This window comes from Daucus carota, chromosome 4 (genome assembly GCF_001625215.2).
Source record: "Daucus carota subsp. sativus chromosome 4, DH1 v3.0, whole genome shotgun sequence".
NCBI classification, from domain to species: Eukaryota; Viridiplantae; Streptophyta; class Magnoliopsida; order Apiales; family Apiaceae; genus Daucus; species Daucus carota.
Window position 1 is genome coordinate 12455497 of NC_030384.2, and position 115100 is coordinate 12570596.

The following is a 115100-nucleotide window of genomic DNA, read 5'->3' on the forward strand; positions in this document are numbered from 1 at the left end:
GATAACAATGTCGACACACAAGTTAGGAATCAAAGTACCTCCATTTGACAAGGATGACTACAACAACTGGAAGATGAAGATGTTGTTGTACATCAGAGTTGCCAATCCCATGTACATTGGGATTTTGGAAAATGGACCGTTTTTGCCTATGAAGATTATTCCTGAATCTGTTGAGAATGGTGTTCGTATTCCACAGAAGTCTGTTCCCAAAGAGAAAAGCGAATACACTGAGACAGATAAGGAGTATATTGCACATGACCATAATCTGCAACTCATAATTGTTGAATCAATGACCAAGACTATGACACATCTGATACTAAGTCTGAAAACTTCAAAGCAGATGTGGGACACTATAGAGGCATTGATGGAGGGATCTGAAGAAGTCAGGGAAAACAGATACGATATGTTAATTGCCAGATATGAAGCATTTCAGGCAATACCTGGAGAGAACATTTCTCAAATCTATGAGAGGTTCATGTTATTGTTGAATGAACTCACCCTGCATGGAAAGACTTATCCACAGAAAGAGATTAACAGAAAGTTCTCATTTGCGATGCCACCCCATCTTGTTGTAAAGACAGAGACCATCCAGGAAAGAAGCGACTTCAGAACTATGACTTTGGAAAAGCTGTTTGGAAAACTGAAGACGTTTGAGATGGAACTTGAACAGAGAAAGATCATATATGGTGGTGGATCAACTGAATCCAAGAGTATGGCCTTACAGAAGACCACTGCACTTATTGCTGATCAACCATACTTTGGTTATCAACAATTAGTTGAATATGGTATCAATGATCACACTGTTGCTCAGAGTGATTGTTCATCCATCAAAGCTGACTATCCTTCTACCATTACTGAGATTGTAGAAGCTGAAGTTGATGAAGCTTCTGATGAACCAGAGGATGAGTTCTACACTCAAGAAGAGCTGGAGCAGCTGGAAGATAAGTCAATGGCTTATATGGCTGCAAGGTTCAAGCATATCAAGTTCAGAAAGAACCCCCGGTACAAGAAAGCTTCAGGGAACAAGTTTCAGGGTAAAGGAGGATACTCAGGGTCAGGGTCAAAGAGTACTGGCAGTTTCAAACCAAACATGTATGACAAGAGCAAGGTCAGATGCTACAACTGCAATGACTTAGGGCACTTTGCAACAGAGTGCAGGAAACCCAAAGCGGCTCCTGTCAGAGAAAGAAGCAACTCATATGATAAGAAGAATTCTTATGAGGATCTGAAGAAAGAGAATGAGAAGCTAAAAGCTAAGTTGGAAGCAATGGTGGCCAAGCACAAAGGAAGGGCTTACATTGCTGAGGGAAAAAGCTGGGATGACACAGATTCTGATGATGAACCTGTCCAGAGCAATTATGCATTTGCATTAATGGCTGACACTGTCGAGGAATCTCCATCTCAGGTATCTCCTGAAATTTCTGTTGATGACATGACTACTGCTGATTATAAAAAGACTATAAATGAACTAGGTCAAGAGATGTATAACTTGCACACTAGTTTATTAGCTTCAAAATCAGATAACTGTAGTCTCTCTCTAAAGATAGCTAAACTTGAAGAAAGAGTAGATGAATTAGCTTTAGAGAAACTCATGAACACTAACCTTAAAGATAGAATTGAATATCTAGAGAATAAGGAGAAGTGTAGTGCAGAAATTGAGGAGTCCCTTAGGTCTCAGATTGCTGACCTAGAAACTAAGCTTAGGGCCTATCAGAATTCTGCTTTTCTACAGAAAGAGATCTTGGATAGTCAAAGGGTTGATAAGAAGGTTGCTATTGGCCTTGACTATAGTTCTTTGGAAAGTGCTAAAAGAAAGAAGAGAAAAGAGAATGAAGGCATATTTGTTTCAGCAGGAACTGAGAATGCTCCTGAAGGAACAAATATACCTAAAATTCTAAAGAACACCAAGACCCCTATCTTTAGAAAGGCACAAACAGAACCTCTGATAGAAGAAGACCTTGTCATCAAGGAAGAGTTGAAAAATGAGGAAGTTGTTAAGCCTCAAGTAAAACAGGAATCACAAGATGTACCTTCTAATTCCCAAGTCAAAGATGACTCAGATAAAACTGGATTAGGAAGTACTAGTTCCAACAAAAAGAAGAACAACATGAATGGCAAGTTAGATCCTAAGAACACCAATTCTAGGAATTCTAATGCTAGAAAGGTTTGTAATAATTGCAATTCTACTAATCATCTTACTCATGCATGTAAAGTGATTAAAGTAGATAATTCTGTGTCTAGCATGCCTAATACTGTTAACATGAATGCTGTTCATTTGCCATGTGGTAGAGTAGGTTGCATGCTATGTGCTATGAATATGATGTCTGCATGCTTTACCATGTTGAATGCATCTTTTTCTGCACCATCTGCAATGAATATGAATATGCCTGCACCTTCGGTTGCCCCTGAGGCAAAGACTGCTAGTCCTTCTAAGAAGAAGGAAACTCCCAACTCCAAGTCTAAAAGCACTTCTGCTAAGACTAAAAAGGAGAAGAGTCCAGTCACCCCTGAACAAGCACATGTTAAACCAGTTTCTGTTGATAATCCTGTTTCTACTAAACCACCTGGACCCAAGAACGTCTGGGTACCAAAGAAAGTTTAATCCATTTGTGAATGCAGGGCACAGGAAGGAAAAGAAAAGTTGTGTGGGTTCTTGATAGTGGTTGTTCAAGACACATGACTGGAGAAAAGTCCCTGCTCACAGATGTGGTGATGAGAACCGGCCCAATTGTAATCTTTGGAGATGACAGCAAAGGATTTACAACGGGATATGGTAAGCTGAAAGTTGGAAATGTCATCATTGAAGATATCTCTTTGGTGGAAGGACTTAAGCACAACTAACTGAGTATCAGTCAGTTCTGTGACAAAGGATATGATGTAATCTTTCAGAAGGAAGTTTGCTTAATCCAGAACCGGAAGAACAAGGATCTTACACTTCGTGGTGTAAGAAAATCAAGTTTGTTTATAGCCGACATAGACTCAGCAAGTAAGGGGGAGGTCAAGTGTTTCTACACCAAGGCCTCTGCTGATGATAGTTGGTTATGGCATCGGAAGCTCTCACACTTGAACTTTAAGACTATGAACTCTTTAGTCAAAAGGGAACTTGTGAGAGGATTGCCACAGAAAGAATTCTGTCAAGAAGGACTCTGTGATGCATGTGAAAAAGGGAAGTCAAAGAAAGCATCACACAGGAGCAAAGGCATGACTGATATTGGTTCACCCCTTCAACTGATTCATATGGATCTGTTTGGACCAGTCAACATTCCTTCTATATCAAGGAAAAGATATGCTCTTGTGATCGTCGATGACTACTCAAAATACACATGGGTATTATTCTTACATTCAAAGGATGAAGCAGCACTCGTCATCATTGATCATATCAAGAAGATTGAAAAGGAAGCAAATCTGCCAGTAAGGGCAATCAGATCAGATAATGGAACAGAATTTCGTAATGCTGTTCTTAATGACTTCTGTACTGATAAGGGCATCTCTCGTCAGTATTCAGCTCCAAGGACTCCACAACAAAATGGTGTCGTAGAAAGGAAGAACAGAACCTTGATTGAAGCAGCAAGGACTATGATTAGTCAATCAAGACTTCCAATCTATTTCTGGGCTGAAGCTGTAAGCACTGCTTGCTACACTCAAAATCGTACCCTGATTAACAAAGATTTGGATAAGACTCCTTATGAAGTAATGGCCAACAGAAGACCATCACTGAGTTACTTTCATGTGTTTGGTGCAAAATGCTTTGTGTTAAAAGAAGAGCATTTGGGAAAGTTTGATGCCAAAGCTGAAGAAGGCATATTTCTGGGTTATTCTTTGGAGTCTAAGGCCTACAGGGTTTATCTGATCAATGACGACAAGCTGATTGAAAGCATCAATGTAAGATTTGATGATACCAAACTTCCAAGTCTCCAAAAGGAAAATGAATCTGATTCTCTGGAATTTGAGAATTTAGAAGACATCTATTTAGGAGAAGATCAACCTGAAGCTGATATAAGGGAACCTAATACAAATGAAGGAAATGCTGATCCTGAACCATCTGGAGGAAGTATTGGTAACAATACAAATGATCATCATGGTCACAGTGGTCAAAGTGGAGGATCATCAAATAGAATCTACATCAGCTCAGGGGGAGTAAGTCAAAGTGGATCTACTAGTCATCACACTCAACACAACTATGATTTTGGTGAATCATCAAGATTGAATCTGCCAAGACAAAGGGTATGGAGTAGAGACCATCCTGTTGAACAAATCATTGGTGATCCAGACACAGGAGTGCAGACTAGAAGAGCAACTCAGAATGAATGCAACTTTGCTGGATTCTTGTCTCAGACAGAACCAAAGAAAGTTGAAGAGGCTCTAAGTGATCCAGATTGGGTATCTGCAATGCAGGAAGAACTCAATCAATTCGAAAGGCAGAAAGTTTGGAAGCTAGTGCCAAGACCTAAAGGAAAATCTATAGTTGGCACTAGATGGGTTTTTAGAAACAAACTGGATGAAGATGGTATTGTTACGAGGAATAAGGCAAGACTGGTTGCAAAGGGTTATTCACAAGAAGAAGGAATTGATTATGATGAAACCTATGCTCCAGTTGCTACGCTTGAAGCAATCAGGATGTTCTTAGCATTTGCTGCACACTCCAACTTCAAAGTATATCAGATGGATGTGAAAAGTGCTTTCCTGAATGGTGATCTAGAAGAGGAAGTCTATGTTGAACAACCCCCTGGGTTTGAAGACAAAGAATTTGAAGACTTCGTATACTTTCTCTTCAAAGCACTCTATGGCCTGAAGCAAGCCCCTCGAACCTGGTATGACACTCTTTCCAAGTTCTTACTTGAAAATGGTTTCACCAGAGGTATCATCGATAAAACTCTTTTCCATAAAAAGCATAAGGATGATATAATTCTTGTACAAGTATATGTCGATGACATTATATTTGGTTCTACTAATGATCTTTTGTGCGAAAGATTTGCTAAGTTAATGCAGAGCAAGTATGAGATGAGCATGATGGGAGAATTGTCCTTCTTCCTAGGACTTCAAGTCATTCAGAAGCCTGACGGTATTTTTATCTGCCAATCTAAATACATCAAGGATCTTCTGAAGAAATATGGAATGGAAGAAGCATCTCCTGCCAAAACTCCTATGCCAACTGCTGTCAAACTTGATCAGGACAAATCTGGTAAGTCAGTTGACATCACGAAGTATCGAGGTATGATTGGCTCTCTCTTATACTTAACTGCTAGTAGACCAGATATCATATTCGCAACTTGTTTATGTGCTAGATTCCAGGCTGATCCTAAAGAGTCACATCTTATAGCTGTTAAGCGTATTTTTAGGTATCTTAAGGGAACCCCCAATCTAGGGATTTGGTACCCTAAAGATACAGGTTTTAATCTGATTGGCTATACAGATTCTGACTTTGCAGGATGTAAGATTGATAGGAAAAGTACTTCAGGAAGCTGTCAGTTTCTTGGACGAAGGTTGGTGTCATGGTATAGCAAGAAGCAACACTCCGTGTCTACGTCTACAGCGGAAGCTGAATACATAGCTGCTGGAAGTTGCTGTGCTCAAATCTTGTGGATGAGGAATCAACTACAAGATTATGGACTCATGTTGGATAAAATTCCGATTCTGTGTGATAACACGAGTGCCATTGCCATTGCCAACAATCCTGTTCAACACTCCAGGACAAAGCATATTGATATCAGGTATCATTTCCTTCGCGAGCATGTCATGAATGGAACAGTAGAGTTACACTTCGTACCTACTGATCAACAAATTGCAGACATCTTCACTAAACCACTAGACGAATCCACTTTCTCTAGACTGGTTGGTGAACTTGGGATGTTAAATATGTCTAATTAATTAGGCAAGAAATAACTGCAATTTGTTCGTAAGTTCACAAGTTTTAAAATGAACATATTTTCAGGACTTGTAAATTTACAAAGAGCATCCAGCATTTTACATAATCTTCTGATAATTAGTGTTAACTATTTGCCATGATTTATATGACTTATATGATTTGCATGATTATGTGATTATTTGCTAAATGGTAGATATTTAGACTAAATTTTCTTGAATTATTTAAGTGCTCATATTCAATTAATGGATATTAGTATTTATTTAATTCATATTTTAATTATATTTGATTAATGGATTTGAAGCAATTCAAATTATTTTAAGTTGTCCATTAATTAAATTTTAATTAAAATACTTGCAGCATAATTAATTAGATATTGTTGACTAAAATTAATTTAGTTAAACTTTATTTGATTTAATTGTGATTTTCTACTTATCAAATTATTAGATAATTTTGTCTTAATCAAAATTTATTTAATAAAATGATAGGTGGGGGCGCTTGCTTTTGAGTTTCTTTGTTAAAATTCTCCAAGGCAACACAGCGCAACATTTGACCAAGTCAAACGTTGCGCCCCTCCTCTTAACACTACACTGTACTCTATGCACTTGGTTTTCTAAGTCACAGTTAGGCTACAATGTATGTTGGAGCGCAAACTTTGACCAAAAGTCAAAGTTTGCGCCTCGGGCGTATATGGGTGCATGAATAATCGACTTAGATTTTCTCTAAGTCTCCCAAAGTTGTGCCTCCACAGTGTACACTATGGAGGGCAACATCGTCATTTCATATGTCGCGCCACCCTCTGTTCTCTGTGTAATGTATAAGGGGCAACTTGGTAATTAACCAAGTTACGCCCTTCTCACAGTCTTGTATATGTACATGACTTAGCATTTTCTCTTCATTTATCTTCACCAGTCGATATACACATATACATACACGCAAAAACCACTCTCTTCTTTTTCAAAATTCACCGGACACGCCCTTCTTTGATCGAACACAACTCTCACAAATCTCGTCCATTTTTCGATTTGGAACCAGTATCGTGATCCCCTCATTACAAGCTTTCTATACATACCAGCCTTTTCTCGATCCATTACAGTTTTTCGAAAGGGTTTTTCGAAGCTTTTCAACTTCTAGGACAGATTTTTACGTAAGTTTTGCATCGAAAATTTGCGAAGCCGATCCCATAATTCTTAGAATTTCGAGTAGAACAACATACTTGAATTTCATCGGATTCTAAAATTCTTGGAATTAGGGTTTTACGGAGCGTTATTAATTAATTATTTTCGTGACATAAGTTGAAATTTGTTCGTTATTTTTCGTGAAACGAAATTTATAATCATTTTTAATTTTAATTAAAAATGGCTGCAAATTTTGAGATTCCGAAAACAAATTTCACAATTGTTGAGAATAATAATTTAATTACGCAAGCGAATTATCGACGCTGGGTTCTGTGACAGCCCGAGAATCCGGGGGTCTGGATTCTGACGTCACCACACAAAACCATTTTAAAACACTTTTGAAAACCTGTATTTTTAAAAAGGTAATAAAATCAAAAGGTTTAAAACCTGAAAACTTTAGTAAAAGATTTTAGAGAACACACTTTAACCCCCTAAAAACAGGATCGCATCCAGGTTACAGTATTGAAATTAGAATCAACCACTATAAATAAACAATGTCTTACAACCTCAGATCATCTTCGATGAGAAGAATCACTGCCAATCTATTTAAATTATGATTACAACTGAATCTCAACAATTCTATCTAGAACCAACCTTGACAATCTCCCTGAACATTACCACTTGTCCTCTGTATACTCTATACTCTGATTCCTCGCCTAGCCTTAGCCATACTCGCAATCTCAATCAATCAATTCATCTCTAAGCTTTTCTGAAATGGTTAAAAAGGAATAGCAAGGGTGAGCAACAATGCTCAGCAAGTGTATATAAGCAACAATAGTCCTGAAATATCTTATCAGGGTTCACAAGTTTAGGATATGTAATTGAAAACTTCACAATTCTTATCAGCAATTGAAATCAGAATTCAAACTTACAGAAGAATTGTCGAATTGGATTCATCACATTTTTACTTAAAAATCAAAGGTTAGGATGCTGATCAGTCACGCACTAACCCCGAACATGGCACACAGCCCTGCTCTCTATACTGGATCCAAGGCACACATTGGCCTATAATTGACCACGAATCTGGTCTGACCACGAATCTGGTCCACATATTTTATAAAATCTAATCCAATTCTAACAATTTAAATCAATAGACAATTTAATTAACAGAAGAGAATCATAATCATTATCAACAACAGAGATATTCCAAATCAACTTTTGAGGATCAACATTTCATAAACCACAGTCTGTCTTTTGATAAATCATAGTTCAGGAAATTCCTAACTATTCAGTATCCTCCATTATCGGCTAAGCAACTGAATTTAGCCTGCTAAACCAGCATGACAATGGCGGGTTGAATAATCAAGAAGATCCCAACTCATTCTAGGTTCTAACTATCACTGAGCAACCCACGCTTCAATGACGGTCTGAACTTCGAATTAATTTGTAAAGCTAATATTTTTAAAATCTTGAGGATTGGAAAGAATGGATCAGAATACTTGTAATAGAAATTGAGAGTATTTGGGTGTTTGGCTTTTCAAAGACTTGAAGGTAGAAAACAATCATGGGTTTCATTCTCAGAAATAAGAGTTTATTTGAGAAGGGTTTCAGCATAAGCAATACCATAATCTGGACAGAATAATCAGAACATGCAATATATATATGAGGAAGGATTTAGGAAAACTTGCCTTAAATCCGCTTCCACACACAGCTTAATCTCATCTTTCCAACTCACAACCTATGCATATCATAGTCTCTAGATCATCTCTGGCTATACGTTACTCGCCACATTGCTTCACTTACTCGATTCATTCCTCATTCGCTTTGGAACACCGTTTGACTTTCTGAACGTCTTCGGTCATACACGTCTCGTTCAAATCCTTAACGAGGATAAGATAATACTATAATCACTAACCAATCTATTGCATATACGTATCACGTATATCGATACCCACTTATATATCCCTTTTAAACTTATCAGATATCACCTAACACATAATCATGCTTTGACTCTATCATATAGTCACATCATACTCCATGTAGCATACTACAACTCAATAACCATATAAATCCTATTGAAAATCTGACAGCGTCTTGTCTATTTATAGGACTATCCATCTGTTAACCTATTTCAACCAATCAATCAACTCAAATTCCTGTAATCTACATATTCTTATTCAACATTAATCAAGACAAGATGCTATGTCTCCCAAATCATTTATCAATTCAAATGGACACGTATTTCATATCATCATCACTATATAGCAAATAGATCACGTATAGTCACATTATGCATTTTCAACAATCTTTATACACATTGGAAACTCAATCATATTGTTACATTATATTAAACTAGAGTTTCTAAGCTTTAACCTCTTTTTCGTTTCACTCGATTTTGAATTACGGATCAAAAGTTATTAACAAAACAGTTTTCTAACTCCCTATCGACATATAACATATCACACAGACAGCAGACAACACATTGCACATAAGGTTTCCCATCCCAATCGATATCCAATCAAGTCTCAGGTTAAAAATGATTTTTCGAGAATTTTCTGGAATTTTCTAAACATTTTTCGGAATTAAAACGGGTAAAAGAATCCATTTTTGAATACATAATCAAATCCGATTGCTCAAGATCGGATCCGAAATCATTTGAAATCAATTAACGAGCCTCAAACATATTTTAGAAAAATAATCCAAAGCTCGAAACTATTTTTCGGAATTTTCAAATCAAAAGGAATAATTAAATCTAATTAATTAACCAATTAAAATCAATTAATAATTAATTAAAATAATTAATCAATTAATATTAAAATTAATTGACCAATTAAAATAATTAATTACTAATTAAATTTAATTAATAAACTAATTTCAGATTTATTTTTGAATAAAGAAGTAATTAAAAACTATTTTTGAAATTTAAAATAATCAAATAAAACAATTTTTGAAAATTAAATCAAAAGGTTTATTTTGTAAACTTTTGAAAGTTTTCGGCCAGGGTATAAAGTGTAACTTTCAAAAGTTACAGGGGTTGGTTTGTAAGATTCAAAACTTCGATACCACAACTTCACCATCTTCATAAGTCTGGGGACTAAACGGCAATTTGCTGCCGTCGTCCCCCAGACTCGCCGGAACTAGTGTTCCCGGCCACCCCACGTCCCCAACAACTCCAGATCAGTAGTTTAAGCCACCACAAACTCATTTCATCCATCAATTCCATCAGCCGTTGCCTGAATCGGCCGGAAAAATAAACCAAAGCTTCGCCGCCGGCGAAGCTTTACAAATCCGGCGGGGTCAGTCTAGGACCCTAACACAGAAAATAATCATATACACATATTCTACTCATCACCAGGAACGTTTTAATAGCTTTAACTTCTACCCAGAATCAACAGAGCTAAACCTCCGGCCAAATTCAAAGTTTCCGGCGAAAAATTCAAGAATACCAAGAACACTCAACTCAAGAATCAAACTGACTTTTCTACATGATTCCGAACTCGAAATTCAACATATAATATATGAAAACGAATGGCAGGAGACGCTCTACAACATGGAATCATCAAAACAATCAAACAAGCACGTTTGCGAAAATTCACTATTTAAATCATAATAATTTGAATTTTGTAAAATTAATATAAAATCACCTGACAAATCTGCACATAAACGGATGATTGTACTAGGTTCTACGCGTCGAGAGCTTCGTTTTGACTATTTATACGCCTCCATCGGATTCCAATAACGCCTTCAAATCCTCGTTTGATTATGAAGAACACGAAGAACACCCGTTCGTTTTCTCTCGGTATTCGTGCAGAGAAACTGGCGAAATGATTGTACGCGCAAAATAAACTGGTAAGGGATATTTATAGAGGAAGATAAGAGAATATTCCTTGAATATGCTTTGGAATATTCCTTGAATAGAGATAACTAGTAAAAAAAAAAGAATATTCCTTGAATATGCTTCACGCATTACGAGACAACCAGATAATTATTAACTTTAAAAATATTAATAAAACCGTACCGGATCATTTACGGGATAAACCGTACTCCGGATCGAAAAAGTTAAAACACGAGAAATGCTCAGAATGTCCCAAACAGCCTAATGGCGAAATTTTCCCGAACGCCCACGGGGTTTAAAATGTTAAATAACTATTTAAATATAATTAATAATCAAACGAGATTAAATCCGTAAATCGATTATAAAATCACATAGCAATCCAATAATCGATATGAACATATCCAATTAAACTATATTTTATCCTGATCATATAGAAATTGAAATATCTCAAATCCGAACACATATGAACAGTCAATTCAATAAACCAGATAACGCAAGTCTCACAATTATTCATATAAATATCACATATTATTCATAAATTATCTAGAAAATACCCAAATGTTCCATATTTTATTCTGAGAATATGAAAATTGAAAACTCGTGATTGCAACATATATAAGCAATCAAAATAGAAAACTAGTTATCAAATAATTTACCAAATATTCAATTAATATTCGTAAATAACCATAACTGGTTACACGACCATTACACACGTAACACTTAATCATGTAATACATATATTCACATATCAACCATCTAACTTTTGCATAACCCATCTCTGTATTTTCAGAAATAATATTTGAAATAATTTTTTTGAAAGGACATTCAGATATAAATCATTTGAAAATATAAATAACACATGACTCATTCTGATAATATCAATAATTAAACCCACAGTTCTGGCACGTATAAATACCAATTACAGAAAATCAATTTACACCAAAATTCATACAATATTCACATTTAATTATCATAACTAATTAACTCACAATTTCACATGCAACACTTAGCCATGTAACAATAGCAATCTTTTAAAATCTTTAAAATCAATTATATAAAATATAATTTTGAAAAGACAACCCTGTATTGATAAAACAATAACCCGGAATTTAAATATACAATTTTGAAAACACCTTAAACTGGAATAAAATATTAAACTTTATTCCTTTCTTTCTAAGAAAATAACTTTCATAACGATAAACAATTTTTGAAAAAAAATCCGGGTCGTCAAGATATACGAAATCACAGAAGAAGGAGGATGCATAATCTGTTTAAACCTCATAATTCCTCATCACAATTATACTTATACTACACAGACCATTCATCTTATCAGATAAAAGTCAATTAAAGCCAATAGTAATATTCAAAAATTTATTTCTATATTAATAAACTAATTCTGAAAATCTGGGATGTTACATTCTACCCCCCTTATAAGGATTCTGTCCTCAGAATCCACGAAGAGAACTACAATGTACATGCTCGTAATATCATCCCCCACCTTCGATCGACCTTGGCATACCTTCGACTTTGAAATAAGAGTATCAAAACTTTCACAATTTTAGAGTTCAGTTCTTAGGATCAATCTTTAAGGATTTAGAATGGAACAAAATGTTTTCACAATAGGTCATGTTCGAATAAGAGAGTGACTGAGAGATCACTATGATCAAACGAACTTAGTGTTGCGTGCTCATATTAGACACTACTAAAGGTCGTTAACCTTCTTGTAATCACAACACACACAAGTGATGGCGTCCCATCCAACTCCTATCACACAGACAGGTATACCTTGTGTCCCCTATAAATAGGGTTGTTCATCCCAATCAGATGGAAGTAATACCAAGGAATACCAAAGAATATCAAGAGATATCAAGATATATGTCAAAGAATCTCAAGGAATGTCAAGGAAATTCAGAAATATCATTGTCTTTTCACAACAACCTTTATCACATACCAAGAATCAATACCACTCATATCAATAATCAATACCAATGTTCTCTCGTCATTCGAGAAATAGAAAATCTCATTTATCAAAACTTTTGTAGAAAAGGTATCCTAATAAAGACTTAATGATGATGAGAAGAATTAAAATAAGCTTTTGTTGAGGAAAGATATTGCCACGGTCTTCTCAAATTCCTGCTCTGCTCCCATAAGCCGTTGTTCAAGGTATGTCCTCTTCTCGACGTTCTCGCTCGTGATAGCTTCGTAAGATCCCTTGTAGACATTATCGTTCGCAATGAAGTTGGCTCATCTTGATATCAGAAGAAATCCCGGTTAGCTTGAAGCGTCGTCGTTAAGACTAACGTTCTATCTCACTCACAATATTACTTCTGATAACTAGACTTAATTCCACATACTCTCTATCATTCACATCTCATCTATCTACAAAACTCTCTTTCTAATCCAATATATCCCATATTCACACCCATTCTTTCACATCTCAGTCAAATGATAAACCACTTTTAAATATGTAACATGGTCAAAGTACTCCAAACCATGCACCTTTATCATTCTTAAGTTAATCACTCCCTATTAATACTCTTTTGGCTAGGTCTAACTCTGACCCTTATCATAAGTCACTATCTCAATCAGTCCCCATACTAGAAACCAAGTGTCTAGACTTAGGAACCATAATCTGTCTAAACATCTACCCTCAACTTAATAAACTATCTCGATTCTATTCCGATTACCTCTCTAGACTATCCCCAAACAGTCTCACAATACCTCTATATGAGGTCACTGAACACTTCTTCTCTATAAAACTTAAAACCACAATCTATATTCTAATTTCAATAACTTATAACCTGTTGCTCTGATACCAACTGTGACAGCCCGAGAATCCGGGGGTCTGGATTCTGACGTCACCACACAAAACCATTTTAAAACACTTTTGAAAACCTGTATTTTTAAAAAGGTAATAAAATCAAAAGGTTTAAAACCTGAAAACTTTAGTAAAAGATTTTAGAGAACACACTTTAACCCCCTAAAAACAGGATCGCATCCAGGTTACAGTATTGAAATTAGAATCAACCACTATAAATAAACAATGTCTTACAACCTCAGATCATCTTCGATGAGAAGAATCACTGCCAATCTATTTAAATTATGATTACAACTGAATCTCAACAATTCTATCTAGAACCAACCTTGACAATCTCCCTGAACATTACCACTTGTCCTCTGTATACTCTATACTCTGATTCCTCGCCTAGCCTTAGCCATACTCGCAATCTCAATCAAGCAATTCATCTCTAAGCTTTTCTGAAATGGTTAAAAAGGAATAGCAAGGGTGAGCAACAATGCTCAGCAAGTGTATATAAGCAACAATAGTCCTGAAATATCTTATCAGGGTTCACAAGTTTAGCATATGTAATTGAAAACTTCACAATTCTTATCAGCAATTGAAATCAGAATTCAAACTTACAGAAGAATTGTCGAATTGGATTCATCACATTTTTACTTAAAAATCAAAGGTTAGGCTGCTGATCAGTCACGCACTAACCCCGAACATGGCACACAGCCCTGCTCTCTATACTGGATCCAAGGCACACATTGGCCTATAATTGACCACGAATCTGGTCCACATATTTTATAAAAACTAATCCAATTCTAACAATTTAAATCAATAGACAATTTAATTAACAGAACAGAATCATAATCATTATCAACAACAGAGATATTCCAAATCAACTTTTGAGGATCAACATTTCATAAACCACAGTCTGTCTTTTGATAAATCATAGTTCAGGAAATTCCTAACTATTCAGTATCCTCCATTATCGGCTAAGCAACTGAATTTAGCCTGCTAAACCAGCATGACAATGGCGGGTTGAATAATCAAGAAGATCCCAACTCATTCTAGGTTCTAACTATCACTGAGCAACCCACGCTTCAATGACGGTCTGAACTTCGAATTAATTTGTAAAGCTGATATTTTTAAAATCTTGAGGATTGGAAAGAATGGATCAGAATACTTGTAATAGAAATTGAGAGTATTTGGGTGTTTGGCTTTTCAAAGACTTGAAGGTAGAAAACAATCATGGGTTTCATTCTCAGAAATAAGAGTTTATTTGAGAAGGGTTTCAGTATAAGCAATACCATAATCTGGACAGAATAATCAGAACATGCAATATATATATGAGGAAGGATTTAGGAAAACTTGCCTTAAATCCGCTTCCACACACAGCTTAATCTCATCTTTCCAACTCACAACCTATGCATATCATAGTCTCTAGATCATCTCTGGCTATACGTTACTCGCCACATTGCTTCACTTACTCGATTCATTCCTCATTCGCTTTGGAACACCGTTTGACTTTCTGAACGTCTTCGGTCATACACGTCTCGTTCAAATCCTTAACGAGGATAAGATAATACTATAATCACTAACCAATCTATTGCATATACGTATCACGTATATCGATACCCACTTATATATCCCTTTTAAACTTATCAGATATCACCTAACACATAATCATGCTTTGACTCTATCATATAGTCACATCATACTCCATGTAGCATACTACAACTCAATAACCATATAAATCCTATTGAAAATCTGACAGCGTCTTGTCTATTTATAGGACTATCCATCTGTTAACCTATTTCAACCAATCAATCAACTCAAATTCCTGTAATCTACATATTCTTATTCAACATTAATCAAGACAAGATGCTATGTCTCCCAAATCATTTATCAATTCAAATGGACACGTATTTCATATCATCATCACTATATAGCAAATAGATCACGTATAGTCACATTATGCATTTTCAACAATCTTTATACACATTGGAAACTCAATCATATTGTTACATTATATTAAACTAGAGTTTCTAAGCTTTAACCTCTTTTTCGTTTCACTCGATTTTGAATTACGGATCAAAAGTTATTAACAAAACAGTTTTCTAACTCCCTATCGACATATAACATATCACACAGACAGCAGACAACACATTGCACATAAGGTTTCCCATCCCAATCGATATCCAATCAAGTCTCAGGTTAAAAATGATTTTTCGAGAATTTTCTGGAATTTTCTAAACATTTTTCGGAATTAAAACGGGTAAAAGAATCCATTTTTGAATACATAATCAAATCCGATTGCTCAAGATCGGATCCGAAATCATTTGAAATCAATTAACGAGCCTCAAACATATTTTATAAAAATAATCCAAAGCTCGAAACTATTTTTCGGAATTTTCAAATCAAAAGGAATAATTAAATCTAATTAATTAACCAATTAAAATCAATTAATAATTAATTAAAATAATTAATCAATTAATATTAAAATTAATTGACCAATTAAAATAAGTAATTACTAATTAAATTTAATTAATTAACTAATTTCATATTTATTTTTGAATAAAGAAATAATTAAAAACTATTTTTGAAATTTAAAATAATCAAATAAAACAATTTTTGAAAATTAAATCAAAAGGTTTATTTTGTAAACTTTTGAAAGTTTTCGGCCAGGGTATAAAGTGTAACTTTCAAAAGTTACAGGGGTTGGTTTGTAAGATTCAAAACTTCGATACCACAACTTCACCATCTTCATAAGTCTGGGGACTAAACGGCAATTTGCTGCCGTCGTCCCCCAGACTCGCCGGAACTAGTGTTCCCGGCCACCCCACGTCCCCAACAACTCCAGATCAGTAGTTTAAGCCACCACAAACTCATTTCATCCATCAATTCCATCAGCCGTTGCCTGAATCGGCCGAAAAAATAAACCAAAGCTTCGCCGCCGGCGAAGCTTTACAAATCCGGCGGGGTCAGTCTAGGACCCTAACACTGAAAATAATCATATACACATATTCTACTCATCACCAGGAACGTTTTAATAGCTTTAACTTCTACCCAGAATCAACAGAGCTAAACCTCCGGCCAAATTCAAAGTTTCCGGCGAAAAATTCAAGAATACCAAGAACACTCAACTCAAGAATCAAACTGACTTTTCTACATGATTCCGAACTCGAAATTCAACATATAATATATGAAAACGAATGGCAGGAGACGCTCTACAACATGGAATCATCAAAACAATCAAACAAGCACGTTTGCGAAAATTCACTATTTAAATCATAATAATTCGAATTTTGTAAAATTAATATAAAATCACCTGACAAATCTGCACATAAACGGATGATTGTACTAGGTTCTACGCGTCGAGAGCTTCGTTTTGACTATTTATACGCCTCCATCGGATTCCAATAACGCCTTCAAATCCTCGTTTGATTATGAAGAACACGAAGAACACCCGTTCGTTTTCTCTCGGTATTCGTGCAGAGAAACTGGCGAAATGATTGTACGCGCAAAATAAACTGGTAAGGGATATTTATAGAGGAAGATAAGAGAATATTCCTTGAATATGCTTTGGAATATTCCTTGAATATGCTTCACGCATTACGAGACAACCAGATAATTATTAACTTTAAAAATATTAATAAAACCGTACCGGATCATTTACGGGACAAACCGTACTCCGGATCGAAAAAGTTAAAACACGAGAAATGCTCAGAATGTCCCAAACAGCCTAATGGCGAAATTTTCCCGGACGCCCACGGGGTTTAAAATGTTAAATAACTATTTAAATATAATTAATAATCAAACGAGATTAAATCCGTAAATCGATTATAAAATCACATAGCAATCCAATAATCGATATGAACATATCCAATTAAACTATATTTTATCCTGATCATATAGAAATTGAAATATCTCAAATCCGAACACATATGAACAGTCAATTCAATAAACCAGATAACGCAAGTCTCACAATTATTCATATAAATATCACATATTATTCATAAATTATCTAGAAAATACCCAAATGTTCCATATTTTATTCTGAGAATATGAAAATTGAAAACTCGTGATTGCAACATATATAAGCAATCAAAATAGAAAACTAGTTATCAAATAATTTACCAAATATTCAATTAATATTCGTAAATAACCATAACTGGTTACACGACCATTACACACGTAACACTTAATCATGTAATACATATATTCACATATCAACCATCTAACTTTTGCATAACCCATCTCTGTATTTTCAGAAATAATATTTGAAATAATTTTTTTGAAAGGACATTCAGATATAAATCATTTGAAAATATCTAAATAACACATGACTCATTCTGATAATATCAATAATTAAACCCACAGTTCTGGCACGTATAAATACCAATTACAGAAAATCAATTTACACCAAAATTCATACAATATTCACATTTAATTATCATAACTAATTAACTCACAATTACACATGCAACACTTAGCCATGTAACAATAGCAATCTTTTAAAATCTTTAAAATCAATTATATAAAATATAATTTTGAAAAGACAACCCTGTATTGATAAAACAATAACCCGGAATTTAAATATACAATTTTGAAAACACCTTAAACTGGAATAAAATATTAAACTTTATTCCTTTCTTTCTAAGAAAGTAACTTTCATAACGATAAACAATTTTTGAAAAAAAATCCGGGTCGTCAAGATATACGAAATCACAGAAGAAGGAGGATGCATAATCTGTTTAAACCTCATAATTCCACATCACAATTATACTTATACTACACAGACCATTCATCTTATCAGATAAAAGTCAATTAAAGCCAATAGTAATATTCAAAAATTTATTTCTATATTAATAAACTAATTCTGAAAATCTGGGATGTTACAGGTTCGATATATGTCTGAATATTCATTTGCTAGATTTGCTATGACAGAGTCAGTTTATCTTAACAAATCTCTACTTCGAGATTTCTGTCTTCTGTTTCTGTTGTGAATGAAGGACAGGTATTTGGACTCAAGTGTGTTATTCAGGGACGAACACTGATGATAACTGAACACACCCTGAACAATGCACTCCATCTGCCTACTGAAGATTTTGAAGCTGTTCCAGATAGGGCTGAAAGAATCAACTTTTTCTTTGCTATTCACTGCCAAAGGGAGCCAAATGGTGATCTTCCGGGAAAAATGTATGTCAAGCACTTACCTCGAGAATGGAATTTCTTCTTCAACTCCATCTCTCATGTATTTGCACCAAAGACCGGGGGATTCCATGGACTTACTACCTTCAACCAGGAAATTGGGATTGCAATAGCACAGAATACAAGGATTAACCTGGGGTATCTGATCATGGGAGCTTTTCAGGACTCTCTAAGGAAGAACAAAAATGTACTCCTCTATCCTCGATTCTTCCAGATAGTGCTGAATCAGATGCTGACCCCTGCTGAGAAAGCTGTCTATCCAAATATAGACAATGTTATATGCTCTTTCATGACTACTAGGGTCATTTCTATGCTGGAAAACCATCAGAACTACACCAACAATGAGGATGTGGTTCTTCCGGAGGCAATGCAAGAATTCTTAAACAACCAGAACTTGCCTCCACTACACATTCAAAATGTTGCTGATCCAATGGTTCAGGAAGAGGAGGCCCCTGAAACACAAGCTGAAGAAGTCACTGAGTCATCTCATCAAGTTAATATCCCTGAGACTCAAACTTCCCAAATGGAAGAAGAAGTGATAGTGGAAGATGCACAGACATCCTCAGATGACAATGCTCGATCTGAAGGAGAGGATTCATTACAGGATAATTCTACTGATTCTGAGGATGAAGTGAATACTCCTGTTCAAACCACTGCAGCTGCACCTTCTACTGATGTGATGGTGGATATTGATGAACTCTTCACCAACACTTACAATCCACTGCTGCAGTCAGGTATCCCTTCTGACTCTGACAACTTGTCCTTCAGTGCACCTGATTGGGTTCAGAATCTTTTGGATTCCAATCAGCTTTCACCACCTATCACAAGTGCCAATGAATTTGAAATCCCCCAAGTTCATAACCAAGGCACCATTTCACAAACACCTGAAACAGAAACTACTCTACCCCTCAGCCAACCACTTATTATTTCTGAGAGAGAGGGAGAAAGTGCCTTAAGTGCACCACAAAAGGAGGTTGTTTCCGAAACTGCAGCTCTGTCTCCTAGTCAGGAAAGGAGAATAGAACCTGAGACAACTGCAGATATGTCTATTTCTTCACCACCTCAGCCACATGATATTACAATGCACAGTGAGGTTGCACACACAGTTGAAGAATTGACGGTTGCTAACACTTTGTCGTCCATGTCAGGGATAGACACTGTTGTTTCTGATTCTTTTCAGGGTCAAATGCCTTCACAGGCTTCTGGGGGAAACTTGGATGAATTGCCACATTCTGCATCCTTGTCTACCCCCCTGGGAGGAACATTCCCAGATCCCTTAAGGGACTCTTCACCTCTCAAAGGTGAACGGCAATCTGTTTCTGAGCCCTTCATTTCAGGAAGTGTGCCAGTTATAGAGGACTTGTCACAAAGTCATTCGCCATCAAAGGCAGTTGTGGGTGTAACGACCCCAAACTCACCCTTTCGTGAATTTAGGACGTTACGGTACCAAGCTTCGCAACCTGCAAACATACGTTAATATAATATAGAGCCATAATATAAGTTCAGTGGGTACCAATCCACAAGTCCTTGGATCATCTCCACAACGTACATATCCCAAAAGTCTAGTCACGCAGGACTTCATAGTACTTAAAAGTTATACAGTATTTATTTAAATATAATAGCTAGCTACGAGGTTCAGGTGCATCCTTGGAAATTGCTCCCGCCATGTGCAGGCTCCTTTCCTTTTCTCTGCCTCGATTGTAGGCTCGGGTCATCATCCTCATTCTTAACTGTTGAGTAAAAATATACAATGGCAAGAAGTGAGCTCTTAATGGCTCAGCAAGTAAAATCTGTCACAGGATTTTCACAAGACATGGTACAGACAATATATTCAATATATCCGAATTAATTTAAACAATGAAACACACATTCAGAAAGATCTCAATAAATCCACATATCTCGATATGAAAATCCAAAAAGAACTTTAATTACTGAGAACTGGTCAAATCCGCCCCGATACAGCAGCGATGCGATCAACTACCGCCGAGTACCGTTCTCCTGCGCAACTTATCCTCACCCGATCACGGCTCGAGATAAGCACGCCCTATCCTCTTTAGCTAGCATAACGAATATCTCTGAGGCCATCGTCGAACTCTTCCGACGTTCCCCGTATTCGTAAAAGTCCTCACTTGGGACCAAAATCTCGTTCATAAATAAACACCGTGGATCACAAGCCACGTTGACCAGTGAGAATAACATCCTCCGGATTTAAGATTTTCGAATAAAATTAAATGATGAAAGTGATCACAAAATCCTAGATTCGAACAAGGAATCTAGCGGGTCTCGTTCAATAGGGGCGAAGGTAGTCGATATGAACAATATATCGACCATTGAATTAATTAAAGTGATTATTTCCGAAGAAGGGAAAATAATCCTAATTTATATAATAAATAAATGGTTGCTCCCGAACAAAGAGAAACAACCTTATTTACGCAAAATTCTGATTTCTGATTCTAGTTGCTCATAAGGAATAATGAATAAAATATAAGCTAAGTCGGGCAGAAATCATGAATAATAAAATTATAAATGTACAAAAATAATTCAACAAAAATAATAAAGAGAATATAGGGTAAGAAGTACTTGCCTCGATACCGCTTAAATAGTTTACAATTTTCTGGCCCACCTTTGCCAAAAGAAATTTATGCAGGAATAGTCCTTTCTAAAATATTCACGCAAATAAAATAATAATATTTAGTCCAATATTCACACAATTCAACTTTAATTATCGTATTATTCAAATATTAGCATGGCGACCAAATATTTGATTTTGATTCATATAATAAGGCTCCCAAAATAAATTTATAAAAATTAAATCTCCTTATAAAATATTCCTTGTCTATTTAAAATATTCTCGACGGCTCTTGTCATCATTCAAATTATAAATAATTCATATCATCAAAATTAATCATACTAGTAAATCTTCACATTAAGTAACCATTATTTATATTCTTCTTAGAATATTCATGTTGACTCTAAATCATTCCATATTTATTCCAGTTACTAGAATGATTTAATCTCATTAATTTTTTTTTATCCTTAAATATAAGATTTGTCACTTGGGTCATATAATTGTGTTTAATATTAAAATCTACCATATCTCTTTTTAATCAAAAACCAATCTAATTTCATTCTTAATTTATTCGTCCAACCAACTATTAATTTTATTCTCACTAATAAATCTATTACACTTATATTCCTACAATTTATTTATTATTTGATTCTTTATTTTAAGTATTGTCCCTTAAATCACTCCTCCCCTCTTTACACTAACTTTAATTCTTTTATTTCCTAACTCCCTCACCAATCAGATTTTTCTTTTAATTGTTATAATATTTTAATATTTTATAATCCCTCTTTTATTATCTCTTATTAATTAAATCTGATTAGATTATTTACTGGATTGCCCTCATCTCCTCCCCAAGCTCCATCTTCTTCACCAAGCCTCCATCCATGGCTGCCGCCGGCAGCCACCGTCCGGCAACTTTCCGGCGACCTGCAAATCGCGCGCAACCACCATGAATCAACTCCCCGAATCCCGATCTATACATCCCTCCATTTATTTTTGAGAAACTCAGCCTCCTTTCCATTTTCCGGCCAAACCCCGAAACTCTACTCTCCTCTCTCTCTCTTCTCTTTCCCTCTCTTATCTCTCTCGCCTCGCTGCTCCTCTCCGAGCGTTGTTCCGCGCCTTCCCGTCGCCACCAGCGGGGGTGGCGACTCTTCGCCTTCTCCGGCGACCTCGACACACACACGCTCAGACACACGCACACATACAAGCCAACAAAATAAACCAGCCTCCTCCTTCAATTCCCTTTCCTCCCACGCAATCTGCCACCGTAATGGCTTCAAAACCACCGCCCGGAGCCGTCGCCGGCGACGCTCGTGGCGCGCTCCGGCCGCGTCTCCCCCACTTCCGATCCACTCTCCTTCTAAGCTCCTTATTCTCCCAATCAACAAGCAACCAACAGATTCAGTTTGCTAAGCCCCCAAATCAAGTATAAACCCTAGTTTGGTTTTAGTCGTATACATAAACATACACATGATATTTCACAGCAACTAAACAAAATAACAAATATATAATCTGCTAATATGTTCACAGATCTTGTTATAGTTGATTAACATGTTTTGACCCTACAAATATTACTCCTAAAATTTACAGTGGCTATACACATATGAATATGGTAATAATTTAAAATAAACAACAACAGTACAAGAATATTCAAACCCCACCTACTTTCTTGGGTGTATTTAAAGCAACCTCTAACACATACGTATCTACTACCAGATCACTTCTTATTTATATCCAAATATACAAATGAACTTAAATGCTCAAGAATCTTACCTTTTTGTAGCTTGGTCTTGCTTTAAAAATCAAATCTTTATTCTTAATAACTCCAAGCCTTTGAATCCTTGCACAAATCTTCTCCCCTTCTCACTCTAAATCTCTTTCTTTTTTTTTTTCTCTTTTGCCTCTTTCTCTCTCTAATACACACCAAATGCAAGCTTCCCTTCTTTTATTTACTCTTAACACTTCCAACAATTTTATTTTAATTTATTAATTCTCTAGAGGCTTCCACTAGAAGATCTTATAATTTTATAATATTTTCTCACCAAAATATCTCCATCTCTAGTAGATCTTTTCACTTACAAATATCTTTTATTTTCATTTTATTTAATTAGTTAAATCTTGAGGCTTCCACCAAAAGATTACAAATTTAATACTATTTCTCCTCAAAATATCTTCTCTACTCAAAATATCTACTATCCTCCAAAATATCTTTTACTATTTTATTAATTAAATCATTTTCTCCTTATTTCAATTTAATTAACATTTTGAGCCTACTACTTAAATATTTTAAATTCTATTTTATATTCTCACACAAAATACTTCACCTTCCAAAACATCTACTTTTTATATTTATTTTACACACTGGCGCCCTATTAATAAATAATCTGGTAAGCTCATAAATTGTTGGGCCCTTAATTAAATTAATACTCATATATATAATTGTATATGAATATATTTTATAACTCACAAAATATTCTCATACCACGATATATATCTATACATTTATTTAAAATAGCGGAATTTGTATTTGTATAGAATATCCGCTCCCAATTATTTATTATTCATTTGGCACTCGTTACTATCATAAAATTTACTTAAATAATTCGTGGCCATCTAAAATTCTATTTATGTAGCTTTTCTAGAGCGGTGCAAATTTACCGGCCACTATCGATTATTTATATAACTATAAATCAAATTCTCAGATACTTAAATCACAAAATCAATATATTTTAGAAGATAAAACTTTTAACATACCCAAAATTTTGACGGGTGTTACATTCTTCCCCCCTTAAAGGATTCCGTCCCCGGAATCGACGCTTTCAGGGAAGAGAGATGGATAATTCTTTCGCATTTCAAATTCTGGCTCCCAAGTGGCCTCTTCGATCAAATGGTTCTTCCACACCACCTTCACCATCTTTACACTTTTATTCCTCAATTCCTTAATCTTGTGGTCTATGATCTTTATTGGCTGCTCCTCGTAGGTCAAATCCGGTTCAACATTAATGGGTTCATAAGCTAACACATGTCGGTTGTCGGGCTTGTACATTTTTAGGACTGAAATATGAAAGACATCGTGTATATACTGTAGATCGGGTGGTAATGCTAGTTGATACGAAACATTTCCCACTCTTCTTAAAATCTCAAAGGGTCCTATGTATCTGGGACTCAGTTTCCCCTTTTTCCCGAATCTCATAACTCCTTTCCAGGGCGATATCTTTAGTAAAACCTTCTCTCCTACTTCAAATTCTTTATTCTTTCTTCCCAAATTGGCGTATTTTCTTTGTCGGTCCTGTGCAGCTGTCAGTCTCTTCTTGATCGTCTCTATAGATTGCTTAGTTTGCTCAACCAACTCCGGGCCATAAATCTTTCTCTCTCCGACTTCTTCCCAACAGATAGGTGATCTACATTTTCGGCCATATAGGGCTTCATACGGTGCCATGCCTATGCTTGCGTGATAGCTATTGTTGTACGCGAACTCTACCAATGGCAAATGGTCATCCCAGTTCCCCCTAAAGTCTAAAACACATGCTCTCAACATATCTTCTATTGTCTGAATGGTCCTTTCACTCTGTCCATCTGTTTGAGGGTGATAAGCAGTGCTCAAGTTCAGCCTGGTGCCTAAACACTCTTGAAAACTTTTCCAGAATCTTGAAGTAAATCGTGCATCACGATCCGATACGATTGATACCGGAACTCCATGTCTTACTACAATCTCTTTTAAGTATAGATTTACCAATCTCTCAATAGTATACCTCTCGTTGATCGGCAGGAAATGTGCGGACTTTGTTAATCTATCAACTATTACCCATATCGCGTCGTGATTCGTCTTTGACTTTGGTAAACCTACAATGAAATCCATAGTCACATGTTCCCACTTCCATTCGGGGATCTCTAAGGGTTGTAGCAATCCGCTCGGTCTTTGATGTTCTGCTTTAATCTTCTGACACGTTAGACATCTACTTACCCAATCAGCGATTTCACGCTTCATATTAGGCCACCAAAAGTTCCCTTTAATATCTTGATACATCTTGGTACTTCCGGGGTGGATTGAGTATCTAGAATTGTGAGCCTCATGCAGGATCTCCTCTTTCAATTCTGGTATGTTTGGAATCCAAATACGAGATGTGAACCTTCTAACTCCCTTATCATCCTTCTGACATGAAATCTCTTCTCCTGTTAATTCTTCTTTGTTCTTCTCTATCATCATCTCTTGGCTTCTTCGAATCTTCTCGAGTATTTCGGGTTGTACTTGGATCTCATAGTTTCTTTCTCGAGTTTGCATTGGAATCTTCACTTCAATCTCCAACTTCTCCATCTCTCGAATCAATTCTTCTGACGACACTAGTAACTTCAACTTCTCTTTTCGGCTTAGAGCATCAGCAACTACATTCGCCTTCCCCGGATGATAATTAATAGTGCAATCATAATCCTTTATCAGCTCTAGCCATCTCCTCTGTCTCATATTCAGTTCTTTCTGCGTGAAAATGTACTTTAAGCTTTTATGGTCCGTGTAAATTTCACACTTCTCTCCGTATAAATAATGCCTCCAAATCTTAAGTGCAAAGACTATTGCCGCTAACTCCAAGTCATGGGTAGGATATCTTGTTTCATAATCTTTCAATTGCCGGGAAGCATATGCAATTACTTTCCCGTGTTGCATTAGAACACACCCAAGTCCCTTATGAGAAGCGTCACTAAAGATCACAAAATTACCGGTTTCATCTGGCAAGGTCAGCACTGGCGCAGAAATCAAGCGTTTCTTCAATTCTTGAAAACTCTCCTCACATTTAGGAGTCCATTCAAATTTCTCATTCTTTCGAGTAAGTCTGGTTAAAGGTGCGGCTATCTTAGAAAAATCTTGTACAAATCGTCTATAGTATCCAGCTAGGCCTAAGAAACTTCGCACTTCTGTGGGCGTCTTTGGTTGCTCCCAATTTGCCACCGCTTCTACTTTAGCAGGATCCACTGAGATTCCTTCACTGCTCACAATATGTCCCAAAAACTGTACCTTATCCAACCAAAACTCACATTTCGTAAACTTGGCATATAACCTTTCCTTCCTCAAAATCTCCAGAGCCAATCTCAAATGTTCTGTGTGTTCATCAGGGGTCTTTGAATATATCAAGATATCATCAATAAACACTATTACACACTTATCCAGATATTTCTTGAATACTCGATTCATTAGGTCCATAAAAGCAGCTGGTGCGTTGGTTAGTCCAAATGGCATCACCAGAAACTCATAGTGTCCGTACCTTGTTCTAAATGCTGTTTTAGGCACATCTTCTTCTCTGATTTTCAACTGGTGATAACCTGACCTCAAATCAATCTTTGAAAAACAAGACGCTCCCTTCAGTTGATCAAATAAATCGTCAATACGGGGTAAGGGGTACTTATTCTTAATGGTCAGCTTGTTCAGTTCTCGATAATCGATACACAACCTCATAGTCCCATCTTTCTTCTTGACGAATAGCACTGGTGCTCCCCACGGCGACACACTGGGTCGAATCACTCCTTTGTCTAACAAATCTTGAAGTTGGATAGCTAGCTCTTTCATCTCTACAGGGGCCATCCTATAAGGAGCTTTGGAAACTGGTGCGGTTCCTGGTGCCAATTCTATGGTGAACTCAACTTCTCTATCAGGGGGTAATCCTGGCAGTTCCTCGGGAAATACATCGACAAATTCGTTCACTACGGGAATCTCTTCTAACTTAGGCGTAGGCTTTTCGGTATCTACTACATGAGCTAAATAAGCCTGACACCCTTGGCGAAGCATTCTGGTGACTTGAGCCATAGTTAACAGCTTGCGATTTTGTTTCTGACCTCGTAAGGTTATCCTCTTGTTGTCGTTGGCTTTTAAACTAACTCTCTTCGTCTTACAATTGATCTGCGCTTCGTAACGGGCTAGCCAATCCATTCCTAGAATCACATCAAACTCTCCAAGTCTAAAAGGAATAAGGTCCGCTTCGAAAAGTCTTCCTTGAATCTCTATCGTACAACTAGGACACACTTGGTTCACAGGTATTACTTCTTGATTTGCAATTTCTATCATCATTTCTTCTTTTAATCGTTGTGGTTCCAATCTCAATTTAGTTAAGAGACGTTCTGATATAAAAGATCTAGTGGCTCCCGAATCAACTAACACACAAGCATTCACAGAATTTACTAGAAGCGTACCTGAAATCACATCATTGTCCACAATGGCCTCTTTGATAGACATATTGAAAGAACGACTAGTGGGCTTGCTACCAGTGGCGTTGTTGTTCCGCTCGCTGTTGTCCTTTGGTGGTGGTGCCATAAGTCTGGGAGTGGTGCTCTCTTTACCAGCTTGTCGGCAATCCTTTGCATAGTGCCCTCTCTTTCCACACGAGAAACATGTAACTCCCTTTTCCTTACATCCAGTCGCATAATGCCCCTTCTTTCCACACACATAACAAACCACATTCTCCTGTCTGCATTGTCCTCCGTGTCTTCGTCCACAAGTCTTACATTCAGGTGCTGGGGGCCTTCCTTTAATCATGTTGGCAGTATGAGGGGATCGGTATCTAGCTCCTCCATCTCGATTGTTTCGATTCCCAAACCTTTGACTATTACCCTTCTGGTTGTCTCTCTTCACAAATACATTCCTTCCTTTGTTACCATCAAACCTTCTTCCACTACCTTCAGCTTCTCCTGAGAACTTCCTCTTTATTCCTCCCTTGTCCTTAGAATACAGCTCAGATCCATTTTCCACAATTGTTGCCTTTTGCACCATAGTTGCATAAGTTGTAATCTCTAGTATCGCCACCTTATTTTGAATCCAGGGTTTCAGCCCTTGCTGGAATCGCCATGCTCTCTTCTCTTCTGTGTCCACATAATGAGGTACAAATCGAGAAAGTTCCGAAAACTTATTCTCATATTCCGCCACCGACATGTTTCCTTGCTTCAGTTCCAAAAACTTAATCTCCATCTGCTTTTCCAAGTGCTTCGGGTAATACTTTTCAAGGAATAGATGAGTGAATCGGTCCCACGGAATTGTTGCCGTGCCTTCCATTCCTCTCTTTGCTTCCCACCAGTAGTTGGCTTCACCCTTGAGCATAAAAGCCGCAAATATCGTCTTCTTATCCTCCTCCACTCCTACTATTTCAAAGTACTTCTCAATTTCTCTAAGCCACACTCGGGCCTCTACAGGGTCAGTAGTTCCCTTAAATTCAGGGGGATTCAGTGTCTTGAAAGATTTGAAAGTGACAGTAGGGTTAGGCTGTCTTTCCGGGGGTGCTCTCGGCTCAGGTGGAGGGTTCTGAGTGTGTTGTCGTAGAAACTCAAGTAGAATTGCTGCAGGGTCATTGTCATTTCTACGGGGTTCTCCTTCAGGGTTATTTTCTTGGCTTGGTTGTTGGGTATGTGCGTTCTCACTTTGTTCTTCCTCAGGGGTTGGGGCACGGTTTATTCGGGGTCGTCCTCTTCTCCTTGGTGGCATCTTTCTTGGTTTCTTCTTTCTAGAATTAAAACAATTCAGATAGTCAGTTTATATCACATCAGCCATATATATGCAAGAGAACTCCAATCGGGTCCAAAATACTCAAAATTCCTTATAAGAGGTGCGGGCATTAATTTATAGAATCCTCCATATGCATGCTTATGTTGACAACTAAAAGTATGTGTATAGGTGACTCTATATAAACTACACAAAATAAGTAGACTAAATTCCTTTTTCTTATATTGATCAATACATAATACATGAACCCCATGAATATGTATATATATATATATATATATATATTTTTTAGTATTTATATAACAGGAAGTATATATTTTGAAATCAAAGCTTCCTTCCTTTAAAATCAAATAAATAAATTTGGTATTTATGACTATATTTATATAAAAGAATGTATATACTCCTTTCTGAAAATATATACATAGATATAAAAATATATTAAAATTCTTTTGTGGTCGGAAATCATTGTGTTGGTGTCACCATAAGTACGGAGATATATATATATATATTTATATATAGATATTACTGAAAATATAGTTTCTATTTTGGAGAATGTATATATATTTTCTAAAATTCCTTTATGATCAAAAGTCATTTATTTAGAGAGAAAATGCTATTGTAGATATAGGTACAATTGCAAAAATTATATATTTTTATTATTAGAGAAAACATACTACTTAGCTCTTCTCTTTTTCTCTCTTTTTTTTTTCTTTTAAGAAAACATGAAACTTGACATTTGAAACTCGAGGTAAAATTTCCGTCTTTATTTATTTAGAAACATGTATGGAAACTTGAAATAAAACCCCCTTCTTTCTTTTTCTTTTTTTTTTTTTCCTCTTTTTTTTTTTTTAATAGAAAACATAAATTCTTAGTATCCTCTCATTTAAATGAAAAGAATTGTGTATTATTATCATGCATGAAAGAAAATGCAACAGTAATATCATCATCAATTATAATATGTGCCAAAGGTAAAGCAGTAATATCTCGAGGAATGATTATATAATCATCATGATAATGTGCTGTAGCAATACATCCCAAAATAAGTCAAAGTATCATCAAATAGGTACATAGTCATCATCATCCTACTACATCCATATCTAGAGTCATCAACCTATCTAGAGTCAAATAAACTCGAGATCGCAACAAAAGAGGCAAAATATGCGATCCCATCAGTCATCGTGTAGTCATCTCCCAATATATAAGCGTCAGTCCATATGTAGTCATATATATACTCCCTGAATGATAGAGATGCGCAGTCGTCTATATATGCCATCCCTCAAAAGCAAAAGTATCATCTGTCGTCTGTCAATGTGGACGAAACATCTCATCCACCCGGCTCAGAAACTCACATCTGGTCAGCTCAACTAAAGCAGCAACAGCTCCCTGATCAACAGCTCCGGCACTACTGGAAGGTAACTCAGCAATAGCACTCTGTAGTCCGGTGATCACTGAAGTAGCAGTCTGGTGCATCACATCAATAACCTCGCTCCTCCTAACTAGACCATCCTCAACAACAGGAGCAGCGGGCCTCGAAGTCGCAATCATCCTCAACAGTGCATCTCGAGTAATAAAAACCTCGTGGTATCTAGCATACAACTCATCATAAGACAACCTCAGCTCCTCGAACAGAAATGCGGGTACAGTGGCAATAGTGTCCTCCATCTGTCCCGTAGCAGTCACAGGGAAGGGTGCAAATAACCCTCCCAATCCAGTGGTAACAGCAGATACTGGTATGGTAGGAGTAGGTGGAGCAGTATCACATACCGGAGCCTCAGGTCCGGAAGATCCCAGCATAGGTGAAATAATGGTAAGAGGTACATGCAACTCTAGCTCAGCAGTAACATGAATAGGTGGTATCTGATCAGTGGTGGTGGGGATAGGTGGTGGCACCCGCTCAATGGTAGCACCAATCTCAGCAGGGGTCAGGGTCTCGTAAGCCGGCAAAGTGGCATCTGGTACACCCGTGATCATAGCAGTAATCTCCGGAAGTGTGGGGTGGAAGTGCCTATCCAACTCAGCCATAACATGATCATCCTGACTCTCAGTAGTAAGTACCGGCACAGAAGTAGTCAAAGGTGCCGAAAGTGTGGGCACCTGGGTAAGATCAGGAAGGGCAGCATACACTGAAGTCACAGGCTCCTCTATGCCCAATGTAGTATCAACCGGATCCACAGTCTCAGCCCTAAGTGGAGATGGAGCGGTCAAATCGATCACAACTGGTGGTGATCTAGGCGGTGGTGGAAGAACCTGAATGGACGAGTCCTCGCTCTCCATATACTCCTCAGTCGGATCAGTGTCTGAACTAGAGTCCACGACCTCCCTAGGGAAAGGTGTAGGAGATCGGTCTCGGGCAGATCGGTAGTCAGACATCTATACAACATAAGCAAAATCTATAAGTTACTATATAAGTTCCAAAGTTTTTAAGTGTAAATATAAATATATTCTAAGTCTCAGTTTATAGGGGTTATCGGTTGCTAGTCCCCTAGCTTAGTCGTATATACGTATATATGTATAGACTAAGCGCTTTTTCTACTATCATACGCTTCTAATCCCACGTAGTTATATTCCTAGGTTTCTCGTTCCTAGTAATAATAACTACAGCTCTGATACCAACTCTGTAACGACCCCAAACTCACCCTTTCGTGAATTTAGGACGTTACGGTACCAAGCTTCGCAACCTGCAAACATACGTTAATATAATATAGAGCCATAATATAAGTTCAGTGGGTACCAATCCACAAGTCCTTGGATCATCTCCACAACGTACATATCCCAAAAGTCTAGTCACGCAGGACTTCATAGTACTTAAAAGTTATACAGTATTTATTTAAATATAATAGCTAGCTACGAGGTTCAGGTGCATCCTTGGAAATTGCTCCCGCCATGTGCAGGCTCCTTTCCTTTTCTCTGCCTCGATTGTAGGCTCGGGTCATCATCCTCATTCTTAACTGTTGAGTAAAAATATACAATGGCAAGAAGTGAGCTCTTAATGGCTCAGCAAGTAAAATCTGTCACAGGATTTTCACAAGACATGGTACAGACAATATATTCAATATATCCGAATTAATTTAAACAATGAAACACACATTCAGAAAGATCTCAATAAATCCACATATCTCGATATGAAAATCCAAAAAGAACTTTAATTACTGAGAACTGGTCAAATCCGCCCCGATACAGCAGCGATGCGATCAACTACCGCCGAGTACCGTTCTCCTGCGCAACTTATCCTCACCCGATCACGGCTCGAGATAAGCACGCCCTATCCTCTTTAGCTAGCATAACGAATATCTCTGAGGCCATCGTCGAACTCTTCCGACGTTCCCCGTATTCGTAAAAGTCCTCACTTGGGACCAAAATCTCGTTCATAAATAAACACCGTGGATCACAAGCCACGTTGACCAGTGAGAATAACATCCTCCGGATTTAAGATTTTCGAATAAAATTAAATGATGAAAGTGATCACAAAATCCTAGATTCGAACAAGGAATCTAGCGGGTCTCGTTCAATAGGGGCGAAGGTAGTCGATATGAACAATATATCGACCATTGAATTAATTAAAGTGATTATTTCCGAAGAAGGGAAAATAATCCTAATTTATATAATAAATAAATGGTTGCTCCCGAACAAAGAGAAACAACCTTATTTACGCAAAATTCTGATTTCTGATTCTAGTTGCTCATAAGGAATAATGAATAAAATATAAGCTAAGTCGGGCAGAAATCATGAATAATAAAATTATAAATGTACAAAAATAATTCAACAAAAATAATAAAGAGAATATAGGGTAAGAAGTACTTGCCTCGATACCGCTTAAATAGTTTACAATTTTCTGGCCCACCTTTGCCAAAAGAAATTTATGCAGGAATAGTCCTTTCTAAAATATTCACGCAAATAAAATAATAATATTTAGTCCAATATTCACACAATTCAACTTTAATTATCGTATTATTCAAATATTAGCATGGCGACCAAATATTTGATTTTGATTCATATAATAAGGCTCCCAAAATAAATTTATAAAAATTAAATCTCCTTATAAAATATTCCTTGTCTATTTAAAATATTCTCGACGGCTCTTGTCATCATTCAAATTATAAATAATTCATATCATCAAAATTAATCATACTAGTAAATCTTCACATTAAGTAACCATTATTTATATTCTTCTTAGAATATTCATGTTGACTCTAAATCATTCCATATTTATTCCAGTTACTAGAATGATTTAATCTCATTAATTTTTTTTTTATCCTTAAATATAAGATTTGTCACTTGGGTCATATAATTGTGTTTAATATTAAAATCTACCATATCTCTTTTTAATCAAAAACCAATCTAATTTCATTCTTAATTTATTCGTCCAACCAACTATTAATTTTATTCTCACTAATAAATCTATTACACTTATATTCCTACAATTTATTTATTATTTGATTCTTTATTTTAAGTATTGTCCCTTAAATCACTCCTCCCCTCTTTACACTAACTTTAATTCTTTTATTTCCTAACTCCCTCACCAATCAGATTTTTCTTTTAATTGTTATAATATTTTAATATTTTATAATCCCTCTTTTATTATCTCTTATTAATTAAATCTGATTAGATTATTTACTGGATTGCCCTCATCTCCTCCCCAAGCTCCATCTTCTTCACCAAGCCTCCATCCATGGCTGCCGCCGGCAGCCACCGTCCGGCAACTTTCCGGCGACCTGCAAATCGCGCGCAACCACCATGAATCAACTCCCCGAATCCCGATCTATACATCCCTCCATTTATTTTTGAGAAACTCAGCCTCCTTTCCATTTTCCGGCCAAACCCCGAAACTCTACTCTCCTCTCTCTCTCTTCTCTTTCCCTCTCTTATCTCTCTCGCCTCGCTGCTCCTCTCCGAGCGTTGTTCCGCGCCTTCCCGTCGCCACCAGCGGGGGTGGCGACTCTTCGCCTTCTCCGGCGACCTCGACACACACACGCTCAGACACACGCACACATACAAGCCAACAAAATAAACCAGCCTCCTCCTTCAATTCCCTTTCCTCCCACGCAATCTGCCACCGTAATGGCTTCAAAACCACCGCCCGGAGCCGTCGCCGGCGACGCTCGTGGCGCGCTCCGGCCGCGTCTCCCCCACTTCCGATCCACTCTCCTTCTAAGCTCCTTATTCTCCCAATCAACAAGCAACCAACAGATTCAGTTTGCTAAGCCCCCAAATCAAGTATAAACCCTAGTTTGGTTTTAGTCGTATACATAAACATACACATGATATTTCACAGCAACTAAACAAAATAACAAATATATAATCTGCTAATATGTTCACAGATCTTGTTATAGTTGATTAACATGTTTTGACCCTACAAATATTACTCCTAAAATTTACAGTGGCTATACACATATGAATATGGTAATAATTTAAAATAAACAACAACAGTACAAGAATATTCAAACCCCACCTACTTTCTTGGGTGTATTTAAAGCAACCTCTAACACATACGTATCTACTACCAGATCACTTCTTATTTATATCCAAATATACAAATGAACTTAAATGCTCAAGAATCTTACCTTTTTGTAGCTTGGTCTTGCTTTAAAAATCAAATCTTTATTCTTAATAACTCCAAGCCTTTGAATCCTTGCACAAATCTTCTCCCCTTCTCACTCTAAATCTCTTTCTTTTTTTTTTTTCTCTTTTGCCTCTTTCTCTCTCTAATACACACCAAATGCAAGCTTCCCTTCTTTTATTTACTCTTAACACTTCCAACAATTTTATTTTAATTTATTAATTCTCTAGAGGCTTCCACTAGAAGATCTTATAATTTTATAATATTTTCTCACCAAAATATCTCCATCTCTAGTAGATCTTTTCACTTACAAATATCTTTTATTTTCATTTTATTTAATTAGTTAAATCTTGAGGCTTCCACCAAAAGATTACAAATTTAATACTATTTCTCCTCAAAATATCTTCTCTACTCAAAATATCTACTATCCTCCAAAATATCTTTTACTATTTTATTAATTAAATCATTTTCTCCTTATTTCAATTTAATTAACATTTTGAGCCTACTACTTAAATATTTTAAATTCTATTTTATATTCTCACACAAAATACTTCACCTTCCAAAACATCTACTTTTTATATTTATTTTACACACTGGCGCCCTATTAATAAATAATCTGGTAAGCTCATAAATTGTTGGGCCCTTAATTAAATTAATACTCATATATATAATTGTATATGAATATATTTTATAACTCACAAAATATTCTCATACCACGATATATATCTATACATTTATTTAAAATAGCGGAATTTGTATTTGTATAGAATATCCGCTCCCAATTATTTATTATTCATTTGGCACTCGTTACTATCATAAAATTTACTTAAATAATTCGTGGCCATCTAAAATTCTATTTATGTAGCTTTTCTAGAGCGGTGCAAATTTACCGGCCACTATCGATTATTTATATAACTATAAATCAAATTCTCAGATACTTAAATCACAAAATCAATATATTTTAGAAGATAAAACTTTTAACATACCCAAAATTTTGACGGGTGTTACAGTGGGAAACCAGGGTGCTTCGCCTATTCAAGGATCACATCCTTCGAGCCCTGTGTCTACCCACCCTGAGATTCCAACTCAGGATCCATCAAAGGACTCACTACATTCAAGTAGTTGGCAACTTGTTTCTAATGACTCAGATTCATCTGACGAGGAAACTGAGGACGAAGGCTTACGAACCTTCATTGCACCTTCTGTGACCTCTCTAGAAGAGGCTAGGAAGATTTCTCTTGCAGGTACATCCACAGAAGCTGGAGCTTCTTTGAGTGAGAGGGAAACACTTACAGAACCAGTTATACAGAAACCCTCTGCCCCACTGAGTGCTCTAGTGTTGAGTGAAATGAGAGAAACACCTGCAGAACGAACTAGTGAGAACCCATCAACCCAACCTTCAATTGAATCTGCTATTCCAACTGTATCTGTGACAGAATTTGAAGCTCTGAAATTCAAAGTTCAACATCTAGAAGCTGAGAATCTTGTTCTACGAGAGGAGTTAGTGGAAATAAAATCAACTATGGAACAAAGGTTGGCTGCACTTGAAGCTAAATTGCTGGCATCTCAAACCTCCAGAGAGGATTACTCAACTGAGGGGGAGAGAGCAGCAGAAAAAGCAAAAGGAAAAAGGGTGATCACAGGGGTGTCTGAAGAACTGATTGATTCTGCTCTTAAACATCAATTCAGTTACAGTCATGATGAATACATCCCTGAGTTTGTGGATGACAGGGTGATAAGGATGATTGATGATGATGATCTGGAAGAAGGAGAAATCCCAGACAAAGAAGTCTTTGCTGATGAACTTGCATATCACAATGACATCTTCCCTCCTCAAGAATTTGAAATTGCAAATCCACAAGACATTGCTGAGGTTTCTAAGGATTATGCTGAGCAAAGGAGAGCAAGGGAGAAGTTAGAAAATCAAAGACGAATTCGAAGGGAAATGAGACTTGCCAACTTACATAAAGATGGAGCTGAATGGGACATTGCTAGATCTGTGTTTGATTTTCCAGAGGTCACTCAAGAAAACATTGATGACGAAGTGAAAGATATCTTTGACTCCTTCAGGAACAATTACAAGGACTTACATGATTATCATGAGGTGTTAAATGATATCATTTCTACTGTGTCTGTTGCTGTTCTTCCCAGAAGAGGATGGATGGTAAACATATCATTTGAGCTACAAAGAGAAGGCCATGGACTCAAGCATGTGTCAAGTCAGTTTCTCAGAGATCTATCTTTAACTGAGCTGTTTGTGGTAAGAAATAAGATCATCTCAACCGGCAGAAAGCATAATGAAGTATTCAGAGATATGGTGGAAGAATGGATCACTGATATTGGAGTTGAAATTCATGACAAACCTTCAGTTATCAAGTATTTCAAGGATGGTATGATTCAGAGTATTGGACTCACTGATGAAGCATTGTCAACATACAATCCTCGTATACTGAAATATCTGGAAACTCAAGTCAGGGAGAAGTGCTCAAGGACTAGCAAGGGAAGACTAACTGCTGAACTGCTATATGCCTATCGTCTGAACTTTGCTGCTCTGAGAGACTTAGACTTATCAACAATCAATCGTCAACCACCATATCCACTGCCTCCACTCAATCCTGAAATTCCTGAAAATCCAAAAGCTCCTGTTGTAACTTACAATCCTACTTCTGTGATATTCAAGAAGAAGAAAGACTCTGAGGCCATTGCTATACCACTGACAGAAATTGTAAAATTCTCTTCCAAAAGAATCATTCGTGCTGTTGCTGCTGTCAAGTTATCAGTTGTGAAAGAAGACAAGAGTGTGCTCAAAGATTTGATTGATCTTCTGGAGATAAGAAAGGATGTAGAGACTGTCCATAACACTTCAAGGGTTCGTGCTCATCCATCAAGAATCATCATGAAAATTGAAGGAATGGAGATGAATGTCACCTTTAAGAAGTTGAAGAAAATGGTTCATGTCCAAACATTAGAGAAGATGAAGAAGAATCTAGAGCAACCTCCACCTGAGAACACACTGGAGCAAGTGGCACTGAGTACCATCACTGCTAGGATTGAAGAAATTGAGAGCAAGCTCACTCAGAAGAAAGAGGAGGAAGCTGCAAAGAGAAAAGCAGAGCAAAAGCTGATTAATGCAAGAGCCAAGAAACCAAGGAGAGATTAGTTCAGGCTAGAGGAACAATGGCTGCTTGTATTTACTTTTGATTTCTGGAAATTGTAAGATATGATCCAGATTTCCTCTTTTGCTTAAATACTTTCATTCCCGTATTAACGTGAACATCATCATCCATACCCACGTTATCCTTCTCACCAATTTGACCATCATTGGCGACAAGTTCCTCCTTTTGTTTCTTTCTATCTACTTTCGACTTCTTCCCACTCTTAACAACACTTGGACTCCCTTCAGTTTCCTTAACAATTTGTCCATCCTCATTCACAAATTTCTTCTTTTGCTTAACTACTTCCATACCCATATTAACGTGAACAACATCATTAATACCCATGTTATCCTTCTCACCAATCTGACCATCATCGGCAACAAGTTCCTCATTTTGTTTCTTTCTACCTACTTTCGACTTCTTCCCGCTCTTAACGACACCTGAAATCCCTTCATTTTCCTCAACAATTTGACCATCCTCATTCACAAATTTCTTCTTTTGCTTAACTACTTCCATACCCATATTAACGTGAACATCATCATCCATACCCACGTTATCCTTCTCCCCAATCTGACCATCATTAGCGACAAGTTCCTCATTTTGTTTCTTTCTACCTACTTTCGACTTCTTCCCGCTCTTAACAACACCTGAAATCCCTTCATTATCCTTAACAATTTGACCATCCTCATTCGCAAATTTCCTCTTTTGCTTAACTACTTCCATACCCATATTAACGTGACCATCATCATCCATACCCACGTTATCCTTCTCCCCAATCTGACCATCATCGGCGACAAGTTCCTCATTTTGTTTCTTTCTACCTACTTTCGACTTCTTCCCGCTCTTAACAACACCTGAAACCCCTTCATTTTCCTTAACAATTTGACCATCCTCATTCACAAACTTCTTCTTTTTCACCTTATTAACACAAACATCACCATCTACACCCACATTACCCTTTTCACCATTCAGACCACCATCAACAACAAGCTCCCCCCTTTGCTTATTTCTACCTACTTTCGACTTCTTTTCCTTTCCACCATTCCCATCATCACCACTACCAACATTCTCCCCCTTCCCACAATCCAGACCTACATTCTCACCATGCCCCCATGACTGAATCAATTTGGCAAGCTCAAACAACTTTGCATGGTGGGCTTTGGAGAGATTATAACTAGAATTAACAAACTTATTCCTCAATTTCCAAAGCTTATCAGTAAGTTGCTTTCTCTGAACATCAAAATGAAGACGGGGCTTAACAAAATCAAGAAACTTACCCAAATCATCATAAGGGCTGGCTTGCTTCTGCTCCTCATAATCAATCATGCCTTGCATAAGTGACACATCATCTTCTTCACTCCATACACTCATGCATGCATTCTTCTTCATGCTTCCTTGTTCATTTGAAGACCCTACTTTGCCCCTGCTTCTTGATTCAGACATGGTTTAAAGGGATCTCACGATTTAGGTTTGACTGTGTGTGACTGTGTGTGTATGCAAATGGGCTTCTTGGAACTGAGGAAATTATGGCGATTAAAATTCCAAAGACTGAACTGATCATATACCTCTTTCAAACTTCATTCATACTCTTGGCTTTGTCTCTTTTTCCATTACTAAAAAAATATATTAAAAAAGATGCTCCATACAAAAATATATAAAAAGTTAATTATAAAAAAATCATTATAATCTAAATCTAAATATACAAATAGGTGCAAATTAATGACTATGATGTTTATCATAATAATTTTGACGACTCTTTTGTAAAACTAGCTTTTTGCCCGTGCTTCGCACACGGAAATTATTCAAGTTACATTCAATTTTTTATAAATTTCAACCGATGTTCGATGATGACCAAAAAATATTTCAGTAACGAATATTACGAATACAGACTACTTCTCGTAATAAGCAGCAAATAAATAATTTATAAACAGGTATCACAATCATAAATTAATATGCCGATTTAAAAATATATTAACACTTATAAAGTACAGTAAATAGAGTGCATAATAGATGGAATTAACAAATCAAAATTGTGAGACTAATCCAATTTAGAAGGAGAGGAACAAAGCAATATTCCTAAACTTCACAATGAAGTCCCTAAGTTAACATTACATTCACAAACAAACAAAAAGCTTTGTCCTAAACACTTCTGCTAAATCCAAGCTAACCAGTCCAGGAAGTATTCATGAATCTTCCTGCAGAGATGAAAAGATTTCATTAGTAATAATAATATCCGATTGCATTTAACATAAACTACTTAACACAATGAATGATTTAACATACAATCTCAAATGAATCTATTTTGCAGTTGATATGCAGCAGTTTGGTGTTCCAGACAAACCTGCAGATTATCAAAAGCAAGCTTGGTTGCCCTCTGTCCAATGATGCGTCTAGAAGCCGTGCTGAAAAGAAAAAACAACAGTGCCTCTGTTTGGTCTCCAGCGAGAACAACGAATTTGTACCTAGGACAAACAATGGTAGAAGAGGAAGATAGTAAAATCAGATTGAGATAGCATGCAGGCTTTAAGTAACACTTGTGAAATCAAACCAATTTGAAATTATAAGAAGATATACCTTTTTTCTGCTACTGTGATATTGAAACCACAACTGCACATGTATTTCCCCTACTCTTTACAACATGCTTCTGCAGATCCTATGTAAAGCATAATGTAACGTAAATGTAATTACAATAACTCAACACAACAAAAGACAGGAAACAATACGTAAGTATAATACAGGAATCTACAGGTTGGAGATTCGATACGAATAGACAAAGTGAAAGGCATATGTTCAGCCTATTTGTAATTAAAGAGGTACCAACTCAACTCTGATAAGAAAGCAAGGTAAATAGCAAGTACTGTTGAAGGAATCCGTACGAAGAACGTCAAGTGATTTATTGAAATTATATGTCTGAAGAATTTCAGGATGCTGCTGCACACCACTGGAAGAAGTTCATTAATATGTTCAAGCCTCAGTGTACAAATAATCTTTTGTAGCACGTCCAGAAGTCCAGAAGGTATAAAGTTTTAATACTTTATTTATTCAGAAGATTCCATACTATTGTTACCAATGAAGAAGAACTACAAAGACAAAGAATCGACGAACAAGCCACATCTCAAATGTTTATTTGATAAAGAATATTTAATTCAGCTAGATACAGATGAACCAGACAGTACATTTGTGTGTCAGCTACTTCAATTAAGTATTCTGCATCAACTACAAGTGGCAGTTCAATCAAGACAAAGATCTACAAAGTTTAATCAAGCCTGAAGTCTCTGCTGATGAAGATATACATTTTATAAGTATTTATTTAATTATCTCACTAATCAAAATAATTAAATTAGTTGTATAATTTATTTATTAAATTGATTCATCTTCGAATTAATTTAATTTATGAATTTATATAATTAATATAATTAAGTGGGTAATTATCTAATATTTGTTTAATTATTAAAACTGTTTTAATACATCAAATAGCTCGGTATGACATTATAAAAGAATGTCATACCGTGCTCTGCTACAAGGCTTCCTCTGATTTGTCTGAAAAAGCCATACCGTGGCTGTTTGTGTGAGTAGATCATTCGGTATGACTTTATCTTGATAAGTCATACCGTTTGCTCTCAACAGACATAACCTGGCATGACATGGAATGTCATACCGTGTGCTGTGTTCAGACAAGTCACTGGTATGACTTAATTAAGTCATACCGTGTCATCCATTCAGGCTTTGGCAGTTGTGTGTATGACTTGCATGATTATGACTTAAATAAGTCATACCGAAGTGTTCTACATGGCTTTGGAGGTGTAAGTCATACCGAATGACTTAATGACCAAGTTTAAAATGTCATACCGTGCCTATGCAGTATGACATTGCTTAGTTAAGTCATTCCTTTCTTGTTTTAGGGCATGGCTTTGTGTAACAATGTCATATCTTCCTTTGTAATGTCATTCCTAAGCTTAAAAGTCATTCCTTTCAATGTCATACCTAGTTCAATGTGCTTGCCTATAAATATGGCTTCACTTCTTCATTTCCAAGTGTTCATTGCATTGTAAAAGCTTTCAAGTTGTTTGTAACTTGCAATTGTTATATCCACAGTTTTCTGTGCTTTGATCACTCGATTGTTTTAATCACTAAGTTAGAATACATCCTGTCGAATTTATTCTACGAACTTTAGTGGACATTAAAACGAACCTTATTAATTATATAACGACTTAAAACATTGTTATATTAATTAATTAAAATCTGATTAACAAGTTTAATTCAAATCAGATTATTCCGCCGCGATTTTTAGTGACGATTGTATTCAACCCCCCCCCCTTCTACAATCGTTTCAGGACCTAACAATTGGCATCAGAGCGGTTGATACCATTTTTCCGTATCAGATCCTATACACACTCTGTAACGTCCAAATATTTTTTATTCGAATTAATTTTATTCCAAAAATTAATTCTGATTTAAAATATTTCTCTTTCAAAAATCCAAATCTCATCCAAACACTATTCACTTCAAATCCTTAAATATGAGTACACAAAAGATCAGTAGCATCAAAATCCCACCGTTCAGCCAGGAACACTTTGGCCTATGGAAGAGGCACATGTTCCTATTCCTCCGCACCGCGAACAGAAAATACATTGGGATTTTAGACAAGGGTGTTACTACTCCGATGAAGGTCATATTAGCACACGAAGAGGATGGTGTGTTGATACCTCATCAGGTCATTCCGAAAGAACTTTCTGAGTACACCGATGAAGAGAGTGATCAGATGAACTTAGATGATGCTCTTCAACTAATTTTGGTTGAATCTCTAAATCCAGTGATGTACAATGCTGTTGTAAATTGTACGAACGCCAAGCAAATCTGGGATACATTAGAGATTATCAATGAAGGCTCAGAGGAAGTTAGGGAAAACAAGAAAGAGATACTGATGGCTCAGTATGAACAGTTTGGTTCTCATCCCGGTGAAGGGATTTCAGAAGTATTTATCAGACTTAATAATTTGATAAATAATTTAAATCTGAATGGGAAATTCTACGACAAGAAAGAGGTCAACATGAAGTTTCTCTTAACCCTTCCTGAACATCTGGAACACAGAATCACTGCCATCAGGGAAAGCAGAGATCTGAATGAGATTTCTCTGGAAAGACTCTACGGAGTTTTGAAAACTTATGAACTGGAGCAAGTTCAGAGTAAACAGAGATATGGCTGGGGTAAAACACAGAACCAGTCAAGAGCTCTAGTTGTTGAGTCACCTATACCGGAAGAAAAGAAGGATGTTGTTGTTCCTTCTAAAACCACTCAGGAGTTTGTTGTACCTGAGATGGGTCAGACTGCTTCTTCCAGTGGTGACGAAGAGTTCTATACAATGGAAGAGCTGGAACTGTTAGAAGATCAATCTCTATCCCTGTTTGCCAAGAAGTTTGGAAACATGAGATTCCGGAAGAACCCTTCCTATAAATACAAACCTACTGTTAGTAAGTTTCAGAAGGGAGGCTATTCATCTTCAACAAGCAAAGGAGGATACAAGACTGGGATGGTGGACAGAAGTAAATTTAAATGTTTCAACTGTGGTGAACCTGGACACTTTGCAACTGAGTGCAAGCAGCCCAAGGTTCAAGGAAAGAGAAAGGATTCGTATGATGAGCTGAAGCAGAAGTATGATGCACTGGTTAGAAAGCATCATGGTACTTCTGGAAGTCAAAGCTTCAAGAGCAAATCATATCTGGCAGAAGGCAAAAGCTGGGATGATACAGATAGTGATGAAGAGGAGCAGCTAGGGAATGTTGCTTTCATGGCTACTACTGGATCATCTTCACCTCCTCCTGCTGGAAGCTTTCAGGTAGATCCTAAATGCCCTAAACTTTTTATGCAATTAGGACTTGAAAGAGATGATGCTATTAAAAGGTTGAAAGCTGCCAATCTTAAAATTGATACTTTAGTCTTAGATATTCATGCTTATAAAATGAATGAGATGAAAGTATTAAAACCTAAAATAGAACAATTGACTATGGATTTAGGATTTCAATGTGCTAAAGTCAAAGTTCTAGAGAAAGGTGAGATTGCGTTAAGACTTCAGCTAGACGAAGAGAAAGTGAAATGTAAAGCCTTTAAGGATGCCTCCATGATAGTCAAAGAACTTAATGATAAACAAGAGATCAAGAGAACTGTTGGAATAGGCTTTGACTATAACAAATCTGTAGGTAAGGCTAGTAACATTACTCCCTTTAAGAAGAGTGCAAAGGAGAGAGGAATTCCTTTTGTTTTGAAAGATTCCCCTCAACCTTTGTTTAAGGCCTCAGAAGCTGAACCTCTGTTAGAAACTCCTGTTGTCATTAACTATGAACTCAAACAGGAAGACCTTAAAATGAAAGAGAGTAATGAGAAGAAAGATGAGATCCCGACATCACTGAAACCAATCAAAGTGAAAGGCAATGTTAGGTTGCCTAAAGCTGGTTTAGGTGTCAACTCTGAAAGAACCAAATTCAACAAGCCTAATAGTTTTGTGAACAGTAAGAACAGAGATAACAGATGTCATTCTACTGAGAACTTTAAAACTGTTAACAAAGTTAGAGTAGAATCTGTTGACGTTCCTACTGTGATGACTGATATTCCTGTTGCTCCTACTTTTGATGCATGTCATAAATACTGTGGTGTTGATAATTGTATGACTTGTGCTTTCAATTTGATGTCTGCATATTTTAAAAATTTGCATGCTAAAAATGAAAACACATCACCTAGACAACACACAAACAACAAGCATGCTAGATCAAAGACTGCTAGTCCTTCTCACAAGAGAAAGGAGACTTATGTTCCAAAGCCTAAAACCAAGGTTTATAAGGCTGTTGTTAAGGAAGTAAGTTCAGTCAAATCTGAACCAAGTATCAGTCCAAAAGGCTCTGTTGTATTACCTGATAGAAATCAATTCTTTAAGTTTGCTGGACCCAATCAAGTGTGGGTCCCAAAGACTGTCTAATCAAGTTGTCTTTTGCAGGGTGCCAGTGGAGTTGTTCGTGTTACCTGGGTGCTTGACAGTGGAGCGTCAATGCACATGACTGGCAATAAATCCCTGCTGGAGGACATAAGAGAAGGAGCTGGCCCTACAGTCAGTTTTGCTGATAATAGCAAAGGTCGTACTGTGGGATATGGCAAGTACAAAATTGGAAGGATCATCATAGAAGATATTGCAATAGTTGAAGGACTTCAACATAATCTCCTGAGTGTCAGTCAATTCTGTGACAAAGGTTATTATGTTCATTTTGAAAAGGAGATATGTATCATTAAACATATCAAGGATAAGCGTCCTTCACTATGTGGCATAAGGAAAGGCAATATATTCGTAGCTGATTTGTCTTCAGGACCAGGAAACGAAGTTCACTGTTTCTATGCCAAAGCGTCTGCTGAAGATAGTTGGTTATGGCATAAGAAGCTCTCACACCTCAACTTCAAAACCATGAACTCTCTAGTCAAGAGAGATCTAGTGAGAGGTTTGCCTTCCCTGGAATTCTCATCTGATGATCTTTGTGAAGCTTGTCAGAAAGGAAAAGCGAAGAGAGCATCCCACAAAGGCAAAACCATCAATACCATTACAGATCCACTTCATTTGTTGCATATGGATCTGTTTGGCCCTGTGAATGTTGCATCCATTGATGGAGGAAGATATGCCTTAGTTATTGTGGATGACTTCTCAAAATTTACTTGGGTTTACTTTCTGGTTTCTAAGGATGAAACCCCGTTGACAGTGATTGATCATATAAAGTCAGTTGAATTAGAAAAGGGTGTGCCAGTAAAAGCTGTAAGGTCAGATAATGGCACTGAATTCAAGAATCAAACTCTAATCAACTTTTACTCTGAAAAGGGAATTAGAAGGCAGTATTCAGCACCAAGGACTCCACAGCAGAATGGAGTCGTCGAGAGAAAGAATCGTACACTGATTGAAGCTGCAAGGACTATGATTGCTGAATCAAAGCTTCCACTGTACTTTTGGGCTGAAGCTGTGTCTACTGCCTGCTATACCCAGAATAGAACTTTGATCAACAAGGATCATATGAAAACTCCATTTCATTTGTATAAAGACAAGAAACCATACGTCAAACATCTTCATGTCTTTGGAGCCAAGTGTTTTGTTCTCAAGGATGGTGAAGAGAACTTGAACAAGTTTGAGCCAAAGGCATCTGAAGCAATTTTTGTTGGTTATACAAATAATGCTTATAGAGTTTTTGTAATTGATACTCTGTCAGTGAAAGTTAGTGTCAATGTAACATTTGATGACACTAAACTACCAAGTTTACAATCTGCTGATCCATCTGAATCTCTGAGGTTTGACAACTATCCAGATTCTGATTCAGATGATGATGTGCCACCTGAGGTTGCAACAGGTGATGACAACAATGATAATGATCCAGGCAATGGTGGAGGAAATGGCAATAATGCTGGAGATTCCACTAATGCTAGTGGTGGATCATCAAGTCAACCTGGCAACAGCTCAGGGGGAGCTGGTGGATCAACTAGTCATACACATCAGCCTAATGATGATACTGCTGAATCATCAAGGACACAACTTCCAAGGGAAAGGATTTGGAGCAGAGATCATCCCTTTGATCTGATTATTGGTGATCCTGATGTTGGTGTAAGGACTAGAAGTGCTACGACAAATGAATGTTTATTTTCTGGATTTCTATCTCAACTAGAACCAAAGAAAATAGAAGAAGCACTTGCTGATCCTGATTGGGTTCTTGCCATGCAAGAAGAACTCAATCAATTTGAGAGACAAGAAGTCTGGGCCCTGGTTCCAAGACCAAAAGGAAAATCTACCATTGGAGCTAGATGGGTCTTCCGTAACAAGTTAGATGGTGATGGCATTGTTGTGAGAAACAAAGCCAGACTGGTTGCAAAAGGTTATTCTCAAGAAGAAGGAATTGATTATGATGAAACTTATGCTCCAGTTGCTCGTCTTGAAGCCATCAGAATATTTCTTGCATTTGCTGCACATTCCAACTTCAGAGTTTATCAAATGGATGTGAAAAGTGCATTTCTGAATGGAAAGCTGGAAGAAGAAGTATATCTGGAACAGCCCCCTGGCTTTGAAAATCCAGAATTTGCTGATTTTGTGTACTTCCTATTCAAAGCTGTCTATGGGCTTAAGCAATCACCAAGGACATGGTATGACACCCTCTCTGAATTTTTAATTGAAAATAAATTTACTAGAGGTGTCATAGACAAAACTCTCTTTTACAAATTGCATGATAATGATATGATATTTGTTCAAATATATGTTGATGATATTATATTTGGTTCTACTAACGACAACTTGTGCAAGAGATTTGCTAAGTTAATGCAGAGTAACTATGTGATGAGTATGATGGGTGAACTGTCTTACTTCCTTGGTCTTCAAGTAAGCCAAAAGGAAGATGGAATATTCATTTGCCAATCAAAGTATGTCAGAGATCTTCTAAGAAAGTACAATCTAGAAGACTCTTCTCCGGCAAAGACACCCATGGCCACTGCCACAAAGCTTGACCAGGATAAATCTGGTAAGAAAGTTGATATCACAAGCTATCGAGGTATGATTGGCTCCTTACTTTATCTTACTGCAAGCAGACCAGATATCATGTTTGCAACATGTTTATGTGCTAGGTTTCAAGCTGATCCTAAGGAATCACATCTTATAGCCGTCAAAAGAATCTTTAGATATCTTAAGGGTACACCTGGTTTAGGTATTTGGTACCCTAAGAATACTGGTTTTGACTTAACCGGCTATACAGATTCTGATTATGCAGGTTGCAGGATTGACAGAAAGAGTACGTCTGGAAGTTGTCAATTTCTAGGACGTCGATTGGTTTCCTGGTACAGCAAGAAGCAACACTCAGTGTCTACTTCTACTGCTGAAGCTGAGTACATAGCTGCTGGCAGTTGCTGTGCTCAGATTCTCTGGATCAGAAACCAATTAAATGATTATGGTATTTCTGTCGACAAAATTCCAATATTTTGTGACAACACCAGTGCCATAGCCATTTCAAACAATCCAGTGCAACACTCCAGGACCAAGCACATAGATATCAGGTATCATTTCATTCGAGAACATGTCATGAATGGTACTGTGGTGTTACATTTCGTACCCACAGCTGATCAGATTGCAGACATCTTCACGAAACCACTTGATGAATCCACTTTCTCTAAGTTGGTTTGTGAGCTAGGGATGTTAAATATGCCATGATTCTCTTTGTATATATTTTATATGTATTTTACATATTATTATATATTTTTGTGAATTTTCTGTGTAATTATATCTATTTTATTAGATTTTATATAATTGTTTGTAAATTATCTGATAATTTTATGTGTAATTATGCATGTTCATATCTGTCTCTATAATTTTCTAAGTGCTGCATTCTCCCCTGTAATATTCTCCATGCATTTAGATAATTATATGTATTTATTTTGTATTTTTCAAAATTAATTAAGCATAAATATTTGTTTTTAAGTTAATTCATTTTACTGAATTAAAGTTAAATTCATAAGTATTTATATTTAATTAAAGTTGAATTTTACAAAATATATGTGTAATATTTTATATATTATGTGTATTAGATTTTTGATTAATGTGCAAAAGGTTTTATTGTTTCAAAAATAATCAAAAATCATATTTTGTATTTCGTTTTTATATATATATAATCTGTTTTGTAGCTCGGTATGACATTTTTAGATAATGTCATACCGGCTGGCTTACTGCATACACCTCTCAAACGGTATGACATTTTGAATATGTCATACCGAATTAACATTCGGCCTTATGTGGTTATGCGGTATGACTTTTCGGAAATGCCATACCGAACATCCCAGAATGGCATTCTAGGAAACTCGGTATGACATTACCTTAGAAAGTCATACCGACTTTACAAAACCCATATGACTTAACTCATGTAAGTCATACCTTACTCTAACTTCATCTTCTTCACACCTGTTACACGCATATACACACGACATTGTTCCAAGCTTCGAGTTTTTCAAGTTTTTGCTTCAAATAACTTGCTGGTTACTTATTTCAAGCCTAAAGAGCTTGCTGGTTACTGATTAATCAAGGAAACAAGTCGAATCGCTGCCCATTTTTCGCTGAGTTTCGAACCGAGTTCGACCGAGTCAAGGCGTTTCTGACCGATTCTTAACGATTTGTGACCGGGTTTGTAACTATTTGGCCGTGGATTATCAATACTGATCAAGTTGTAGTGGATTGGGTGCACTGATTTTGAAACCCCTTTTCTTGGAATTCGAATTTAGGGTTTCCATAGCTTAATTTGGGGATTTTTGTACTAAGTGGAGCTTAAGACTTTGTTTGGGGACCTTACTTAGCCATTTTAAATTAAATTAAGTTTTAATTCGAATTTAACCCTTTAATTCGAATTATTAATTAATTTAATTAATTGATATTTAATTATTAATTGAAATTTGTGAGAAATTTGAAAATTATTGTTTTATTTGAAAAAATTCTCACTTAATTCAATTTGTAATTTTAAAAATGGCCGGTCGTTTTGTTATCGAGGAGACTAATTTAAATGGATTTTTCGACCCCGAGGCCAGTTTGGCTCGTTTTAGACCGTGGGTCCGATTTCTGAATAGCCAGTCGCTCGTCAGCACTGCTATTACAGCTCATGCAGATCTCCAGATACAGCCTATTCAGGACTTCTACACGACAGCCCTGAACACTACTTTGTTGGATAATCATCGGATTTCTGGAGATGTACACAGAGGACGTACGATTACTGTCAGCACTGATGATGTTAATAGGATTTTGGGGTTTCCCAGGGATAATTTTGTTGAACTCCCTACCGAAGCTGAACTCTCCAATTTCTTCGAAACAATCTTATATCAGGGAGAAATCAATTTGCCTAGAATGTTGAAAGGCAATCTGAAGCCTGAGTGGGATCTTTTCTTCGACACTTTGGCTAAAGTGTTTGCTCCGACCACTCGCAAGAACTTTAATGTGATAACCTCGCTGCTTCAGAAGATTGGGTTCAGCATTGTTTATAATCGTCGGATTAACTTTGGAAAGCTTATTCTTCAAGCCATTCTTTCCAAGTTAGGGCCCCTAAGGAACAGATCTGTTGAACAGAACGCGAAGGTTGCATGCTTTTATCCTCGCTTCATCATGTTGTTTCTGAATGACAAGATGACTGACGCTGAGAAGGAACACTACTCCAACTCTCCTGTGGCACAAGTTCCTCGTGCCTGCACCAAACTTATGACTCAGTTGGATAACAAGAATAAATTTGCTAATGTTCCACTAATCACCACTCCTCACTTGCTCCAAATGTTCAATGCTCCTCTTCAACCATATCAAATGCAAGTGGCTCATCCACCTCAACCTCAACAACAACAGCAGCAGCAGCAACAGCTTCAAGAACCTCAACCCCTGCAGACTCAACAACCTACACAACACCATCAACAACAACTTCTACAACAACAACAACAACAGCAGCATTCACCTCAACAATCTCAAGAAGCACAATCTTCACACCACTCATCCAACCAATCATCATATCACTCCCCCATCCTTCAAACAGAACAATCTAACCCTTCATTTGAAGATCAAACTTTGGATTATGATCTCTTCGAGCATCAACCATCTTCATCTGAACCTCTCCTACACCAAACACAATCCCAAATCATCCCACAAACACAATCTACCTCACAACCCCTACCCTCTGACTCTCCTATCAACCCAGAGCTGCAGTCCTTTCGTCAGGACCTACAGGTAGCTCAGGTACTTTCTAACTTATCATCTAATTTTAATGTTGATACGTCAGATTATCGTTGTGATCTTGTTTGTGACATGGATTTTGTTTTCCAGCCTACCAGCAATGAACCTGACAACACACAGGTTCATAACCTAGCTGAAGATTCTCTTCAACAAATATTCGTTTCTCCAAACACATCAACCAACACTTCAATGCAACCTGTTCGTAAAGTTGCGAGGAAACGGAGTTCGAGTAGTTTGATGAATAAACCCACAGCTCTGTCTCCCTCAAAGAAGCAAAGGGTGGAAACTTTGGAGACAACTGTAGCCTCATCTGTGCCTTCCCAACAAGGCTCAGATTTTGAAATGGCAGATAAGCAGTCTCTGGACCCATTCTCTCTACAGGATGTGGCCATTGAAATTGACCGTCCGGCCGCGGTAACTTGTACAGAGTCAAGCACTGCGCTAGCACTCACGCTAGTGCCAACCCAAACAGATACACAGGTTACTATGTTTACTGAGTGCACAGATTTTCAAAATCAATGTCTTATTTATGAAAACTTTGCTGATCTCCCTTTCTTTTCTGATCAGGCGGAACTTGGCAGCGTGCAAGTTAATCTGCCCTCACAGGCTTCCGGAGGACAATTTGTTCCTCCACTACCTTTGAACCCATCTCAGGGGACATTGGTAGTATATACAGGTACAGCGGGAAGAGTGAATGAACAGAGTGATGTAAGGCAAACACCGAGCGATACACATGCACGTGAGGCTAGTGAAACAGCTTTGAGTGTACGTGAGGTGAGTGCACACACTGACCCGGCTCTGTTTGAGGAACAAATGGCTAAGTTAAGAGCTGAATTAGCCAGAATGATTGCTGAGAATGAAAAGCTCAAGGGTGCACAGTTGGTGACCCTACAACAGAAAACTGAGGAGAGGCCATCCAGTTCGTATAGGGATGAGCTTAAAGAAGAAATCCATGACTTGGCTGTTGAAATGAGGTCTAATCATGAACTTTACATGTCCAAATTTGAGACCATCGACAGCAAGTTAGATCAACTCCTCAGAAACTCCAACAAGTCTGATGATCAACCCTCTGGAGAGGATCCCTCAACTAAGGGGGAGAATAGAGACAAAGGTGACAGGGATGATAGAGGCAATAGCTCAAATCAAAGCAACAAGGGAAATACCACTTCTGGATCTGCCCCTGACAAAGAAACTCATAAGTCTAAAGGCAAAGAACCGTTACATCAGTCCGATAATGTTTTCAATTCTGATAGTTATGATGACTATCCACCGGATATGGATGATGATGACATCTTCGATGCTACCTATCGTCAAGCAGAAGAAGAAGAAGGTATATTTGATGAGGGTTATTTGTTTCAGGAAGAAGAACCTGTTGACCTAGAACATGAGGAGAATGTCCGGAAGTTCAAAGCTGAAAATGAAGCTAGAAAGCGTAAGCTTCGTGATTTCCAAAAACTTCTAGAGGACAAGTTGATCACAGAAGAACAAATCAAGATCGAGAAACAGAAAATCTATGATGCTGCAATCAAGCAGAAGAATCTTGATATAAGGAGGAAAGAAGGAAAAAGCTGGGACATAGCAAGAAGAATTTTTAATGGACCTCAAAGAGAGCCTTTCGATGACAACAAGTTCTTATCTCTGATCTATGATCTTAGAGAGGTAAACTCTGATGAGGATGTCTTTATGCATGCCTTTGCTTTGGAATTGAATTATGTGACTGTGGGAGTCAACAACCTGCTAGAGCAATGGGAGCTAATTGTCTATACACAGAGGAATGGTTCTTTCAGACTATCTGTCGAATCTCTGAAATCACTCTCTGTATCTGAGCTCTGGGTGCTTCGGAATAAGGTAAAGCGCAGCTCCAACCTGAATGAACTTCTTCGTGACAAACTGCTGGAACAAGCTGTATTCCACAGTCCTCAGGTTGTCAGGAATCCTTATTGTGTTAAGTTCATTCACAAGGAGATCTTCAGCACTGTCTATCTCAACGAAGAAGCCTTGTCAAAGTATCCCGCTAAGCAACTTGCTCTTACCTCCACTCTGTTAAGAACCAAGGGCTTCGCTTCTAAAGCTAAGTCTGATGCTGATGATGTGATTCTTGCTTACTGCACTCGAAAGAATGTTGGTCAGTACTTTCGAAAGATGAAACATGTTACAAAATCTCAGCCATCAGACTTCCGAGAAGACCCTGTGGATTTGGAAGTACTACATCAACTGGCTCTGGCAAAGGAACGAATGAAGCGTGGTGAATCCACTACATCTGAAGTGCCAACCAGGGAAGAACCATCAACTCCTATCCTTCACACTTCTAATATCGAAGAAGGAGAAGTTGATCTTTAGATTCATTAGGGATTTGTAATATATGTTCAGTAAGAACATCCTTTTGTAATCTAATGTAATCTTTTGAATTCTGGTGAATGTTTAATGAAATACCAGAAACTTTTTGCTATTTACAATCCATGTTTAATCCTTTGTCTTATCAGTTAGTTGAGTTATCCTCTCGATAATTTGCATGTTATGTTAACAAACAAATAGGGGGAGATTGAAAGGCATATGTTCAGCCTATTTGTAATTAAAGAGGTACCAACTCAACTCTGATAAGAAAGCAAGGTAAATAGCAAGTACTGTTGAAGGAATCCGTACGAAGAACGTCAAGTGATTTATTGAAATTATATGTCTGAAGAATTTCAGGATGCTGCTGCACACCACTGGAAGAAGTTCATTAATATGTTCAAGCCTCAGTGTACAAATAATCTTTTGTAGCACGTCCAGAAGTCCAGAAGGTATAAAGTTTTAATACTTTATTTATTCAGAAGATTCCATACTATTGTTACCAATGAAGAAGAACTACAAAGACAAAGAATCGACGAACAAGCCACATCTCAAATGTTTATTTGATAAAGAATATTTAATTCAGCTAGATACAGATGAACCAGACAGTACATTTGTGTGTCAGCTACTTCAATTAAGTATTCTGCATCAACTACAAGTGGCAGTTCAATCAAGACAAAGATCTACAAAGTTTAATCAAGCCTGAAGTCTCTGCTGATGAAGATATACATTTTATAAGTATTTATTTAATTATCTCACTAATCAAAATAATTAAATTAGTTGTATAATTTATTTATTAAATTGATTCATCTTCGAATTAATTTAATTTATGAATTTATATAATTAATATAATTAAGTGGGTAATTATCTAATATTTGTTTAATTATTAAAACTGTTTTAATACATCAAATAGCTCGGTATGACATTATAAAAGAATGTCATACCGTGCTCTGCTACAAGGCTTCCTCTGATTTGTCTGAAAAAGCCATACCGTGGCTGTTTGTGTGAGTAGATCATTCGGTATGACTTTATCTTGATAAGTCATACCGTTTGCTCTCAACAGACATAACCTGGCATGACATGGAATGTCATACCGTGTGCTGTGTTCAGACAAGTCACTGGTATGACTTAATTAAGTCATACCGTGTCATCCATTCAGGCTTTGGCAGTTGTGTGTATGACTTGCATGATTATGACTTAAATAAGTCATACCGAAGTGTTCTACATGGCTTTGGAGGTGTAAGTCATACCGAATGACTTAATGACCAAGTTTAAAATGTCATACCGTGCCTATGCAGTATGACATTGCTTAGTTAAGTCATTCCTTTCTTGTTTTAGGGCATGGCTTTGTGTAACAATGTCATATCTTCCTTTGTAATGTCATTCCTAAGCTTAAAAGTCATTCCTTTCAATGTCATACCTAGTTCAATGTGCTTGCCTATAAATATGGCTTCACTTCTTCATTTCCAAGTGTTCATTGCATTGTAAAAGCTTTCAAGTTGTTTGTAACTTGCAATTGTTATATCCACAGTTTTCTGTGCTTTGATCACTCGATTGTTTTAATCACTAAGTTAGAATACATCCTGTCGAATTTATTCTACGAACTTTAGTGGACATTAAAACGAACCTTATTAATTATATAACGACTTAAAACATTGTTATATTAATTAATTAAAATCTGATTAACAAGTTTAATTCAAATCAGATTATTCCGCCGCGATTTTTAGTGACGATTGTATTCAACCCCCCCCCCTTCTACAATCGTTTCAGGACCTAACACAAAGACAATCAAGATATCTTTGACGAGCATCAGTCCACTGGAAGAAGTTCATTAACATGTTCAAGCCTCAGTGAAGAATAAAGTACAATCAGTTTCTGCTATCAAGATTGCCTGAAGATCAAGTATCAAAGACCAGAAGATTTCAGTATATTTAATTTGATTATTTATAATCAAATTTATCGAAGCAACACCTAACCCGGGATGACTGATCAAGTATATTATCAAGCAAAGGATTCAAGGAATTATTTCAGTTCGAATCGTTCGTGAACCAGGCCAGTGCACAGGACGTCAGGTCGTATGAAAGTATTCAGTGGATTCGATCAACGAATTAATTGATCAAGTCAATCAAGCTGCTCCAGAATATTGTCAAAGAACTTATTGATATACATATGTATATATATATATATATTAATTGTGAATTACTTGAATATAAATAATTCAAGTAATTAATTAAACACAATTAATTCTATATATATATATATATATATATATATATATATATTTAAATAAGTGATGCAAGAATGTAAGTCAAGAAATTCACTAAGGACTCTACACTGTACAGGGAAGGCGCCAACTGTGTTGAAGCGCAAACTTTGACCAAGTCAAAGTTTGCGCCTCGACATCCCTCTCCACTTAGAATATCTCTCTAAGTCCCTCCACTGTACCTGTATGATACATACTCATGGTCAAAGCGCCAACTTTGACTGGGCGCAAATTGACCAAACTCTGAGATGCTCTAAGTACTCCATACAGTGGAGTTACCACTGCATTGGAGCGCAACCTTTGACTCAGTCAAAGGTTGCGCCTCCCATTCTCTTCACTAGCGCAAGTTTGTGAATTTCTTTAAGTCAAAGTCCACAGAAGCAACAGTTGGGGCGCCAAGTTTGACTCCCCTGAGGCGCAATGTTTGACCACATACATATATATGTGCATTCACCTCTCAAGCGCAAGTTTGTGATGTATGTATATATATGTATATTCAACTGGCGCCACTTCCACTACTGTAGGGAGTTAGATTTATTTTTATAAATCGAATCCGTCCAGGACGAACTCAAGTCGTCCAGGACGAACTCGTTAACCATGGTTAGTTGTTGGAAAGCCTATAAATAGAGCTTGATGTTTTCATTTGAAAACAACTACACACTTTGTAAGTGCACACACTATACACATTCTCGAGAGTTAAATTAGAAGATCGTTTTTATCGAGAGTTTGTAATAGAGTGATTGTAGTCTCTGCAGCCGACACTTGTGTTGGAATTTGTAGCAGAGGATTATTTCTAATACAAGAATATTCCCCGACTTGCTGGAGTTATTTATTTACGATTGATTTAACATGGACTGAAACAAAGATTATCCGCAATTAAATTAAATCGAAGAAATTGGTAAGACGTATTCAACCCCCCCTTCTACGTCTGATTGGACCTAACATCCTATGCAGCTAATGTACCAGAAGATCCCATTTGCTTCCACATTGGTAATTGGTAATTTTGACAGCCAAGATGAATATAAAAATATTCATCTGCCGTGCTTCGGACACGTTAAATTCCAATAGATTTAAACCGGCCATCAAGCAATGAATCAAATATATAACATTTCCACAATCAATTTGTAAACACATATCAGAAGAATAAATTACTTATCGAAAAAAACATGTAAATAGTTAATTTCTTCACACCAAAAGCACATCACACAAAGCATTGTAAACTACACAAATAAGTGTAGACAGAATAGAGCAGTGTGTAGGAAATAATGTAAATAGTTTCATAAACTAACATCATTGAAAATTGAAAATCCTTAAACACGCAGGAATCAAACACAAATGAAAGTCGTGTCCACACTTCATCAAGCATTGTAGGGAAACAACACTCGCTTTATTCAAATGCAAAAGAGATAAACAAATCACTGAAAACAAACGCTTGCCACTTCGAGTGCTCTGTTCCTCACTGGATTTCCTGCAGGAATAGAGGTTTACAATGACAATATAGTCAATATAAATAAATCTGCAAAAAAAAAAAAGGAATTCAACCATTTTGATTTTTTTGGTGCTTGACTTGGCTGTGTCCGGTGTGGTCCCGTCGTTTTGAACATCATCTCCATCCTTGTTCTGAAAAAAAAGCAACACATGATATATTTAACATGCTTCAATGACAAAATAGTGTATGGAAAAATTTAGAAAACTAACATTTATGAAGCCAGTGACTTCCACATCAGAATTTGTAGCCTCGGATTTCGATGAAGCCGTGATTTCAGAATCAAAAGCATTAGTAACGGTGTACACAGCACTCTTGAGGAGAATATTGTTTTCATTAAGCTCAATCTTAAAACTTAGATCTTTCCCATTTATTGCCTTCAACTCATCCGGATAATCTGTCAAAGTTGCTTGATTCTAGTAACACAGAAAATGTAAAAAAAAAATTAGTAAACCCAAGTTGATAATCACAAATCGACAAAGAAATTAAGATCAAGCAAGGAATACATCAATCCTTTCAGCAATCAGCTTTGTCGCTGTTTTCCCAACAATTCTCTTAACAGCCCTGTCCAGGAGAACCATGCTAAAAGCTTCTGTTTCATCCTCAGCCAACACAGCAATACGATACCTATATTTAAAATCACATTTTAGTTAAAATTTTATGCAAGCTGCTTCACACGAATATATAAATGCCAATTTGTTAAAGCACCTTTTTTGTGGAATCGGGTAGTTTCTGTGACACTTGAAGCACCTAAATTTCCCTTCAACTTTGGAAACTTCTTCATTGCAATTACTTCTGTGGCAACAGTCATACCACCAGTTCTCACTCTCCTCAATATTTTTAACCTTCACTTTGCAGAGGAACATACTCTACATAAAAACAAAACATTAAATTACTTTACCAGCGTAATGGCTTATAAACAATAAGAATATCCGTGATAAGCTACAAACATCGTCATGAATATAAACTTATCAAGAATACCTTCAGAAATTCAGATTTTGTCTTCTCACTTAATTGCTTCAAAGTAATGGTTTCAATTATGGGAGGAGGAATTACTGCTGCTGAAGACGTGGAAGAGAGCGTCCTTTCTGAAGGAACATATCCTTCCTCATCAAGCCTGTAATAGTCAGTCATAGTCTTAAGGCAGATTGTAATGCTTGAATTAAATTTTGGACATCTATGTCAATGCATATTGCATATACCAAAATAAAAAAAGTTAGAAGCTTGTATTGTACCTTTGTCTCATTGCAGACACAACCTCATTGTCCAAGTTCAGATAAATCTTAGTCGAAGGGACTGTGTTTATCTGAACATAGTCTGCACAGCAAAGTGTTAAGAAATATTCAATCATCTGGTGCATATATGCATAAGGCTATGCATTTAAATTAAGCCAAACACTTAGCAATATGTAAAGAATAATTAGTAAATTACCAAGAAAGGTTTTCATTTTAACACTGGCCATAATAATTATGAATGGCCGAGCAGCACAAGCTTTGTAGGCAGTATCAGTAGCAACAGCAAGTGGTCCCCATACGGTGACTCTTGGAGAATGTCTGAAGGGCAAATAAAGATGACCATATGACTATCTCATGCAAAAGATTTAGATAAAAAATTGAAAGCCCAAGATATAGTAATATAGTGCTGTATAAGGACCTGCCATCGGTGAGTCTGAACCTGACAATGTTCCTGTCTCCGTGCACAGTCTTAATTTTGGCCAATCCCTCATAGTCTTCAAGGACACCAATCACGTCTGACATGCAAATTAGAGCAATAATAAATCAGGCTAGCTGCAAATCTCTAACTTTGCATATTATTGTCCATATTAGAAACTTTCAGAGTAAAAAGAAAACAGCAATCAATATTGTTGAATACGGATAAAACAACCTGTTGAGAACTCAGGATATTCAATGTTGGTGTTGGCAGTTGCAATGCCAAATAAGTCTCCCAAATCAACGAACTCAAACTTGTGCCTTGGGATCATAAAATCGTCCTCCTCAACCTTTTCCACCGTTGTTGAATGCGAGATATTAATCAGGATAGGGGATGAAACTGGTTTAAGTGACCCAGTTGCTTTCTTTGTGTAAAAATTAGTTATGACACAGACACATCCTTCATCAATCTTATCAGCAAGTGATTTCCAACTATCCGCATATATGAATGCATGCACATGACAGTCCTGTGAGTTGTAGCAATGCAATGATCGGAGTTAATACAAACAGTGGCGTGCGTAAATGTAAACTTCATAAAATCACACTTACATCGTCATCTAGCAAGATCAGATTGTATCCCTTGAGTCCATCGCTTCCAGTTGACGCGTTCGAGATGGAGGGCCACATCCTCGTCACTCTAACCTTGATTCTCCAGGCTGTCTTCGAACAATCGAGAGCGCACAGTTGGGTAAACATGCTTCCAGATTTGATACAGAGGCAAAAAAAAAGTCATTAACAATTGCATGAACAAACTAAAAACAGAGACAACAACATGACATTAAGATAATCTGAAGTGCGAAGATGGCACCTGTTAGCTATTTCAGTGAAAGAGTCGTAGCTGAGTGAAAGAGGTGAGTTGTGTCCCAAATGTGGTAGAATGCCTTATATAAGCTGATATGGGTGTGTAGTTTTTGCATTATCTCCACCAACTGATAACCGCGCTCTGCTTACCTATAATCAAGGAGATGATTGAATCATGGAGACGTGTTTCAGTTTTGTAAATATCTCGTTCCCAAAGATAAAGGTGTATTTATAATCAAGGGAGAAAAACTGTTATTGGAATATTGATTTATATATCAGAGACGAATAATAGTTAATAGTTAGTAGTTAATTCAAATAATATTTGTTAATATTAAAAAAGGAAATTAACTTTGGTATACATGATGAATTAAAGTATTCTGGTAACTCGTAAAAGTCTATTATATTGATTACTTGGACTCCTGAAGATCACGTGTTCATTTGCCTGATTTTGTTAATATTAGTTCAATTTTTACACTAATTTTATCATTTATCATATCATGTATGATATCATATCATATAATATAATATAATATTGTACTTCATACTTTGTTCAAATAGATATCGGATATCTTTTTCATATTTGATAATTTTAATATAATATCAAATTTTGCAGCAATCATATCATAACAAATCATGTACCATATTATATAATATTTTGCTTCATATTTTGTTCAAATCAGATGAATTCTAATCATATTGTCAATTAGGCAAATCAAATAATCAAGTATATGTGCGAAATTGTGAAATTATTACTATCCGTATTTAATATTTAATATTTAGGTAAGGATTTAAATTATTGTTTTGATGATTTTATGGGATTGTGTACAGTTTGATCATATATATCATTCCATATTGTGTAATGCTTTACTTCATAGTTTGTCCAAAACACGGGCAAAAATAATCATATCCTCCACTAATCAACTCAAACAATCAAGTATATGAAGCACATGTGAAATTTTCAAATCTCTACTGTCACTTGGATCTTCTGAGTCTATATTCACAGTAACCGAATTTTTATTTAATATTTATTATATTAAATATTTAATTTTTATATGGTGAAATAAAGGAATTTTGTTATCTATAATAATATATGTTAAACTTTTATTGAGAAAAAACAAATTTGAAAATTAATATATGAAAGAATGATTCTTTTGCAGCTCTAATCGCGTAAAAATAGTTAAACTGAGATTTATTTTGGGACCGAGAGAGGACAATTCTAAATTGGATATGTAAAATTTTCAGGGAACATAATTTTCAGCCACTTTGATACTCATGCCTATATAATTTTCAATAAGACGACATACATAATTTAACACAAATTATATAGTATGTCCGGGAAAATTAATCTCAGTGTCTAGCAGCATAAACTATAAATGTTTCAGTTTTCATCTGATGTTAAAATATGAGTAAAATAAAATAAAACTGTATTGTTGCATTAATTATCTGTTACAAACTAACGAAGTTGTCATTTATTTTTAATTTTATCAGAGCACACAGGTTCATTAAGGATTGTATTTGTCATCGCTGATAGGAATTATACTTTTTATTCATCCGCCGTGTTAAAGAGTATAATATAATAAAAAAAATTCATTAATAAAAATTTTATTTGTGAGCACATACATTCCTCAGTGTGATCAACGTTATAGTGCAAATAATGTTATGAAGAAAAAAAATTGCGATAATGGGAAGACAAAATCATTATCATTTTGTTCATAAAATACCTAAAAAAAATTAATCGTAAATAAATATATACCATTATGTGAATGTAGTATCGAAAATTCGATATTAGTCCTTAGACCCTCCAATAAATAATATGTTAATACCATATTATTTTTGGGATACAATACCGAATACAATATATTGCTTATTAGATAGTCCACTTTTTTTTCTTGTAATATTTTGTGTTCCAATTAAAACACAAAGCGTAATACATAGTCATAATTAATTCGTATTGAATTTAAATATTTATCTACACCATAAATTGAAATATAATGAAAAGAAAAATATATCAAAAACATAATAAACGGCTATTTTTTAAAAAAATTAAGCTATGGGCCGTATATAGACAATTGAAAGAGTCCCGACTCAGTTCCCTAATTAAAGTGCCTAAAGTCCTTAATCCGCCCAAAAACCCCAAATACCACCTCTATTGCACAGGCTGCCGGAAACATGGAATACAGCGACCATTCGTCGGAAGAATACAGCAGCGACGACTCTCTTTACGGTGAAATTGATGGGAAATCAACCGAGAAACGTAGCCAGGCAAGAATCAAGGCCAAGGTAATCACCTATCTTCTTCATCGATCAATTTCATATAGTTTTTGTACAATAAAACGGCAATGCTGGGGTTTAAATCAGATTAATTGACATATGTCGTGCCTTGAATATATTCAAATGAACATAAGTATCTTGGCACAATTATGTACTTAACCTGAAATATTGTGATATACAATTCCATGGAGGGTTTGTGGCATCAATTGTTCATATTAATCAAGTCGATTGTTTGGGCACATGTGCAAGTCTCAAATGTGGATATTATATTATACCTTAAAAAAATGTGTAATTGAAATTATGTGAGCTAATATACAGGATAGTATTTTTAATGATGGGAAAATAATGTATAATCTCAGCATTTTAGTTTATGTATGATGAACATTCGTGTGCTAATTTTTTGGTTGGTCGATGACATAGTTGTATAACTGATTAGATTTTGATTGAGTAGTAAGATTTAGGGAGAGTCGGATTTGCATAATAAGTGCCATGTACTTGTAACATTATACAGGAAAAGAGAATGGAAAAATGGATGAATTCGGAAACTTGTGAAGCTTGGAGAGGTACATTTTAACTTTGACGTTCATAGCATGTAATTTGTGTCAACTTTTGTGTGCCAAGTGGTAGACGATATCAATTCTGGAACAATTGTAAGAATCTTCAACCTTGGATCATTGATTCTTTGTGGTCATGAATTCTAACTAAACTAAATGTAAATGATGTGCCAGCTGCTAACTATTGTTTTTTGGACTGTACATTGCAGACAGTTCCATACTTGTTCCATGACCGTCATGGCAGGTACAAACATCCGAAAATAAAACTTTTGTGCACTGAGGGGTTCAAATACAAGTGTCGTTATGACAGAGAGGAGGGCAAGATTGTGGGGTTACAGAGGTTCTTTAGAGATCACTGGGTAACACAGAACAGTATTATAACCTTTCAATGGCCTGGAGGGAGATGCTTCTTGGTGAGGATATATAAACCAACAGGAATAGAGGCAGATTACAACTGGTTTAATCCCCGAAAATGCCAAAGTTTCAAGGACAGTTTTGATATCAATGACCCAAAGTATTCATCTGGTGGAAGCATGGTCGAGGAAGAAAAAGCAAAGGCCCTGTTAATGTTCAATGGAATGCGTGAGCAAGTTGGAATGTACGAAATGGTTGTCACAGAATCATGCCTCGAGAAAAACAGCAAAACCCTAGTATCCAATCTGCTTTCCCTTAAACTGCATTTTTTAGTTTGTTAATTTCTTCTTTGTGTTTGTGTACTGAATCGTACTTTTGTTCTATGTTACCAGGAAATTAAAGGTCATATGCAGAAAATGTGCGAGCAATGGAATTCAGGCGATGTAATAAAATTAAAATTTGTGAAGAAAGTGTGGAAGATTGAGATTACGAAAAAGGAAGGGGTGACCTTTTTCGGTCCCGGTTGGTTTGAATGTTGTGATGAAGCTGCATTGATGGCAGGTGACACACTTGTATTGCGTACCTGCAAGGACCCACTCGAGCTCCTTGCCTGTGTATTGAAAATGACCGAGCTTCAACTAATTGAGAAATCTATTGGTAAGAAACGATACTCTGTAAATTCATGCTTTATAGTTAGCTTATTATCTGTGATTGATCTAATGTTCATGTGTTCGTTAGGCTGCGATCAAATCGGGATATCATTTTTACAGTTTGGTCATGACTTGCTTATCAATGATGGTGTGATGGTAAGTAGATTAGTGTTAATTTTAAAACTAATTATAACTTTTTGCCTCGCAACAGATTAAGTAATGCAAGAAATCCTTGTGCTCTTTTTCAGATTCCACCTCTGGTGGTCACAAATTTTTTTGAATCACTTCTTGAGAAGGTGGACACTGTGTTGTGCGGTGGAAGGGAATGGCAAGTGAAATATAGCAAAGACACCAAAATGCTATCTGGCTTATTGCCTATTATGAGGGAATATGAAGTAAAAATTCGAGACACTATTTTCTTCACAGTCGCGCGTGATGGAGAATCAGTTGTGAAGATTTTTCGAAGGGATGGCATGGAGGTCAGGTACTGTAAAGCTATTGTAGAAGATGGAAAAGTGCAAGAACCATTTCTGCAGAGGGAAGAAGTGAGTCATGTGGAAGTGATCGGTGAGTCCACTAAGAAAATTTCGTAGAATGATATGATTCTAAAACTCGTGCGATATTATCTCAATGGATTACATGTGCTTTACTTTTTATATGTGCGTAGATGTGTCAGATGATGAGGCTCCAATGGATGTTGAGAAAGATGGTCATGCACTTGTGGCAACCGAAATAATGCAAGCATCTCATGTTGATGGGAGATCACATGGAGTGGTAAGTTGATTAAATTAACATTGCTTATGAATAAAACCTAAATAACACGCGTAGTCATATTTTTTACCCGACCAGACAATGATAATTACTTCACTTTGGATATCTTTTACAAAATGGGGATTTTTTACTTGATAACAATGCATAGGATGAACCTTTAATTTGCTGCAGATGTAGTTCAAATCACTACAACTACAACAAATTAAATTATTTTAATTAGGAAACATGTGACATCATGTCTGTGGGGCAAAAAAAGACACATCCACTGGGTAGTTAAATAACATTATAATGTGAGGAAGATTTAAATCTGAATAAGACTCTGCCAGTTTACAAATATGGACTATGGTATATATGCAAGACATAGAAGTGTAATACATCAACAATCTACTTGTTTTCATTTCCTCGATCAGAAACATGAAATATATTTCTAAATTTCTAATTTTTTACTTGAAAACAATGCATAGGATGTGTCAGATGATGAGGCTCCGATGGATATTGAAACAGATCATCATGCACTTGTGTTCACCGAATTAATGCAAGCATCCCACGTTGATGGGAGATCACATGGAGTGGTAAGTTGATCAAATTGACATTGCTCATGAATAAAACCTAAATAACACGTGTAGTCTTATTTTTTACCCGAACAGACATTGATAATTACTGGACTTTGGATTTCTTTTACAAAAGTTCTTTGTTTCTACTTGATAACAGTGCATAGGATGAACATTTAAGAGGATCAGTTTGTTTTCTTCTTTTGTAGCTGAAGAGTATAGGAATGTAGAAATATATTTAAAAGCAGGTTTCATTTTGCAATCCTGTATAAATAGAGAAGAAACTAAACACTACACAAATATGGACTTTTGTTTTTCTATTGTGCATAGTTTTAAAATCATGACTTAATATATTCTTAATATCTTGCTATGACAGTACTTAGGTAAATCTCTAGAGTCTGCAGCAAGGGACTGGAAGTCTGGGATGACAGTAATATTCAACAAAGGAAGGAATTCATGGCCAATTGGTGTTATTGAAACGAACAATAGTATACGTTTCAGCAAGGGATGAAATGCATTTGTCAGAGACAATGATCTTGGAGTAGGAGATTCTGTAACATTCACACTTCAACCTGATGTCCTTTCGTTTGAGATAACAATTAAATATGCAGAGAAGAAGGGTGGAATGAAGAAGAATGTATAGAATTGTACCTTTCTACATGAATTATTAGTGTCTTGGTAATTTGGGATGAACATGTAGTTGCTGGTATTAACTCTTTTGGTCAATCATCACGTGCTATTACCACGTTCTATTAGATTATTAGACAAACAGGATTCTGTGGTAGATTCTTGAATATATTTATGGACAAAATTCGTGTGTGCCATTATGGATATCCTGTACCTGTTTCGCGCAGTGGTTACTTTTTTAGCCAGGGATGTGTACTTTTATCAGGCTATGCCATGTTTCCAAGTAATTTACCTACATATACGCATAAGCATAAAGAAACGTATATTATGAAAGAAATTATAAAGTTGCTAATCGAATATAAGTTTCCATTAGATGGTTGTAACTGCTTCAATTGATTGAAATGAAGAGTAATACTTAAGAAACAAAGGAAACATACTTAAGTTCATCCTTAACATAACACATGTTTGGATTTTAGGCAAACTAAAAATCAAATAGCAAGGCAACATGGAATCTTATAAAATATAATGTAAAGCATCAATTTCTTGAACTGGAGGTGCTCGTAGGAAGAAATGGTCACTGCATTCGCCTGCTTGAAGCACATAACAGAGCCTAGACACCAATCTCGGCTAATCTGTTTGTATAAACAAAAGGAAAGATATAAGCATAAGAAACAAAATATCTGTAATGCATCTTCATTGTCATGACATGCAAGACTAACCGAATGCTGAAACCTGTTTCTGAAGACTGAGACGTCTTCAGTGTCGAGGTTAACATATATCCTTGATCAATCAATGTTGCCAAGCTGAACCCTCCCTATAAAAATGCTGTAAGAGAATGTCGAAAAAATACTATACTTATGTCAGAATAACTCTGTAATACTGTATGATTCGTTTCTACCTTGATGTCCAGTCAACTTAAAGCTGGCCAATATCAATATAACCGGCATTTCCAAGTCATGTGCATATAGACGCCGAGTTTCATCAATCAGTGGTCCAAAATAAGAGACTTTAATTGCATCACTGCGGAAGATGATTATAAATTTTAAACCAAAAGATAAGTAATAAGAATTAATTAGAATATAATAGACTCAACAAAGTACCTTCCATCATTAACTGTAAATTTCTCGATTTCTGTTGGACCATCTATTGTTTGGATTGTACGCACTGGATCTAAATTTTCCAATACACCAATGACATCTGCAAAGGTAAGGACATCTCTTTAAATAAAAATAGTTAATAGGTATGCAGAGGAATAAATCTTGAACAATAATGTACCTGTTGATTGCTCAGGAACATGTTCGTGGTTGGATTCTTGGTATATCCCAAGAAGGTCTCCCAGAGGTGTTAGCTCGAATTTATGAAAGGGTATCATGATGCTGTCGTCTGGGTACAAAGTTACAACAGTCACAGGCAGGAAATGGATGACATTTGAGTTTGTGACTGGCCTGTAACGGCCAACAGCATCTCTCACATAGACATTAGTAATCTGGTACAGCCCTCCTTCGAACATAACATTGATATGCTTTTCCCATACATCAGGCCTAGCAACTACTATGATGTGATTGTCCTGTTAAATCAAAAAGACAAAAACCAGCCTCTGTATTAATATGGATATAATCATAAAGGATGAGCGAGGCGGTAAGGAATTGACATGCAAAAATCCATGTTTATATTACCATACAGTCCAACAGGATCATATTATGATACAACAAATCACCAGTTCTTCGTGAACGTGTCACCCATGTTCTTGTAAGGCGTACCTTCAATGTCCAGCTTATCTTAGTGGAATTCAGCGTTGAGAGAGGATCATGGGCTTCCATAACTACCACAAAACTGATAATAAAACAATAAGAGAATATTATAGCATGAACAAAGGTATATAAATTTAAGAAATAAAATGGATGGAGTGAAAGACATGGAGCAATACACAACTGGGGAATGCAGGAGTTATCACAACTGAAGAATGGAAGACATGTAGTACTATATATACAGAAACTTCTGCGAATTATAAGTGATAATGTGTATCTGATCAATTATCAATATCAATTATCAATTATAAATGAACAAATCAAACAATACAATTAATGCATAAATAAAAAGATTGTTATTCTTTCCTTCCAAATCGGTAAAGAATAAGTTATCACAGCATATGATTGTTCAATGTACATCTAAACGAACAACCATCCATATCCTTCTTCAAGTCAATGCTGATCCTTTCCTCAAAATATGGATGAAATATCTTGATGGTTTATTAAACAGATGGATTAACTATCCGGATACGACTATAGCGACATATCAGCATGTGATTTTCTTGTGACAATTAAGCTGAAAATTCGGTTTTTTTAAATTGGTGTTGCTATATTAAATAACACGAAATACATAATCTGGGAAAGGAGAAATAGCTTATACTTAGCATGCAAAATAAACTGTTTACATCATAGGTTTTTCAGAGCTGACAAACAAACTATGTAGCCTGAATAAAGCTTAACGATGTCTTAAGTAATAGAATACAGAACACAGCCTATTGAGGTAAATTGTAGAAAACCTCCTCAAAAACAACATTGGCAGTAATGTTAGTAGAGCCTCCAACATCACTGTCAATTAAAATATGAAGACCCGAGGGAGAAGTGACCCTGGATACGGCGACATAAAGTTGTCCATGGGTAAAAACGGATCTCGGTAAATATAGACCGACCTTGTCGAGAGACTGTCCCTGGCTTTTGTTTATTGTCATGGCAAAGCACAATTGCACAGGAAACTGAACCCTCTTGAATTCAACAGGCCACTTAGAGTCGCTGGGTTCCATCTCAATTCGCGGGATGATGTGCATCGAGCCAGCTTCATAACCGGTCAAAATTTCGCAGAGAATGCTGTTAGGCATGCATTTTTTAACAATCATTCTTGTACCATTACAGAGGCCCATGAGCTGATTCAAATTTCTCATCAGCATTATGACGAAGCCTATTTTTAACTTCAAATCATGTCTCGGCAGACTTGGCATATTGATGGAATTGAGATATTCCACCGGAAAACCAGCTCCAAACTCAGCATTCGCTTGAACATTGTCCGACAAAGAATCCTGGCTGTAATGGGTGTGTACTGTACCGGGCAACTGATCTAGGATGTATGAATTGACGTCATTGACAATAGCATTGGTTGGAGTCAAAATTGACCTTTGCTTCAAAAATTCTGTATTTGATATGTTTGTGGAAATATCTGGATAAATAACATCAACTATATCTTTGATCGGCTGCCCAGTTGAGTGAATCAGGAATTTATCCGGGATGATCACATCAGGATCATTAACGGTATCGTCCGGATGCACATTTGGTAGATGACCATTCCCCACATCAAGTACCCACTGGCTGAATTCAGCAATTTCTTCCTTCTCCTGGACAGTTTTGCCAAGTGAGAGGCGCATGTTCTTTTTGAGTTCAAAAACTTGACAATGTTCACACAGCGCCGAGCTATTAAGAGAAGCATTCACTACCTGTGCCCGGGATGCTTTTGGAATTACCGGAAGGATCTATCTGTAGTCTCCGCCAAATACAATCGAAATCCCACCAAAAGGGAGTCTAGCCCTTACGGGATCTACCAAAGACATGACGTCTCTGAGACTACGGTCCACACATTCAAAAGCATGGCGGTGTTGGATCGGTGCTTCATCCCATATTATTAAACTGGTTTGCTTGATCAATTCAGCAAGTGGAGATCCATGCTTGATACCAGCTATGGAGTGACGATCAATCTTCAGTGGTATGTGAAACCTTGAGTGAGCTGTCCTCCCACCCGGCAATAGTGTAGCAGCAATACCCGATGATGCCACAGGAAGGACAATTTGTCCTTCACTACGCAATCTGCAGATAACGGTGTTCCAGAAGAATGTCTTGCCACATCCTCCGCTTCCATACACAAAGAACACACCACCCTTTTTATCACGAACGCTCTGAATAATTGACTCATAAGCGTTAAGCTGCTCCTTGTTTAAGTTTTTGTATAATTTGTCGTGCTGCTCTTGCATGTCAGCTCTGTTGTGAGACAATTCATCATTTATAAGCCTATTGTCCAGATCACGCATGTACCTTTCGTCTGGAACAGGAAGTGTGGAAAAGTCTCTCAAACTCTTGCCAACGTCATTAAGCAGTTTCTCTATTTCTGAAAATGACAAAAGTCTGACATTAAGAAATATGAATTGCATGGCTGTTGAAATGAACATGATATTATTAAAGTAATACCTGTCAACGTAAGCTTATATATCTCAGACTCATCTAATTGGAGGCTCATATTATTGGCTTTCTGACGCCTTGTATAAAGAATATCATCAGCCATTGAAACTCGATGTTGTTCCCATAACCTGAGTGGATCAGCAACCTGATTGTTTGAAATGATGTGGACAAACAATTGCCTCAGCTGGCTCGGCATTGCGTAGGCTGCACTCTCGGACATGGCGACATGCCACTGCCGATCATCTTTTAGAAGGCCAAGAGCACCGCAAGCTTCCTTGTAAGTTTTATACACAACACCATTTACTGTTTTCAGAGCCTTGAAGGACGTAGCTCCTTTATTCTGCATCAATATCATCCGGAGAAAAAATGTCTCACCCGAAGATGCATGAACATCAGACAATCGACCAAAAACAATACCCCTTTCTCTTGGCTTCCACTTGCAAGCATCTGCTTTCCATGTGAAGTTTTGCGGGAATTCCTGATAAGTGAATTCTCTGGCTGCAGGGTAGGCCTTGTTAGCCTCAAACCAACCCTCAAGCTTGCTGTGGCGAGTTTTGGATTTTTCAGCCACAGATGCCAAGCTCTCATTATTCTTGAAAGTTACGTTTTTCTCGCCTTCAACATGGACTGGCAGACGCTCAACGGAAGGATGTCGGTAGTGAATGTCAAATCCAAGAAGTCTCCATGAAGCTTCAGCAGCACAAATATACCGGCCATCAATATAGTTTTTAATTTCGTCCCGGGACCTGGCCAGTAATGGTTGACTGGCGTCTCCATTGACATCCCTTTTCTTCCGCAACAACATGGTTGCTGTATCATGACCCTTTAAGCAATACTTAAACAAATATTTCAATGAACGGGAGCTGTTGCAAACTTCCAGATTGATGTGACACTGAAACCGGACTAACAATTCCCTATTATATGGGACAACGTACTGGTTATCAAGCAAAACTCCCTTCTTCTTCACGTTGTTGGTTGTCCGACGTCTACGGTATACAGGGAACCCAGAATCATCAAAAAAAGTGTTTCCATTAAACCTGAATCAGGAAGACTTCAGACTTCAATCTATATATATTAAATGTGCGGTAAAAATAATACAGTGGAACAAAATAGCATTTACAGGTCACTTAAAAATTAGCTTACTTTTTCGGAAAATGACGTCCACATTTTCCCTTCACCATGCACGGAGAATATGTGTAATCTTTGCCACATGGCCCGTGAATCATAAAACGCTTGACAACATTGTAACCAATAGGATCTAGATTCTCGTCTGGGATCTCAGCAGATATTAACTTGTCAACATCATGAACATTGTTTGGACGACTGCTTGGATGCAACCATATTAACATGTGACAATGAGGCAGGCCATGTTTCTGGAACTCAATGACATGCATAACTGAAATCACATGTAGAAAAATATAAACTCAGTACAATATCAAGAAATTAGCAGCATATGTCAAGAATTAATTAGAGAATATACCTCCAATACATTTCCCAAAAAAAATTTGTTTTTTGATTAAGTGAAGCAATTGATCAAGCTTTAATTTGAAAACACGGGCTACTATGTCCGGTGCATCAGCAACATCAACACCGGGCAAATACTCTAACATGCTCTTTATTTCAGGCCACTCTGTGTTGCACGTCATAGTCAGAAACATGGATGGATGTCCTATAGTGCGGCAAATAGCCAATGAATCTTTAAAATACTAATTCATGTATCTCTGAGAACCTGTATGGGTTGCTGGAAGTATAACCTTTTTACCAAGAGTTTCTGGGTTGGTATCACCTTTTTGAATGGAATCCCAGATAGATTTGTAAAGCTCAGATCGAATAATATGTTGATGCCCTCGTAGCCAATCAAGCCTATACTGCTCCACTGCAGCAAAAGCATCAACCACAAACTGCTGCCATAAGCGTCCTCCTAGATGTAAGTTTTTTCCTGCAAAAGTGAATATAATCAACTACACTATCATAAAACAGAGGTATATGTTAAAGGGGTTAGGCTGCTTTAAAAGATACCAACCTTCGTCAGGCCGGACCATTAACCTATAAGCATAAAACTCTCTCATTGTAACTGTAGATCGATGCCTTGTCTCATCCGGGTGGAGATCACTATCAGCATCGGAAGGAACAACTTTATTCTTACCATGGAGCGGAATATTCAAGTGAAAACCATCATCACCGTAAGGAAACAACAAAGGGTACTGCAACTGCATGAAGTGCTTGCAAGTTTCAAAAACTCTTTTCAGATACATTTGTTTGGTCTGCACAACAATATCTCTGAATGGGCAATTGTCGTCGCTGTCAGCAACTATCAAAGCAGCCACCTCATTCGAAGGTCCAATTTAATTAGGCCTGCCAGACTCGGACTTGGATGACACTAATAGAAGATCAAACTCATCTGGTTCATTAAGATTGAACCGGTCTCGAGCCATCCGAAATCCCTCTGCCAACTTGTTGTTTTGATCAAGCATATCAAGAAGACCTTGGACAATTTCTGGGTGAAGCTGATCGGTACCAGGGACAGCATTCATGCGATTTTGAATCTCATTTTCTGTGTCGTACACATAAAGTTGACGAAATTTTGGCGATTGTCCCTCGGTAGGTGTCAAACTTCCGATTAAATGATAGTTTTGACCATTTAATTTGAAACAATAAGGTCCACGTCCATTATTTATCTTCTTGTCAACTTTCCCACCAAGAGACGTAAACTGGAATAATGAATTGTATGTTCTTATGTGTTGCTTGAAGTGTTCAGTTTTTTCACTTCCATTAAGCAAAGAGGCTAAAAAAGGGGGTGGTGGCCTTTCTTCCGGAAGCCTGACCTGTCCATCCTTACAGCATATAGAAAACGTGGGTTGGTTGTTCTTGCTTGATTTGTTGTTCCTCTCTTCATTCCACATCCTTGCACGACACTTCTGACAACTCGATGTAGGAGGTCCAAGGTTCATGTAGCCCTTCCATAGATCTGTGAAACAGATTAACCCGACTGACTATATTTTAATTCATGTGCTAACATGCTACAATTTGCAAACATACCTATATTTTCAGTGTCACCCTCTTCCTCTGCATCTGACAGATATTCCCCACGATGTGCATCCTCATCGTCAAGCTCATCATCTAAGCAGAACAATGGTGCTTTTGTTAATCGGATTAAAACTTGAAATCTCACAAAAAAATAAACACAAACAAATCAACAAAGCAGTGTACCTGCAAGATGGGATTCATAAACCTGCTTATCTCCATTTATACCAGTGAGTGCACTTTCCACAACAGCCTCATTGAACTCGGACATCAAATTCTTCACGCCAGACGATGAAGCTTCTCTAGTCGATTTTTGTTGGTTTTGTGATGCGAATGTAGAACAACCTGTGTGCAAAAAAGATGAAATTGTAAACAACACTTTAAAGGTTCATGTTAGAATTATAGCCACAAAAGTAAAACTTATTTTGTAGTCACCTTGAACGTTTCCATCACGGAACCAACCTGCAATGAAGTGGAAAATCAGGCGTTAGAGATATAGAAGTGAATGGTTTTTATTATTATGACATAAATCGCACACGGTTTTAAAATTTACCTGGAGTTTTTATTCCAATCTGCTCGGGTTCAGGAAATGTTACATTAATGAAGCGACGTTCATCTCTGCGTCTAGCTGAGCTCGAGGTGTCCAGGATGCGAGGTTCAAGGGATGTGCGATTGCTGAGTGAAGGATTGATGGGAGGTGTTTGCCTACTGCGATCTACAGAAAAAGACAACAAAACGTGTGGTTATAATTTAACACGTGTCGCAGTACAGAGTGATATTGAAGCAAAAGTAAAACTAAGGTGCAATGTACCACGATTAAAAGAATCAAGTAGCCTTTGTCTAGCAGCCATAGAATCAGAAGGGTTGCGAGCCCTTATACTTGATGCAGGCATTTGAAATGCATGGCCAGAAGTGCTAATACCAGCACGTGTTTTGAGCAGCCTGGAAACAGAAGTCTGGACAATGATGTCTAAAAGTAGATACATGTAAGTTACACAATCAATGACATGATGTAGAAATAAATAATCGTGAAGATGTTAAAAACACAACCTGAAAGGTTCACATTGCTCAGACGCCTCTGAGATGGCGTTAGATTGGGGCCTGATCCATTTTCATGTGCGCTATAAGAGTTGTTCCGAGATTGTCCTGAATGGTCTGACAACCATGACCGCGTCTCCTGTGCATAAGGGTTTGACCATGCTTGCTTGGCAGAGCAAGGAGTTGGTTGGGTTGGTCGTGATCGTTATTCCAAAAACCTGCCAAGAGGTCGTCTATAGGTGTTCCCTGACAGTGAGTGGAAGAACATGGATTATAGAAGAACGATACTGCAATACGTTCTAACAATCATGGTAGCGTCGAGTTACCTGAATATTCAGCACCATGGATGCTCTTCCCTGTGTATGAAGGTATCTTTGCCTCTTGGGTAAGTGCACTCGAATTCCCTAGTTGAGACGACGGATAAAATGCATGACAATGTGAGGACAGTTACATGTGGAATACATCAAGGGGATTTTTTAAAAAGTGGCTTTAAGAGACTGCTGACCTGACAATGGTGTTCGGACGCCAGAAGAACCTGGGAATCACATATGCACATTTTCATAAAACAATTAAATGGAGGTGAACCGATGTTAACACATGAATGCCAGAACAATACACACAAAAAACCACACCAGTGCATTACACAGTACCTGTCTCTCCTACGTTGGGATTTAAGTTTTCGCACGCTGTTTGTCTCGCATGCATGTCAATATCACGTTGATGCACATTCCGACGCTTTTCTGAAAAGAAAACCATACAAATACCATGAACACAGGTTAAGCCGAAAAAAGAAGATGTGCATAAAGTAAACTTTATACGCATCGTGAAATCATTACCAGGCTGCTTTGTGTTAGGCGAGAGAGGACCAAGCGGAACCCGTTTACGGCCTGAAAGAAAGTGCAATGAAGATGTCAAGGACAAACAACAAAAGCAATTATAAAGGACGAATGAAAGCGGATCAACAGTACCGCCGGACGTAGGAGAAGGCTGGGTAGGCGGAAGTCGTCCATGACCTGCAAGTTACAAACATGGCAGCGGTATTAAAACAAACAACAAAGAGGAGAAGCGTGATAGAAGATGAAGGCAGAGTCATTATACCCACCAGCCATGGAAAATGCAGTTAGAGGCTACACCGTGAACAATCGCAGAGGAAGGCCAAGATGAACAAAGTGCTGAAGAGATCACGTCTCCACAAAACGTGGGATTTCAAATTTGAAATATCCGGGTGAATGATCGAAATAGGAGAAGAAAGCAGTACATGGAGGTGTGATACCTAATTTGTATTTGTATAAACGTGTTCAGCAGAAGATAAGTTGGAGTATCCATGAAATCGTGGACTATCCATAATACACAAAATTACAACAGGTTTGAGTATGGGTTTTACCCATATTAAGCTGGGTAACCTGAAAAGAAGTAAAAAGACCTGAAAGTACCTGGCAAGTAACCGAGCGTGAAAAGTGGGAAAGGCAAAGTTAGTCTTTCAGGAAGTGTCTTCACTAGCAAGAATTTAGAATATATTGATGATTTACACTTTATCAAAACGCTACATTAATTTATAATTTTGAGATAAATAAAAACAAGTAATATTAGTTTCATTTACCATTAGATGTGAGGTGGAGTCCATTTTCAAGTTATCCTCCTTCGAGGGTGGGCGGTTTCTCAAATATTTATGGGGTGTATTTAATTGGGATTTTGATTGATTGTAAGTCTATGAATTTTAATGCATTGTATGTGATTTTGATGGATTCTTGATAAAATATCGCAAAGGATTTAAGCAGAATATTTCAAAATCTTATAGATTTTGGTGGGATTTCAAAAAACTTAAAATATACACAAGAATGACACAAAATCATTCATTTTATGAAATCCAAAATAATTCATCAGCATTTGAATACCATAAGATTTTAATGAATTTTAAACAATCCCAAGAATACCACCAGATTTTAAAGCATAATTTCAAATCCTAATTGAATACCACCAGATTTTGTATCATAATTTAAATATCTCAATCGAATACCCTAAGATTTTAATGGGTTTCAAACAATTCCAATCGAATATCCTCGGATTTCATGAATAAAAAAATGTTTTAAAATCTCAATCCAATACACCCCGTTAGTACCGCAACAGATGGGTAAGTCCCATGTGAATAAGGTCATAGGTTAAGGTATTATAGCATCTCCAACAGCCTCTCTATTTTAAGGATAAGGACATAACTGCGTAAATGTTATCCTTCTCAAACCCTGCTCTAAGCGGGATATCCTGAGTATGTATCGTATGATATGGTAATATAGTTCTTGGCCAAACAAGCTTGATTGTTGAAGAAGATGAAGAAATCAAAAATGGAGGAGGGTTTGGAGAGAGAGAGCCGAGAGGAGAGGTGAGGGAGATGAGAGAAATGAGAGAGAAAAGGGTTGGTGTGTGTGTGGGTTTGTGTGGTCAAGTGGTGTATATTAATCAAGTGCTTCCACTTTGACTTGACTCGAAAATGTGAGTGGATTGTAGAAATGACTAGATTATCCTTCCTCCAAGGTTAGTGTAAAATGCATGCAAGGGTAGAGTAGACATTTGATAAATAATAAAAGTGTGATTTAAAAAGTATTAAAAGAAAGAGTTTTAATAAACAAAGTACAAATCTATAAATCATGAAATTAATATCACATATAATATGAGATTTTAGAAGTTTAATAAAATAGTTTTCAAAAATTTTGGACAAAGAATGAATTTAAAAAGAATAAATACAATGAGAGCTCTTATATACACACCACATAAAATAATATGGCAAGAATATAAGTACACGAAAAATACAAGAAAGAAATATTCCAACTCGCTATTTACAAGTTAAAATCTATCGGCTACTCGCAATTTATCAAATATCACTAAATCATTTAAATCTCTATTATTATTAAATCGGGTAGCGACAACGATCACATTTATTATTATTAACTCGAAACCGTCGCAACTAGTAATATTATTTAATAGCGTAGCGAGATTTATTCATCAAATTTAAACAAGTACATTCTAACTACAATCGGAAGTCACGTAACAATAAACGAGTCAAAGTCACATAATTTAGCAATTAAGACATGAAAATTTATATATCACCAAAATGAACTATTGTAATATATATAAGTCAAATATTACCGGCGTTACAACATTGGGAAAAAATATTATATTACTATTTGTTGCATGAATATACAGTGGAACACTATGTGTGGAAAAAAAATTCATTATGAATAATTTTTATCTATTTTAAATTTCAAATTAATAATTCACATTAAAAAACACTATTGAGAATGCCTTAAACAATTTTTAATAAGGAATTTTAAGAACTTACTATAATAAATATCATAGTAAAGATTATTTTAACTATCATATTATGATTATTTTAAAGATCATAATAAATATAATAATAAATATTCTTTAAAATGATCGAGATAATAATAAAAATTTACCTATAACGCAATCTTTCTAAATGATTGCGTACCTTTATTAATTTTTTTAAAATTGAACGATTCCTCAAAATGATACGGGATCGTTTATCTAATTTTGACTAATATATTTTGAAAATAAATTAAAAAATTATTTCTAATAAAAAATTATAAAGTATAGGTTGACATAATTTAAATAAAATGACTTCTGTGTATAATTTTAATACATACACGACTGATTTACAATCCCATGATTTATGCATTCTATTTAATGATTTTGAAATATAAATTTTCTTTACTAGATTCCTTATTTATATTTGTGTAGTACGAATTGCTTGCCACATGTAAGTTGCTTTCCATTCTATAAGGATTTCTTTCGGATTCTTACCTCCAAAACAAATGTTATAGTTTAACAAATAAGGAAACAACACCTTAATAGAATTTTTATTCCGAAATAATAAAATATTAAATCTTATACTACAATATTAAAATATTGAATCTTATACCAGAATACTTAAATGAATCCATGATAATATATGTGAAAATATATATAAACAAAAATTAAAAATGTAGAACATTGAAAATTCATAATATTTACTCAAAACAATTACATTAAATTTATATTGGAACAATCTATATATTATGCATAAACCTAAATATTACGAGCAAAAAAATGTTGCTAGATCTCTTTTTAGAACCTTAGTATTTTTTAGAACACCTTAATGAATATCCATATTAATCAAAATAATAAATCTCTATAGTAAATTTTAAAAAAACACAATCATGCATTTTTATTATATGGTTACGTAACATCTTAAAAAATCTCTACAAAAGAACATATTAAAAGTAAATGGTAATTTAATATTAAAAAGATATAAATTATTATCATGTGTCTAAGAAACACTTTAAAGAATCTTTACAAAAGAACATATTAAAATTAATTGGTAATTATTATCACTAGCTTATAACCCGTGTAATGCACGGGCGGTTAACATATTTGTTATTTTATTGTATATATTTTAAATTTACCAAATTTTGTTATAAAAATAAAATTATGATAGAATAATGTGGTTAAATAAATGTTTTATTTAACAGTTGGATAAATTCTTCATAGTTAAGTCCGTAAAATGGCTAATTAAAAATTAGGTCGAACATATATATTTTAATGGGAATGTTAAAATATTTTCTTTTACATATTATAATTTAAGGAGGCCTATAAACTCAAATATAAACTAACCGATCCACCTTTTGATATTTCGTTATTAATAATTAATAATATGGTATAAAACATATTATAATTTAAAAAGACGCATGAAACCAAATACCGACTCATCATACTAACCTAAATTTAATGTTTTGGTTTAATAGATAATAAAAAATATATAAATTCAAGAGCTCCGTGGGTCGAATACCAATCGATTCACCAAACTCAACTAATTGACCAACCAAGTGAAATTTTTATTTTCAGCTTTAATAGTGTAATAATATATAAGTATATGATAGATTCGTAATATTCCTTTTAACATGAGATCATTAGAGTATTTAAAAATAAGGTTATTATCACATGTTATTTATTAATAATTATATTTAATGATATTATATATTTATATATATGTTGCTGGTGTTAATTGTAAAAGTTCGGTTTTTTTAGTTAAAAAATCTAAAGAAGATAACGCATTTTGATGAAAAAAGCAATTACTGTGTTGCTCGATATTTATTTAGAATATTGAGTTTTTTTTAGCTAAAAAATATATAAAAGATAATTTATTTTAGTTAATAAGAATAATTGGTTATATATATATAGATAGGCCCGTACTTCGGCCCAAGTATCGACCGTCTGACCAATATAATAAAACTCCCTCTATTTTTTTATTATTTGACGTTTAGACTTTTGGCACACATCTTTACGTATAAATATGTCGCTCATGTCTGTATTAATTGTAAAAGATTAATTTTATAGTTGGAAAATTTATAAAAAGATAATATATTTTAGTTAAAAAAGTAATTACCATGTTTCTCAATGTTATTTTAGAAGATTGAGTTTTTTAGTCAGAAATATAAAAAAAGTAATATATTTCAATTAAAAAGATTAATTGGTTATATAGATAGGCTCGTACTTTGACCCAAATTAAAAAGAATAATTGGTTATATAGATATGCCCAGAATAATTGGTTATATAAATAGTCCCGTATTTTGGCCCAAGTACTGACCCACCAAGTTTTTAAAATTTCGGCTTTAAAAAGGTTTAGAAGGATTATTAATTGGCTATATAGACTGTGACGACTCGGAAAATTCTATAATTATTTATTATTTTGTTATTAATTTCTAAAAGTGCAGGAATAAAAATTTATATTTTATTCCAATTTGTTGGATTTCAAAAACAATTTTGTGAGTTGCTACAATTATGTGATTAATTGATTTAATTGTGTTACGTGTTAGATGTGCAATTTTAACTGTTTATTGTTTGAGCAGTTTAATTAGAATTTTGAATTTTTTGTAGTTTTTATTAAATCAAAAGTTGTTTTATTTGAGCCGAAAAGTTTTATTTGATTTAAATTACCAAAAGATTCAAATTTTGGTATCTTTATATTTTTGCCGGATTTAAAAATATTTGAAAGGTTGCAAATGATTATTTTAATTATTTGTAATTTAAAATGATTTTGAGCATTATTTGTGAAAATAGAGAAAGGCTTTAAAATGGTTTTTTTATAAATATTTTGTATTCGGGTTTTCTAAAATTTTTAGATCCTTTTATTCTAAATTTTGGGAATATTTTTTTTGAGCCCCTGATTATTAAAAATAGCCTTTATTTTAATTTTGGAGTGTAATTTGTAGTATAATATAAATAGATTTGTGAAATTAGTTTCGTTTGTTTACAAACAAAAGCAGAAATTGTGATACCCAGTACCTGCATAAGTGCCTGCGTGGCTTGGCTTACTTATATAAGAGGGGTTAGGGTTTGATACTTTCTACTCAATCGATTTCAACCAGTTTTGCAGGTGAGGAGTATGTGTGTGTATCTATGCGCGCTTGTATGTATATATATATGTTCCAGTTGATTGTGAATGTCTGTTGGTTGGGTCCGATTTGTTGTTATGGTCTGGGGTTCGTAAATCGGCGCCGTGGGGAGATGGCGATTCCGATTGATGGCGGCGGGTGGTTGTCGCCAGGAGTGAGTCAAGGGAGAGCCAAGGAGAGCAGCGGCTTCGTTTGTGTTGTTGGTTGTGGCTGATGTCTGAAGGTTGGTGGTGAGCTGATTTTGGGGGTTAGAAACGGGGGTATAAGGTGAGGGCTGGAGAAGACAAGCCACAGAACGGCTATGTTGCTGCAACGGGTCTGAGACGGCGACAGCCGTGAAAGACAAGGAATTGCAGCAGCAGGAAGGTTGAGGGTCGCAGGGGTTTTCTATAGGCGGCCAGCTGTAAAACAGAGTTGTAGATGGTGTGTTCGAGTTACCGAAAAGGGGTAAGTCTGCAGGTGGTGGTTAATTGCCGAGACCTGCAACAAGAGGATGGCTGGTGAGGGTCTATTGTTAGGTGTCGCAAATGGGTTGTGTGAATTCTGGTGGTGTGAGTTTGAAGCTGCGATAGTGTATTGGAGTCTGAATGGAGGATGGATGAATTGATGTAGGTGGTGCTGTGATGTACGAGGGAGAAGTTGGCTGTTTGGTTTTGATTGGGGTTTAGTTGTAGTAGTCGTGGTTGAGTAGTTTAATGGATAGCTATTTGGTACGGCAGGTTGGAGGAGTTATAAAAGGGGGAGGTACTATCAGTATGTGTGTGTATGTACAGAGGAGGCAGAGGGAAACCGAGTTCTGATAGTCTTCATGGGTTTTGTAGTTATTATTAGTCAGGCTGGGCACGCTTGTATAGAGACCAAGAGAGGCTACAAAGGAGTGTAGGAGCTTACATGTGTTGAAGTAACCAGAGTGTATGAGTGGGTCACTGAGTTACTGTTCGCAAAAATCTACACGCAAGCGCACGTGATCATAAGTAATATATTTGTTCGTTCCCACAGAGACTGGTGAATTAAGAATACGCACCTATGCAACAATGTATGAGTAATTTTCACTGCCAAGACAATTAACAAGGATGGGTTCTTTTATACTAATAACTAAATTTACTAATCAAATTCAGAATAGGAAAACACATGGGATTCTAACTTCATTATCGAATTCATCTAGAATTGAAATTACTGATTAACATGCGACTGTTGATCCTAATCAGACAACACGAAAGTAATACATGCCAACTCTCGTTGCACACATATCATACCAATCAAAATCCACAATTAAGATAGAAATCTCATGGACACCAACAAAGCTCAGACCCTATATCTCTATAGCGGTAGTGTAAGCAAAGAGGTTTAATAACAAGTCGTCTATCGTGATTACACAGGGTGATAAAAATAGTTCAAGTCTATCACAAATTATGCTTCATTCACATAATCCTATGTTTACATGGCATAGTTCTAAATTCAATCATCCACTCTCGCTTCAGAAAGAATTAACAAACAACTTAGAAGTTAGCTACGCTCCTAAGAAGAATAAGCACGGCTCATGCAAAGAAATCAACGTACGTCACAAAATCAAGTAATTAATATTCTTTACTAGACTACATCGATAAATCCATTAAAGTCCCATGAAGGCGGTTAGTTCATAATCGAACTAATCGACATCATGGGTTCTAATGAAAACATGATAAATAAAAGACAAGAATTAAACGGAATAAAAATGCTTGAATTAATAATAAAGATCACACGTTACAGAATTGATGTTCATGATCTCGCTCGAAACTGTCACTTCCTCGCGAAGAACGATCTATTACAAAACTGATAATGTGCTTGATTACTTAAACTAACTATGATATTGTTCTCTACTAAAAACTACTCGGAGGCTAGGGTTTTACACACGAGAAATTAAAATAATTTGACCAAGTCAACCGGGCCTCGACTGCTGCGAAAATCCATCAGAAAAGCTTCAAAAATCGGCCCGGGGCACTTCTGCTGGGCGCGGCCGCGCTAAACTAGCGCAGGCGCGCTAGTGGCAACAGTAGGTAGCGCGGGCGCGCTAACAAGTAGCGCGGGCGCGCTACTGTCTGCCATGGCAGCCCTGTTTCTTCGCTTTTTGCTCGTTCTCGCGTGCATGTCCTTCCTCGCTCTAGTACCACTTCCGTAGGTGATCACGGTTGCATTTAGCACATGCAACAAGCCCTTTAAACCCCTAGATAGCTCTAGTGGACGAGTGTGCTCTCGTGAGGGTTTGTAGAAGATATACCCACAAAATCCCAAGTCGCGATGAATCCACAATTCTCTATTCTTGCAAATAATGCACCAAAAACAACCTAAATTGATAGAAAATCACTTCATCACCTCAACTCGTGACCTGCACAGAAAAACACTAAAAACACATCAAAAGACACTAAACACTTAAGTACAACCAACCAATTTAAGTGGAAATGAAGGCCTATAAGTGTGTATAAATACCACTTATCACACCCCCAAACTTAAACTGATGCTTGTCCTCAAGCGTCAACGACACTATACAATAATACAATGCAATGCATGAATGCAACTGCGTGATGAATGAGTAAACTATGAAGTAATTGCCTTGCCAATTATAATACCTCAGATTGTGCTAATGCTCTCGAATTTTATCTCTCTCGCTACTAAGTCAATTACTCTTCTATTTACAAGTGTGGAGTGCCAGTGTGTGCAAGCATGCTCTTTTATTGAGACAAGACAAAAACTACTACTCCCACAGAATCCCAATCAAGAATCGTAAAAGTTTAAAACTAACACCCCGTCACTCAAGTCCAACTAAAGCCAAGGTCCCAAAGAATGTCCACACCCTTCTATTTTATTCACTATATATTTTTTTTCCTTTTTATTATTGGTGATTCATTGCTCGGTCTAAGGTCAGAGCGCTTCGCAGCGTAAATGCGTTACGAACACCACAAGACTTCACACACCAATTATTCACTTTATTCTAGTGGTTTATTTAACCGTGCAATGGTTGAGATCCCTAAAGATTTATACACTAGTACCCATGTAGCGAGCGTTGGGTCAACAATCCCAAACCACGAAGGGCTTTAGGTTGTTAGGCACAAAGTCCCCTCAGACTTAATTACTCGAGTACTAATGAGCTCAACCTAGTTAATTCTACCACTTATTTTTTGTGAATTTATTTACTACTATTTTTTTTCTTTTTCTTTTCTTTCTTCTTTTTTTTTTTTTTAGAAAGGTATATCTACTCCTCAGTTCCCCCAAACTTAAGAATTACAGACCTAAGCTGAAGGGTGCTCAATTCAATCCTAGAATTCAAGGAATTTCGTCTAAATCCTATCTCAAGAACATATGTGAATTACAATTTCCAACACAAGCAATTTCCAAGTACTAACCTAGCATTGCAATTGAAACTACTAATCAAGAACTACGCACATAACTCATCATAGGCAATTAACTCGGCTTAACTTCATAATTCATGCAAATGCTCGTGATACTAGCTACGACAATTACCACTAAACATGTAAAAATAAAATAATAAAAAAAACGTGAACTACATGAACTAACTAACACATGCAATAATAACATAATATACGCTCTTCCTTAGATTACCACCCCCAAACTTAAAATTTTCAATGTCCCCATTGAAAGTGATAAAAAGGCTAGAGCACCCACATACCTACTCGGAGTCCGAGTCCTCCCCCTCCTCTGCTGGAGGTGAATCAGGTGGAGGATACTGCATCCCTGCTCCGAATACTGGCCACTGAACTGTGACCCCCTGTGCCTGGAAAGCAGTACCAAGAGCTTGTGTCAAATCGAATGCAAACCTCTGGTGGATGTCATGCATAGTGTCCATACGTCTCGCTAATCGGCGATAATGAACATCTCCCATAGGCTCGGAGCTCCTCTCCGTCTGTGAAGTACCAGCTCCAGAAGCTCTAGTACGCTCCCTCCTAATGAACTCTGGACGTCCCCCTGGCATCTCATCATATATATACCCGAGACCTCGAGGGTGGGGAACTCCTCCATCCCACTCCGTCATCCGACTGATCGCCGAATGATCAATAGGTGCTGCTGGCAACTGTAATTGCTCGTTGGCTGGCCAACGAACACCGCTTGATCGACAGAGCTTCGTAAAAATTGTGCCGTATGGAATGGCACCAGTGGTTCCTCCCTGTAAGAACCTCAGAATCCCCTGATGAATAACATGTCCCAGATCAATATACTCGCCCGAGACAATCCCAAAGAGCAGAATAGCTCTATCCACTGTCACCTCATGCCCATGTGAAGATGGCATGATGTTAGCACAGATGAAGGCGTTCCACGCCTTCGCATACCGGTTCAACGCGGCTGCTGGAAAAGAAACATGTGCCGGCAAAGGAGGTGCAGTCATCTTCCAATTCGTATCCGGCACACACATATCATACACCAACCGCTCAAGATCAACCGGATCATCATCAAACCGGCGTTTGGCAAGCCCAATCCCCTCAACAACCCAATCTTCTTCATTACGGCGCTTGGCACGCCCCCCAATCACTCTACGGATTGCCTCCGCACTATAATCCACACGGATTCCTCGCACCACCGTGAAACCATCGCGATTCTCCTTGGCATTAGCATAAAACTCTCGAATAATAGCCAAGGGAACCGCCTCCGGAGCCTCGCAAAAAGACTCCCAACCCCGTTCTTGAATCATGTTCAAGAGCTCACCATCTTCCGCCGTGGGTAGGAATCCCCTCTCCTTAACTATCGACTTATTCATAAGCCGTTGAAACTCGGTTCGTGCACCATCGGAGGTGAACTCAACCTCACCCATCGAGGAAGAATCGCTAGATGTAGGGGCTTGGGTGCTTGGTCCTTGTGATCTTCGGGCTCTTTTGGGTGCCATTGGTAGAGATTTAGAGTTGCAAGAGGTTTATGTGTAGTGGGTTTGAGAGATTTGGTGGTGGTTGTGTGTATGGATGTGTATATATATAATTAGGGTTTATAGAATTAGAATAGGAATTGGAGATGGGTTTTGTGTTTATATAGGATATTGAGAGTTGAGTTAGGGTTTTGGAGGATATATTTCGGGCTAGGCATGCAAAATTAGGATTGTGGGCTTTTAAAAACGAAAAGAAAATATTTTTGGGGGAAAATTCGAGTTTCTGGGCAGTCAGTAGCGCGGCCGCGCTAAGTGTAGCGCGGGCGCGCTGGACACTAGCGCGGGCGCGCTAGTGTCTGACACCCAGGGCCGAATTTTCTCGTTTTTTGCGTTTTTGAGGTTTACAACGGTACAATATGGTTCCAATGCGCGGGTTGCCTCCCACGAAGCGCTTGTTTAACGTCGTTAGCTCGACGTGAAGTCCAGAATTAATCCGATTCTGATGAAGTATCCTGTGGAGGATACCTCGTTCCATAACCAAACGAATCCCAAGTAACATTAACATCTAATGCCAAGAATGCTTCAGCAAGAGAGTCCGTTAATATATCAGCAAAGCGACCAATTCGTTCTTCCACCGCGTCAATACGCCGGATTATCCTTCGGTACTGTACTTCATTCAATGTTGAATCAGCAGGTGATTGAATTACAGATTGGCTACTCGCACTGCTAGAGAGTAGAGGACAAGTGTCTCCACATGCATCAGGAATTAAGTCTGAGTGAGCTCTAATTCTGTGCCAATTAGTCATCTGAATTTCCTGAGTGACTTCGACCGCTTCATCATTCTCTGATTCTTCCTCTTTTGGAATTTTCCACTTTAGGTCTCTGTGCTCAGTAGCAGCCAGGTTCTCTATCAGTTCGTAAGCATCATCGAAGCTTTTGCTCCATAAGTTTCCTCCAGCTGCCACGTCTAACTCTGCTCTACACTGATCATTAAGACCCCTGTAGAAATAATGAATTGCCATTCCCGGAGGCATGCCATCTTCATTGAGATTTTCGAGAATCTTCTTGAACCGGTCCCAAGCTAAACAAAGATATTCTCCCGAGAATTGAGAGAATTTACTTTCGGTGTTTCTGATAGCTGATACTTTAATTAGAGGATAAAACCTGGTACAGAATATTTTCTGCAACTGGTTCCAGCTATTAGTAGTGCTTGCCGAGAGAGATAAAAACCATGATCGTGCTACATCACGTAGCGTGAACGGAAAGAGTCTCAGCTTCACCAGATCCTTAGGTCCGATATTGAAGTCCAATGAAATACAGAATTCCTCAAAGTTCCTTAGATGCAGGTTTGGGTCCTCAAGAACAGACCCTCCAAATTGGATAGTATCCTGCAACCTGAGAATGGTTGATGGCTTGATTCGAATACCACTGGCTGATATAGCTGGCTCAATTGTGTCGGCCTGATTATCAATTATATTCAAACGAGAAAATTCCTGTGAAGCCTCATCAACTGTTGTCTTTGCATAGTCCATTGTTTCCGAATCAGAAGAAGAAGAAGAAGATGAATCAATTGCTTCCTTACGAGCTTTAGAACGTGTGAGCATAAACGCGACTCAAGTACCTGAAATAAAGAAAAGAAGAAAAGTGAGAAGAGAATAGAATCCTAGTCAGTGAATTTTAATGCACACTGATGACAAGTACATAAACTAATTAATTAACACCGAGTCCCCGGCAGCGGCGCCAAAAACTTGTTCGCAAAAATCTACACGCAAGCGCACGTGATCATAAGTAATATATTTGTTCGTTCCCACAGAGACTGGTGAATTAAGAATACGCACCTATGCAACAATATATGAGTAATTTTCACTGCCAAGACAATTAACAAGGATGGGTTCTTTTATACTAATAACTAAATTTACTAATCAAATTCAGAATAGGAAAACACATGGGATTCTAACTTCATTATCGAATTCATCTAGAATTGAAATTACTGATTAACATGCGACTGTTGATCCTAATCAGACAACACGAAAGTAATACATGCCAACTCTCGTTGCACACATATCATACCAATCAAAATCCACAATTAAGATAGAAATCTCATGGACACCAACAAAGCTCAGACCCTATATCTCTATAGCGGTAGTGTAAGCAGAGAGGTTTAATAACAAGTCGTCTATCGTGATTACACAGGGTGATAAAAATAGTTCAAGTCTATCACAAATTATGCTTCATTCACATAATCCTATGTTTACATGGCATAGTTCTAAATTCAATCATCCACTCTCGCTTCAGAAAGAATTAACAAACAACTTAGAAGTTAGCTACGCTCCTAAGAAGAATAAGCACGGCTCATGCAAAGAAATCAACGTACGTCACAAAATCAAGTAATTAATATTTTTTACTAGACTACATCGATAAATCCATTAAAGTCCCATGAAGGCGGTTAGTTCATAATCGAACTAATCGACATCATGGGTTCTAATGAAAACATGATAAATAAAAGACAAGAATTAAACGGAATAAAAATGCTTGAATTAATAATAAAGATCACACGTTACAGAATTGATGTTCACGATCTCGCTCGAAACTGTCACTTCCTCGCGAAGAACGATCTATTACAAAACTGATAATGTGCTTGATTACTTAAACTAACTATGATATTGTTCTCTACTAAAAACTACTCGGAGGCTAGGGTTTTACACACGAGAAATTAAAATAATTTGACCAAGTCAACCGGGCCTCGACCGCTGCGAAAATCCATCAGAAAAGCTTCAAAAATCGGCCCGGGGAACTTCTGCTGGGCGCGACCGCGCTAAACTAGCGCAGGCGCGCTAGTGGCAACAGTAGGTAGCGCGGGCGCGCTAACAAGTAGCGCGGGCGCGCTACTGTCTGCCATGGCAGCCCTGTTTCTTCGCTTTTTGCTCGTTCTCGCGTGCATGTCCTTCCTCGCTCTAGTACCACTTCCGTAGGTGATCACGGTTGCATTTAGCACATGCAACAAGCCCTTTAAACCCCTAGATAGCTCTAGTGGACGAGTGTGCTCTCGTGAGGGTTTGTAGAAGATATACCCACAAAATCCCAATTCGCGATGAATCCACAATTCTCTATTCTTGCAAATAATGCACCAAAAACAACCTAAATTGATAGAAAATCACTTCATCACCTCAACTCGTGACCTGCACAGAAAAACACTAAAAACACATCAAAAGACACTAAACACTTAAGTACAACCAACCAATTTAAGTGGAAATGAAGGCCTATAAGTGTGTATAAATACCACTTATCAGTTACCAAAAAAGAGAGGCTGAAGTGGTGAAAATGCAAAGTGAAGGTGATGCATTGTTGGATGGTATGAGTCAAGGCGAACAGAGTGAGTATTCAATAAGGAACTATGTTATGTTTTCCTTAACAAGGGTTTCAGAATGAATTTGAGAGGATACAATGGTGTCATGAGAATAAAATATGAATGTTATTATTATTATAATTGTTATTATTGTTTTTATTAACAATGATAATGACATTAATAATAATAATCTTTTAATATTTTATTGAGCCAATTATAGGTAATTATCTGTTTTGTATCGTGGAATTGTATATAAATTATAGTGTTGATTTATATTCCGGATTATATTTATTTAAAATCTGCGACAATTATATATTTCATTTAGAATTCCAGAAGTTGTTATCTACTTCTAAAAATCAATTATTGATTTCAGATTAAATATTTTAAAATGTTGTCGCGTAGATTAATATTTAAATCCCGTAATTGGTTGTTGATGATAAATAGTTGTTGATTTTAATTGTTGACCCTGACTGATATTTTAATGTCATGCTATATATAAGCTGATGTTTGGACGAGCAATCTGACATTTTGACAAATCTTTATATTATTTTGAGATATGAATTATTGTGTTGTTGGTTTTGAGGTTGCTCGATTTTAAAAGATGTACAGTCCTAAATTATATTATATTATTAATTTAGTTTGATGAGATTTCGAGCTGATTTAAGATGTGATTGAATTACAATTGGACTTGTAATTCGGATTTCAATTGTATCCAGATATGTATTTTGAGGTGATTAGTGTTTGTATATAATCAAGTATGCGATTATATACAGGGGTTATCAGATTCTATTAGTATGAATATTAAAGCAAGTAACTTATATATTATGTGCTGATGTGACTACTTGATTTATTGTTTGGCACTATGTGTATATACTATCTATATATATTATCTGTATATATGACGAAGGGTAATAATATAATCTCGATTCTGTAAATTAGACGACGCCCTGGATTGTTCGTCAACTGAAGTATTCCTTGCTATCATATATAGTTATCAAGAAGCGTGCAACGACGACTTTCAGAAGCAAACGAATAGTATTGCAAGTCAAGTCAGAATAGTTGATAATGTGATATTGTGCCGTGAGATAGGCCAATAGAGTGTATTGATTGCAGAGTTAGCAATTGAGGCCAGCCCAGAATTTGAGTAAGTGTGACTGTGTGTCACCTGTTTTCTGTCAGAGGCAAGTATTCTTATTCTTCTCTTTTATTTAAAGAGCAAGTATTTCAATTCTCTTTTGATAATGCAAATTTTCTATGTATGACTTGTACTTCATGCAAGCATGACTATCCATTTCCGATATATAAAAGTACAAATACTTTTATCTTGTGATTAAATTATCGAATGTTTTTAATTAGATCCTTTTTACTGTTATATGTACAGTGACAAATTTATCAGAAAAGCATTCTGATTATTTTAATCAATTTCTGGGAATTATTGTCTAAGTTCTCTTACAGTTTGAAAACTATTGTTGACTCTGTAGTAGTATCATTTCGATATATGCCTGGTCTTCTGTCCCAGACTTAAATCCTTAATTTTAAATAGCGAAAACAACTCGTTGATTTCTTTGGAATCGTATTGCGGTGGATTTTAAAATGATACTCAGACTTTAATAAAATTGATTTTGACAGTATTTTGAGATTGAAAAGAAAAGACTTTTCAGAAAGGTTTTGAAAGTGATGATTGTATGGCATAAGGGACTATTTAATTGTCCAGCCAGATAGACCAGCAAAATATTTTGTTTTGATTGGATGAATGCGTAAGAGGCCGTGGCGGCGGTCCAGCGAAGGGCTAGGTATTATATGAAATATATATATAATGCCAGATTTGCCAAAGGCCAATGTGTTGCCTTCTATTCGGTACCTATTGTTTGGATCTGCTTCTACGAAGCATGATTCGGTGCTATCACAGGATGTCCTGATCAGCTGTGTTAGTGCGCCGTCAGTTGAGGATTCCAATCCAAAAACTGGTCATTTGTTTAAGCTTTTGAAAGCTTGTGTTTACTGTCAAATTTATCTTGTGATTTCAAGCATATTGATTTATATGTTTGCTAAACTTTTGAGTTACAACTGTTTATATTTAATTCAAAAGTTCGTGATTTCAAACACTCTGATTTAGATTCAAAATTATATCTTGTGGCTCTTGCCTTCCATACTATCTTGCTGAGCATTCTCGCTCACCCTTGCTATTATTTCTAACCCTTTCAGCTAGGGATTGAGATGGTCACCTGTATAAGCTGCGCGTAAGATTGATGCTAGGCGAGATGGCCAGTGGTTAAGTGTCAACCTGAGAATCAGGTAGCATATTTTGGAAGATGTCTATTAGATAATAGATTCATTTATCGGTTATCAGTTATTCTTCTTATCGAAGTTTATCTGATAATGTGGTTTAAGCTGTAATAAGATTTGTTAGTTTGGTTTCTGATTTCAGTGCTGTAACCTATTAGCGATCCTGTTTTTAGGGGGTCAAAGTGATTTTAATTTAAATCTCTTTTCAAATTTCCAGATTTTCAAATGTCTGTTTTACTTTCTTCCGCAAATACAGGTTTTTAAATAAATTTTGTTTTAGTGGCACCAAATCCCGACCCCCGGATTTGAGGGCTGTCACAGTTGGTATCAGAGCTATAGGTTATATGTTATTGAAATCAGAATGTAGATTGTGCTTAGAGAGAGTGTTTCTTGAAACCTCATATAGAGGTGAGTCAAGACTATTTGGTATAGTCTTTGTTGATGGAAGTGAGGTCGATTTTGAAGTAATGATTTGAGTAATCATTTGGGATGTCTAGGCTTCCAATTTTGGAACTAGTAAGTTTGGATCTCATGAGAAACATGATGGAACACCTATAGTTTCCAATTTTGTAAAGCTTGAGGTTGATTTTCTGAGGAAGCAGTGTTAGCTAGACTCGTGGAGAAACCTGTCTAGTCTAAATTGTTCCTTACCATCTTTACAACTTCTTGAGTATTGGTTAGAAGGTCATCTATTGTTCTTATAGAGTGATAGAAGGAATATGAGATTGGCGGATCAATGTGAGAAGCTAGGTGTATAGTCCTTGTTTTGAGAATGATATAGAAATAGTGGTAGACTACTCGATATAGTATTATGAGTAGGTTAGAGAACTTCAACGCTCTACCATGTTGATTGTATAAAGTTGAAGATGGCTTCTGATCGTGTCAAGCTGGATAGGACTTTTTACTAAAGTAGATAGCGGTGATGGAATCTTTGGAGTCGAGTACGAATCGGCCAGAATATTAGAACATCGAGAAGAACTGCTAGAATCGAAACGAGCCAGAGGAATCAGTCAAGAAGGCATCTGTGAAAATCTTGGTAATACCTTCCTCATTCGTTGATTATATTGATTATTTTTCTCCTTAGTGAATTATTTTGATATCTTTTTCATAGAGGTATTTGATGAAGTATTAGTTTCTCTTTTGCGTAAGTTATCAAATGATGCTTATGTTTATTATATCTTTTTTTAACTATTCTTTTCATCGAACCTAGCACTTTTGAAATCTATCGATTTTGACATCTTTTCATAGAGATTTTTATAGAAATTATATCTTCTCTCTCATGAGTTATAGAATGATACTTTTGCTTACAATATCATTATTAATTATTCTTTTTATCAGAATTAGTACCTTTGCTATGTATTCAGTTCTGAACCTAGAATGTCTCATTCAAAAAAAAAACAATCATTGTTAGTTGATTTCTGAACTTCTCTCATATTTTTACTCTAATTGAGATGAACAACCCTACCTAAAGGGGACACAAGGACTCTCTGTCTGTGTGATAGAAGTTTGATGGGACGCCATCACTTGTGTGTTGTGCATTACAAGAAGGCTAATTACCTTTAGTAGTATCTTCAATCAGATACGCAACATAGTTCTCTAGATCATATTGATCTCTCAGCATTTTTCTATTTCATATCAGTTTGTTTTCGAAACTCATACATATGACATTTTCTTTGATATCTTAAATCTAATATGTTTTTAGATCGATGATTCTTATTTGTCAATTAATTCTGAGGGTATGCCAGTCAAATTTGAACGAGCTAATACTGCCAGTACATTTCAAGATTTCGTATAGTGTTTTACAAGAACAAAAGCAGATCACGGTGCGACTTGCAAGCAATAACGTGCTCTAGTTCTTTCTTCGTGGATTCCGAGGACGGAATCCTTATAAGGGGGGAAGTCTGTGACGACTCGGAAAATTCTATAATTATTTATTATTTTGTTATTAATTTCTAAAAGTGCAGGAATAAAAATTTATATTTTATTCCAATTTGTTGGATTTCAAAAACAATTTTGTGAGTTGCTACAATTATGTGATTAATTGATTTAATTGTGTTACGTGTTAGATGTGCAATTTTAACTGTTTATTGTTTGAGCAGTTAAATTAGAATTTTGAATTTTTTGTAGTTTTTATTAAATCAAAAGTTGTTTTATTTGAGCCGAAAAGTTTTATTTGATTTAAATTACCAAAAGATTCAAATTTTGGTATCTTTATATTTTTGCCGGATTTAAAAATATTTGAAAGGTTGCAAATGATTATTTTAATTATTTGTAATTTAAAATGATTTTGAGCATTATTTGTGAAAATAGAGAAAGGCTTTAAAATGGTTTTTTTATAAATATTTTGTATTCGGGTTTTCTAAAATTTTTAGATCCTTTTATTCTAAAGAAAATTCAATTTCCTATTATCCATTTTAAAGAAAATCATAAATATTTATAAAACAACACAAAAGTTTGTAACAGATATACACACAAGCATAAATCACATCCAGATACTAAAGTTAAATCATAGAACAAGTAATTCATATGTTTAACATGGTATTCAATTCAAAACACACAACAAAATTTCGATATCCTAATGAGTCGGAAAATATTTGAAAATTATAAAACTGGAATAAAATATAGAATTTTATTCCTCATTTTTCTCGAATAATCATGAATAAAAATAATAAAATAATATCTAAAATCCGAGTCGTCACAATCTACCCCCCTTAAAAAGATTCCGTCATCGGAATCAGCGGAAAGCAAACTGGAGCGTACGATCTCTATAATCCGTAATACTCTTTGTTTGTGATATAATATTTTTCTTGATCGCTGCCGGATACCCGCGTTGTCATATGCTTTTATCCATGGTACACCTTACTACAAAGTCTTAATTCATATTGGAAACTTGATTGGCATACCTTCAAACTATTAGAGATAACAAGAATTTTGAAGATTTAAAAGTATGACAGATTTCATATATCGAAGCAAATGTCACATGATTATGGTCATATAATTATGAGTTTGTTGAATAAATCTCATTTGAATGAGGGAATAACTGAGAGACCAATATGATCTAAAGAACTCAGTGTTGCGTGTCTGGATTAAGACACTACTAAAAGTAGTTAACCTTCTTGTGTATACAACACACACAAGTGATGGCGTCCCATCCAACTTCTATCACACAGACAGATAGTCCTTGTGTCCCCTGTAAGTAGGGTTGTTCACCTCAGTTAGAGTAGAGAATATGAAAGGGTCCAAAAATATCAAAAATTGAATAGATTCCAAAGGTGTTACGGTAAACACATGTATCATTTGAGAACTCAAGTGAGAGGGAAAGATATATTCTTCACCAAAAAAACTTTATGAAAGTGATGTCTAAACAAATCAATGATGAGGAAAAAAAAAAAAAATATAATCAACAGTGAGGAAGGTATTGCCAGGATTTTCACAGATGTCTTCTTGATCGATTCCTTTGATGACTCGTTCTGATTCCAGTGATTCTTCTTGACGTTCTAGTGATCACTTGCATATATTATCGTTGACTCGTAATAGCCTCTGCAGATCCCATCATTGATATCGTTGTCGATCAGAAGTCTTATCCTACTTTATAAAATTATCAACATATAATGTTGACGTCTTAACTCACTCATAAGTACTAGATCGAGTAATCTAACACGAAATCTACGTAGCTCTAACACTCACTCCTTAAATATATACAAAGCTTTAAACGCGGACATGTCTATTCGCCAATTCTATATATCTCTGACAAGAATCAAAAGGTGAATCTCCAAATAGCACTCAACACTTGGCAGATACTACAATGATACATTAGACTGTGTGAGAATGTCTACTAGTTCGACCTCAAATGTTTCAAATTTTAAGGTTCTTCTGATAGTCTAATTCTGACCTTCTTAATATGATATAACTCTAAATTGGTCAATATACTAGGACTGAAAGAACTAGAATTAGGAATTGTGATGTCTATAACTATAAACACTTAAACTTAATCATCTAGCTTCATTCTATTCTGCTCGGAGAGACTATCCCCAAATAGTCTTACGATACCTCTATATGAGGTCACACCACGTAATCTTTTTTTTTTTTTAAAAAACCTATTATTACCACCTATATTCTGATTTCAATAACTTATAACCTCCAGCTCTGATACCAACTGTGACAGCCCTCAAATCCAGGGGTCTGGATTTGGTGCCACTATATGAAAAACAATTTAAAACCTATATATTTGAAAGAGAGTAAAATAGAAATTTCAAAACCTGGATATTTTAAATATGATTTACAGTTTTGAAAACCTGTATTTTTGAAAAGCTGAAAAAAACAGAGGATTTAAAACCTGAAAGCTTTAATAAAAGATTTAAAAGAACAAAGTTTAACCCCCTTTAAAACAGGATCGCAAACAGGCTATAGTATTGAAATCAGAAAAATAAAACTAATAAATTCTATTACATGTTTTTACAACTAAATCAAATTTAGACAACTCTAATTACCACTAGTCCCAAAGACTCGATCTTGGATACTCTTCCTGACCATCAGGTTGAAAGTTAGTCACTTGCAATCCTCGCCTAGCCTTACTCTTATGCTTAGCCTAAATAGGCGAACCATCTTTAACATTATCTGAAAGGGGTTAGAAGAAATAGCAAGAATGAGCAAAAGAATGCTCAACAAGTATATAATATCCAAACCAACAATAAATCAAACAGTATGTAAAACCTGACAATGATATAAAGATAATGATACCAACATAATATGATTTAAACCAACCAGTTTCTCCTTTATTGCATTGGAACCAGATAAGACGCTGCGAGCTAAGCTGGGTGATCAGCCCACGACATAGCTCCGAACCCGCATATTCAATACGAGTTCTCAAATATAAAGGATCCTAGGCACACTTTGGCCTTTAATAATTCAATTGGGACCGGCGCCTCGGTCATAAAACATTTTCATCCAATTCCCTTTCTAAAACAGATAAATCAAATCATTTAAGGTTCAAAATCTTAAGCAACATTGATTCTCAACCAAATATTCATTTCAACACCTTAGCATTAGATTTCTACTAATTAAGTATTCTTTATCAAGGGTATAGGTTACTGAATCAAGTGTATCAATGTATTTTATAATAATGGCGGGGTAGGTTGTATGATGATAACTAAGGTCTTTCAGGAAATGGGTTTCATTTCTGGGTCAGGAACAAACAAGTGAACTAGTTTTTTTATAAGCAAGAACACAATTTGTTGTAGTTAAAAGGGAGGTAAGAAAACAAGGTTCTAAGCTCAATAATAAGTAACTAGCAGTTGAAGAAGATAAGGATGATAATTAAGTTGATACATTTGCAAGATATAAGTGACAAAAGGTATTCCATTTCATACTTGGGTAATTCCAGAATACTCGTAATTAGTAGAAGTCTAATTCTATAAGGAGTTTTGCAATATTCAAAGCATAACAAAAGCATTGCAGGAGCAAAATCTTTTAAAGAGAAAGTAGGTAGGATATATACTTGCCTTAACTCCGGTGTCTAGCTCAGATTTCTAATAACACTATGTAGTGCCATATCATTCCTTTCTGCCAGCTTCTGACAAGATTCTATCTATAACAATCTCTGCCCAACTTCAACTTGCAACACAACTTAGCTATTTTTGAATACCCATTTCAATTACTTCTCGATCAATGCCTCGATCAACGTCTCGTTCAATTCTATACGATGGCAAAATAGTATTTCAGTCGTCGGATCAGACAGATTAACTAAGCTCGAAAAGCATTAATACCTATCATATATCTACCCTTCGCATATATATACCACATAGTCAGACAAACACATAGCACATAGTTGAACAATTAACTTTTATAGCTATTAAAAGTCAATATTGATAAGTTATCATATAACATGTTTCAGTTAACCATGTCACCTTATTCTTATCTTATTTAATATCCTTTAACAAATAAAACATATATAGTTTCTAACGAAAATGAGACAGCACTTCCTCTATTTATCGGACTATCCACATGTTTTCTTATATTATTCAACAAGTAAGCAACTCAATCCAACTCAATAAACCAATAAGTACAGGACCAATATCAATTAAAACACAATATCACAGTATGCACACTTACGTAGCTAGATTTGAAATCATATATCACTATTAGACATGATTGACACTGACCAACCAAGTATAAACTCCTCCTATGCACTAATCAAAGAAAGAAAACTAGAACAAATAGTTCAAACAGCCCTCACTCTATGATTTTTAACAAATTGAAAATTTATCGCTTTAATACAAAATTTTTATGAGACACTCTTAAGCATTATTACAATCTACTATAAAATTTTCAGAAGCAAATTCCATGTTTAAGGGAGTAAAACAGGGCCTGCAAGTCAGGAACCTGAATCTGCCCTGCAGAACCAGCCCCACGCTAAGAATTTTAATAAATAAAAAAATTGGTCTGTTTGTATAAAATTTTAATGACATATTCCAGAAACTAACATCTAACTCCAGTAAAAATTTGAGAAGCAGAGCTCGAGTTTAAAGTAGCAAAACAGGGCCTGGAATAGGACACACCTGCCCAGAATTTTCAGCGCATTTCGCAGTAAAACATGCATATCTTTTAGCTCGTTGAATGAAACTTTGAAATTCCTTTTGGTGCTTGATCTAGACTTCAAGTAGCAAATTATTAAAGAAAGATTAAGCACATAACTCAACTCAATTAACCCAGAATTATGCTGCAAAACAGACCAGCGATAGCCAAAACTTTCAACTCAAGTATGAATAATTTCTAAATCTTTAATCCACTACTTAAACTATTGAAATACCCGACCAAACACAAGTACATAACTCAACCCAAAGATTTAGTACCCAACTCATCTAATTATAGTACTAATTAAACGTACCAAGTACAATCACCAGACCACAACCAATTCAAATATCAATTAAGCACGTATATGTATATCATTATAAGATCAATAGCTTAGATATCAAAATAACTTGAACCACATAAATACACATAATTATATCAAAACAAAGTACCACTTACTCTGCATATATAAACATATACACCACCACTTTCAATTTAACTACTTAACTCTAAATCCAAGCTCGAAATCAATTAAGCCAACTAGTAACACCCATTCTCGATTATACACAGAATTGCCAGTGGGTTATATTACTTCTTGGGAGAAACTGGCCCAGGAATTCTTGCAGAAATTCTATCCGGCAACTCGAGTCATGAACATGAGAAGCCAAATAGCTGGAATTCATCAAAATGCCACTGAAACTTATGCTGAATATTATGCAAGATTCCAAAAGCTGCAAAAGAGATGCCCACAACATGGATTTTCTAAAGGGAGTCTTCTTCATTTTTTCTATCAAGGTCTTCATGAAGGTGAAAAGAAACTCTTGAATTCAGCTGCTGGTGGTGCTTATGTAGACTTATCTCATGATGCTGCGGAGAAACTAATTGCAAAGGGAGCTGCTAATGAACTTCAATATGGTAGTCGTGCAAGTTCTGGGACTACTCAGGGAGCTCAATCTGATCAAAGGCTCTCAAATATTGAGCAAAGTATCGAAAAATTGAATGCATTACTATCAAGCGGTAAAGCACCGAAAGCTCAAGTCTGTGGTATTTGCTCAACTCAGGGACATTTTACTGATGCATGTCCTACATTGGTTGAATCTACTTTAGAAGATGTTAATGCTATTGGCTTTGGAAATCAAGGAGCAAATCAGTTTTCTAACACTTACAACTCAAGATGGAAGGATCATCCCAATTTGAGGTATGGGAACACTAACAATGCTTTGAATGGGTTTCAGTTTCAAAATAATTCTGCGCCATCTGGTTTTCTACAAAGGGGTCAAGTCCCTCAAAGCTCGAACAATGATAACACTATTGAGAAATTATTGTCCAAGTTGGTTGACGGGCAAACGGAGATGCAAAAACAATGCACTACAAACTCTCAAGATATCAGGGATATGCAAAAGCAGTGCATTACCAATTCTCAAGACATTAGAGAGATGCAAAAACAACTTGGGGATGTGATTAAGAAAATTAACCAAGAACATGAGCCTGGACGGTTGCCTGGAACTACACAACCAAATCTGAAATTCGAGCATGCTAACATCATTACTACTAAGAGTGGCCGGAATGTCATTCCCACTCAGAAGATATTGGAAAATCAAGTTGATAAGCGTGGCATCGAAAGAGACCCAGCAACTGAAACAACTTCACACAACAAACCAGATGAAGCAAAGGAGAATTCTCAAGCCAAGGAGGATAGTCATGAGAATGAGGATGAAGCTGAAATTGTGCACAACAATTCTGAGGAGAAACATACTTCTCCAATTTCTACTAGTAAGTCTCTTAAACCTTCAAGTTCGGTTATTACTAATAGTCGATTCGATTCTGTCCCTTTCCCAGCTAGGTTGGTTCAGACAAAGAAGAGTGCATTAGAGAAAAATATTTTGGAGACTTTTCGCAAGGTTCACATTAATTTGCCTTTACTGGAGTGCATTCAGAATCTACCAGCGGTTGTCGCGACTTCAATCACAGAACTGAGAACAGCGGCAGTGTTGGAGAGAAAAACGGAGGGCATCGATGTCGACAAACAGCATATAGGGGAGGCGACTGTTGGTTTGAGGGAGGAAGGAGAAATATGCGAGAGAGAGAGAGAGACGATAGATTTAGAGGAATGAGAGGGCTGAGATTTTGATTTATGATAATATGAAGGTCGGCAAAACGAGGCGGTGCTGTAAAAGGGTACGTGGCTAAGTCTTGTACTTCCACGTGCCTTTAATAATCTGAATAACCAATTGACTCGGACCCGCTTTTAACTATATTATCGGAATATCTCGCTATTATAGTATCTTGGAAACATCACCAACATATTTTTATAAATCCCGGAATATTATAAAACTAATAAAATAAAAGTTTCGGGATTTATGAAGCATTACTGAAATTTATACGTAATTTAGAAGTTAATTGTGTTCAAGAAATATTTAAACATGAAACTTCTACAAAAATAATATTTTTAATATTTTCAAAACTCCTAAAAATATTCATTACCATTTTCAAGTAATTAAAAGAATTTTACAAGTCATTTTTGTATTTTAAGAAATTCAATTTCCTATAATCCATTTTAAAGAAAATCATAAATATTTATAAAACAACACAAAAGTTTGTAAAAGATATACACACAAGCATAAATCACATCCAGATACTAAAGTTAAATCATAGAACAAGTAATTCATATATTTAACATGGTATTCAATTCAAAACACACAACAAAATTTCGATATCCTAATGAGTCGGAAAATATTTGAAAATTATAAAACTGGAATAAAATATAGAATTTTATTCCTCATTTTTCTCGAATAATCATGAATAAAAATAATAAAATAATATCTAAAATCCGAGTCGTCACAATCTACCCCCCTTAAAAAGATTCCGTCCTCGGAATCAGCGGAAAGCAAACTGGAGCGTACGATCTCTATAATCCGTAATACTCTTTGTTTATGATATAATATTTTTCTTGATCGCTGCCGGATACCCGCGTTGTCATCTGCTTTTATCCATGGTACACCTTACTACAAAGTCTTAATTCATATTGGAAACTTGATTGGCATACCTTCAAACTATTAGAGATAACAAGAATTTTGAAGATTTAAAAGTATGACAGATTTCATATATCGAAGCAAATGTCACATGATTATGGTCATATAATTATGAGTTTGTTGAATAAATCTCATTTGAATGGGGGAATAACTGAGAGACTGTTAGGTCCAGATATGATTGTAGAAGGGGGGGGGTTGAATACAATCAGTACCAAATCGTCGCGGAAGTGAATCTGATTGAATATGATTTGTTAATCAGATTTTAATTAATTAATATAACAATGTTTGAAGTCGTTATATAATTAAAATGGTTCAGTTTTAATGTCCACTAAAGTTCGTAGAATAAATTCGACAGGGTATATTCTAGATTTAGTGATTAAAACAACCGGGTTATCAAAGCACAGAAAACTGTGGATATAACGATCAAGCAAGTTACAAACAACTTGAAAGCTTTACAAATGCTTTGAATGCAAAGTGAATGAACACTAAAAATGAAGGATGCAATGCCATATTTATAGGCAAAGCATTTGTACTTGTAAGACAATTGAAAGACAAGACAATTGCAAGTAGAAAAGACAATCTAGCAAGGGCAAGACAATTACAATTGCCTAGCAAGCCAAAAGCATGGCAGAAAGACAATTTTAAGGCTAGCAAGACAATACAGAGCTCGGTCAGACAATTTCCATTCGGTCAGACAATCTCAGATTGTCTTGCTGATCTTCATTCGGTCAGACAATCTTTGATTGTCTGGGAAGTCACAGAATGTCTTGCAGACAATTTATCTCGGTCAGACAATGCCTAATTGTCTTGGCAGATTGCATTCGGTCAGACAATATAAGATTGTCTTGGCAGAGCATTATCGGGCAGACAATCTTGATTGTCTTGCTGAGAACCATTCGGTCAGACAATCTTAGATTGTCTTGGAAGCCACAGCCATTGTCTTCCAGACAATCATTCGGTCAGACAATCTTGATTGTCTTGACAGCTGAAATATTCGGTAAGACAATTTTGATTGTCTTGCTGAGCTTGAGTGGATGATTGATTGTAATTTGTAGATTATATTTAAATAGAAAATTATCCACTTAATTAATTTAATCATATAAATTCATAAATTAAATTAATTCGAGATTGAATTAATTTAACAAATAAATTACATAATTAATTTAATTATTTGAGAAGTGAAATAATAATCTATTAAATATTAAATCACCCATTCTTCAGTAGAATTGCTTCCCGTCTTCTTTAAACATTAATAACTCCGTCTTGATCAGTCGAACGAACGAACCACCAACTCTGCTTGACTTCAAATATTCAATTTGAATAACTGATACACAGATGCACTGTCTGGTTCATCTGTATCTAGTTAACTCAAATATTCTTTGTCAAATAAACATTAAGAATTTGATTTGTTCGTCGAGTCTTCGTCTTGTAAGTACTTCTTCATTAACTGGAATCTTCTGATAAAATAAAGTATAGAAACTTTATGTCTTCTGAAATCCTGGACGTGCCACAAAAGATTATTTGTGCACTGAGGCTTGAACATATTAATGAACTTCTTTCAGTGGTGTGCAGCAGCATCCTGGAATTTATCTGACATATAATTCCCATAAATCATTTGACGTTATTCGTACGGATTCCGTTGACTTGCTATTTACTGAGCTTTCTTATCTGAATTGAGTTGTACCTCTTTAAATACAAATAGGCTGAACATATGCCTTTCAATCTCCCCCTATTTGTTTGTTAACATAACATGCAAATTTCCTAGAGGATAACTCAACTAACAGATAAGACAAAGATTTAAACAATGGAATGTAAATAGCAAAAGTTTATGGCTTGCATTGAACATTAAACAATATTCATAATAGATTACAAAAGGATGTTCCTTGAACATATCTAACAAAATATCCTAATCAATCTATTCACTCAGAACGAGTGACTTCTCCTTCCTCAGCATCTGAACAGTGAATAATTGGAGTAGAAGGCTCATTCTGAGTAGGCTCTTCAGCTGCAGTGGATTCTCCACGCTTCTTTCTTTCACGAGCCAAAGAGAGATAATATTGAACTTCAATATCCACAGGGTCTTCGATGAAATCTGCTGGCTGAGATTGGTTGATATACTTCATCTTCCTGAAGTATTGTTGAATGTTTCTCCTTGTGCAGTAGTTTACAATCTCAGTATCAGCATCAGCTTTGGCCTTAGTAGCGAAGCCCTTGGTACGTAGAATTGTAGATACAAGAACCAACTGACTCACATCATACTTAAGAAGATGTTGGTGGTCCAGGTAGAAGGTTCCAAATTTTCTCTCGTGAATGAACTTGACACAGTAAGGCTTTCTGACAACTTGTGGACTGTTATGAATAGCACAATCCATAAGTTTGTCACGAAGGAGTTCATTCAGATTTGAACTGCGTCTGATCTTGTTACGAATCACCCAGATTTCAGTTAGAGATAGAAACTTGAATAAATCAATTGAAACCCTGAATGTTCCGTTTCTCTGAGTAGAAATAATGATCTCCCATTCATTGAGAAGATTCTTGACACCAATAGTTATATATTCTAACTCGAGAGCAAGAGCACGCATAAACATATCTTCATTAGGGTTAGCCTCTCTCAGGTCATAAATGAAGGATTTGAATTTACCATCATTGAAAGGTTCCCTTTGAGGTCCAGAGAGGATTTGCCTTGCAATATCCCAGCTTTCACCAACTTTTCTGGAGATATCCTCTCTCTTTTCCTTGCACTTAGCATCCCATAGTTTCTGTTTCTCCAGCTTGACCAACTCATCAGTTGTCCTCTTCTCATCTACCAGTTTCTGCAGTTCCTGAAGCTTTGCTTTGCTAGCTTCATGTTGAGCTTTGAACATCTTGACCTTTTCCATGTGCTCAGGATCTACAGACTGATCTTCATTGAAAAGAAAGCCTTCCTCGAAACGACCTTCTTCCTCAGCTTCAAAATAAGCAGAGTCAAATGCATCATCATCATCAACATCCTCAGGAGTGTTGTCATAATCCTGATTAGTGAAGATGTTCTCAGTTTCAGGCATTTTGCCTTTAGACTTGCTAGCTGCAGAAGAGTCCTTTTCACTTGCTCCTACTCCACCCTTATCACCCCTATCAGTATCACCACCCTTGTCACCACCATTGCCACCACCACCAGCATTGCTGTCATCCTTATCTTTGTCATCCTTATCTTTCTCCCCCTTAGTTGAGGGATCCTCTGGAGTAGACTGAGATGTTGACGGATTGATCTTTAAGTGTTGAACAACTTGAGCCAAAGTTTGCTCCAAGTTGTCAAGCTTCGTCAAACAGAGCTCCTGAGTTGTATCAAATTTGTCCATCCTAGAGTGAATACCCTTGACATGAGCATCTAATTCCTGTTTGAGGGAAGAGAAAGAAGGATCACCAGCCTTTTCTTTTAGAGTCACCAACTCTCCACTTTTGAATCTGGCATTCTCAGCATTTAACCTTGCAATCTCAGCTCTCAGAGCAGCCATTTGTTCCTGTAGCAGATCTGTGTTGGTGTGTGCACTCACCTCACGAACACTCAAAGATTTTTCACTATCCTCTCGTGCATGTGTTTCGCTCGGTGTTTGCCTGATTTCACTCGTGTTTGTCACACCGTCACCAGTACCTGTATATACAACATAGTTCCCTGAGATGGAACTGTAGGAGGTGAAGAAACAAATTGTCCTCCGAATGCCTGTGAAGGCGGATGTACTTGCAGGTTGCCAAGTAGATCCTGATCCAAAAAGAAAGAGTGATCAGAAAGATTTTCATATAACATGTTTTGAAATTCTGTGCTCTCTCTAAGTGAAGAATCAAAAGACACAGGTTCAGTGTTTACTAGCGTGAGTGCTAGTTGTGTGCTTGACTCTTTACAGGATACCGCGGTCGGACGGCCAATTTCAATAAATGCATTCTGTGGAGAGAATGAATCTAGAGACTGTATATTTACCATGTCAGTGTCCAAATCCTTTTGGGAGGAAATGGATGTGGCTGCAGTTGTCTCCGGTTCTGCCACCCTTTGCTTCTTATGAGACAGAGCTGCGGGTTCTCTCAGAATTGCACTCCCACTCCGTTTCCGGGCTACCTTTCGAACAACTGGTGTAGAAGTAGTGTTGTTTGAAGTGTTTGAAGAAGAATCAGTAGTTGAAGTGGAAACATCAGCTTGGATATGAACCTGGGTGTTGACAGGTTCAATGCTGGGAGTCTGGAAATCAAATCCAATATCACAATCAAAATCTGCAATATCAATATTAAAGGTATCAGTGAGATTAGAAAGTACCTGAGCTACCTGTAAATCTGTCCTGAAGTCCTGTAGCTCTGGATTGACAGCAGAATCAGCAGGCAGTGGCTGAGAAGTTGATTGTGGTTGAGGAATGGTATGTGTATGTGTAGGAGAAGGTATTGGTTCAGATTGAGAGGGAAGAATGGAGGCTTGTTGGTCTGGAAAGAAGTTGTATTGTGGAGGGGATTGATGTTGAGATTGGTGAGGAGAATTGTAATCAGATTGGTGAGGTGATTGTTGTGGTGAATTGTAAGGAGGGTTGTAGGGAGAGTAATGTGAGGATTGGCTGGATGATTGATAGTCTTGGAGGAGTTGAAGTGGTTGATTGATACGTGGAGGTGATTGTTGTTGCGGTTGTTCTTGTTGTTGAGCTTGTTGTTGTTGTGATTGATATTGTTGCTGTTGTAGTGGTTCTGGAACTTGTACAGGCTGAAAAGGAACACTGAATTGTTCGAGCATGAATGAAGTCACTACCAGTGGTACATTATCATGCTTTTTCTTGTTGACCAGCCTAGTTTGGATCTTGGCACATGTCCTCTGAATAGGAACAACAGGAGAATCGATGTACATGTGCCTATCATCAGCATTCATCTTATCATTCATAAACAACATCAGGAATCTGGGGTAGAAGCATTCAACTTTGTCATTCTTCTGAATTGATCTCTGTGAAACAGACCCCATCTTCCTGATAATCTCCCTCAGCAATATCTTCCCAAAATTGATTCGACGGTTGTAAGCTATGCTGAATCCAAAGATCTGCAGCATTGAAGATATATTTCCAAAATTCTTTCTATTTGTGGGAGCAAACACCTTGGCAAGGGTGTCAAAGAACACATCCCATTCAGCTTTCAGATTTCCCTTTGACATCTTCGGGAGAAAGATCTGACCTTGATAGTGAATATCCTGAAAGAACTGTCTCAATTCATCCTCAGAGGGATCTGGCTCAAAATTGTCCCTTGGAAGTCCTAAGATCCGGTTTACATCATCTACAGTGATTACAATCCTCTTCCGGTTAGGTAGATCCCCTATTATCTTGTAGTTTTCCAGGGTTGTAGAATTGACAGCATTTGAGTAGAAGTCAAAAAGAGGTTGCAGCTTAATCGGAATATCTGCTGTCATTGCTGTACTGACTAAACTCTGTCTCGAAAGAAATCTGACCCAAGTCCGGAATCTATCAGAACAGTCATCGGGATTAAGGCTGGCACAGTAGTTAGTCTCAGCAACCACGAATTCTCCGGCCATTTTTTAATAATTAAAAATTGAATTAAGCGAGAATTTTTTCAAATTAAATGTGAATTCTCAAATGTCTCGCAAATTTCAACTTATAATTAAACTTGATTAATTAATTAATAATTCGAAATATTAAAATATTATCGAATTAAAAGTTAATTAACTTAAATGGCACTAAACAATTAAACTCCACAAGCTAGAATTCCAAACACGGCCTTACGTCCCAGATAATTTAGATTAGCCAAACGCAGCCTTAAGATTAAACACCTCAAATTCAAATTAACACAAGCCAAACAAGCCCTTAAATTAGAAAAGCCCCAAATCACTCCAAGAACCCTAAATCAACCACGGATACTTTCGATTTACGGATTCAACAGCCGAATACAGATATATGGTCCAGTAAGTCGATCAAACCCAGAATCAAATCAACCAAAACGATCGAGTTACTCAAGAACACACAAACCCAGTTTGATTTTGGCAGAGCTTCGACACGATTCAACGAAAGTCGAGTAACACAGCAAGCAACAAAGGCTTGAAACACGAAACCGAGCAAGTTTTTATCTCTAAAACTTGAAAAACGAGGTCGAAAGAGTGTGTGTATTGTGTGTATATGCGTGATGGAGAAGATGAAGGCAACGGGCAAGACAAACGAGATTGTCTTGCTCGAATTGTCTTGAGACAAATATATACAACCAGCAAGACAAACGTGAATTAAGTCTCGGTAAGACAATGTAAGATTGTCTTGCCGAGATTTATCTAGGCAGACAAGTCACGTGTCTGTAAGACAATTATAATTGTCTTACAGATACAAAAAGGCGAATAAAGGGATAGGCTCGGTAAGACAAAATAATTATCTTGCCGAGTTTCTGTTTGATTTAATAGAAATAAACTGAGAAACCGGTTCAGCAAGACAATGTGAGATTGTCTTGCCGAGCCAATCAGTAGACAATATAATTGTCTAAAAGAAAAACAAATAATAATAATAATAATATGATTTTTGATTAATTTAAAAGATAAAACTTTTTGCAATTAAAATCAAAAATCTACAATAAGAACAATACTATTAATTACACAATTTTTTTTGTAAATTTCAACTTTAATTAAATATAAATACTTATGACTTTAACTCTAATTCAAAAAGATGAATTAACTTAAAATCAAATATTTATGCTTAATTAATTTTGAAAAATACAAAATAATTACAAATAATTATCTAAATGCTTAGGGAATATCACAGGGGAGTATACGAGCACTTAGAAAGTTACAGACTAATATACAAACATGCATAATTACTCAGAATATTATCAGATAACATACAGAAAATCATATAAAATCTAATAATATAGATATAATTATACAGAAAATTCACAAAAATATATAAAAACATATAATACATATGAAAAATATATACAAGAGAACTATGTCATATTTAACATCCCTAACTCACAAACCAGCTTAGAGAAAGTGGATTCATCCAGTGGTTTAGTGAAGATGTCAGCAATTTGCTCAGTCGTGGGTACAAAATGTAACACCACTGTACCATTCATGACATGTTCTCGAATGAAATGATACCTGATATCAATGTGCTTGGTTCTTGAATGTTGAACCGGATTGTTGGAAATGGCTATGGCACTTGTATTATCACAAAATATAGGAATTTTGTTTACTACAACACCATAATCATTCAGTTGGTTCTTGATCCACAAGATCTGAGCACAGCAGCTACCAGCAGCTATATTCTCAGCTTCAGCAGTAGAGGTAGACACTGAGTGCTGCTTCTTGCTATACCAGGAAACCAACCGACGTCCTAGAAATTGACAGCTTCCCGACGTACTCTTCCTATCAATCCTGCATCCTGCATAATCAGAATCTGTATAGCCGGTTAAGTCAAAACCAGTATTCTTAGGGTACCAAATACCTAAACCAGGTGTACCCTTAAGATATCTAAAGATTCTTTTGACGGCTATAAGATGTGATTCCTTAGGATCAGCTTGGAACCTAGCACACAAACATGTTGCAAACATGATATCTGGTCTACTTGCAGTAAGATAAAGTAGAGAGCCAATCATACCTCGATAGCTTGTGATATCAACTTTCTTACCAGATTTATCCTGGTCAAGCTTTGTGGCAGTGGCCATGGGTGTCTTTGCCGGTGAAGAGTCTTCTAGATTGAACTTTCGAAGAAGATCTCTGACATACTTGGATTGGCAAATGAATATTCCATCTTCCTTTTGGCTTACTTGAAGACCAAGGAAGTAAGACAGTTCACCCATCATACTCATCTCATAATTACTCTGCATTAACTTAGCAAATCTCTTGCACAAGTTATCGTTAGTAGAACCAAATATAATATCATCAACATATATTTGTACAAATATCATATCCTTATCATGCAATTTGTAAAAGAGAGTTTTGTCTATGACACCTCTAGTAAAATTGTTTTCAATTAAAAACTCAGAGAGAGTGTCATACCATGTCCTTGGTGACTGCTTGAGTCCATAGACAGCTTTGAATAGAAAGTATACAAAATCAGCAAACTCTGGATTCTCAAAGCCAGGAGGCTGTTCCAGATATACTTCTTCTTCTAGCTTTCCATTCAGAAATGCACTTTTCACATCCATTTGATATACCTTGAAGTTGGAGTGTGCAGCAAATGCAAGAAATATTCTGATGGCTTCAAGACGAGCAACTGGAGCATAGGTTTCATCATAATCAATTCCTTCTTCCTGAGAATAACCTTTTGCAACCAGTCTGGCTTTGTTTCTCACAACAATGCCATCACCATCTAACTTGTTACGGAAGACCCATCTAGCTCCAATTGTAGATTTTCCTTTTGGTCTTGGAACCAGGGCCCAGACTTCTTGTCTCTCAAATTGATTGAGTTCTTCTTGCATGGCAAGAACCCAATCAGGATCAGCAAGTGCTTCTTCTATTTTCTTTGGTTCTAGTTGAGATAGAAACCCAGAGAATAGACATTCATTTGTCGTAGCACTTCTAGTCCTTACACCAACATCAGGATCACCAATAATCAGATCAAAGGGATGATCTCTGCTCCAAATCCTTTCCCTTGGAAGTTGTGTCCTTGATGATTCAGCAGTATCATCATTAGGCTGATGTGTGTGACTAGTTGATCCACCAGCTCCCCCTGAGTTGTTGCCAGGTTGACTTGATGATCCACCACTGGCATCAGTGGAATCTCCAGCATTATTGCCATTTCCTCCACCATTGCCTGGATCATTATCATTGTTGTCATCTCCTGTTGCAACCTCAGGTGGAATATCATCATCTGAATCAGAGTCTGGATAGTTGTCAAACTTCAGAGACTCAGATGGATCAGCAGATTGTATACTTGGAAGTTTAGTGTCATCAAATGTAACATTGACACTAACTTTCACTGACAGAGTATCAATTATAAAAACTCTATAAGCATTATTTGTATAACCAACAAAAATTGCTTCAGAAGCCTTTGGCTCAAACTTGTTCAAGTTCTCTTCACCATCCTTGAGAACAAAACACTTGGCTCCAAAGACATGAAGATGTTTGACATAAGGTTTCTTGTTGTTATACAAATGAAATGGAGTTTTCATATGATCCTTGTTGATCAAAGTTCTATTCTGGGTATAGCAGGCAGTAGACACAGCTTCAGCCCAAAAGTACAGAGGAAGCTTTGCTTCAGCAATCATAGTCCTTGCAGCTTCGATCAGTGTACGATTCTTTCTTTCGACGACTCCATTCTGCTGAGGAGTTCTTGGTGCTGAATACTGCCTTCTAATTCCCTTTTCAGAGTAAAAGTTGATTAGAGTTTGATTTTTAAACTCAGTTCCATTGTCTGATCTTACAGCTTTTACAGGAACACCTTTTTCCAACTCAACCAACTTGATATGATCAATTACTGTCAGGGGAGTTTCATCCTTAGAAGCCAGGAAGTAAACCCAAGTAAATTTTGAGAAGTCATCCACAATAACCAAGGCATATCTTCCTCCATCAATGGATGCAACATTCACAGGGCCAAACAAATCCATATGCAACAAATGAAGTGGATCTGTAATGGTATTGATGGTTTTGCCTTTGTGAGATGCTCTCTTCGCTTTTCCTTTCTGACAAGCTTCACAAAGATCATCAGTTGAGAATTCCAGGGAAGGCAACCCTCTTACTAGATCTCTCTTGACTAGAGAGTTCATGGTTTTGAAGTTGAGGTGTGAGAGCTTCTTATGCCATAACCAACTATCTTCAGCTGACGCTTTGGCGTAGAAACAGTGAACTTCGTTTCCTGGTCCTGAAGACAAATCAGCTACGAATATATTGCCTTTCCTTATGCCACATAGTGAAGGACGCTTATCCTTGATATGTTTAATGATACATATCTCCTTTTCAAAATGAACATAATAACCTTTGTCACAGAATTGACTGACACTCAGGAGATTATGTTGAAGTCCTTCAACTATTGCAATATCTTCAATGATGATCCTTCCAATTTTGTACTTGCCATATCCCACAGTACGACCTTTGCTATTATCAGCAAAACTGACTGTAGGGCCAGCTCCTTCTTTTATGTCCTCCAGCATGGATCTATTGCCAGTCATGTGCATTGACGCTCCACTGTCAAGCACCCAGGTAACACGAACAAATCCACTGGCACCCTGCAAAAGACAACTTGATTAGACAGTCTTTGGGACCCATACTTGATTGGGTCCGGCAGTCTTAAAGAACTGATTTCTATTAGGTAATACAACAGAGCCTCTTGGACTGATACTTGGTTCAGACTTGACTGAACTTACTTCCTTAACAACAGCCTTATAAACCTTAGTTTTAGGCTTTGGAAGATAAGTCTCCTTCCTAACATGAGTAGGACTAGCAGTCTTTGATCTTGCATGCTTGTTGTTTGTGTGTTGTCTAAGTGATGTGTTTTCATTTTTAGCATGCAAATTTTTAAAATAAGCAGACATCAAATTGAAAGCACACGTCATACAATTATCAACACTACAAAATTTATGACATGCATCAAAAGCAGGAACAACAGGAGTATCAGTCACAATTAGGGCTGTCAAAAAAATCCGAAAGGTCCGATATCCGTCCGAAAAATCCGTTACCGTATCCGGAAAAAAGCGGATATAATCCGTATCCGGAATAAAACGGATATTATCCGTATTCGAATCCGGGGTTTGCGGATACGGATGTGGATATAGGCGTATCCGTATCCGAAAATATCCGTATCCGAAATTTTTATTATATGTATATCCTATTACTTATATAAATTTATTATTTACTTATATTTTTTATTTTATCATATAAATTTTGAAAAAGAATTAATATTCAAAATAAAAAAGAAACATTAAGTATCTTGCATGTGGAGAAAATGGAACTATTTTCATCAAGCTTTTTCTTTTTAAAATTGTTGCAGATAGTGTTGTTTTGTGATTTTAAGTTGTTAAAATTAATATTTTGTTCGAAATATTTGGCCTGAATGCCCAAATTTCTGTTAAAATATGTTATTAATTTCTGACTGGGTATACATTTGCTGTTGAACAGTTCAAAATATGTTTTTTTAATTAATCTCAGAATGTATATTTAATTTTTGGTGATGCTTGAAAAAGCGGATACGAATATTATCCGTATCCGGATAATATCCGGCCGGATACGGATACGGATCTTTTTATTCTAAAATTTGCGTATCCGTATCCGTATCCGGATTCGATTTTGAGTAGGCGGATACGGATACGGATATGGGCAAATCCGTATCCGTTTTATCCGTTTGACACCCCTAGTCACAATAATAGGAACATCAACAGATTCTACTCTACTATTGTTAACAGTTTTAAAATTCTCAGTAGAATGGCATCTATTGTTTCTGTTCTTACTATTAACAAAATTATTGGGCTTGTTGAATTTAGTTCTCTCAGAGTTGACACCTAAACCAGCTTTAGGCAACCTAACATTGCCTTTCACTTTAATTGGTTTCAGGTTTGTCAGAATCTCATCTCTCATCTCATTACTCTCTTTCATTTTAAGGTCTTCCTGTTTTAGTTCATATCTAATGACAACAGGAGTCTCTAAAAGAGGTTCAGCTTCTGAGGTTTTAAACAAAGGTTTAAGGGAATCTTTCAAAACAAAAGGAATCCCTCTCTCTTCAGCACTCTTCTTAAAAGGAGTAATGTTACTAGCCTTACCTACAGATTTGTTATAGTCAAAGCCTATTCCAACAGTTCTCTTGATCTCTTGTTTATCATTAAGTTCTTTGACTATCAAGGAGGCATCCTTAAAGGCTTTGCATTTCACTTTCTCTTCGTCTAGCTGAAGTCTTAAAGCAATCTCACCTTTCTCTAGAACTTTGACTTTAGCACATTGTAATCCTAAGTCCATAGTCAATTGTTCTATTTTAGGTTTTAATACTTTCATCTCATTCATTTTATAAGCATGAATTTCTAAGACTAAAGTATCAATTTTAAGATTAGCAGCTTTCATCCTTTTAATAGCATCATCTCTTTCAAGTCCTAATTGCATAAACAGTTTAGGGCATGTAGGATCTACCTGAAAGCTTCCAGCAGGAGGAGGTGAAGATGATCCAGTAGTAGCCATGAAAGCAACATTCCCTAGCTGCTCCTCTTCATCACTATCTGTATCATCCCAGCTTTTGCCTTCTGCCAGATAAGACTTGCTTTTGAAACTTTGACTTCCAGAAGTACCATGATGCTTTCTAACCAGTGCATCATACTTCTGCTTCAGCTCATCATACGAATCTTTTCTTTTTCCTTGAACCTTGGGCTGTTTGCATTCAGTTGCAAAGTGTCCAGGTTCACCACAATTGAAGCATTTGAACTTGCTTCTGTCCACCATCCCAGTCTTGTATCCTCCTTTGCTTGTAGAAGATGAATAGCCTCCCTTCTGAAACTTACTAACAGTAGGTTTGTATTTATAGGAAGGGTTCTTCCGGAATCTCATGTTTCCAAACTTCTTGGCAAACAGTGATAGAGATTGATCTTCTAACTGTTCAAGCTCTTCCATTGTATAGAACTCTTCGTCACCACTGGTAGAAGCAGTCTGACCCATCTCAGGTACAACAAATTCCTGAGTAGTCTCAGAAGGAACAACAACATCCTTCTTCTTTTCTTCCAGTACAGGTGACTCAACAACTAGAGCTCTCGAATGGTTCTGTGTTTTACCCCAGCCATATCTCTGTTTACTCTGAACTTGCTCCAGTTCATAAGTTTTCAAAACTCCGTAGAGTCTTTCCAGAGAAATCTCATTTAGATCTCTGCTTTCCCTGATGGCAGTGATTCTGTGTTCCAGATGTTCAGGAAGGGTTAAGAGAAACTTCATGTTGACCTCTTTCTTGTCGTAGAATTTCCCATTCAGATTTAAATTATTTATCAAATTATTAAGTCTGATAAATACTTCTGAAATCCCTTCACCGGGATGAGAACCAAACTGTTCATACTGAGCCATCAGTATCTCTTTCTTGTTTTCCCTAACTTCCTCTGAGCCTTCATTGATAATCTCTAATGTATCCCAGATTTGCTTGGCGTTCGTACAATTTACAACAGCATTGTACATCACTGGATTTAGAGATTCAACCAAGATTAGTTGAAGAGCATCATCTAAGTTCATCTGATCACTCTCTTCATCTGTGTACTCAGAAAGTTCTTTCGGAATTACCTGATGAGGTATCAACACACCATCCTCTTCGTGTGCTAATATGACCTTCATCGGAGTAGTAACACCCTTGTCTAAAATCCCAATGTATTTTCTGTTCGCAGTGCGGAGGAATAGGAACATGTGCCTCTTCCATAGGCCAAAGTGTTCCTGGCTGAACGGTGGGATTTTGATGCTACTGATCTTTTGTGTACTCATGTTTAAGGATTTGAAAAGAATAGTGTTTGGATGAGATTTGAATTTTTGAAAGAAAAATATTTTAAATTAAAATTAATTTTTGGAATAAAATTAATTCGAATAAAAAATATTTGGACGTTACAGAGTGTGTATAGGATCTGATACGGAAAAAATGGTATCAACCGCTCTGATGCCAATTGTTAGGTCCAGATATGATTGTAGAAGGGGGGGGTTGAATACAATCAGTACCAAATCGTCGCGGAAGTGAATCTGATTGAATATGATTTGTTAATCAGATTTTAATTAATTAATATAACAATGTTTGAAGTCGTTATATAATTAAAATGGTTCAGTTTTAATGTCCACTAAAGTTCGTAGAATAAATTCGACAGGGTATATTCTAGATTTAGTGATTAAAACAACCGGGTTATCAAAGCACAGAAAACTGTGGATATAACGATCAAGCAAGTTACAAACAACTTGAAAGCTTTACAAATGCTTTGAATGCAAAGTGAATGAACACTAAAAATGAAGGATGCAATGCCATATTTATAGGCAAAGCATTTGTACTTGTAAGACAATTGAAAGACAAGACAATTGCAAGTAGAAAAGACAATCTAGCAAGGGCAAGACAATTACAATTGCCTAGCAAGCCAAAAGCATGGCAGAAAGACAATTTTAAGGCTAGCAAGACAATACAGAGCTCGGTCAGACAATTTCCATTCGGTCAGACAATCTCAGATTGTCTTGCTGATCTTCATTCGGTCAGACAATCTTTGATTGTCTGGGAAGTCACAGAATGTCTTGCAGACAATTTATCTCGGTCAGACAATGCCTAATTGTCTTGGCAGATTGCATTCGGTCAGACAATATAAGATTGTCTTGGCAGAGCATTCTCGGGCAGACAATCTTGATTGTCTTGCTGAGAACCATTCGGTCAGACAATCTTAGATTGTCTTGGAAGCCACAGCCATTGTCTTCCAGACAATCATTCGGTCAGACAATCTTGATTGTCTTGACAGCTGAAATATTCGGTAAGACAATTTTGATTGTCTTGCTGAGCTTGAGTGGATGATTGATTGTAATTTGTAGATTATATTTAAATAGAAAATTATCCACTTAATTAATTTAATCATATAAATTCATAAATTAAATTAATTCGAGATTGAATTAATTTAACAAATAAATTACATAATTAATTTAATTATTTGAGAAGTGAAATAATAATCTATTAAATATTAAATCACCCATTCTTCAGTAGAATTGCTTCCCGTCTTCTTTAAACATTAATAACTCCGTCTTGATCAGTCGAACGAACGAACCACCAACTCTGCTTGACTTCAAATATTCAATTTGAATAACTGATACACAGATGCACTGTCTGGTTCATCTGTATCTAGTTAACTCAAATATTCTTTGTCAAATAAACATTAAGAATTTGATTTGTTCGTCGAGTCTTCGTCTTGTAAGTACTTCTTCATTAACTGGAATCTTCTGATAAAATAAAGTATAGAAACTTTATGTCTTCTGAAATCCTGGACGTGCCACAAAAGATTATTTGTGCACTGAGGCTTGAACATATTAATGAACTTCTTTCAGTGGTGTGCAGCAGCATCCTGGAATTTATCTGACATATAATTCCCATAAATCATTTGACGTTATTCGTACGGATTCCGTTGACTTGCTATTTACTGAGCTTTCTTATCTGAATTGAGTTGTACCTCTTTAAATACAAATAGGCTGAACATATGCCTTTCAGAGACCAATATGATCTAAAGAACTCAGTGTTGCGTGTCTGGATTAAGACACTACTAAAGGTAGTTAACCTTCTTGTGTATACAACACACACAAGTGATGGCGTCCCATCCAACTTCTATCACACAGACAGATAGTCCTTGTGTCCCCTGTAAGTAGGGTTGTTCACCTCAGTTAGAGTAGAGAATATGAAAGGGTCCAAAAATATCAAAAATTGAATAGATTCCAAAGGTGTTACGGTAAACACATGTATCATTTGAGAACTCAAGTGAGAGGGAAAGATATATTCTTCACCAAAAAAACTTTATGAAAGTGATGTCTAAACAAATCAATGATGAGGAAAAAAAAAATCAATATAATCAACAGTGAGGAAGGTATTGCCAGGATTTTCACAGATGTCTTCTTGATCGATTCCTTTGATGACTCGTTCTGATTCCAGTGATTCTTCTTGACGTTCTAGTGATCACTTGCATATATTATCGTTGACTCGT

The 115100-nt window shown here is 36.5% G+C and overlaps 6 protein-coding genes and 4 long non-coding RNA genes across 10 annotated transcripts; 1 reads left to right on the forward strand and 9 right to left on the reverse strand.

Annotated features, from left to right (window-relative positions):
* Positions 1-7503: 7503 nt before the first annotated feature.
* LOC135152351 (uncharacterized) lies at positions 7504-10795 on the reverse strand. The gene is made up of 2 exons (XR_010291417.1): positions 10626-10795; positions 7504-8861 (listed from the first exon to the last, which is right to left on the reverse strand). It is a non-coding gene; the product is annotated as an uncharacterized LOC135152351 (long non-coding RNA).
* Positions 10796-13827: 3032 nt separating this feature from the next.
* On the reverse strand, positions 13828-17101 carry LOC135152005 (uncharacterized). The gene is made up of 2 exons (XR_010291065.1): positions 16933-17101; positions 13828-15168 (listed from the first exon to the last, which is right to left on the reverse strand). It is a non-coding gene; the product is annotated as an uncharacterized LOC135152005 (long non-coding RNA).
* Positions 17102-20267: 3166 nt separating this feature from the next.
* On the reverse strand, positions 20268-23363 carry LOC135152056 (uncharacterized). The gene is made up of 2 exons (XR_010291160.1): positions 23158-23363; positions 20268-20545 (listed from the first exon to the last, which is right to left on the reverse strand). It is a non-coding gene; the product is annotated as an uncharacterized LOC135152056 (long non-coding RNA).
* A 6501-nt stretch (positions 23364-29864) lies between these two features.
* Positions 29865-34553, reverse strand: LOC135152408 (uncharacterized). Its single transcript, XM_064092656.1, has 2 exons — positions 34423-34553; positions 29865-31809 (listed from the first exon to the last, which is right to left on the reverse strand). The coding sequence occupies exon 2, from the start codon at positions 31229-31231 to the stop codon at positions 30167-30169; it is 1065 nt and encodes a 354-aa protein (XP_063948726.1). The 5' UTR covers positions 31232-31809; positions 34423-34553; the 3' UTR covers positions 29865-30166.
* A 15325-nt stretch (positions 34554-49878) lies between these two features.
* LOC135152185 (replication factor A protein 1-like) lies at positions 49879-58740 on the reverse strand. Its single transcript, XM_064092020.1, has 12 exons — positions 58663-58740; positions 58289-58580; positions 58058-58154; positions 57836-57957; positions 57640-57721; positions 57386-57521; positions 57113-57273; positions 56911-57031; positions 56617-56820; positions 56486-56538; positions 56349-56386; positions 49879-49976 (listed from the first exon to the last, which is right to left on the reverse strand). The coding sequence occupies exons 1-12, from the start codon at positions 58738-58740 to the stop codon at positions 49879-49881; spliced, it is 1482 nt and encodes a 493-aa protein (XP_063948090.1).
* Positions 58741-65302: 6562 nt separating this feature from the next.
* LOC108216929 (uncharacterized) lies at positions 65303-66512 on the reverse strand. Its single transcript, XM_017389791.1, has 6 exons — positions 66369-66512; positions 65968-66259; positions 65793-65889; positions 65634-65712; positions 65412-65506; positions 65303-65324 (listed from the first exon to the last, which is right to left on the reverse strand). Exons 1-6 carry the CDS (start codon positions 66510-66512, stop codon positions 65303-65305), a joined length of 729 nt encoding a protein of 242 aa, XP_017245280.1.
* A 701-nt stretch (positions 66513-67213) lies between these two features.
* Positions 67214-68113, reverse strand: LOC108216928 (uncharacterized). The gene has a single exon (XM_017389789.1). The coding sequence runs from the start codon at positions 68111-68113 to the stop codon at positions 67214-67216; it is 900 nt and encodes a 299-aa protein (XP_017245278.1).
* A 105-nt stretch (positions 68114-68218) lies between these two features.
* Positions 68219-71173, reverse strand: LOC108216927 (uncharacterized). The gene is made up of 6 exons (XM_017389788.2): positions 70942-71173; positions 70648-70857; positions 70399-70587; positions 70062-70314; positions 68928-69955; positions 68219-68847 (listed from the first exon to the last, which is right to left on the reverse strand). Exons 1-6 carry the CDS (start codon positions 71171-71173, stop codon positions 68219-68221), a joined length of 2541 nt encoding a protein of 846 aa, XP_017245277.2.
* Positions 71174-94297: 23124 nt separating this feature from the next.
* On the reverse strand, positions 94298-97032 carry LOC135151998 (uncharacterized). Its single transcript, XR_010291054.1, has 2 exons — positions 95409-97032; positions 94298-94524 (listed from the first exon to the last, which is right to left on the reverse strand). It is a non-coding gene; the product is annotated as an uncharacterized LOC135151998 (long non-coding RNA).
* A 101-nt stretch (positions 97033-97133) lies between these two features.
* On the forward strand, positions 97134-98591 carry LOC135152186 (uncharacterized). Its single transcript, XM_064092021.1, has one exon. It carries the CDS (start codon positions 97134-97136, stop codon positions 98589-98591), a length of 1458 nt encoding a protein of 485 aa, XP_063948091.1.
* The last annotated feature ends 16509 nt before the right edge of the window (positions 98592-115100 follow it).

Coding starts and splice junctions, on each gene's coding strand:
- LOC108216929 (XM_017389791.1), bottom strand. CDS start 66,512: ATGGAAGCCCATGATCCTCTCTCAACGCTGAATTCCACTAAGATAAGC. Junction 66,260..66,368: donor TGATCCTGTTGGACTGTATG/GTAATATAAACA, acceptor TTGATTTAACAG/GACAATCACATCATAGTAGT. Junction 65,325..65,411: donor GAAACAGGTTTCAGCATTCG/GTTAGTCTTGCA, acceptor TTATACAAACAG/ATTAGCCGAGATTGGTGTCT.
- LOC108216928 (XM_017389789.1), bottom strand. CDS start 68,113: ATGCGCCTCTCACTTGGCAAAACTGTCCAGGAGAAGGAAGAAATTGCT.
- LOC135152186 (XM_064092021.1), top strand. CDS start 97,134: ATGAGAAGCCAAATAGCTGGAATTCATCAAAATGCCACTGAAACTTAT.
- LOC135152408 (XM_064092656.1), bottom strand. CDS start 31,231: ATGTCTGACTACCGATCTGCCCGAGACCGATCTCCTACACCTTTCCCT.
- LOC108216927 (XM_017389788.2), bottom strand. CDS start 71,173: ATGTATCTGAAAAGAGTTTTTGAAACTTGCAAGCACTTCATGCAGTTG. Junction 70,858..70,941: donor AATGGTCCGGCCTGACGAAG/GTTGGTATCTTT, acceptor TCACTTTTGCAG/GAAAAAACTTACATCTAGGA. Junction 68,848..68,927: donor ATATAAGCTTACGTTGACAG/GTATTACTTTAA, acceptor TGTCATTTTCAG/AAATAGAGAAACTGCTTAAT.
- LOC135152185 (XM_064092020.1), bottom strand. CDS start 58,740: ATGTGGCCCTCCATCTCGAACGCGTCAACTGGAAGCGATGGACTCAAG. Junction 57,522..57,639: donor GTGTCTGCAATGAGACAAAG/GTACAATACAAG, acceptor TGACTATTACAG/GCTTGATGAGGAAGGATATG. Junction 49,977..56,348: donor GAGCACTCGAAGTGGCAAGC/GTTTGTTTTCAG, acceptor TTGAGTCTGCAG/GGGTTGAGGTTCTTGAAGCT.